General features: G+C 40.8%; 1 protein-coding gene across 1 annotated transcript; it reads right to left on the reverse strand.

Moving 5' to 3' along the window:
- Nucleotides 1-30,741: 30,741 nt before the first annotated feature.
- AGTR1 (angiotensin II receptor type 1) lies at nucleotides 30,742-110,877 on the reverse strand. The gene is made up of 3 exons (XM_075863990.1): nucleotides 110,771-110,877; nucleotides 110,643-110,675; nucleotides 30,742-32,417 (listed from the first exon to the last, which is right to left on the reverse strand). The coding sequence occupies exon 3, from the start codon at nucleotides 32,378-32,380 to the stop codon at nucleotides 31,295-31,297; it is 1,086 nt and encodes a 361-aa protein (XP_075720105.1). The 5' UTR covers nucleotides 32,381-32,417; nucleotides 110,643-110,675; nucleotides 110,771-110,877; the 3' UTR covers nucleotides 30,742-31,294.
- Nucleotides 110,878-144,179: the final 33,302 nt, after the last annotated feature.

The raw sequence follows: 144,179 nt of genomic DNA on the forward strand, positions 1-144,179 counted from the left end.
AACAGTCTTTTGACATTTTCTTAAAATTGTGAGAAATTTCTGCTAAAGTTGTAAACCTTGTAACGTCCCAGAAAATTAAAAGTTATAAAATGATGCCAATCTAAAGTAAACATATGGGAAATGCAAATTAGCAACTATTTTTTTTGTGTGGTATATCTGCCTGTCTTACAAGCAGATACATTTAAATTTATAAAAATTCTAATTTTTGCAGTTTTTTACTACATTTTGGTGTTTTTCACAATTAAATACTGAATGTATCGACCAAATTTTACCACTAACATAAAGTCCAATGTGTCACGAGAAAACAGTCTCAGAATCGCTTGGACAGGTAAAAAGAATTCCAAAGTTATTACCACATAAAGTGACACATGTCAGATTTGAAAAATAAGGCTCTGTCAGGAATATATTTTTTAAATAATTTTTTTTTTCTATGTAATTATATTAAAAAAATAATCCAAAAATCCTGTAGTTTTAACTCTGACCACTGAGCCTCACAATACACTTGCACTTTCTGATCTCTAGGGATCACTTCTCAGCAGTCATCTCAATATCATCACAGGCAGGATAACAATGAAAGACAACACCTCTATATAGATAACCCAGAACCCATCATTGACAATAGGTGATGGACACCGCTCCCTTTCTATTACATTTTGCACAGATCACAGCGCATGTCTAGAAAACTCTCCCATAGAAGACAAACCTCCTGTTTTACAGGTTCCTATGGTCCATGTGGCTGCTGCAATATTTATAAATGCTGTTAACAGCAGCTCAGGCAAGATGGCTGCCCACATAATCATGTTACAGAAAATAGAATAAAAAAAATCTATAATCAAAAAATAAAACCAGATTAAAACCAGATAGTGAAACAATATGTTTTTTAATTTGGAAAAAAATATAAGTGATACATTTCCTTTTTTCTGTGGAACTAAATGCAAAAGAACCTTTACGACAGCCAGAGGAAATCTCTTTCATACGTCAGAAATATATGAGTCACTCCTTCTGTCTTTACAATATTTATTGCTATGAATGTAATGTGGAACGGCAGAGAAGCGGTCAGCATTTGTGTTTGTTCATGTGTGTGATGCAACTGTATTTGGCCTAATTAGTCATAGAGGAGTGATTAGATGAGCTACTGCTCATGTTCTCACTCCTTTTCTGGAAAATAAGACCCCCCTGCATATGACATTCAGAGAGCACGTAGGCTTTCTGATTGATAAGGGGGTAATAACATTAGCAAAAATTCATGTAATCCCTCCCCCTGGGGTCAACTGAAGCCACACAGGGACAGGAGGAGGATCACAGATTTCTACACGCTGTCAGCACGACCTCTTCTAGCTCCTCTCTGCTTTACACGGCCTGAAGTCAAAGTTGGAAGTTCAGTATATGCCTGTCCCACTTCAACCTGCTCTAGCTTGGACTAGATCGTTTCATAGAACTGTGATCCTGGTTCTTGTATTAAAGCCACAATTCAGCCTAAGGCCTTATTCACGCGAACGTGTTTAACGTCCGTGATACGCGCATGAAAATCACACGCGTCACACGGACCTATGTTAGTCAATGGGGCCGTTCAGACATTCCATGATTTTCACGCAGCGTGTGTCCGCTGCGTAAAATTCACGACATGTCCTATGCTTGGGCATTTTTCGCGCATCACGCACCCATTGAAGTCGATGGGTGCGTGAAAATCACGCGCAGCACACGGAAGCACTTCCGTGTGTCGCGCATGATTCACGCAACAGTAGATAAAGAAATGAAGGAAAAAATAAAAGCACTTCCTTCTTTTCTTTTTCTAAACATCAAAACCGCGTGTCATAAGGATGGCATATGCGTGAAAATCACGCAGCCACGCAGCAAACACTGATGACACACGAAACTGCAACGCGCAAAAAACACACGTTCGTGTGAATAAGGCCTAAGCTAGGGCTTTTAGTAGTAATCATATATGTATCACATACGTCCTCGGCTACTAAACTGCTTCCCTGCTAGTATGTATAAGATATAGCCTTTTCAGGTAAATGGTTAACAGTGATCTTGCTGCTCAGAAGCTTTGAAATCAATATTCAAACGAAAGAAATGGTAAATTCAAGATTTTCACTGACAAAATGAAAGACTGGACTGCTCTGTATTTGTTTCCCATAACATAATTTGAAGGTCACATGGTTTATGTAATCACCTAAGAAAAATTAAACTTTCCTCGTAATATTTATTTTGGGTGATCTTACATTATTTTGCCTATTATGACTGCAACAATCTAATAAGTGACTCACAGTACGTCTCTATTACATGTAAGCAGTCCCCAAACTGGCAAAGAGTGACATTTGCAACGTCATTGTCATATTTTCTTTGTGATAGCAGCAACTTGCACAGGACTGGATGAATAGTGGCTTACCCCAGGGCTCTTTGGTTGCTTCAGTGCAGTTAAATAATGCTCACATTTTTCTCACAGGAACAATTTAAGACACATCAATAAAGTGAAAGACAAAGTTACAAGATTTAGGTTGACTATTATTAGCATGGAAAATCTTTTGCAAAAACTCACAGACATACAGTAGAATCACAGGCATCTTATGTTCAATGAGAAAGGACTTGGGATGCTCAGCTAATGTCTTTAAATAGATTTGCAAGGCAGTACTGGCTCACTGTGTGTAACTGAGTCAGGCTTAGCTTTAGACAAAGTGTGGCCCTGGGCAAAGTTAAAAGTGGGGACCCAAATGCTGAATTATTGTATCAATAATGCTATCAATTTAGAAGACAGTGTACAGAGAACTGCATCGCTGATTTCAGGCACGTCTAGGAATGTTACAAGCCCCCCAAAAAAGGTACCCCTCTCACACAAAAAAAATATCTACGGTATATACATATACAGTTATTAAATAATACCACTATACCAGATTAAATATTACCTGCATACTGTTACTGAACACAACTCACTATTATAAGACCACTATTACCAATAATAACATAATATAAGGTCCAAATAATACCGCCCACCATAACAACATAGTGACTGAATAATACCCCCATACAGTGACTTATTAAAAACCAATATACACAGACCAATATTACCACCATATAGTGACCAGTGGCAGATGCCAGTTATACACAGGAGCTTTGCAAACAATATAAGTGATTGCAACACATTTATATCCAGTGACTCACAGGTGATGTTTTCTCTGATTAGAGACATTCGCTTTCCCTTTTTTTCTCCATTCGGCCCAGACCACTGTGACGACTTATTCCAGCCACAACTCGTCTCTGCAGAATTTGACACACAGACATGTTGGTTTCTCGCTTGTCCAGCACCCTCCCCACTGTTACCCCATCCTCTAAATAAAAACAAACTCATAATCCACAGTGCCCCAGCTAGTAATAATGATCCCTTAGTGCCCAATACAGTAAAAGTGCCCCATCAGTAACCGTGCCCTCACACAGTAATAATACCCCCTTGTGCCCCCTGTAGATAGTGCCACAGTGACCCCCGTACATAGTGCCACACAGAGCCCCTTGTAGATAGTGCCACACACAGCCCTCTGTAGATACTGCCACACAAAACCCCCTTTGTAGATAGTGCCACTCACAGCCCCCCTTGCAGATAGTGCAACACAGCCCTCCTTGTAGTTCGTGCCACACACAGCCCCATTGTTGATAGTGCCACACAGCCCGCCTTGTAGATAGTACCTTACAGCCCCCTTGTAGATACTACCACACAAATGCCCTTGTAGATAGTGCCAGAGCCCCCCTTTTACATAGTGCCACAGAGCCCCCTTGTAGATAGTGCCACACACCCCATTTTGTGGATAATGCCACACATCCCCACCTTGCAGATAGTGTCACACAGCACTCCTTGTAGATAGGGCCACACCCCCTTGTAGATAGTGCCACACACCCCATCTTGTAGGTAGGGCCATACAGCCCCCCCACCTTGTAGATAGTGCCACACAGCCCACCTTGTAGATCTGAAATCCTGCATATGCCACTAATGTCGCCTGTTATGGTGTGATCCTGTGACCTAATTTGACATACATTCATTGTAGTGGAGTGGGGCCCACTGTAACTCTATCAATGCTTTAGGGTTATTTTTACTGTATACAAGTAAAATTTACGAACAATTTATTATTTGATCGTGAATGAATGAGTAATCACCACAATTTTGATATAGTAAGATCCATTAGACTTTATATCCATAGTTTTACAGTGCTGTATCGTGGGGATACAGTTTATTGATTTCCATCTTTTATATAAACTATTTATACACAATATATGGATTGGCATCGTTTTTTTCCCACTGTAGTGGAAAACGTATTTGACTATGCCTTTCAATACAGCGGCATCCCGTAGAAAATTTATATACTGCAGTATAATTTTATAACATCGGGATTCAATGGCAGACATATCCAACTGTATGGCATATGGCTGCATATGTCTGAGCTATACATTCAGCATATACACCTGGCGTACATGCCGAATAGTGTTTTCATATTAGATTGTAGGGTTGTTATCACTTGCTGTGTCAAATAGATATTTAGATAGACATAGACATCACCTATAGCACTACACGAGTGCTTGCTTGTTCACATTTCATTTTTTTTTAGATGAATGGGTCAAGTCGCAGTGGACTTCAGTTTAAGTCTTTGCATTGCACTGCTTTTCTGCAACAGACTTAGCCTGCACAAAATGTAAATTCTTCAGTGTAAGCTATTTTCCGCACCGTTGTTTTCTGCAACGTCTGCACTTAAAAGCTATAGAAACCATAGAAAAAAAAGTCTGATGCGGATTTCCACTACAACTTGCTCTGTTCTGAGCTAGCTGAATTAAGTGGCTTGTGATATAAGTGGAGTTATAAAATCAGAGTTAAAAAGAGGAGTTAAAGTCCCTGTAAGTACTCTTCTTTTCTTTTACTTTGACAATTGTTCACAGTTTTTTTGTAACTGGGATAATGGACAGCAAGATTGGAGGTTTTCTTCAGTGCACAGTTTGCCATATGCATGCACGACTGGAGCCGGAGTTCCAGGATGAATACCTCTGTGGCAGATATGAGCATGTTGGTCTCCTGGAAGCTCACATTAGAGATCTGGAGGAGCAGAATGCAACACTGAGGACGATAGACAATCTTGAGCGGAGCATGCTGCTGACGGAACAAGCAGTTAGTGGGGTAGATCTGGAGGGTGAAGACATGGGTCAGCAGGATCAGGCAAGTAGCTGGGTTAATGTAGTTAGGGGCAATAGAAAGGGGTCCAAGAAAAAGAAGGCCAATCCTGTTTCTGATATTCTAAGCAAAATTACCAAGTTGAGTGATGATGCGAGGGTGTCGGTCTCAGAAATGGCAGCCCTAGTGGATGCTGATCTCCCTAACAGCCAGGAGAACAGCCCGGCTAGTAGTTTGCGGGATGGTAATGCAGGTAAGGCAAGACAATTGATAGTTGTAGGGGATTCTATAATCAGAAAGACGGATAGAATAATTTGTCGCCAAGACCGCTTCAACCGAATGGTTTGGTGGAACGGGTGGATAAATTGCTGGGAGGGGCTGGTGATGATCCAGCTGTTGTGGTCCATGTGGGTACCAACGACAGAATAAATGGTAGGTGGAGGAGCCTTAAAAATAATTTTAAAGAACTAGTCTACAAGCTGAAGGGAAGGACCTCTAAAGTAGTATTCTCAGGAATACTGCCTGTGCCATGCGCATCACAGGAAAGACAGCGCGAGCTCAGGGAGTTAAATGCATCGCTTAAGTCTTGGTGTAGAGAAGAAGGCTTTGGGTACCTAGAGCACTGGGCTGACTTTTCATTGGGGTACAAACTGTATTCTGCAGATGATTTGCACCTAAATGGAAGGGGGTCCGCAGTGCTTGGGGAGAGAATTCTAGCTGGAGTGGCAAAGTATTTAAACTAGGGCTGAGGAGGGAGGGCAATGTAGAAAATAAAGGGCTAGTTAGGTTAGAGAGGGGTCAGACTATATTGGTGGGGGATAAACAGACTGTGGGGAGAGGACTAGGCAACAAGATAAATAGATACTTTCGCTACAAAACAGCAGTGAGAATAAAAATGCCCAAATAATGTCAAATAATCACATTTCTGATACTGAAAGTGAAACATTTAAAGGCAAGTTAAAGTGTATGTTCACAAATGCCAGAAGTCTAGCAAGCAAAATGGGGGAGCTGGAGGCCGTGGTACTGGAAGAAAATATAGATATAGTTGGTGTTGCTGAAACATGGCTAGACTCTTCACATGACTGGGCTGTAAATCTACAGGGTTTTACACTGTTTCGGAAAGATAGGGCGAATAGGAAAGGTGGTGGTGTATGTCTGTATGTGAGAAGTGATATGAAGGTGAGTGTGAAAGAGACATTAGAGGGTGAAGATTGTGAGGAGGTTGAAACCTTGTGGGTGGAATTACAAACGGAGGTAAACACTGAAAAAATTACTTTTGGTGTAATCTATAGACCCCCTAATATAACTGAGGAGATGGAAGGTCAGCTATATAAACAGATGGAGCGGGCTGCACAGGCGGGTACAGTAGTGATAATGGGAGATTTTAATTACCGGGATATTAATTGGTGTCATAGTTCGGCTTCAACTGCAAAGGGGAGACATTTCTTGAACCTGTTGCAGGAAAATTTTATGGGCCAGTTTGTAGAAGACCCGACTAGAGGTGAAGCTCTGTTGGATCTGGTCATTTCTAATAATGCAGAGCTTGTTGGGAATGTCAATGTTCGTGAAAACCTCGGTAAAAGTGATCACAATATAGTTATATTTTACATATACTGTAAAAAACAACACAGGCTGGGAGGGCAAAAACACTTAATTTTAAGAAGGCCAATTTCCCCAGGTTGAGGACTGCAATTCAGGATATAGACTGGGAATAACTAAAGTCAAATAATGGTACAAATGATAAATGGGAGATTTTCAAATCTACTTTGGATAATTCTAGTGCAAAATTTATTCCTATAGGTAACAAGTATAAACGACTAAAATTAAAACCAACATGGCTTCTGTAAAGAGGGCAATACATGACAAAAAAAGGGCATTTGAAAAATACAAATCTGAGGCTACAGCTGTAGCCTTTTTACACATTTTATTTAGCTCTTTATAATTTACAAAGGTAATAAAATCAACAAAAATGCAAAATGAAAGGCAGGTGGCCAAGGATAGTAAAACAAATCCCCAAAAATTCTTCAAGTATATGAATGCAAAAAAGCCAAGGTCTGGACATGTTGGACCCCTAGATAGTGGTAAGGAGCAGTTGGTCACAGGGGATCAAGAGAAGGCAGAGTTACTAAATGGGTTCTTCAGCTCTGTATATACAACAGAAGAAAGAGCAGCTGATGTAGCCGGTGCCAGAGCTGTTAATATATCAGTTGATATACTGAATTGGATGAAAGTAGAGATGGTCCAAGCTAAATTAAACAAAATAAATGTACACAAGGCCCTTGGACCAGATGGGTTACACCCTAGAGTTCTTAAAGAGCTTAGTTCAGTTATTTCTGTCCCCCTCTTCATAATATTTAGAGATTCTCTAGTGACTGGTATCGTGCCAAGGGACAGGCGCAGGGCAAATATGGTGCCTATCTTCAAAAAGGGCTCTAGGTCTTCCCTGGGTAATTATAGACCAGTAAGCTTAACATCCATTGTGGGGAAAATGTTTCAGGGGCTATTGAAGGACTATATACAGGATTATGTGACAAAAAATAGTATTATAAGTGACAGCCAGCATGGTTTTACTAAGGACAGAAGCTGTCAAACCAACCTGATTTGTTTTTATGCAGAGGTGAGCAGAAGCCTAGACAGAGGGGCCGCTGTGGATATAGTGTTTTTGGACTTTGCAAAGGTATTTGACACTGTCCCTCATAGACGTCTAATGGGTAAATTAAGGACTATAGGTTTAGAAAGTATTGTTTGTTATTGGATTGAGAATTGGCTCTAGGACCGTATTCAGAGAGTTGAGGTCAATGATTCCTACTCTGAATGGTCCCCGGTTATAAGTGGTGTACCACAGGGTTCCGTGCTGGGAAAACTATTATTCAACTTATTTATTAATGATATAGAGGTTGAGATTAATACCACTATTCCTAATTTTGCAGATGACACCAAGCTATGTAGTAATGTTCAGTCTATGGAAGATGTTCGTGAATTGCAAGCGGATTTAAACAAACTAAGTGTTTGGGCGTCCACTTGGCAAATGAGGTTTAATGTAGATAAATGTAAAGTTATGCACCTGGGTACGAACAACCTTCATGCATCATATGTCCTAGGAGGAGCTACACTGGGGAGTCACTTGTTGAGAAGAATCTGGGTGTACTTGTAAATCATAAACTAAATAACAGCATGCAATGTCAATCAGCTGCTTCAAGGGCCAGCAAGATATTGTCGTGTATTAAAAGAGGCATGGACTCGCGGGACAGGGATATAATATTACCACTTTACAAAGCATTAGTGAGGCCTCATCTAGAATATGCAGTTCAGTTCTGGGCTCCAGTTCTTAGAAAGGATGCCCTGGAGTTAGAAAAAATACAAAGAAGCGCAACGAAGCTAATAAGGGGCATGGAGAATCTAAGTTATGAGGAAGGATTAAAAGAATTAAACCTATTTAGCCTTGAAAGAAGACGACTAAGGGGGGACATGATTAACTTATATAAATATATTAATGGCACATACAAAAAATATGGTGAAATCCTGTTCAATGTAAAATCCCCTCAAAAAACAAGGGGGACCTCCCTCCGTCTGGAGAAAAAAAGGTTCAATCTTTATTTTGAGAACTGTGAATCTATGGAATAGCCGACCGCAGGAGCCGCTCACAGCAGGGACAGTAGATGGCTTTAAAAAAGGCTTAGATAATTTCCTAGAACAAAAAAATATAAGCCCTTATGTGTAGAAATTTTTTACTTCCCTTTTCCCATCCCTTGGTTGAACTTGATGGACATGTGTCTTTTTTCAACCGTACAAACTATGTAACTATGTAACCTGTCCGCAGCGTCTGAACATGCTTTTAGGCTACATGAAAATGGAAAATCTGCATCGAAACCAGAGAGAAACGCAGGTAAAATTCTCACTTAGGCCTGATTTACACGAACTCTGCGCATCTCGGACTTGAAAAACTGCCTTTTTTCACGTCCGAGGTGCATCCGTGCTCAGCGCTTTGGGAGGCGATGTCACGCATCCACCATAGTTGAGAGTCTATAGAGGGATGCGTGATGCGTGAAAAGATAGGACATGTCCTATTTACCCACGGACCCTTTACACGGTCCTTTGAAACAACGGCTGTGTGAACAGCCATATTGAATTACATAGGCCTGTGGGACAGCCGACGTTTAACACGTTCGTGTGAATCAGGCCTTAATGTAAAGTCTATGGTCGCTGACCACAAACTCCTATCATCCTGTCAACGCCCTTCTCTCCAGAGATGTCTGCACATGCGGCCGTCCTGTTGTGCAGCCACCACTAGGGTGCGCTCGTGAGCTCACTCCAGCCTTAAGGAGCCAGAGTGCACACATGTATGAGATTGAGCTAATTGCTCCCATATCACTCTGGACTATAAGAAGGGCTCTTCCCCTCCTTGCATTACCTGAGCTTTGTTGTTGTTACCCTAGTCTGTCTTTGCAAATAGTCTCCTAAGTGTTTTCCAGTTCCCAGTGTTTCCCGTTCCTGCTACATGTAACCTTTATCCTGTGCTATCCTGGTCCAAGTGCCGTATTGAGTTGGAGTCGTGCTGCGATGAGTACCACGCCTGTCCTGCTACACCACGCCTGGTGCCGGCTTGCTGCCCAGTCCCAGTCGAGCCTGTCTTGTTACTGTCTGAGCTACCACAGGTACACCTATACGAACTATAGACTGTGACCTGTGTCCTGTTGGCTAGCTGCCATACCGTTAAAGCGGTACGGCCCAGTGGGTCCACGTACCCAACAGGACACTTAATAATGCATCTTTAGATGCAGATTTTACATTTAAATGCGGTAACGGGTGCGGATTTTAGTGCATTTTTTTTATAACTTGTCAGATACAATTCTGAGATGCAAACACAAGATAAATGTACATGCTGCGGATTTTTTAATTTGCACCGCAGCTCAATTTTCAGATGTAGCCATCTTTATCTTGACATTTAACACATTAAATGTGCAGTAGAAAGATCCCTTATCTTGACTTTTTCAACGGCTTTTGTTGTGTGATATCACTCTGCAGCAAGTTATCAGAATCAAGTTAAAGATGCCTTCATTCGTACGTGCGGATAAATTCTGCAAGGTGTAGTAGTTGAGATTACTTGAAATCTCATTTACTTTGCTGGCACTGTGTTACGCTGTGGATATGATGCAGGGAAATATGAGCTGCAAATCTGCATGTATAAGGCTGGGTTCACACGACCTATTTTCAGGTGTAAACGAGGCGTATTATGCCTCGATTTACGCCTGAAAATACGGCTCCAATACGTCGGCAAACATCTGCCCATTCATTTGAATCGGTTTGCCGACGTATTGTGCCGACAACCTGTAAATTACGCGACAGCTGTCAAAAGATGACGCGTAAAATTACAGCCTCGTCAAAAGAAGTGCAGGACACTCCTTGGGACGTTTTTGGAGCCGTTTTCTCATAGACTCTATTGAAAACAGCTCCAAAAACGGCCGAAAAAATGGCGCGGAAACGGCGCGAAAACGGCACGAAAAACGGCGCGAAAAACGTGAGTTGCTCAAAAAACGCCTGAAAATCAGGTGCTGTTTTCCCTTGAAAACAGCTCCGTATTTTCAGACGCTTTTGGCTCAGCGTGTGAACATACCCTTATTCATTGTGGGCATTTGGCCTAACTGTGGATTCACATGTGGCAGATTTTGTGGCAGAACTTTCTCAAATGAAAATTAGTTCCATTTGTCTGAATGAAACTTACAGAAATCCATGTGCTTGCGGCAGAAATGCGTGGTGTAAAAATATGCCAAAAAATACGCAGCATACATACATTTTCATGTAGAAACTGCTGCGGATTATATTCCGTGGATATTGGTGTGTTTTTTATAACTTCTCAGACACAATTCTGAGATGGAAACACAAGATAAATATACATGCTGTGGATTGTTAAATATCAAATTACATGCGGAAAAAATTCTGCAAGGTGTAGATGAGATTACTTGAAATCTGAATTACTTTGCTACTACTGTATTACGTTGTGGATTTGCCACAGGAAAATCTGTAATTCGCATCGTGTGCATGTGGCCTTATAGTACTGTCAAAGGAATTAGTGGTTTGTTGCTGAAGATTTTCCATAGTAAGAGCTAATAATTTGCACATTGCTAAAATTCAGTACATCATTTAAATAGAACAAATATAGCATCTCCTGGTTAGTTTTAATAATGTTTATAATTTACAAGTACTGATCATTGTTTGTTGGAATTCATAAGTATTCAAATGTTTAGAGGAAAGACAAAATTCTTAGAAATAATTAAAAAGATCAGAACAAGCAATTAAACTTCAATTCACTCGTATTTTTCTATCTGCTAACCAGAAAGGAATAAATATTGCAGTGAAAAACTTCACATTCCTTGTTTCTTTGTCTCTAAGTTCTGGCTGATCCCAGGGGCCCTATAATTTTATTTGAAGCTAAAGTGCCATAAAGTGATCTTATGCATTTGTTGCACTGTGTTCATAACTTGGCTTTTCCATGTATTTTTTTTGGACTTATTAGCTGTCTTTGCAAAGAATGAAGACACATTTAAACAAGATTTCTTACAAATGACTTTGCCATAACCCCAGATTTCTAAAAATCCATTCTTGTTGATATGAGATTTGGAACTAACAACAAAATACAACAAATGATGAAAAAACATAAAAATAATTCAAAATTCATAGTTATGCAGTATCTAAACACTTACAACATTATAGTCTTACATTCTCTTCAACGCTTTCTCAGAATATATTATAATATTAAAAATAGGGGAAAATGTTCTGCTTATCCCTGTTTTGTTTATTACAAAATTCTGTCAATCTCAAGAGAATATTTGAGTTGCAGTGAGAAAATCCTGCCCACTCCAGAGGTTCATGAAACTCCAGCCCACATGGGAGGTTCTCTGCACTTGTCAGCTTTGAAAAGTGCCAACAAAAGTGGGTGGGATTTACCAGGAGTGGGTGTGGTTTCCACCTTTTCAACAGATTCCTTAATACTAATGCCAAAAAATGGGTCAAATGCATGTTTAGACTTTAGAACAGTCTAAATTGCGCCTTTTAATAAATTTGACGCACTTCACTCCAACACGCTTTTTTTTTTTTACACTGGCATATGCAATATCAGTTTTAATAAATCTGCCCCATAGTGCTTAGCAAGTTGAATTAACTTATCTCCACTGAAACACATTGCTTTTCATGCAGTAACCATCACATTTGGTACTCTTACAGCTCACCAGATAGTCTATAATACCTCTTTTCATTTCTTACAATAACCTTGAGTACCTTGAATAAAAGATCCTCATGTACAGTACATTTTTTAGGCCTTTCCATTCAAAGCTCAACCATTTGTGCTGCAGACCTCTCCTATATAATTCAGTAACAGGAAGTTGTTATCATTGTCGGCCATGTTGCAGATACAGTGGAGCTGCAGCCAGGTCCTGGTCACTCTGTCTACAAAGTGCTACAGTAGCTCACATTACACTTGCCAGTCTTGCCCCCTCACACACAGCAGAGATTACATGCTTGAATCTGTGCCACTTTTATAGAATATTTGTTCATGGTGCTACCTGCAATTTATCCATCTTATTATTGTAGCAGTTGTATTAAAACTAGTTATATTTTGGGAAACATGTAAGAAATTGTATGAGATTAGAAAATAAGGTGTCCTTTTTTTTGCACAGTACAGCCGGGACATATTTTCTTTGTGCCACTCTGAATGAGATCTCCTTTCTACTTTCGGAAGATATGTCAAACTGATTATTGTCAGATTCCACTGATTCAATTATTTATTTATTTATTTTAAATAAAAAGCTTTCATACAATTATTCAGGTCCAAATGCAGGAGTTTAACTTTAAAATATAGGATTCTAGCTGCCTGAAGCTGCTACTAAGGGAGGTGGTTTACTAATGATGGATGTACACAGCTTCCATTGAACTTAAAGAGACTCTGTCACCACATTATAAGTGCCCTATCTCCTACATAAGGAGATCGGCGCTATAATGTAGGTGACAGTAATGCTTTTTATTTAAAAAACCGATATTTTTAGCGATTTTGGTTTATGCTAATGAGTTGCTTAATGCCCAAGTGGGCGTGTTTTTACTTTCGACCAAGTGGGCGTTGTACAGAGAAGTGTATGACGCTGACCAATCAGCGTCATGCACTCCTCTCCATTCATTTACACAGCAGCATCGCGTTCTTACTAGAACACGATGTGCAGCCACATACACAGACATTAACGTTAATCAAGTGTCCTGATGATGAATATACATTACCTCCAGCCTGGACGTCATGTGTATTCAAAATCCTGACACTTCTGAATCTCTTCTGTGAGATTTCCAGCAAGGGAAACGAAATCTCGTTTACCTCGTAATCTCGCGAGATTACGCGTGGCTTGCTGGAATCTCACAGAAAAGATTCAGAAGTGTCAGGATTCTGAATACACATGACGTCCAGGCTGGAGGTCATGTATATTCATTATCAGGACACTTAATTAACGTTAATGTGTGTGTATGTCGCTATGCTGCTGTGTAAATGAATGGAGAGGAGTGTATGACGCTGACTGGTCACTGATTGGTCAGCGTCATACACTCTGTACAACGCCCACTTGGTCGAAAGTTAAAACGACCACTTGGGCATTAAGAAACTCATTAGCATAAAGCTAAAAATCGCTAATAAAGTGGTTTAAAATAGATCGTTTTTCTAAATAAAAAGCATTACTGTCACTTACATTATAGCGCCGATCTTCTTATGTAGGAGATAGGGCACTTATAATGTGTTGACAGAGCCTCTTTAATGTAAAGCCAATCTCTCCTAGTGGCAGCTTGGAATTTAACAATGGCAAGAGAAGGCAGGCAATGGATTTGGAGCTCCGACTGTAAAGGATCTGCCAGACACAGCTTCTGTGTCGACGCCCATGGGTAATCAGTCTGCACCTGCTCCTAAGTCTGAGAGGGTGACTCGATCTGCTACCACTCAGGCTGGTAGGCTCAGGAGTGGGAGAACCTATCACAGCCTAGCCAGACGGTTCTAGCTCCCGCCCTCGGTCTATTTATACCTTCATTTCCTGCTTGTCTCTGCCTGTGATTCTTTCCTGTTTCCTGGCTCTTCCGCTGTTACAGGAGCATGTAAAAATGGCAATATACTGCAATACATTAGTATTGCAGTGTATTCTACCAGTGATCTAACGATTGCTGGTTCAAGTCTTCTAGGGGGACTAATAAAATATGTAAAAACAAAAGTAAATAGTTATTTGTAGTGGAAAAAATTGTATAAATATTTAAAGTCCAAAAATAAACCCTTTTCACATTTTTTCTCTAAAGTAATGTAAAAAAAATACACAAAATTGGTATCGCTGCGTCCGTAAAAGTCCAAGCTATTACAATATACCATTATTTAACTCACACGGTGAACGCCATGAAAAATAAAGAATTTTAAACGGCAAAATCTCAGTTTTTTGGTCACCTTGGCTCTACCAAAAAATGTAATAAAAAGTGCTCAAAAAGTCTTATGTACCAAAAAATGGTACCAATAAAAACTACAGCTCGTTCCGCAAAAAATAAGCCCTCACACCACTCTATTGCAAACAATACACATAAAAATAAAAAAAAGACATTGCAATAGCACTCTGCAAACCCTAAGGGTATGTTTACACAGCTTATTTACAGACATTTTTCGGGCCGAAAACGCACAGAAAAATGGCTGAAAATACGGGGGCTGAACGCCTCCAAACATCTGACCAATGATTTCAATGGGAAAAACTGCATTTCGTTCCCACGGGGCGCGTTTTTACGCAGCCGTTTCTAAAAACGACGCGTAAAAAAATGACTCATAAAAAAGAAGTGCATGTCACTTCTTGAGCCGTTTTTGCAGCCGTTTTTCAATGTGCCAATAGAGAAATAGCTCCAAAAACTTCCGTAAAAAAAACGGATTAAAAAACGCCACAACTACCACATAAAATATTAACCGGGTTCTCCCGGGTATGGCGATGCCATATCGGTGGACGTAAATGGCTGTTTGGGCACGCTGTAGGGCTCAGAAGGGAGGGACGCCATTTGGCTTTTGGAGCGCATATTTTGGTTGGTAGTAGCTCTGGCGTTTTGCTGGTATTTCAGTTTAGAATGTGGGGGCACATGTAGGCTGGGCAGAGTACATCAAGGGCATAATAAGAGGGTATAATAATGGGGTAAATAAATAATAATCCACAGATATGTGGCCAGTGTCGCACTTATAAATTGCACCCAATCTTATCCGCTTTTGGAACACGGCACATTTTGCATCGCCATATTCTGGGAGCCAGAACTTTTTTTATTTTTTCACCAACGGAGCTGCGTGAGGGCTTATTTGTTGCGGGACAATCTGTAATTTTCATTGGTACCATTTTGGGGTACATGCGATTTTGTTGATCAGTTTTTATGCCATTTTTCGGCAAACAAGGTGACCAAAAACCATCAATTCTGACAATGATTTTTATTTATTTTTGACGGCGTTTACCCTGGGCTATAAATGACCATTATACTTTATTCTGCGGGTAGGTACGATTACGGCGATACCATATGTATATAGGTTTTTTATGTTTTGCAGCATTTGCGCAATAAAATAACTTATTTAGAAAATAAATTATTTTTTGTGTCACTATATTCTGAGAGCCATAACTTTTTTATTTTTCAGTCAAAAAAGCTGTGTAAGGGCTTGTGTTTTGCGGGACAGGTTGTAGTTTGTATCGGTACTATTTTGGCGTACATGCAACTTTTTGATCACTTTTTATTGCATATTTTGGGAGGGGTGGTGACCAAAAAATAGTGATTCTGGCATTGTTTTTCGTTTATTTTTTGTGCGGTGTTCACCGTGCGGGAAAAATAATATTATAGTTTTATAGTCGGGGGCGTTACGAACGTGGTGATACCAAATATGTGTACTTTTTTTTAAATGTTAATTTTTTTTCCTATAATAAAAGACTTATAGGAAAAAAAGCAGTTCATGTTTATGTCACTTATAACTTTTATTTTTACACTTTTTTTTAAAACATTTTTATTCTGTTTTTTACTTTTTTCACTTGTCCCACTAGGGGACACTTAGACTTGCAGCTCTGATCGTTGCTGGAATACATTACACTACACACGTAGTGTAATGCATTGCAACTGTCATTGTGACGTAACAGTCACACTGACAGAAAGCCTACGACGACCACCCTCCGGCTGGTCCTCATAGGCTTCTGTACATGGCAGCCCGGAAGCCATTGTCTGGCATCCGGTTGCCATGGGTACCATCTCCAGCCCCCGTGATTTCACGTGGGGGCTGCCGATTGGCGCTAAACACCCTAATTGTGGCGTTCAAAATCGAACGCCGCAATTAAGGGGCTAACTGCCGAAATCAGCGGCGATGGGCCGCTGATCGGCAACGGGGAATGCAGGGCAGACACACTGCACAGTTAACCGCCGCTGCGGTGTAGCGCCGCACAGCGGTTAACTGTCAAAGCACGGATGTAACTGCTCACCTCGACGTACAGTTACGTCAAGGTGCGCTAAGGGGTTAATAACCGTGTCAGTAACTCGTCAGGGGTCTCCCCCTTTTTCTGTAATTTTTGGTTTAATACGTTTCACCTGGTGGCTCCAACAATACCGAGGTAGATGTCGTTCATCGGGAACTGTGCACAGTCTGGGCCCAGTTTCAGAAGAACCTATAGGCGTCCCAGAGCATACAAAAGACTCAAGCAGATAGAAGACGTTCTGCTAACCCCTTGTTTGTGGTCGGGGATCTGGTGTGGCTGTCTTCAAAAAATTTGCGCCTTAAAGTCCCGTCGAAAAATTTGCTCCCCGGTATATAGGGCCGTACAAGGTCATTGAGGTCCTTAACCCTGTCTCCTTCCGACTGGAGTTAGCCCCGTCTTTTCGAATACACAACGTGTTTCATGCCTCCCTCCTGAAATGCTGCTCCCCGTCCTTGGCTACCTCGAGGAAACCTCCGATCCCTGTTCTCACCCCTGAAGGGGTAGAATTCGAGGTGGCCAGTATTGTGGACATCAGGATGGTCCAAGGCTCCCTCCAGTCCCTGGTCCATTGGAGAGGATACGGGCCTGAGGAGAGGACTTGGGTACCCGCCCGGGATGTTCACGCTGGGGTATTGCTCAGGAGGTTCCATCTTCGTTTCCCCAATAAGCCAGTTCCACCTAGAAAGGGTCCAGTGGCCCCTCATAAAAGGGGGGGTACTGTAAAGGATCTGCCAGACACAGCTTCTGTGTCGACGCCCGTGGTTAATCAGTCTGCATCTGCTCTTAGGTCTTATAGAGTGACTCGATCTGCTACCACTCAGGCTGGTAGGCTGAGGAGTGGGAGAACCTATCACAGCCTGGCCAGACGGTTCTAGCTCCCGCCCTCGGTCTATTTATACCTTCATTTGCTTCTTGTCTTTGCCTGTGATTCTCTCTTGTTGGGAGAACCAGGGGCGTAGCTAAAGGCTCATGGGCCCCGATGCAAAAGTTCTTATTGGGCCCCCCCCCTCCCAAACTCCTCATGGCCGACGGTCCGCAGCTTTCAGCTGCATCGCTGGGTCTCCTAAGTGACCCAACAATGCAGCACTAGCAGCCAGGGGCGTCACTAAGGTCTTAAAATGTCAGGGGAATAGCCCCAATACATATGTGTCCGCCCCAAAAAAAATGTGTGTATAGGAGACAGCATAGCATATCTATAGCACTACGACCCTATAAACTATGGTTAGGATTAGATACATTGGCTCAGCAGACAGTATCACACATGATAGGATTAGATACAGTGGCTGAGCAGACAGTATCACACATGATAAGATACAGTGGCTCAGCAGACAATATCACACATAATCGGATTAGATACAGGACTCAGCTCGCTGACATTGCGGCTCCAGCGCTGGACCCAGGAAAGGTAAGAATAATAATTTTGCTTCTTTATGTGTTACTGATTATTTTTGCGTGTTTGTGTTTTTTTACAGGTTCGGTTGTTGGACTTCGGATACGAGGACTTCAATGACGGCGTTTTTTAAATCTCAATAAAATGGTTAATGAGGGTTGTGTTTTTTTATTTCAATAAAATATTTTTTTCTATGTGCTTGTATCTTTTTAAACTTTATTATCACCGCCTTAGTAATGGCCGCAGCCTGTTTGACAACCTCCACTACTAAGGCGGGGCTTAATGTTAGCCGATGCAAAGGCCAACACTAACCCCCATTATTACCCCGGTACCCACCGCCACCAGGGGTGCTAGGAAGAGCCGGGTACGAACCAGTACCCAACCATCTGTAGTGACGGTCAGACACCGGGGCGGCCGCAGGCTGGTAGTATTAGGCTGGGGAAGGCCAAAAACAGTGGCACCTACCACCCTGGTAATGCTGCCTGCTGCTGCTGTGTTGTATCTGGCTGGTTATGAAAATTGGGGGGGGCCCGACATCGTTCTTTCCAATTATTTTTTATTTTATTTTTTTTAAATGACGTGGGGTCCCTCCCCATTTTTCATAACCAGCCAGATACAATAAAGCAGCAGCAGCCTAGCATTACCAGGGTGGGAAGGGCCACTGTTTCTGGCCTTTCCCCTCCTAATAATACCAGCCTGCGGCTGCCCCAATGGCCGGCCATCACTACAGATGGCCAAGTACTGGATGGTACCCGGTTCATCCCAGCAGCCCTGGTGGCGGTGGGTACCGGGTAATAACAGGGGTTAGTGTTAGCCTCTGCACCGGCTAACACTAAGCCCCGCCTTAGCAATGGATGCTGTCACTCAGCCGGCGGCCATTACTAAGGCGGTAGTAATATAGTTTAAAAAAAAACACAAAGACATGGAAAAAATATTTTATTGAAATAAAAAAAAAACCCACACAACCCTCATTAACCATTTTATTGATAATAAAAAAAGCCATCATCGAAGTAGTCCTGGAATCCGACGTAGTCCAAGGACCGAACCTGTAAGAAAACACACAAAAAACCGATTAGTAACACATGTGTTAGGCTTAGATACAGGGCCCATGTGTGATACTGTCTGTGGGACCCTGTATCTAAGCCTACCACAAGGTAGGCTTAGATACAGGGTCCAGCAGACAGTAATCTTATACAGTATAAGATTACTGTGTGCTGGGGCCCTGTATCTAAACCTACAGTGTGGTAGGCTTATATACAGGGCCCATCAGACAGGATCACACATGGGCCATGTATCTAAGCCTACCATGTGATTGGCTTAGATACAGGGCCCAGCAAACAGGGCCCGCGGCCCGAGTTACTATAGTAACTTTTTATTGATGTGGTGCGGGGGGCTGTGGGACCCCCTGGCTTCGGGGCCCGGTTGCAATTGCGACCACTGCGACCCCTATAGCTACGCCAGTGGGGAGAACCTATCACAGCCTGGCCAGACGGTTCTAGCTCCCGCCCTCGGTCTATTTATACCTTCATTTCCTGCTTGTCTCTGCCTGTGATTCTTTCCTGTTTCCTGGCTCTCCTGCTCCTGCTATCATTATTGACCTTGCTTTATTTTGACCCTGGCTTTACTGACTACTCTCCTGCTCTGCGTTTGGTACCTCGTACACTCCTGGTTTGACTCAGCTCGTTCACTACTCTTGTTGCTCACGGTGTTGCCATGGGCAACTGCCCCATTTCCCTTAGCTTCTGTGTACCCTTGTCTGTTTGTCTGTCGTGCACATATTGAGCGTAGGGACTGTCACCCAGTTGTACGCCGTCGCCTAGGACGGGCCATGCAATTAGGCAGGGACTGAGTGGCGGGTAGATTAGGGCTCACCTGTCTGTCTCCCTACCCCGTCATTACACCGACCCTTATAAAGATAAATAATTAAACTAATCAGCACATAATTTTATATAAATCTACTTTGTAAATAACTGTTACTGCATAACTGGAATTTCTGACATGGTGAGAGGGATCAGCATAAACCTCTATCTTGGATTTAACACTAAAAGCTTTTTAAAACTGTAATTCTGTCAATTGGACAGGAGAAAAAAAAGATTTATCTACTGGGTAACAAGCAGATAAATTGTTCTCTATCACTTTAGAAAAACTGGTTAATATCCCTCTAAGTCACCTGCCTGGGCATTATCACATTGGGACTCTATTAAATAGAAAATGTAAATATGTGCGTAATGCATAATATGGGATCACCAGGAACTGGATTCCAAGTATAGAGGTGGAACATAGTGGTCTGCATGCACAAAAATAGTTACAGACAAAAATGTCAATGTCCTCAACAACATCCAATAAGCTCAGGCCAAATAAAATCTGGAACATGGTTACTTACGCTTTATGTCTGCATTACTGGTTAGCAATAGATTGTAGCAGGACATGCAGTAGGAAACACCTTTTAGGGCTTAGAACAGAATATAATTGTACTCACGATGCAAGTCATTTGATTGGACATGATTCGATCCTTTTATTATCTTCTTTGTTTTCTGTTAAAGCTGAGAACGCTGAGCTTTCCTTCTCATGCCTCCTCGCCTGGCCTCGATGTTTTTGGAGACTCTACCCATGAGTAATGAGGGGGCACAAACAGAGTGAGAGAGAGAGGCAGAGAGACACACAGACGGTGCAGCAGTTTCCTAGTAAGAGTTTTATCTCACCCCAGTGCTGGATTCACAGCTAAACTGCTCATATAACCACCTCTATGTTGCTGCTGTTTCCTTTAGTTGTTATATCTCACCCCAGTGCTGGATTCACAGCAACACTGCTCATTATTGCTGTGTAATGTCCTCCATGTTGGTGCTGCTTCTATGTTTGTGATAGATAGAAGAAGAGGAGCAGGGTTCTTCTCTGTATGCAGTGTATGGCAGAAATGATAGCATTTAGCTTTCAACCACTAACTCAGAGAAAACAGAATTGCTTGCCATATACAAGTAATATAATGGCCACAAACAGTGTTATCCTCATGTACACACATATGACAGCTTATACCGAAAAGTCACCTGAAAGATAAGTATGCTTTAAGTTTCCCAAAGGACATAACCGTGTCTTTAATATGCTATTGAGATCCCAAGCTCCTTGTGCGTGAATTCATACGTGGCAGATTTGGTGGAGAAATTTCTGTGACTGAAAATCAGCTGCTTTTTTTTGAATGGGGCTATTTTGGCAGAAAGCACATGGTTTTCTGCAAGCCCCATTCAGATTAATAGGACAGTCGCAGAATTTTCTGCAACAAGTCTGCAGTGTGTGAATTTATTCTTATTCTCCCCAAATTTTGCACAGTGAAGTGCTTCCGCTACATATTTTTTATTTGACCATAATGATGTAAATTTCCTTCAATCTTCTTTTTATTCGTCCGATCCCATACACGTACTTTTCCCAGTGACACATATTTTACCTTGTGCTTTGTTAAAGCGTACCTCCACTTTCAGTGAAAAAATATTATAGTGTAGAAATGCGCAATATTATTGTTTCTCTAAATCACTTATATTAGCTATCTTGCTTCTAGCAGCAGCATCAATGGTATAAAGTCTTTGCTGCCGGCTGCTCAGTCATAACTCTTCAGTGGGAGACACAACGTTCTGCTCCTCTCCATGCTGCCATATGCAGAACGGCCATTAGCGCTATAGGATTCTATATCACTGGTGAGATGAGTGGGACACTGTCTCCGACTGAAGAGTTATGAGCAGCCGGCAACACTTACTTTACACAGTCCGTACTGCTGCTAGAAGAAGATAGCGAATACAAGTGATTTAGAAAAACTATTATAGTGCCCACTCCTTCACTATAATAGTTTTTCACTAAAAGTGGAAGTATGCTTTAAATATATCAGTTTCTAATGCCATCAGCAAATAATATTTAGTTTCCCATTCCGTCTCATCAATCTTATTTATCCACTCCATCAACATATCATTGTGAACTACTAACTGTGTCAATTAAGCCGCCAGGAAGTACCGTTAAAATCAGGTAGTTTGAGCCCAATCCAATCCGAGGGACTCTCAATGTAGAACAACAAATTTTTGACCTTTTTATTCTTCAAATAAACTATTGAAAATAGCTATTTGCTGTCCAAAGAAGAGTATTCGGCAAAATATAACAACATTGGGAGAGGATCACCATTTTGACCAATAAAATTTTTATGGCCATTGGTATAGGTAGTTTGCGTTATACTTTCATTTTGTTTTTTATTTTTTTAAACCATGGAAGGAGGTTTAAATGCATAAAGTTACAAAAATTATAAGTATTTGTTGAGATTAGCTATTAGGATTTTCGGGACTATTTTACCTATTTCTCGCATAAAGTAATACTAAATCATCAACATGCAAAATAATTTTGGTTTCTTGCCTTTCCCAATCTACATCCTATTATATCTCTTCTCTCAAACTTAGATAGGTTTAAAAAAAGAAACAGGTCCATCAAGTACAACTTTTCTCAAACAATTACAGCTTTTTGATTGATAGATTAGTTATAACCATCAGGATATGTTCACACGGCCTATTTTCGGCCGTTTTTCGGGCCGTAAACGCCCGGAAAACTGCCAAAAAATTGGAAACAGAAGGCCTCCAAACATCTGCCCAATGATTTCAATGGGAAAAACAGTGTTCTGTTCCGACGGGCCGTTTTTTTTTACGCGGCAGTTTTGAAAGACGGCCGCAAAAAAGAAGTGCCTGTCACTTCTTCAGCCGTTTTTTGGAGCCGTTTTTCATAGACTCTATAGAAAACCGCTCCAAAAATGGCCGTAAAAAATGCAGTGAAAAACGCAAGTGGCTTAAAAACATCTGAAAATCAGGAGCTCTTTTCCCTTGAAAACACCTCCGTATTTTCAGTCGTTTTTGAGTTTGCGTGTGAACATACCCTTAATGTCCTTCGTGAGTAAATAAACATCAAGCCTTTTTTAAATGCTGATATTATCTGTCATTACATACTCTTGGGATAGGGCCTTCCATAGTTTGACTTCTCTAACTGTAAAGAACCCTTTCCGTGATAATTTGTTAGGAACTTTAATTAGTTGACTGTATATATGCCAGAATATGAGTCTTAGTTTTGAAGGAAAGTATTCTACATTAATATGTTAGATTGAACTTAGAGAGATAGTAGTTCATAATCTTACCTTAAATGTTAATATGTGCAATAAATGACATACTAAAAATTAGAATTTTAAAAGTTATTTTTTATTAATACATTGAAATAAACATATATTTACAAAGTACAGCTTTTTTTTTTTTTCACAGAAAACACAACAGCTAAACTTTTCAATTGTCCAGAACAAAAAATACTAAAAACCATATATAAAAATATATATAAAACATCACCATAAAGAACAGTAGTGTGGTACTTATGATTTACTTTAATATAAATTATATTACCATAAATTTAAGTCGAATGAAAAGATCCACCAGTTGTATAAGGTGTAACATACACTATGGAAACAATGTTAACTATGAAATATACACAAATTACGTGTGACAATTATTATATATCATTTTATACCTGCATCTTCTATGTATAGATATTTAACTTTTTTGCACCAATGACATTTAGCTATTGTAACACATTAAAGCAGATTTTTTTTAACACTGTCATTGGGACAAGTTTTAGCACTATGTAAAAACTCCCATGACTTAAACAATGTCTGCACTATATTTTCTAAAATATCACAAAGCTCATGATAAATGTCTCTAGTACTACTAACAATTCTGAACACATTGACTTCACTTTTGTAAAATTAAGTTAATTAGAAATGGAATAACTGTGACTAGCAATCCACATCTTAACCCACCCCCCCCTATAAAGACAACTTTCAAAAGTATCTTGGTGTCATTAGCTGTCTCAAAAAATAGTTGAAACTATAGGTTCCATGGAACAAAGACAAATGAATCACAATATCTAGAAACATTTACATTCTATATAGTCTAAATACACTCCAACAAATATATTCAACAATTTGGCAGCCTGTGACTGTCAGGGTATGCAGAATAGTGGAGTTTTGCAACAGCTGGAAAGCCATAGATTGGACACCACTGCTATAGACTATGCTTTATAAGAAATATATAGTATAAAGCATATGACGGTCACTGTATCAAAGATAAACACATGAAAAAGCCTACAAATATGTATCATTAAAGAAGTTGTCCAATTTAACAAAAAAAAAACAACAACATTTTAACTATTAGGGAATTCTATAGAGGAATCTACTCTGTTCAGGATCCTTATCTCTTGACAAGAATGAAGATCGGTTACAAAGAGCATCTCTAGCACTGGGGAACTTGTCCTTTTCTGCAGTATGCAAACAACCCATTGATTTGCATAGGCACTGTGTAATGCTTAAATTCCCCTGCGGTGGTGCTGCAGGGCAATGGAACACTTACTGCCAACTTTCCTAACACATAACAGCTGATCACTAGGGGTTCCAGCAGGAACAACAAGATGCCGCAGAACAAGATATACTGTGCAGTTAATGTTGTTTTACAATGGGATTCAATGACAGATGTGCTGAATGCAACTGTATAGGCATATATCAGGCACCACTTTTCTAAAGTGTACACTAAACTTGGAGCCTGAAAGTAATGAGAACAGAGCCTTACTGATCCACGATGGTCTTATTGCAGAGGTACTACTTGTACCTAGCTGGATACTCCATTTAGTTCCAGGCAACACTTTCATCTGTTCAAATGTAGACATGCTGCATGTGCAGTATACCCTGTGCACCTGGGCCTGGGTATATGCTCTAAATAAGGAAATAATGAAAAAGCTTCTTCAAAAGCCTGAGATATCTTTTACCTTACTTGTTACTAAACACTGCCTAAAGCAAAGCTTTCACTTGACTTTTCAGAAGTGGATTATAGACTTAAAATGTATTGTATTTATGAATATGAGAAGCAAAAAATTCTTGAGTAGTGTCAGTATAAAATGATCAATGAAATCTTTGTAGATAATTCTGGCCTAACAGGGCTCACAGGTTGCAGGCCCAACAGTGCTGACCAAGGTGAAGCTGACCTTATGATTAGCACATGCAAGAAGCATTAAACTGGCCTTATGCTCAGTGCTTAGTTCCCAATGTCTCAGCAAGGCCAAGTAAATCAAATTATTATAAATACAATTATAAAACCATAAAAAGTGCAATATTATTGCATTGTGTCCCAATGGAATGTTGTTCAACATGCATGGAATGGTTACAGTTTTATGTAAGATTCAAAAAAGGGCCAACATTGTCCTATGATAGGTTTTAAGGAAAACAGAAGATCACGAAAAATACTGGCAAAGTTGCAATTTTACATTTTAGCTGATTTTCAAGTACCATAGTTAGAGGTGTGATTATAGTGTGGGAAAAAAGTTTATATTACTATTTCTGCCTCTGTGCAATGTGGAAAAACTATAGTCTGTAGGTCTGTAGCGATGTCAGTAGTCTATTGCCATGATAGTAAATATAGTTACATTGAGATCTATTGTCTACTAGTCAGATTGCTGTCCAAATAAATGATCAGCGTTGACTCTAACAACTTTGACCCTATATTTTCCACTTTAGCCTGGAGATCTGTTTAAAATCTCAAATTGAGGATTGCAGATGATATTTGTCAAACCTATAAGGATATATAAATATCAGCCTGAAGCTGCATACAAACTGCCTACATTATTAACTATCTCTCTTAGACCTGATGGTGCTGGTGTACTTAATTTGGAAATCAGTGTAAGAACGTATAATTTCTTGGCGACATTTTTTGCCTCATTTTAAAATGAGCATTTGAAAAGACCAAATATACACTACCGTTCAAAAGTTTGGGGTCACCCAGACAATTTTGTGTTTTCCATGAAAACTCACTTATTTTTATCAAATGAGTTGCAAAATGACTAGAAAATATAGTCAAGACATTGACAAGGTTAGAAATAATGATTTTTATTTCAAATAATAATTTTCTCCTTCAAACTTTGCTTTCGTCAAAGAATGCTCCATTTGCAGCAATTACAGCATTGCAGACCTTTGGCATTCTAGCTGTTAATTTGCTGAGGTAATCGGGAGAAATTTCACCCCATGCTTCTAGAAGCCCCTCCCACAAGTTGGATTGGCTTGATGGGCACTTCTTGCGTACCATACGGTCAAGCTGCTCCCACAACAGCTCTATGGGGTTGAGATCTGGTGACTGCGCTGGCCACTCCATTACAGATAGAATACCAGCTGCCTGCTTCTTCCCTAAATAGTTCTTGCATAATTTGAAGGTGTGCTTTGGGTCATTGTCCTGTTGTAGAATGAAATTGGCTCCAATCAAGCTCTGTCCACAGGGTATGGCATGGCGTTGCAAAATGGAGTGATAGCCTTCCTTATTCAAAAGCCCTTTTACCTTGTACAAATCTCCGACTTTACCAGCACCAAAGCAACCCCAGACCATCACATTACCTCCACCATGCTTGACAGATGGCGTCAGGCACTCTTCCAGCATCTTTTCAGTTGTTCTGCGTCTCACAAATGTTGTTCTGTGTGATCCAAACACCTCAAACTTAGATTCGTCTGTCCATAACACTTTTTTCCAATCTTCCTCTGTCCAATGTCTGTGTGCTTTTGCGCATATTAATCTTTTCCTTTTATTAGCCAGTCTCAGATATGGCTTTTTCTTTGCCACTCTGTCATGAAGGCCAGCATCCCGGAGTCGCCTCTTCACTGTAGACGTTGACACTGGCGTTTTGCGGGTACTATTTAATGAAGCTGCCAGTTCAGGACCTGTGAGGCGTCTATTTCTCAAACTAGAGACTCTAATGTACTTGTCTTGTTGCTCAGTTGTGCCTCCCACTTCTCTTTCTACTCTGGTTAGAGCCTGTTTGTGCTGTCCTCTGAATGGAGTAGTACACACCGTTGTAGGAAATCTTCAGTTTTTTTGCAATTTCTCGCATGGAATAGCCTTCATTTCTAAGAACAAGAATAGATTGTCGAGTTTCACATGAAAGCTCTCTTTTTCTAGCCATTTTGAGACTTTAATCAAACCCAGAAATGTAATGCTCCAGATTCTCAACTAGCTCAAAGGAAGGTCAGTTTTATAGCTCCTCTAAACAGCAAAACTGTTTACAGCGATGCTAACATAATTGAACAAGGGTTTTCAAGTGTTTTCTAATCATCCTTTAGCCTTCTAACACAGTTAGCAAGCACAATGTACCATTAGAACACTGGAGTGATGGTTGCTGGAAATTGGCCTCTATACACCTATGTAGATATTGCATTAAAAACCAGACGATTGCAGCTAGAATAGTCATTTAGCAGATTAACAATGTATAGAGTGTATTTCTGATTAATTTAATGTTATCTTCATTGAAAAAAACTGTGCTTTTCTTGCAAAAATAAGGAAATTTCTAAGTGACCCTAAACTTTTGAACGGTAGTGTATGCATGAGACTAAGTATATATATATATATGATGTGATCTTAATCTCCTCCCACATGAGAAGTGTCCTTCCTCCACTACACCATTCTAAAATATTACACATGCTCAGTACAAGCTGCAGTTTCCCTGGCTGTTCAATGAGAGGGCCTGTCTTCCAGAAGCAGTTTTAGTGTGAAATTACAGCTTCTTACTACATCTGCTGCTTTCTTTTAGTGCAAATCCATGGAGACTGCAACTTAAACTGAGTATGTGTGAAATTTTAGCATTGTGTGGAGAATGATGGACACTTGAGCATGTCAGCACTATGTGGGCAGAGATTGAGTTTATCTCATGAATACACTTAGACTCATAAAATGCTCATTTTAATATCAGGCAGGAAAATTTGGAGTAAGGATTATACAGCCACTCACATGGATTTTCAAAGTAAGTACATCAGTTTCATTAGGTCTAAGATATCTATTTAATAATGTCAATTGTTAAATCTGGTGACAGATTCTCTTAAATGCAATTAGAACCTGTCTTAACATAGATCCCATGTCTCATGCACAGTGTAACCTTAAGTAGAATTGTGGGAAATGGAAAATGTATTTCACATACAATACAGCCTTTCCTAAATATAAATATATATATATATATATATATATATATGTGTGTATATATATATATATATATATATATATATATACACACATATATGTGTTCTATATAAATATATATATATATATATATATATATATATATGTATATATATATATAAGCAAACAAATAGATCCTGCAGCACCGACAAACAGTGGGTGCAAATCCTCAGGAACAGACCACGTTCCAAACTCAGTAGTATTCAAAAAATAGGCAGCACTATGCAGTAAATGTGAAAAAAGGGTACTTTTATTGCCCCCTGTGCAACGTTTCAGCTCTGTCCTCTAGAGAAAGGCTCTAGAGGACAGAGCTGAAACGTTGCACAGGGGGCAATAAAAGTACCCTTTTTTCACATTTACTGCGGAGTGCTGCCTATTTTTTGAATACTATATATATATATATATATATATATATATCAAAATAAACTGAAAGCAATATATGTGATAAATATATTAAGAGGCGCATATATCTTCATAAATTTGTCGCATCTTGGGCTGTCTGTGCGGCACAAAGTCAGAAGCTCTTAGCTGGCTTAGATTTCCGCTAAAATTCAGATGCTCATAGATATATGTGCACTATTGTAAGCATTATTTCACAGAAAATTTTTGCCTGTAAATTTCTGCCAATGGCAAATGTGACCCGTGTGAACATGGCCTTAAAGGGGTTGTCACACTAAAGACATTTATGACATATCCACAGGATATGGCATTAACATCTTATGGACCTGCACCTATCGTGAGAATAGGGTCCCCCAACCTCACCTAGTGAGGCTGTTTGGAGAGGTTGTTGGGCTTACAGAATCAGCATAGCTCGCTGTGCTATGGAAGTTGTTACCTCTTTAAACTCCATAAGGACTTAGTAAGTATTAAGCATATACGCTCCACTATTGGTGGCTTCAAGTTGACAGAATTTTATGTCTGTTTTTGGTTTATTTCAATATTTTAGTCAGAAAGCCCTCACAAAATGGTAGACCAACTTATTGTATATCCAAACTCCAAAAAGGTTCTATCGTTTCATATAAATAAAATGTGTAAATAACAGAATACATGTAAGGCTCATTCTTGATAATCCACATGTTGCTAATGTAAATGTTAATATGTAGTTCCCAAGAAGTCCATGTTTTTTTAGAAGCCATTTATAAAATGAAAAACAAACAAACACCTAAATGAAAACTCCAGGCAAAAGTGAAAAGTCAGCTATCACATAAAGTTTATATGTGTATCATATATGCAAAAGATTTTGTAGTTTATATTTACCATTACATTGCAGCACCGTTAAATCTGTGGTTCCTGGGCACTGCCTAACAACAACAATATATAAAAGGTTAAAGGAGTGTATCCCTAGCAAACAGTCTGTCTGAAATAGCTCAGCTGTTTAGATCAAAGCTGGATGGGCACAATGCTGACAGCAGAGAAGAGGAAAAGCAGCTTTGTACAGTAGCTGTCAGGCCATTTCTTATCTCTCTCTTCTACAGTATTCAAAGTATTCTCACATTTATTAACCTATTGGAATCTCTCTTAAGCTTCATATACAAGATGCAGGCTTTTGCAATAGCTTACAATCTGAAATGTAACTTGTAATGTTTAAAGATAATTGCTAAATGCATTACACTTTTTTAATGTAGTGTTAAGCCTCCCACACAAGAGCGTGTTTGGTCCGTGATATACGGTCCGTACGTCGGCCGCATTTCCCGGACCAAATAAACTGCAGTGCGCCGGGCTCCTAGCATCATAGTTATCTATAACGCTAGGTTCACTGCCTCGCTGCGGGACAACTGTAGGGGAGAGCACAAGGAGAGATCAGGAGCAGAGTGAGAGAGACACAGATGCTGCTCCCTATAGAAGTTTATGGCAAGGAAAAGGAAGCAGGAGGTGGGAGCAGGAGCAAAGAGAGAGAGAGAGAGAGACACACACACAAACACTGATACCCATAAAATCTTATGGTGAGGGGAGAGGGGAGCAGGAGGAGGCAGAGAGCGAGATAAACAGACACTGCTGCCTATAGAGGACTATGGGGAAAGGAGGGGGAGCAGGAAGAGACACAGACAAGCTGCCCATAAAAGTCTATGGGAAGGAGGGAGCAGAGAGCGAGCGATAGAGACACAGACACTGGCACCCTTAGAATTCTATGGGGAAGAGGGAGCAGGATCAGAAAGAGAGACACACACACACACACACACACACACACACACACATACAAATACTGCTGCCCATAGAAGTCTGTAGAGGGGAGAGGGAGCAGGAGCAGAGATAGAGAGAGAAAACACAGGCTGCTCGCAAGAGTTATATGTCACCCAGTGCTGGATTCTCAACTACACTGCTACTTACTTCTGTATATTCTCCTCCATGCTGATTTTGCTTCTGAGGGGAGCTAGCTACAGAGAAAAAGTGAGCCAGGATGTTCTCTGCTCTGTGCGTGCTGTGTATGTTTTCTTTCTAAGCCTGGTAAAGCCTTTCATTTTGCATCTTGCTTATGCCAATTAGAAGATGACAATACATCACAATCTGTTATCTTCAAAATTGTCAGTTTTGTATTTTCTATGAATAACATTTCATAGTATATCATTAATAATTGGGTAAGGATTCTCCATACGAGGTTTCCAGCAGCAACAATATATTGTTTTAATAAGTTTCATAGCAAGATAAAATAAATATATATATGATATATACAATCACTAAACATTATTGGCTAATAACAAAAGTTATATAAAGACATAAAAACTTTTACAATACTCTATGCAAGCCCTCAATTACTTAATGAATGTATTTTGTGGCACAGACTTCTTATTAACATACTGACAATATAAACATGAACTAATATGTGTATATTTAATCGTGTAAATTCTCACTACATAAAAATAAAATTGCTATAGAATGAAATCACTCTTTGCAGAACATGAGGTATAATTATCAATCATTAGAACATTCATCATGCATTCATTCATAGATGTTATTTAAATGATGTACACATGACTATTATGTTTGAATGTGACAAGTTGATATTGAACATATAGAACTCTTTGAAAACTGTCCTTCCATACACTCTAATACACTAATCTACATTCACTTTATACAGCAGAAGTTTTGCAACCATAGGATATGTGTTGTACTTATAGTAGACTTTTGACACTGGACAGGAGTCGTCATTGAATTAACCCAACTGAAAATTAATTTCAAGGCTCAGTGGCCAATTGTGCTGACTCTTAATCCTTAAATTGTAGGAATCACCATTCTAAGTATTTCCAGTATGTTGTTCTTCATGTTCACTCAAATGCAATGTGTTTTTGACTGAGGCACTGTGTTGATCCGATGGTCGATATGAAAAAGTACTCATCTTTGTGTTCAGACTTGTATGTGTCCTAAGTTTTGGTGGTATGTTTTTCACAAGTTGCAGGAAGTGTTTCCTGAAATTCTTTCCAAAAAACCCATACAAAAAAGGGTTTAAACAGCTGTTGAAGTAGGCAATACAAATAGTGATAGGCATCCCCGTGTCAACTATGTCTACAAAATGACAGTTTTCTATTATCTCCAACTGAATCAAAATATCCAAGAAGGTAAATATTTGATGTGGAAGCCAGCAGAAGAAGAATACCAGAACAATGGCCACAATCATCTTAAATATATCATCATTCCTAGTCTTGCCCCTCTGACCATGGAAGGTGGCTTTCAATGTCTTGCCAATTAATGTGTAACTTGTTAAGATGATCAAAAAGGGAACAAAGAATCCAAGAACATTCTTTGTTATGTTCATCCCGATCAAAAGTGTTTGTGAAGAGTTGGCTGGATAGTAAAAAGCACACACTGTTATGTTCTCTTTAAGGGGTACTATTGTACGATAGATAAAAGTGGGTAGGCTTGCCAGACATGCGATGATCCATATAGAAATACAAATGATCTTGCCAACCATTATTGTTCGTCGAATGCGAGATATCATAGGATGGACAATGGCTATATAGCGGTCAATGCTGAGACATGTAAGTAAAAATACGGAGGTATATAGATTAAAGGTGACTGCTGCTGCAGACAGTTTGCACAAGAAGTTGCCAAAAGGCCAGTTATAGTGCATGGCTGTGTATGCTGCCCATAATGGTAATGTCATCACAAAACACAAATCGGCAATAGCTAAATTCATTAAAAATATGCTGGCCACCGTCTTCATCTTCATATAACAGTAAATCACAATGACGACAAGACTATTCCCAAAGACTCCTATGATAAATATTGTGCTGTAGATGATTGGAACAGCAATAAATATATAACTGTGTCTTCCCGCTTTGGAACACGAAACTTCAATCTGATATGTCGACATATTCTGCATCTTGAGATTTATATGTTTTACTTCTCTTCCCTTAAACCTGAAAAATAAGGACACGTGCAAAATTAATTAATAAACCACTTTGCATTTGTAAATAGTTGAATTATATAGTGCTATCAGTATATGTTCCTTTATAACATTCTTGTTATCTTTTTCTATAATACAATGAGAAGTTGTCTAAGAGGCAAGTAGGTATATCACTCTCTAAGGCCGAGCTGTGTATCGGTGGCTTCATGGAAGCACACGTCCCTGTGGCTCTATACTATGGAACCGTAAGAAGGACCAGATTAAGGTTGATGGAGACCCCTGGGCAAAACATCTGGTGGGGGGCCACTAAAATGACATTTTTGATTAAAAGTAACAATAGCACAATTCTAAATATAAAAAAAGACAATGAAAGTTTATATCTTATTTATTGATAGGCCACATGTAGTTAGGAATTCTGGGAAGGAAAAATATAGTCTGCTTTAATTTTCTTCCATAAATCACTATTGGACATGGACATGGAGGATTTTATAAAAAAAAACAAACATAAAATTAAAAGTTATACACACTAATCATTATAACAGATGTTAGAAATTTACTGTATCGGTGCTTACCAAAAAGATCACGCTTGTTTGAGTGAATCACTATGTATATTTAATAGGCTTTATCTATTGTAAAAAATTGACCCATTATGAGTCTTTAACGGCTTAATGACCACCTATACGTGTTTTCACGGCGGCCATTAAGGGTACTTATGCCAGAGCGCCTCCATTTCACGGCAGCGCTTTGGCATAAGATAGTGCCCCTGGGAGGCGCTTAAACTCCTTGTACTCAGCTACGGAGGTAGCTGAGGCCTCTGAGCACAGACCGAGGACCGTTTTTTTGTGACCGCCGTTATTCACCGAATAACGGTGATCGCCGTCAAAACAGAGGCGGTTAGTGCTCTCTCTTCTCTCACAGAATATATTCTGTGAGAGAAGAGAGAAATAGTAAAAATAAGAGCCAGCACTCCCTAACAGCCTCCCCCGATCACCCCCTCCCCCTGTCCCTGGTAATTAAAATGGCGCACGCATGTGCCGTTTGCATATTGCCAATGCGTCATGTGGCAGCATATGGCAAATGGTAATAGTCGGGGACCAATCTCAGTGGTCCCTGCTGACATGGTCACTGTGATATACCTATCACAGTGATCTATGTCAGTATATTTACCAAATACAGCCAGGACATGGGATTTGTCATCCTCCCTCCTCACTGTAGTTGATCTGTGAGAGGAGAGAGAGACTCTAACCAAATCCTCAGCTGTATAAAGTGAAGTGAAGAAAAAATTACACAAACTTTTCAAGTCTGGCCCCCTGATCACCCCAAGTGATCAGTACGTTTTCTGGCATCGTCAGGTTAGTCCCTGGTGTTAGCCAGTTTTATGTAATTTTTTTGTGTGCTGGTTTTAGGAATGTATTTATTTACTTAGTGATAGGCAGGGTATCCTTTTTTTTTTTCCTTTGTTGGAAAAAAAACACAAAAAAAAATACAAAAAAAACCAACAAAAAAACGTAAAAAAAAAAGTTATTAGCCTAATGGTTTCAGTTCTACCTAAATAATTGCTCTGAGAATGTATACTGCGGAGAAAGCATACACCTTGCTATGCTCCGGCAGTCCAGGTAGTGACACCAACTTTGCTTGAGAGGTAGAACTTTTTGCAGACAGTCATGACTCAAGTTCTACTTATACCTCTGGACCCCATAACCCTATGGTGATGGAATCAGTCATCACTGTCGAATTCCCAGGTGAAGGGCCTAGTGGTGTCAGGCCTAGTGGTGCAGTCCCTCCCGTGTTTTTGGATCCTAAATATGGGGTTGGTCAAAAAGCCAACTATCTGCTCCTACTGGGCATCAAGAGCTGTCCACGCTACCCTTGTATTTGCAGCAGTTATGTCCCGACACCGATATGAATCCATAATGCGCTTCATGCATTTTACCGATAACTCCCAAGTCTCCCAAAGAAATGACCCAGGCTGCCCAGAGACAATTGGCACATCCGGCAAAATTGTGTGGGACTTAATGTTGTCATTCCTGCACCAAGGGTACCACGTCCACACTGATCATTTTTATAGTAGTGTCCCCCTTTTTAAATCCCTCCATGCTGCAAATACAGGGGCCTGTAGGACAGTCCGTAAAAACAGGGTGGGATTTCCAAGGCAATTGGTGTCCAGACGTGTGGAAAGGGGGTCGTCATTCGCACTTGCAAGCAAGCTGTTACTTGCAGTAAAGTGGAATGACAAGAAGGACGTCTATTTGTTGTCCAGTCTGCATCCAGACACCACGGTGGCAGTTACAGAGATGGGGACCACCGTGGAAAATCGTAAGCCTGTCTGTGTGACAGACTACAATAAATTCATGGGGGGTGTAGATCTGTCGGACCAGGTGCTTCAACTTTATTTGGTGAAGCGTAAGACCAGGGCCTGGTACGAAAAGGTGGCAATCTACGTTATTCAAATTGCTACCGATAATGGGTTTGTACTGTATAAAAAAAAAACAAGGAACGCTCACCTTCCTCCAGTTCCAGGAGGAGGTTATTGAGCGTCTCCTATTTGATGCCAATGCCCCTGCACAACCCTATGAGTCTAAGGCTGTGTCGAAGAGTTGCAGAGCGCCACTTTCTTCACCCCGTCCCTTCCACCGAGATGCAAAGATATCCCCAAAGAAGGTGCCGGGTTTGCAGTAAGCACGGAAGGAGGAGGGATAGTCGCGTCTACTGCCCGATGTGCCGATCTCAGGACTCTGCAGCTACCCCTGTTTTGAAACATGCCACACAGTCTCTTTAGGAAGTAAATATTAATTTATATTTTCATTTTAGTTTGTAGTCTTTCCAAGAGGGGAGGAATTCTTTTCGGAGAGGTAGTAGAGTGTATTTTTTCAGAAAATATTTTACCCCTTTCATATTTTTGATCATTTTGTTTCTTTTGACTGCCGAACAAAACTGGTATTTTTATTAATATTTCTGATACGGGCTTGATCATAGTAATCAAGCTGTTCTAATTAATACACTCTGAGCATTACTACATTCAGGTTTTCGCAGGACCACTTGCACCCGACAATGCTTCTGGAAATACTGTTATCATTTTGGGGATTAGTGATCCTTTACTGTTCCTATAGATGGTTTTGGACACTGCCCCTTTATATATACTTTAACCGATTAGTTGTTTTGTGCACATAGCAGTTCCTACCTTGCCGGGCAGGGGCCTGTTATGGTGTACCCCGTCACTTGGCACGTTCGTCCCTCATATAGGGATTGATGGAACTAAAGAGATGTTGTACAACCAGTCAAAAAAAAAACAAACCTTGTCTTGACAGCCCTGCAGGTGTTCTTCTATCTAGTGAACAGACTCGAGTTTGCAGCATAGTTGCATAAATTTTAAAGATATTGCCCATCACTACAGTACAGTTTATTTTTTACACAATGACATCATAATGGCACAGATGGGGGACAACTGCTTTTTTAGCAAGTACAGGGAAATACGTATATAGCGAGACGCATCCATTATGAATACACGGCTTCATTTCTCTTTTGTATGCCGCACAAATTTATTAATGTGGCATATTTCTAACAAAATAACCTGTTACCACGTGTCTCCTCTATTTCATGTGGAAATGTAATAAGAATTTGAAGAAAACATTATATACCCATAGTGTCTGAAATAATACCTAATTATTTCCTCCTTTAAAATTTGTTTTGGTCAGCATGCTCACTACACCACTAGATGAATACTTTTAGGGGTCTAGTTTTTAAAATGGGGTAATTTCTCTGTGTTTTTTTTTTTCCAGGCAGCTCAATGCCTATAAATTCATGATATGGGGCCTAAAATGTATTCAATTGTGCCCTGAAAGCCAAAGGGTGCTCCCTCTCTTTTTGGCTCAGCCACACATCTAATAAGCAGATTGAGGACACAAAGGGTATTTTTGAACACAGAAGAAACAGGGTGATAGATTTTGGGGTTTATTTCTTCATTCTCATGTTTGCTTTACAAAGAAATGTGTCTTTGCAATGACACATTTGTGAAAAATGTGGAATTTTATTTTTTTCCACCTGCTTTGCATTAAATTTAGCAAAAAACGGTGGGGTCAAAATACTCACTACACCCCTAGATAAATATCTTAAAGGGTCTAGTTTTCTAAATGTGGTAATTTCTGGGGATGTTCTATCGTTCTGGCAGCTCAAAGCCTCTCCAAACATGCAGTGGGGCCTAAAACATTTTCAAGAAAATATGTGTCCTGAAAGACTCCAGGTGCACCCTATGTTTTGGGCCCTGCCGTGTATCCAGGCAGCATATTAGGGCCACAATGGGGGTATTTTTGAAAACAGGAGAAACAGGGTGATAGAATTTGAGGTGCGTTTCTTCATTCTCATGTTTGCTTTACAAAGAAATCTGTCTTTACAATGACACATTTGTGAAAAAAGTGGAATTTTATTTTTTTTCACCTGCGTTGCATGAATTCTTACAAAACAATTGTGTGGTCAAAATACTCACTACACCCCTAGATAAATACCTTAAGAGGTGTAGTTTTCAAATTGGGGTCATTTGTGGGGGTTTCTATCATTCTGACACCTATGAGGCCCCGACAACCTGGCTTGGTGCAGGAAAACAAAATGTACTTCAAAATTTATAAAATTATTATAAAATTTGTAAGTCTTTTAAATTGCTCAAAATTTATTTGATTTTTTCAAAAGTGCTGCTAAAAGTAAAGAGATGGGAATATATATTTAATAAAAAACAATTGTACGGTATGTATGTTTGTACATATGTGACATATTGGAGTTCAAAATAGGGAAAAAATGTAATTTTGACAAAATGTCATCAATTTCTGCATTTTTTTTAAACTAATTTGAGCAAATCGTACCCGTCTACTTTTACCACTAAAATAAAGTACAACATGTGACGAAAAAACAATGTCAGAATTACTTGGATATGCAAAACTATTGCAGAGTTATTCTCTGATAAAGTCAGACATACCAGATTTGACAAATCTGGCTTCGTCACTAAGGGGTTAAGCCCCCTCTATGCAATGCAATATGATGGACAACAAGTGTATTTCTGTATAGACTAGCCCCAATAGAGACTGATACATGTGTTGAGCTCTTTGCAATGTAAAATGATGGACAATAAGTGCATCTTTACACAAATTATTCTTTCTAATTTTTTTTCTTAAAGGTATATCATGTACCATTTCCTATTGGGGCTAGTCTGTACAGAAATGCACTTGTTTCCACCATAGTACTTGCGTAGCAGTAATGTGAAAGACAACAAGTAACAGTTGTACTGACAGTCACAGTCAGGGCTATCCGTATGAACTTAGAAGAAAACAGAGGTATAGTAGGGTCCCATAGAAATCTATGGGTGCTGTGTTTTGGGTTTGTACAACTCACAGGTTGTCTAGAAGTTTAATCGACCAATGAGGACAGTTTTTGTTTCACAGATGACAAACTGTCCAATGCTGTCAGTGCGATGTATTCTGCAAAAATATGTAGCCTTTCAGTGGGAACCAATAAAGAGAAACTCAAATATAGTTTCCCGTTGTCCTTTAGACTCCCAATGAATATCCTAAAGAAGCAAAGAGCTGGCTAGACTGACTAGCAACAGGTAGAGGTGGCCACAGTAAGGCTGCACAAGATCCAGCGTGGTCATATTCCATACTGTCTGAAGTACCGGCAGCGCATAGTACCACAAGCATTTCCTTAGATGGTGATCAGTTCATAGCCAAGAGTCACTGAGATTGGAGTTCTCCAGTATACCATTGCTGTTTGTAGTTTCTAGGGAAGGCTCTATAATCCTCCTAATCGAGAAGCTAATTATTATGGTACTTAGCCTGGGTTGAGATATCGGTGATATATGTTTGACCCCGGTGCCAAATTTCGTCACATGGCATAAAAAACATTCACAAACTGTTGCAGTGCTAGTTAAACCAATAAATTGCTGGAGCTATAAAGTAAACGGACAGCGTATTAAGACAGGGTGGACATACCATATGTGCAACCTGTGCAGCTGAATAGGGGCCCAGTAGACAAGGGGTCTCAATCCGACCATGTGAGGAAAATAACAGTGCTTGTTTTTGCCTTCTAGATAGTTACAAGACACTGTACGGAGAGCGGACGTTATTATCCCTGCACATTCTACAATCATTGTCTGCCCTGTTTTCAGTTGCAAGAAAAAGTAAGTGAACCCATTGGAATTACCTGGATTTCTGTATTGATCACTAATAAAATGTGGTCTGATTGTTATCTGCTGTAGGTCAAAATTATAGACAAACACAATCTAGCTATGCAGTCACCTCCACCAAATATTTCCTGTAGCTTAAAATCAGATTTGCACAACGTTAAGGAGGAATTTTGGACCATTTCTTCCTAGGGATGTGTTTCAGTTTGTGACTATTTCTGGGAGGCCTTGTGTGCACAGTCCTCTCCAGGTCATGCCACAGCATCTCGATGGGGGCCATTTCAAAACACAAATCTTCTTTTTCAACTATTCTTTAGTTAATTTACTTCTGTGCATTGGGTCATTATCTTGTGCCATCACCCACAGTCTCCTCAGCTTGAGGTTATGGACTGCTGCCCTTACATTCTTCCATATAATGTTTTTATACACCGTTGTATTTATTGTTCCTTCAATGATTGCAAAGTGTCCAGGCCCTGAGGCTGCAAATCAGCGCCAAATCATGATGCTTACTTCACCATGCTTTACAGTTGAGATGAGGTTTTGGTGTTGATGTGCAGTGTTCTTTATCTTCCAAACATAGTGTTGTGCATTTGTGCTAATAAGTTCCACTTTTGTCTCATCTGTCCAAGAACATTTTCCCAGAAGCATTGTGGAACATCCAGGCGGTCTTGGGTAGCAATTGTTTTTTTGGGGCAGCAGCTGCTTCCTTCGTGTCCTTCCATAAACACCATTCTTGTTCAATGTTTTTCTAATAGTGGACACATAAACATAGGTCTTTGCAGTTGGGTTCTCACACCTTTCAGGATTGCCAGTTGTGCTCTTGGCGTGATCCTAACAGGACACACACTCCTAGGGTTTGAATTTTCTCAATTTATAGATAATTTGTTTAACTGTGGATAGCTGTACACACAGGTCTTTAGCAATATAAAGTACAGTTAAGTTCACCGGTCAGACGGCACTGGTAACAGTCCAATATCATTCAGTATGGACACTCTCCCAGAAAAATGCAGTGGACAACTCGCAATCCAATGAGGGTGTGGATGGTAATTCTTATCCCTGTAGTCCCACAGAGCTCCATATCGTCTCTCGATGTTCAAAGAACTCCTGGTAGGAAAAGGATCTTATGTCTCTAATAGATGGAAAAAGATTGCTCCCCGCCAAGTTTAATCCCTACTCACAGAAGTAACAAGAAATAAAAGCATCAAGGTAAGTAAAAATCTTTAAAATTTCTAGGCGACACGCCAAACACTCTCGCCCGACCCTGGGTTTCGCCCTTCCGGCTTCCTCTGGGGCATCTAAGTCTTTAGCAATGCTTTTATGGCCTTTTCCATCTTCAGGCGCCTCTATAACATGTCTTCTGAGGTCTTTTGAAAGTTGTATGCCTCAAGGAATGGTTCACACTAACCAAGGTTTCTTGAGAAGAACAGATTTGTCAGTAACCAGGCATAGTGTGTCTTTAATGGGCTAAGCACCTGTGAAACCCACACTTTCAATCTTATCTCCTTAATTGAAACACCTGTTCCAATTAGCTCTTGGAGAAGTCAATTAACACTTACTTTTTCTCCCTTTAATGTACATGTTTACTCAATGTGCTCAATAAGAGACATGAACAGTACAACTAGTTTAGTAAGATTGTATTTGTCTATGGTTGTGAATAAGATAACAATCAGACCACATTTTGTTAGTAATCAATGCAGAAATCCAAGTAATTTCAAAGGGTTCACTAACCTTTTCTTGCAAATGTAATAATGCTGAATAAATGCTTGTGCTATTATTTTCCATTTGTGAATAACCACTGATGTCTCTAAAGAGAAGGCTGTAGTGTAATTAATGAACATCACCCTATAATATTGACTACATTACTCATATAAATGAATATTTTATTTTATTTTCATTTAGGAAGACACTTAGATTCAGTGCATATTATTACAATTATATAATTGTCCATTAAATCAGTAGGCTAGGAAATAGGATACTTTATTTAAATGTCACCTTACTTTGATATTCGAGCAAAGATGAGAAATATTAATATTTGTTTGCTAATTTACAGAATAATTAAGTTGCACTTTTGTATCTCACAATATTTCTTGCTCTACAATCACAGATGCTGTTTAATTGTATAATAATGTTATCCATAACTATATTGCTATGGCCTATGACACATAAAGCATTGCTGATTTTTTAGCTTAACCTTATCAGGACTTAAAAATGCTAATTATAGAGCAGCAAAAGCGCACAGGTCTTCAGTTTCCAGATCTCTGCTTGAGAAACAACAGTTATTGAAACAGCTGGCAAAACTTATTTTCTTACATGTAACAGGTAAATGTCATTTTCAAAAATAAAGCTAATGTCTTCCAATAAGCTCCCTGTTTTTTCAGGACATATTGCAAGAGTACAATAGTGTCTTTGGTGGAGTGTAATATATATGTTTTATGCAATTTTATGGACTCAAAATCAATAAAAACTTTACTCCCTGTAGCAAATACTATATGCAAGAGCAGCCATGAAGTAAGTCCGGTGGCGTCGCCAGCACCGGAGGGGGCCCCGGTGTAGCTACAGCCACATTCACTTGTATATGCATCAGCGGGACGCAAATCCAAATGAACAATATAGGCTGCAGGCGTTAGACTCTCTGCACAGGCCGGCGTGATGACGTCACGCTGGTCTGCGCAGTCGTCTGTCACAGGAACAGGGCAAGGTAAGTACAATATTATTTTGTTTTGGGGTGCTGTGTGGCTCTATATACAAGGGGGGATGTCTGTGCAGTACTATATACAAGGGGGGGATGCTGTGCAGCACTATATACAAGGGGGGAGCGCTGTATAGCACTATATGCAAGGGGGGAATGCTGTGTAGCACTCTATACAAGGGGGGAACGCTGTGTAGCACTATATACAAGTGGGAGTGCTGTGTACCATTATATACAAGGGGGAGCGCTGTGTTGCACAATATACAAGGGGGGAACGCTGTGTGACACTATATACAAGGGGGAGTGCTGTGTAGCACTATATACAAAGGGGGCTGTGTAGCACTATATACAATGGGGGCTGTGTAGCACTATATACAATGGGGGAGCTGTATAGCATTATATACAAGAGGGAGTGCTGTGTAGCATTATATACAAGGGGGCTGTGTAACACTATATACAAGGGGGGCTGTGTAGCACTATATACAAAGGGGGCTGTGTAGCACTATATACAATGGGGGAGCTGTATAGCATTATATACAAGGGGGAGCGCTGTGTAGCACTATATACAAGGGGGTGAGCGCTGTGTAGCACTATATACAAGGGGGGAGCACTATGTAGCACTATATACAAGGGGGGGAAGTGATGTGTTGCACTATATACAAGGGGGAGCGCTGTGTAGCACTATATACAAGGGAAGGTTTTCTGGCACTATATACAAGGGGGGCTGAGTGGCACTTTATACAAGGGGGCTGTGTAACAATATATACAAGGGAAGGGGCTCTGTGTGGCACTGTATACAAGGGGCGCTGTGGCACTTTCTTCAAGAGGGGGGGCTGTGTGGCACTATATTCAAGGGGGGCTGTGTGACACTATATACAAGGGGGGCTGTGTGGCACTATATAAAATGTGGTCTGTGTGGCACCCTATACAAGGGGGTGGTGTGGCACTATTTACAAGAGGGGGAGTGCAGTGTGGCGCTATCTAAAGGGGGCTGTGTGGCGCAATCTACAGGTGGCTGTGTGTGGCGCTATCTACAGGGGGTGTGTGTGGCGCTATCTACAGGGATGTGTGCCGCTATCTGCAGGGGTTCTGTGTGGCGCTAGCTACTGGGGGTCTGTGTGGCACTATATACAGGGGGCGTGTGGCGCTACCTACAGGAAGTGTGTGGCGCTATCTACAGGGGGAACTGTGTGTGTGGTGCTTTACTTTACAGTGTTTGACACAATTATATTCAGGGGCACAGTGTTTGGTAGTATTTTATGCAGGGGCACAGTGTATGGTGCTATTATATTTAGGGGCACAGTGTGTGGCACCATGATATTTTTATCTTCGTTTATAGGTGTGGAAATGTTGGAAAAGTGAGTAACCGAAGACATCTAAGCAGCAAATTTCGCAAAATTGGGTCTTGGCTGGGAGAAGTCATCATGAAGTCTGGACCAGATGGAGAAGAAAAGGGGGAAAAAAACTACTAGAATCCGAGAAGTTGTCACCTGTGAGTCACTGGATTTATAGAGAATCTGTCACCTCTCCTGACATGTTTATAATGGGAAATCCTTGTATTTCGCAAAAAAGTATTTGCGCAGTCCAGGACTGATAGACAAATGGTTGTTACTATTCCTCTTGTCAAGAGGATGTGTCCCTACACAGTGTGATACCGTCAGTATGTAGGGACACAGCCCTCAACAAGAGGAATCGTAACACCCGTTTGTTAATGCTTGCACAAAATTGCAGTGTTAATAGATATGGCGCCGCGGCGGTGGAGAAGGGGGGCGCAAGTTTGGGCAACAGACCAGGGCCTATGTATATATATATAAATGTATAGACATACATGTGGGGGTGGTGACTGCCTCCATTTTTGGTTGTGCACTCCTACCATTCTGCCCAAGGGTGCTTTTAATTAGAGTAAAGCTGGTCCGTACCTACCCCGAGTACATACTGCAGGCTCAGCCCCAGAAGAGAGGTGTAGTTTCAGGTTAGGGACTAACTTAAAAGAGGTTGTCTTGTTGTAGAAGGTGGGCTCACACAATTTGATGAAAATGTGCACTAAGAACCTCACATTTGTAAGTAAACGTAACAGTAATGCAAATTTTACTAGATACAGTGCAGTAGGTAGTCTTCGTGTATGTTCACACGCTAAACTAAAAACGTCTGTAAAATACGGAGCTGTTTTCAAGGGAAAACTGCCTCTGATTTTCAGCCGTTTTTAAAGCATCAAGCGTTTTTTAATCCGTTTTTTTTTACGGACGTTTTTGGAGCTATTTCTCTATTGGCACATTGAAAAAACGGGTGCAAAAACGGCTCAAGAAGTGACATGCACTTCTTTTTTACGAGGTGTTTTTTTTATGCGCCGTTTTTAGAAACGGCTGCGCAAAAACGCGTCCCGTGGGAACGAAATTCAGTTTTTCCCATTGAAATCATTGGGCAGATGTTTGGAGGCGTTCAGCCCCCGTATTTTCAGCCATTTTTAGTGCGTTTTCGGCCCGAAAGATGTCTGAAAATAAGCCGTGTAAACATACCCTTAAGGTTTGCAGAGTGCTGTTGCAATGTCTTTTTTTATTTTTATGTGTATTGTTTGCAGTCACAGCGTAAGTTCACCTGCCTATTTTTCATTTTACTAGGATGTGCTGACTAACCTGACATACATATCAGCTATTAGACAGTTACCTTTGGTTCTAGTGGACACTGGGGTTTACAACAAAAACAAGAAAATCCTCTAATAGTCAAGAGGAAAGAAGGGGAAGAATAAAAGGCAGATAGCTTCCATATCCATGATCTATGTCTCTTGGATGCGATATATGTAGGTAATTTTGAAAAATGTAGTTCACACACCGACATCTGGACTACAGTGTCTGATGACATGGACTAAAATGACATATTCAAGATAACGTCACAATGATGGTCATTCTTAGAAGAGTTGTGTTTCTATCCTACCTCTCGCCATATTCCCTGTTAGGGTATTTTCACACGCAAATATAAAATACGTCTGAAATGAGGGAGCTGTTTTCAGGCGAAAACAGATCCTGAATTTCAGACGTTTTTGCAAGTGCACGCTTTTTTCGCGGCGTCCATTACGGACGTTATTGGAGCTGTTTTTTAATGGAGTCAATGAAAAACGGCTCCAATTACGCCCCAAGAAGTGACATGAGGCGGCCGTCTTTTTACATAAAAAAAAAGCCCGTCTGCACAGAACACCGTAAGACCCATTGAATTCAATGGGCAGATGTTTGCCGACGCTTTGGAGCCGTTTTTTCGGCAGTAATTGCGGGTGAAAAACTCCTGAATTACGTCCGTAAATAGGGCGTGTGAACATACCCTTAGGAGTACCTTAGGAGAAGAGGTATTATGATGTATATGGCAGTAAGTTCATGAATGCGTTTCTTTGATCAATCAGCTTCCAGCTTTCATTTTTTGGAGGCACATTTTCACATAAAAGCGGCAACCTGATTGACTACTATGAGCAACTGAACCACAGGCAGAAAAGTGAGCGCTATCTACTCATTCAAACTACTTTACATTCAGAACTAAGAATATAAGGCTCCTGCATTTCAGAGGAGACAGCATGGTCAAACAAAACCCCAAAATAAATAAAATATCCTTAAATGTGGAAATATATTAATGATTCAAAATGGATACTGACCCTTATAATAGCCGTCTCTCTATTTATATTCTAACACATTTGAGCCTTGTAATCGGTCTTGTAGATCATACACAAATGACATTACCTCTTACAAAGCCCCTGGGCTATAATTAGAATGACATACTATATAAATCCACCTATAAAACATCTCTGCTAAAACGATCAGTGTCACACATACAAGAAGACGAAATGCAGGAAATTCAATTAAGTCTGAAAGTTCACCTTTCATTCCAATTAAAGGCTTGAAAACAAATGGGAAGTAAGTGTCCCTTGGTTACATCCTACTTGATTAACGCTTTCACAAATGCTTTAATTTGAGATGAGAGCTGGAAACTAGGAGCTTTTGTTTCAACCAGTATACTCTTCACAGACTGCATTTTATGTGCTATATAATATATGTGCTATAATATATATATATATATATATATATATATATATATATATATATATATATATATATGCGTGTATGTATAAATGAAAAAATATATATTTTGTTTCTTTTATGTTGTACATATCTACAATTCAGTTGCAAAATTAATTCAGTAAAAAACAAACAGAAATAGTGAATACATTAGTATCATTATAAATGATAAACAAATATAATTTTAGATTTAGTTTCTCAATAGACAACTGGGCGTGTTTTTACTTTTGACCAAGTGGGTGTTGTAAAGAAGTGTATGAGGTTGACCAATCAGTGACCTATCTGTGACCAATCAGCCTCATACACTTCTCATTGTTCCAGCCCAGCATGATTCACAGCACAGTGTGATTGTTCAGTGAAAGAAGCTGGGCTGGAACAATGAGAAGTGTATGAAGCTGATTGGTCACTGATTGGTCAGCCTCATACACTTCTTTACAACACCCACTTGGTCAAAAGTAAAAACACGCCCAGTTGTCTATTGAGAAACTAAATCTAAAATTGTTCATAACTTGCTCAAAAATGATCATTTTTCAAAATAAAAACTACTGCTGTGATCTACATTACAGCGCCGATCAGATTATGTAGGAGATAGAGCACTTATAATCTGGTGACAGAGCCTCTTTAATACAAGTTTACACGGGAAGATGTGTGCTGTCGATAACGATGATTTTATAGCCTGCATAAACTATGTGATCAGCATTTGCTTGTTTGTCAGCTGATCACACGGGACAATAATCCTTCAGCCAAATGTTGGCTCGTGCAAATGGGCCTTAAACTACATTAGTGCACATACTACAGTCTACAGTCATACTAAAGTCTTCTATCGCATTGTTTCATGTACATAAAAAAAGTGCATACGGCTCCTTAGTAGAGAGTTCAGCGATACTGTGTGCCTCTGTGCAGGCTCCACACAGATGATGGCTCTGCTGTGTCCATGAGAGCTAAATGTTAGCAAATAATGGGCAGTGGAACTGTGAAAATGCAATCAATTAAAATCCTACAGAAATTAATAGGATGTGTTGATAGATTACTAGTACTGGTAAGCAATCCTGCAAATATGTGTCTCAACCTCCTGCATTGGAGAGTTCACCTGAAATAATATGGGTACTTTTTAAAATGTTGTAGACACATGTATGCAAAATTGTGCTTGGCCTTCTTCCATTTTCCTTTCCTCATTTTACATCACTGTGTACTTCTTCTACCTTGTAGGCAGGGACATAGATATAGTGGGTGCAGTGGTAGGGGTCGTAACCAGACGTCGGTGCTGTGAGGGGCCCAAAAAGACACCAGAATTCTAATGAACCCATAGTAGTTGTGTGCAGATTTTGTTTTGGGGCCCAGGAGCTTCAGGTTACCCCTCCTCCTAGCAGGTTTGTGTGGATTATGATTTACTCATCCGATAACTGATTATTCTCCATTTTGGAACTGTTAGGTGACCTTAATCACCCATGATATTTTAGTCCATTGGATGTAGTTGTATTATTATGTACTTATGTTACACATCCTAGGGTGACAGTAAAATGATGTGTTATACCAAATGTAACACTTCCATCTAGCTATAGTTTGCTGTATTTGATTAATTGATTCATGATTAATGAACAAGTGAAAAGAACACAAAAATATCATTAAGCTAGATTTTTTATTATGCAATTTTTCGAGCAATCATTGTATAGCTCGTCCTGTTGCTACATTTTCTGTTTCTGTGTGAGATATCAATAACCTTTTTGTTCTAGTTAAGCAGTTCATACATTTTGAATCTCGCCATCACACATTTCTTAGTTCACGTAGAAAGTAACTTTTAAATTGTATATATTTGAAGCTAGAGCAAAAAGACAAACGTGTCCTCCGAGATACACTTTTATTCAGGGTAACATATTTAAGAGGACAGTATATGTTATGGAATAACCATGTGGTTGTGTAAGGATCATTCTATGAATCAGTCTTCTGACATCTTTAGTAATATACATAGGGCCAAATTTACCTATAGGCAGAGTAGGCTCTGGAGGAAGGGATCCTACTGAAGGATGAACAGTGGGTATTTAGATTTAAATTATGTATATTATAATTATGTATATTAATTATGTCCCTTAATAGGAAACTCTGAGTTAGATGAGGGGGTCCCCTGTTCAGGAACGTCATATATTAACCAGAGTGGAGAGCGATGGGCTTACTCTACAGGATTTGTCCTGTCCCTCATTACACAGATAGCTCATTGATGTGAAAGGACATTGTGAGATGTAGTGAGACACTTTGTGATCTGTTTATCATTAGGGGACCCTTCTAAAAAGTAGGGATTGTCCAAAGTGGATGACCCCTTTAAGGTGTGACCTACTTGATGGGGGGAGTCTTAAAGAGGCTTTGTCACCACATTATAAGTGGCCTATATTGTACATGATGTGATCGGCACTGTAATGTAGATTACAGCAGTGTTTTTTATTTGGAAAAATGATCATATTTGACAGAGTTATGACCTATATTAGCTTTATGCTAATGAGTTTCTCAATGGACAACTGGGCGTGTTTTACTATATGACCAAGTGGGCGTTGTGGAGAGAAGTGTATGACGCTGACCAATCAGTGACCAATCAGCGTCATACACTTCTCTCCATTAATTTACACTGCAGATAGCTATATAGCTATATTGCTATTTGCAGTCACATAAACACACTATAATGCTACTCGTGTCATGACAATGAATATACATTACCTCCAGCCAGGACGTGATGTGTATTCATTCTCCTGACCACTTCTGTAGCGTCTATGTGATTTACAGCACAGCAGGCGTAGTCTCGCGAGATTACGCTGTAAACTGTCATTCACAGCGAGATCTCGCTGTGCTGTACAGTAAATCACACAGACGCTACAGAATTTTGAGGCAGATTTTGACCTGCCTGCATTTTTTGGTCGTGTTTTTCGCCTGAGGCCATTGAGGAACACAGGCGTAAAACGCTTTTTCTGCCTCCCAGCCGCCCGGGAAAAAACAACAACTTCAGCTGTATATTAGTGCTGATTCCGATGCGGTTTCCACATCAAAATCAGCACCAAAAAACTCTCACAAAAATTGATGGCCTATCCTCAGGATAAGGCCCTATTCACACAACCGGGTTTCCCGGCCGTGTGATGGCCGTTCAAAAAACGTCCATCACACGGCCGCAGTAGAAACAATAGACCCCAAATGGGGCTATTCACATGACCGATTTTTGGACGGGACATGCCCTATGTCTATGGGGTCGGGTAATACACGGCCATCATTTGAATGAGTTCCGAGTGACGGCCATGTCTTCCATCGCTCGCTCTCTCTCCTCCTCACAGTGCGAATTCCATTTGAGGAGGAGGAGGGTACTTTGCTGCTCCCTGTAAGAGCGGAATCACCAATCCCCGGCCACAGCTTTGGCAACACTGTGGCCAGGGATTCCGCTCCAGGAGAAGTCCCTGACTTCACTGTCCATATATGGACACAGTGACGCCAAGAACTTCTGAAGCAGAATCCCGAGCGCTGTGGCCGGGGATTATGCTCCAGGAGAAGTCCCTGCCTTCACTGTCCATATATGGACACAGTGAAGTGAGGGAATTCTCCAGGAGCAGTCCACTATAGGAAGGTAGGGGGGGGTGCCATCTATGGGGAGTGACTATGTACAAGGGGGCTGTGTAGCACTACCTACAGGGGGTCTGTGTGGCATTACCTACAGGGGAGCAGTGTGGAATTACCTACAGGGGGGCAGTGTGGTATTGCTCACAGGGGTCTGTTAGGCATTACCTACAGGGGTCTGTGTGGCATTACCCACAGGGGGCTGTGTGGCATTACGAACGGGGTGGGAGGGCTGTGTTGCACTACCTACAGGGGGTTTATGTGGCACTACCTACAAGGGGGGCTGTGTGGCACTATCTACATCGGGGCTGTGTGTGGCATTATCTACAGAGGGAAGTGTGAGGCAAAAAATTTACAAATGAAATTCATCCGATTTTAAAACGGACAGGGAAAAATAAGAATGCAAAACGGGTCAAAATCGACCATTGAAAACGGAAACACGGACCGGAACGGATGCAAAACGGCAGTTTTTTATCGGCCAACACTAGAACCCTGTCGTGTGAATAGAGCCTTAGCCATCAATATCTGGCCCATCTCCCCGCAGTCCCACCGATCAGCTGTTTTGAAGGGGCCGCGATGCTCGTATCATCGTCGCTTCCCCTTCATTTCCTTTACTGCTCACACTGTGAATCGCGGACACACTTGTAGCGGGGGTTCACAGTATTACTGTATACACTTGAATGGTAGAAGGCTGTAGTACTGTGAACCTCCGCTACAAGTGTATCTGCGATTCGCAGTGTGAGCAGTAAAGGAAATGAAGTAGAAGCAGCGCTCGTATAAGCTCGTATAAGCACTGTGGTCCCTGACCGATCAGATATTGATGGCCTATCCAGAGGATAGGACATCAGTTTTTGTGGACTGGAAATGCCACAACTTCTGTAATGGTCGTATGGTGTCAGCGAACCAGCTTTGGAAATTTTTTCTCTAAAAGCCAGTTTGCGCACCTTTCTTTGTAAGTGCCACCTTGCGCCCAGCGTGCAAATGCACACATATTTAGTATCATTGAAGTTGATAGAAGTTACCAAATATGTATTCAGGTGTGTTTACCCAGTGGCATGCACCAGATGTAAAAAAAAAAAAATCACCTAAAATAACACATTCACATTTTTTTCAACATTATTTTCCATTTTTCCTTCCATATTTTTTAAAAAGTTAAATATATCTTTTATATTTTGTACACAATATGGAAGCCCAATATGTTCTGAAAAAAACAAGACCAAAGACATGTAGGTTGGAGAAATAATAGAACAACAATTTGCTTTTAAATTGGCACATGGCTAGAACTTAAAAATGGGCCTGGTCAGGAACAGGTCAGGAATGGTCAGGATAGGCCATCAATAGCTGAAGGGTCGGGGTCCGACTCCCGGGACCCCGCCAATCAGCTGTTTTGAAGGGGGTGCAGCGCTCGTACAAGCGCTGCTTCCCCTTCATTTCCCTTACTTGCTCACACTGTGAATCGGATGGACGTGTCAGCGATACAGTGTGAGAAAGTGACCGGAATGAAGGGGGAAGTAGCGCTCATACGAACGCTGCACCCCCATCAAAACAGCTGCTTGGCAGGGTCCCGGGAGTCGGACCCCGACCCATCAGCTCCAGCTGACAGTGGTATTAAACTCACCCTCCTCTTTGGGCGCAGTGGAGTTCCTGACTCCATCCCGGGTCAGGATGTTGTGCGCAGTGCATAGCGTTGTGACGTCATGCGATGCGCACAGCGCTGTAACGTCAGGACCGCCGCTGCGCTCTGGAAGGAGAAATGTAAGTCCTGTCAGTTACTATAGTAACGGGGTCCCGTGTAGTTTATTACATAGGCCCCAGTTACAATAGTAACTTTTCATTGACGTGGTGCGGGGGGCTGTGGCTTCGGGGCCCGGTCGCAATTGCGACTGCTGCGACCCCTATTGTTACATGTTCAGAAGATTTATTTTACAATTCCTGTATATAAAAAAAACACATCTTTATCTTCCCAATTTGTTAGTGGAGGCCCCCTACCTAACTAGTTCCCACTCATTTGGATTCCTTTATATCTAGTAGCTTAAATCGTTGAAAAATAAAGCAATTTTGATAACACAGATCAAAGTAGTGTGTGATCCCCTTAAATACATTCACACGAGACAGTAACGGTGCGATGTGCTTGACAATAATAGAACCGACGGAGTGCCCCCTGATAAACAGTGTCGGTAGAGTATCCCCAATAAACAATAGTACCAAAAGAGTGTCCCACATAAACATTGTCAGCAGAAAGATCCCTCATTAAGAGTTCCATAAAAGTGCACAATAGTGCCAGCCAGGTGCCAAGCTCCCTCTAGGTGCAGCTGCAAGCAGCTTTTGTAGCATAATTATGTCAGGGGACTCCGTCCTAGTAGATAAGAATTAAATTTTTCATGTAATCCACCATATTTTTCCTGGTAAATAACTACTCCTGTTTAGGCATAATGTTATAATAAATATTTCTCCATATAAGAATATTTTTTCTCATGAACTTTTAAGGCATACATTGGAGGTAAACTTTTTTTTAGATGTTTGTTTAACATTTCACGACAAACATCTCGGGATATGTCGGATTTAGATATAATTTTGGATACATCTGTATCATGTGCACTAAATGAAAAAGAAAACTGAATTTATACATTTACATTCTACAATTATCAAATCCTATTATTAGATCAAAATAATGGCCACACTAGCAGGGGCGTAACTAGGAAAGACTGGGTCCCATAACAAACTTTTGACTGGGGCCCCCCTCCCCTGGGTATCACCCTACCCCCCCTTGTAGCTAGTGCCTCCCTATAGATTCCGCCACACAGCGCTACCTATAGATAGCACCATACAGCCCCCTGTAGATAGCATCATACACAGCCACCTGTAAATAATGCCTTACAGCTCCCCCTGTAGATAATGCCATACAGCCCCCCTGTAGATAACGCCATACAGCCCCCTGTAGATAACGCCGTACAGCCCCCATGTAGATAACGCCATACAGCCCCCCCATAGATAACGCCATACAGCCTCCCCTGTAGATAACGCCATACAGCCTCCCCTGTAGATAACGCCTTACAGCCCTCCCCTGTAGATAACACCATACAGCCCCCTGTAGATAACGCCATACAGCCCCCTGTAGATAATGCCATACAGCTCCCCTGTAGATAACGGCATACAGCCCCCCTGTAGATAACACCATACAGCCCCCCCTGTAGATAACGCCATACAGCCCCCTGTAGATAACACCATAGAGCCCTCTCTGTTGACAACGCCATACGGCCCCCCTGTAGATAGCACCATACAGCCCCCTGTAGATAATGCCATACAGCCCCCCTGTAGTTAACGCCTTACAGCCCCCTGTAGATAACGCCATACAGCCCCCACCTGTAGATAACGCCATACAGCCCCCCTGTAGGTAACGCCTTACAGCCCCCTGTAGATAATGCCATACAGTCCCCTGTAGGTAACGCCATACAGCCCCCTGTAGATATCGCCTTACAGCCCCCCACTTGTATATAACGCCTTAGAGCCCTTTATAGATAATGCCATACAGCCCCCCACCTGTGGATAACACCATACAGCCCCCTGTAGGTAACGCCATACAGCCCCCATGTAGATAATGCCATACAGCCCCCCACTGGTAGATAATACCATACATCCCCTGTAGATAATGCCATACAGTCCCCCTGTAGATATCACCATACAGCACCCCTGTAGATAGCGCCATACAGCCCCCTGTAGATAACGCCATACAGCCCCCTGTAGATAACGCCATACAGCCCCCTGTAGATAACACCATACAGCCCCCACCTGTAGATAACGCCATACAGCCCCCCTGTAGGTAACGCCTTACAGCCTCCTGTAGATAACGCCATACAGCCCCCACCTGTAGATAACACCATACAGACCCCCTGTAGGTAACGCCATACAGACGCCCTGTAGATAACGCCATACAGCCCCCCTTGTAGATAACGCCATACAGCCCCCTACCTGTAGATAATGGCATACATCCCCATGTAGATAACGCCATACAGCCCCCCTGTAGATAGCGCCATACAACACCCCTGTAGATAGCGCCATACAGCCCCCCTGTAGATAGCGCCATACAGCCCCCCTGTAGACAACGCCATACAGCCCCCCTGTAGATAGCGCCATACAGCCCCCTGTAGATAACGCCATACAGCCCCCTGTAGATAACGCCATACAGCCCCCCCATAGATAGCGCCATACAGCCCCCCCTGTAGACAACGCCATACAGCCCCCCCTGTAGATAGCGCCATACAGCCCCCATGTAGATAATGCCATACAGCCCCCCACCGGGAGATAATGCCATACAGCCCCTGTAGATAACGCCATACAGTCCCCCTGTAGATAGCACAATACAGCACCCCTGTAGATAGCGCCATACAGCCCCCTGTAGATAGCGCCATACAGCCCCCTGTAGATAACGCCATACAGCCCCCTACCTGTAGATAACGGCATACATGCCCCTGTAGATAACGCCATACAGCCCCCCTGTAGATAGCGCCATACAGCACCCCTGTAGAAAGCGCCATACAGCCCCCCTGTAGATAGCGCCATATAGCCCCCCTGTAGACAGCGCCATACAGCCCTCCCAGTAGATAGCGCCATACAGCCCCCTGTAGATAACGCCATACAGCCCTCTGTAGATAATGCCATACAGCCCGCCCTGTAGATAACACTATACAGCCCCAAACACCCCTCCCCCCCAAAAAAAACAACGGCCTATAGTTTGTCCTACAAAAGACATGTATTCCCTATCCACGGGATAGGGGATACATGTGTGAACGATGGGACGCCCAGCGATAAGGAGATCTCTCCATGAGAAACCTCGGACTTCCGGGGTCTGCACAGTTAAAAAAAAAAAAAAAAGAAAGGTGCGCTGGTCACGCATGCGCACAAGGTGCACAATTCATTTCTATAGAGCTGCCGACACAGACCCCGGAAGTTCGAGGTTTCTCATGGAGAACTTCGAGGGGCTTTAGGTCCCCCGTTCTCCTTATCGCTGGGTGTCCCAGCGATCACACATCTATCCCCTATCCTGTGGATAGGGGATACATGTGTTTTGTAGGAACAACCCCTTTGTGTTCAGTGGCGTCGTGCAGTAGGAGCCATAGCGGCTGCTAGCGGAGCCTCCGACCATGGGGGGGGGGCACATGCTGCGGGCCTCTTAGCAGCCGCTACGGCTGCTACAGTGGTTGTTACGCCACTGCTCACTAGTGAGTGCAATTGCAGATGTAGCCAAGTTTATCTTGACTGATAACTTGCTGCAGCTGATATACAACAAAAGCCATTGAATAACCTTTGAAGTTAACGATTCTTGCCACTGTGTATTTAATGTGTTAAAAGTCAAGATAAAGATGGCTACATCTGTACATCGACTAAACTTCCCTGCAAAATGTTTTAGTGTTGTGGAAATAATCGACTTTCTGGTTCTATGGAATAACATGCTATATTGCATGATCCCTCTCAATCAGTTATCAACTCAGAAAAGGAATTACTGACTGGCTGAAAGCAATCATATGATACAATGCATTGACCCAGGATGTATATTGTAAAATAAAGTATATAAAGAAATTAAAGTTAAGTGCTCAGTTATTTCATTTATATTCTGTACCACACCCATATGACATCATAAAGCAGACTAGGGGCTCTGCTTTTCTGAATACTTGTTTAATATTCACTATATCTGGAAATCAGATCGATAACATTCACTTGACCGCCTTTTTAGGGCAAGAGACATATCTGTAGCTAGGCTTTTCTTCACTTGAGGCAAAGATTCAGTGTGCCCCTCCCTTACAAGCACACCTAGAACTTAACTAAATTTACTAAAGTTAATATACTATACACATAAATAGTAAAAAAAAATATTCAGACCCTGAACCAGATCCCAAGTTAATTCTAACTACTGCATTACTTCAGACCAAAGACCAGACCCCTAAATTAATTCAGACCCCAGGCCAGACCCATAAATTAATTCAGACCCCAGGCGAGACCCCTAAATTACTTTCATACCTCAGACCAGATCCCCTAAATATATTCAGACCACAGACCACCTATATTAATTTCAGACCCAGTAACTCCAGATCAAAACAGATGGCAAAAAAATATTCTGAGCCGAAACAAATCTATACAGTATACTCGCCCTCCTCGCTTCTGGCTGTTGACACTGCACTGGTTTATACCGCCATCCAGCCATCTATGTATTAATGCATGTGTGTGTCAGGACTCAGTGCAGCGGCACCGGGAACGAGGTGGGTAAGTATACAGGCCATTATCTATTGGAATAATGAAATAGAAAACGTCAGATTTTTTATTTTCTTTAAAGTGGAGAGGTCACTGCTGCACCCCCTCTACATACTACGCTTGGGGCAACTGCCCCGATAGCCCTCCCAGCTATGCCCGGGGCAAGAGTAAAGATTTATTCCGAATTTATATTTAACACATTTTATATTTATGTCATATGGCTCATTTTGAGTCAAGTATTCTATGACAGATTCAGGAGATTCATATAAATAACATTTTCTGGTATTAGACGAATTGTCATATAACTACTTCTACTGCTCCACTTTTGTGTTTCTGCTTCTTATCATGGTGACTTGAGCATTGCCGTTTCTCTAAATGTTCTGGATAAATTTGGCAATACAGTTCTCAAATATGTTTTTGTCTGCCAAATTATTAAGTAAATTATTTCCTATTTGACCTTGTGGATTGTGGTAAAGTGCAGCAATCCAGAAGGCTCAGTTGGGTCATTTATCTCTCGTCCAAGAAGAATTGAGGATAAATTGTTTAGATTATATTCTCTCCATTGTTTTCTCAATTTCACAATTTCAGTTCTACTGTCTTATTCATACATATATAAACATGCATGTAAAAATAGACCAATGGTCCTCAAACATTCTAGCTCAATATCCACATGCAAAGAGAGGTATTAAAGAAAAAGTCTAAGTCTCAAAGTCTAAGATATGACTAAAATAAAAAACATTACAATTATTAAGAAATTATAACCAATTACTAATAAGAACAAATGAAACTACTAGCAAAATGGTTTTGATTTATAACTGTGCCCTGATCGCTTTGCTAGTGTCCCCCATTGATTTTAATAGGGTCTGTTAGGGTTCCGTTTTAAACACTACTGCTATTCTTGCCACAAAAAAAGAAAAAAAATGGAAAGTTTGATTGAAAACCCCAACAGAACCCGAAAGCTAATGTCAAAGGAGTCAAAACCTTTTCCAATAGACACACAAAGATATGATGTGCAACGCACACATTATGATGAGATAAAAAGACCAAAAAAAAAGAGAACTGCATCATAATGGGGCCCCTGTAAAATTACATATGCATGGGAGTAAAAAGATTCCAGACAAGAACCATGTAAAATGAAGGCTGCATTAAAAGGAGGGGAAAAATACAGGAAAATTAGGAAACCTTAAGTGTGTACCAAATTTGTTTCTCTGATTCATATATAATTGGGTCATTGTAATCAGTAATACGATCTCTGATAATCTATATATCTATATTAATTTTTTCCATTAGTAGAAACATTTTCAAACATGCTTAACCCCTTAATGACCAGCATGTTTTAAACCTTAATGACCAAGGTATTTTTTACGTTTTTCCATCGTCGCATTCTAAGAGCTATAACTTTTTTATTTTTGCGTCAATATAGCTGTATAAGGTCTTGTTTTTTGCAGGACAAGTTGTATTTTTTAATAGCACCATTTTGAGGTTCATATTATTTATTGATTAACTTTTATGAACTTTTTTTTGGGGGGGAATAGAAAAAAACCAGAAATTTTGCCACTCTTTTTTTGCGTCCTAAATCTACGCCGTTTACCGTGTGATATAAATAACACAATAACTTTATTCAGCGGGTTGTTACGATTCCAAATTTGTATAGATTTTGCATGTTTTACTACTTTTACACAGTAAAAACTCTTTATTTTTCAAAAGTATTTGTTTTTGTGTCTCCATATTTGAAGAGCCATAACTTTTTTATTGTTCCGCCGATGCAGTTGTATGAGGGCTTTTTTTTTGTTGGATGACTTGTAGTTTTTATTGGTACCATTTTTGGAGTAGATGCGACTTTTTGATCACTTTTTATCACATTTTCAGGATTCCCAGAAAACAGCAATTTTTCCATTGTTTTTTATTGACTTTTTTACAGCGTTAACCGTGCAGGTTAAATGATGTAATAGCCTTATAGTCTGACTCATTACGGACGCGGCGATACCAAATATGTGTAACTTTTTTTACTTTATTTTGTTTTTTTAATAGTAAAGCAGTTTGTAAGGGGAAAAAGTGGGTTTTTCATTTTTTTTCCAATTTTTTTAAGTTAACTTTATGAAACTATTTTTTAACTTTTTTACTAGTCCCACTAGGGGACTTTAATATGTGATTCTCCGATCGCTTTTATAATACACTGCAATGACCTAGCAGGCATTCACTACAGGCAGACCTGGGGGCCTTTATTAGGCCCCGGCTGCCATCGGAGACACAGACACTCGGTGATCTTATTGCCGGGTGTCGGTGGGATGAGAGGGAGCTCCCTCCCTCTCTCCAAAACAACTCCAGATGCGGTGCACGCTATTGAGTGCCGCATCTGAGGGGTTAAACAGTTGAGATCGATACTTATATCGATCTCACTCGTTCGAGCAGGGATGCCCCCAGCCCTCAGCTACATCTGGTAGCTGAGAGCAGGGAGATTTAATGGCTCCCTGCACTGTTTATTTATTCTGATGCAGCGCCGTAAAAAGGCATATGCATCAGAATAAAGCCCATTAGTGGCCGCCGTGAAAAGGCATATTGGCGGTCACTAACGGGTTAAACTGGATCTGTACCCATAATATGTTGCCCCATTTAGTTCTACTAGACTATTAGAAAGTCACAGAAGCCATCATAAATAGTAAGGGGTGGGAAAAGGCAGGGAGAGACAGTGGAAGAGTTCTTCTCATAAATGCAGCAGACTTGAAACAAAGGATTCATTATGAACCATCATGATCATCATGATCTGTTTTTCCCCCATTCACTTATAAGGGGTCCGACTGGTTTGCGATTTTTGTTACACTATTCTGACTGTCAAAAAGCAATGGCAGCCTGACGGAAAAGAAACCATCATAAGTGTGAACAAAGTCATATGTGTTATTTATATTGAAGCTTGTAAATGCCAATTTGCCAATCATCAATTCAATGGAAAAATCATTCTGATTGTAACAAAGTTTCTCTGCATATACTTAATGATTCAATATGTTAAACTTTGATTTTCTTTAATTTGTTTTAATTATATATATTAAGAAACACTCAATCAATCCTCAAAATAGAAACATGATACATTTCTGTGTTTCTGCCTGGCTTTGTATTAATGAAAGTGCAAAACTGCAGTCAATGACTACATTTTAAACAAAGTTTAAAAACGTATTAAAAAGATGAGGCTTTGTGGAGATATCAAAAGTCCTATGCATGTACATCTTGAGTGCCTGCTCTCACAGCACCCATAAGTACAGCTTTCTAAGTTACTTGGCCATAGAGAAGGCACCAAGAATGCCTGACATGTGGTGTTTATGTTTAGAACCTCCTTGAGGTTTTTTTTCCGTCATATTTGTTGTCTTCTTCTTAAAAAAATTAATTAAATTAAATAGGCAACAGCAAATAATGCACACTAAGGCTATGTTCACACAGAGTATTTTGCAGGAGGAATATCTGCCTCAAAATTCCGTTTGGAAGTTTGAGGCAGATTTTCCTCTCCCTCCACGCCGATTTTCGCGGCGATTTTCGCGCCGTTTTTGAGCGCCGCGGGCATAAAACACAGCGAAATACGCTTTCTCTGCCTCCCATTGAAGTCAATGGGAGGTCAGAGGCGTAAACGCCCGAAGATCGGGCATGTCGCTTCTTTTTCCCGCGAGGCAGTTTTACTGCTCGCAGGAAAAAGACGCCGACGCCTCCCATTGAAATCAATGGGAGGCATTTTAGGGCCGTTTTTGCCGTGTTTTGCGACGCGGTTTCCGCGTCAAAAAACTCGGCAAAATACTCCGTGTGAACTTAGCCTTAATGGGAGACTGAATGCAGCCTAAAATATACCTAATAACAGCAAAAATCCATTCAATTCATATCTTCATTTTCACCTTTACAGACTGTTCTGTGGAATGTCAATTGTATCCGATGTGACTGCCTGCTGAGGTGTCTGAAAGAACAAGAACTGTGCATGTTATATATTTATATATATTGATTAGCTCTAAAATGTAAACCTCTGACAGGTAAAGTGAATAACATTGATTATCTAGTTACAATGGTGCCTGTCTAGGAGTGGCATATATCAGGCAGCAAGTTGTCAGGTTTTGTAATTGATATTTTGAAAGAAGGAAAAATTGACCAGTGTAAGAATCTGAGCGACTTTGAGAAGGGCCAAATTATGATGGCTAGACAACTGAGTCAGAGAATCTCCAAAATGGCAGGTCTTGTGGGGTGTGCCAAGTATGCAGTGGTTGGTAACTACCAATGTTCCAATGTAGGACAATTGATGAACTGGTGACAGGATCATGGGAGCCCAAGGTTCATGGGGATCAAAGGCTAGCCTTTGTGGTCCGATCCCACAGAAGAGCTGCGGTAGCACAAATTGCTGAAAAAGTAAATGTTCGCTATGATAGAAAGATACAGAGGTTTAACTTGAAACTCCTGGGCCCCAATGTAAAATCTATAACAGGGCCCTCAAGCTACCATATATTATTTATAACACTGGTGTCTCCTTATGAAACTGAGGGGATTTTGGGCGCCCTCATGCTCCGGGGCCGGATGCGACTGCTACCTATGCAGCACCTATAGCTACACCCCTGGAAAGATGTCAGAACACACAGTGCATCGCAGCTTGCCGCTTTTGTAGCTGTGTAGCCGTAGACCAGTTAGAGTGCCCATGCTGACCCTGTCCATGGCTGAAAATGCCTACAATGGGCATGTGAGCCTCAGAATTGGACCATTTAGAAATGGAAGATGTTGATCTGGTTTGATAAATCACCGTACACCCCTTCATGGCAACAGTATTCCCTAATGGCAGTGGCCTCTTTCACCAGGATAATGTGCCCTGCCACACTGCAAAAATTGTTCAGGAATGGTTTGAGCAACATAAAAAAGAGTTCAGGGTATTGACTTGGCCTCCAAATTCCTAAAATCCTAATCTGATCGAACATCTGTGGAATTTGCTGGAAAAACATATCTGATCCATGGAGGCCGCTGTAGGCAGAGCCTTGTAGGTAGTGCCACACACCCCTTGTAGTTAGTGCCATACACCCTCTTGTAGGTAGGGCCACACCCCCCCTTGTAGGTAGTGCCACACACCACCTTGTAGGTAGTGTCACACACCACCTTGTAGGTAGTGTCACACACCCCCTTGTAGGTAGTGGCACACAGATCCCTTGTAGATAGCACCCCCAGCTCTGCAGATGGCACCCCTCATCCCCCCTTCCTATACATAGCACCACTGTAGCTCCGTGAAGGAGCAGAATCGGGCACTACCTATAAGGGGGCAGTGTGGCGGGCTGATGGTCATTTTAGTGAGAGTGGGGGCTGATGGTCATTTTACTGTGAGGGGGGCTGATGGTAATTTTACTGTGAGTGGGGTGCTGATGGTCATTTTACTGTGAGTGGGGTGCTGATGGTCATTTTACTGTGAGTGGGGAGCTGATGGTTATTTTACAGTGAGTGGGGGGGGGGGCTGATGGTAATTTTACTGTGAGGCGCACTGATGGTCATTTTACTGTGAGTGGGTGGCTGATGGTTATTTTACAGTAAGTGGGGGACTGATGGTAATTTTACTGTGAGTGGGGGGCTGATGGTCTTCAAGTGGTTTCCACCTCTGAAATCCAATTGAAATGAATACGAGAAAAAAATATAGATCCGGAGCTTGTAAATATAAAATATTACTTTTACTATAATTATTTTAAAATTGAAAGTACAAACATGCATAAAAAGGATTCTATATAAGCCATGTGTTCATATAAAACCATCCGTCATATGCCTATTGTAGCTTATAACTGTAACACTTCTTTTTGAAGAATTTTCATAAAATATAGACAGTACAATATCCACCCAATTGCGGGTTACACACATGTATTAGTTATTTTCAAAGAGAGGGGTTCACATATATAACCCTAATATAGTTGGGAATTTTGATCACAGATTATGGGGGTCACTGCCCCCCTACCCGCTCAGATGCTGGATAGTGTATGGTTTAAGGGAAACGGGGAACCTCTCTCCGTCATGAATTCCTCTCGACGCGTTTCCTCGTGGCCAAACGATTCCTCAAGGGAGATAGGCCAGAACCAGCTTTATCCAAGTTCCATCTGTGCTGGCACAGATAATTTGTGGCTGTCGGCGTCTGATGTCAGAGACAGGGGGAAATCCCTATCCTTTTATATCCAGTTATTCCGCCCATTCTTCCTGCTGAAACACACCCATGACGTTAATGGGTGTGTACAGCTAGGAAGGCGGTGATACACAGACCTCCCGGTGTGACACGCGCCGACATTGCCAATCTGGCATGTCAGCGCTGCGCACACCCACCTTACCTGAAGCATCACCTTCATTCTTCATCAAAGAACGCATTGAAGTCCCTCCTCTCAAAGTCCGAGGAATACAGCGAAGATGAATCCACAGCAGGCGGCATTCTCTCGAGCACCCATGATGTGAGTGCATGTTCCCTAGGCAATGGACAATGCTGCCCCTAATTAATGACGAGACGACCAATCATTGGTTGTGACGTACATCATTCCTCACTGAGCTGTCCAACACAGAGGCCCATCAACGCAAGCCAGGTATGTACAAAGTCAGGACTGATGTCTCGTCTTGCTTAAGTGAGGTGCTGGAATGCATATAGAGACGATGACTGAAGAATGGGTTAAGTGTTATTGATGGAGAAAAATTGATAACGGCCATATAGTCATTGGTTAAAGAAAATCCCCTTCCTCCATCCTACACTTAATGTAATACTATTAGAGCACTGGTTTTAGGAGTTTTGTTTAATTCCTAAAATAAATTATGATCCTATGATCGTAGTATTTAGCACATTTAAGGGCAAAACTAGACACAATATGAAATAATGTCTATAACAAGTTTCAATTATTTAGTGCAAGGAAAGAATGTTCAATATTTTTCATCATATTTTAGATGAAACAAGTGTAATCTATTTCTGTAATAATATCCTGTCAAAATCACCTCCCGTTATTGACGGTTTTAATAATTCCATAGCGGTGAATTTTAGGCACTTCAGATTTCAGGTTTATCCCTTTTGTTTGCAACATCGCCCAGGTGTTCGAGGATTCTCTTCCTCCATTCCCTGGTCGTTTTGCCAACGTAGTCCAGGGGGCAGGGACAAGTGATTTTATAAATAACGTCTTTCGAACTACAGTTACGAAAATCTCTTATAGGGTAATCAATCCCTGCATAGGCGCTTTTAAAAGTTTTTTCTATTTGTACAGACATGCATGCTTTGCAGTGTCCGCATTTAAAACAACCGTTAATCTTTCTGTCTAACCAACATCCCTGTTTTTTTAGCGTCATTAGATTACTATGCGTAACCCGATCACCTATACCCTTACGCCTCTAAACTACATCATCAAAATTTATTGAAATTAATAGGAGGCAGAAAAAACCTGCGGCGCTCGTTTGGAGTGTTTTTTTGCCTGCGTCTTTTGCATTAGCATCAACGGCTTAAACTATTTTTTGCCTGCTTTTTTTAAGCCGTTGAAGTTAATGCAAAAGACGCAGGCAAAAAAACGGGGGAAAAAATCCCTCAAATAATGCTGTCAATTCAAAATCCGCCTCAAAATTCCAGAAGGAATTTTGAGGCAGATTTTTTCTGCCTTACAAAAAACGCTGCGTGAACGTATGTACCCTAAGGGCACATTCAGACGAGGCGGAATTGCTGTTGAATTCCGCTGTGGACAGTCCGCAGTGGAATTCTGCAGCAGCCGTTTTTTTAATTTCTTTCTATACATTTTTAGGAAACTTAGTTTAGACGTTGCAGAAAATAACTGTGCGGAAATTAGGTAGCGGTGCGGAATTTCACCTCCACAGCATGCTCATTACATTGCGGAGAAGAAGCGGAATTTCACTAAGGAATTCAGCCTTTACAATGCAAAAACTGAAATCTGTGGCAAGTCCACTGTGATATCTGCAAAGTCGGAATTACCTGTTAAATATGCAAATGTTGGTGCAGATTCGTTGTGTAATTGCCCCAAATCTGCACCAACATTTGTAGCGGAAGAATTCCGCCACGTCTGTACATTGCCTAAGAGTGTAGTGCTTGTTTTTAGATGTTTTCTGTCTTTCTCTAAACAATTTTTGGTAGGGGTGCCCTGAGGAAATTTTTTTTTTCCAGGGGTGCCTTGAGTCTGAAAAGGTAGGGAAACGTTGGTTTATACAGTGTCCACATAAATCACACTATGAAGACACTATAAAACTATAATTAAATAAAGCATACAGAATCCAGATAAAATCTGTCAGCCTATAGATTTTCTGGGCCAGCTGATAAAACACAATTGTACCTCCCTGGTGGTCTGTCAGGGTGAAGAAGCAAAATTCTATCTGGAGGTGGGGGGTAGGGAAAAAACCAGCAATTCCACCATTGTTTTTTTTGTGTTTAAATTTACACTGTTCACTGCGTAGCAGAAATAATGTTTTATCTTTTCTATAGGTTGGTACCATTAAGGTTTTTCGGCCGGAATTCCCTGCGGCGCCCAGGGCGAATACTCTGTGGGCATTTACGTAGCGTATCCATCCTGTGTGAACATAGCCTAGCGGTGATACCAAACATGTGTGTTTTTTTTATGTTTTACTACTTTTTTACAATATTAGATTTCATGAAAAAAATGTTTTTAAGAACATTCCAAGAGCCATAACTTTTTTATTTTTCCTTCGAAGTATCCGTATGTTGACTTATTTTTTGTGGGACAAGTCATAATTTTTAATAGAACCAATTCGAGGTACATATTAATTTATTGTATAACTTTTATTATTTTGTTTTGGGTGGGGAATATTTAGGAAAAGAAATTCAGCCATTGTTATTTGTTTGTTTTTATGTCACTCCCCATGCGGTTTAAGCAAGACATTAACTTTATTGTACGGGTCTTTACTGTGGTCTTGTACGGGTCTTTACTGTGGGACCAGATGGGTTACACCCTAGAATTCTTAAAGAGCTTAGTTCAGTTATTTCTGTCCCCCTTTTCATAATATTCAGAGAATCTCTAGTGACTGGTATAGTGCCAAGGGACTGGCGCAGGGCAAATGTGGTGCCTATTTTCAAAAAGGGCTCTAGGTCTTCCCCGGGTAATTATAGACCAGTAAGCTTAACATCCATCGTGGGGAAAATATTTGAGGGGCTATTGAGGGACTATATACAGGATTATGTGACAATAAATAGCATTATAAGTGACAGCCAGCACGGTTTTACTAAGGACAGAAGTTGTCAAACTAACCTAATCTGTTTTTATGAAGAGGTGAGCAGAAGTCTAGACAGAGGGGCCGCTGTGGATTTAGTGTTTTTGGACTTTGCAAAGGCATTTGACACTGTCCCCCATAGACGCCTAATGAGTAAATTAAGGACTATAGGTTTAGAAAATATAGTTTGTAATTGGATTGAGAATTGGCTCAAGGACCGTATCCAGAGGGTTGTGGTCAATGATTCCTTCTCTGAATGGTCCCCGGTTATAAGTGGTGTACCCCAGGGTTCAGTGCTGGGACCACTATTATTCAACTTATTTATTAATGATATAGAGGAAGGGATTAATAGCACTATTTCTATTTTTGCAGATGACACCAAGCTATGTAATATAGTTCAGACTATGGAAGATGTTCATGAATTACAGGCAGATTTAAACAAACTAAGTGTTTGGGCGTCCACTTGGCAAATGAAGTTTAATGTAGATAAATGTAAAGTTATGCATCTTGGTACCAACAACCTGCATGCATCATATGTCCTAGGGGGCGCTACACTGGCGGATTCACTTGTTGAGAAGGATCTGGGTGTACTTGTAAATCATAAACTCAATAACAGCATGCAGTGTCAATCAGCTGCTTCAAAGGCCAGCAGGATATTGTCGTGTATTAAAAGAGGCATGGACTCGCGGGACAGGGATGTAATAATGCCACTTTACAAAGCATTAGTGAGGCCTCATCTAGAATATGCAGTTCAGTTCTGGGCTCCAGTTCATAGAAAGGATGCCCTGGAGTTGGAAAAAATACAAAGAAGAGCAACGAAGCTAATAAGGGGCATGCAGAATCTAAGTTATGAGGAAAGATTGAAAGAATTAAACCTATTTAGCCTTGAAAAAAGACGACTAAGGGGGGACATGATTAACTTATATAAATATATTAATGGCACATACAAAAAATATGGTGAAATCCTGTTCCTTGTAAAACCCCCTCAAAAAACAAGGGGGCACTCCCTCCGTCTGGAGAAAAAAAGGTTCAAGCTGCAGAGGCGACAAGGCTTCTTTACAGTGAGAACTGTGAATTTATGGAATAGCCTACCGCAGGAGCTGGTCACAGCAGGGACAGTAGATGGCTTTAAAAAAGGGTTAGATAATTTCCTAGAACAAAAAAATATTAGCTCCTATGTGTAGAAATTTTTCCTTCCCTTTTCCCTTCCCTTGGTTGAACTTGATGGACATGTGTCTTTTTTCAGCCGTACTAACTATGTAACTATGTAACTATGTAATGCTAACATCCCTGGGGGTCTAGGACAGCAGTGGGCTCAGTATTTCAGACCTAGTGGTTTAGTCACCTCTTCATGATCCAGTGTTGTTACTGTGACAGGAAACGAAATACTTTTCTATAAACAGTGTAGGGAGGGAAAAGGAACTTAATCTTGACATCAGTGCAGGGTAGGGATAGAGGGGACTGTGCAGATGAGAGCACAGTTGTTTTTATGATCAGTCAGAGCGTTTCATGAGCACTCCAAATAACAATAAGAGGGGATCTCAGTGAGTCTGTGTTGAAGCAAATTTTTTCAGAGTAGGGGATTTTTTTTAAGGCTGTCACGTGTATTAAAGGAAACAGTGATCTGTACCCCCTACAGCTTGATCTAGCACATTTCCTGGTCCCTGAATGGCTCAGTAATATGCTGTACCATCAGCCTGGGATAAAGCTGCTCCAAATTAATATACAGTTGAGATGAAACTGTGGTTTCATGAGATCTACTGAAATAGAGCATGAGAAAGTTGGACAAGATTAAAAAAAATTGGATTCAGCTGGATCGAAAACATATGTAAAAATAGTGAGAAGTGGGACGTAAATAGAACAAAATTTTGTCTTTTTGTGGATGTCCTTAAATTAAAGTCTCATGTGGCAAACTTTTTCCTACTTCTTGGCACACCTTAAAAGAAGAAAAAGGGTTAAAGGTTAAACGCCTGAAGATTCTTTAATGACCCTCTTGTGATTGAAAACAAATGTGTATTCGGAAAAACTGAGAAGGTGGAGACTAAAGGGAAGATGAATGTGTAATGTTTCACCATTAAATTGAAAGTGTATTGGTACCTTACAAAGGACTCAAACAAATGAGAAAGAATCATATTATTTACCCAATGGGGCATATTAAGCAATTTTTATGACGCCCCTGCATCACTCTTTCTGACACTTACGAATCTGAGGGGTTAAGTGGGCAGGGCTTACGAGTTGTGTCCAGGGCAAATCATTTCTAAATGTTTTTCTGCACTTTTCTACTTAGAAAAATGTGGGAAAGCAACAAAAAGTCCGACCTAGCATTGTCTTAATCCTGGATGTTCACCCTGTTGATGGATCTGGCATATGATAGATCACATTGATCCCTTTATTCAGTGGAGCTCACAATCTAATTCCCCTTTTAGACAGGCCTATCTTCATGTGAAACTAACTGAGAGAACACAAAAGCCCCCATCAAATTCGTGCAGCATTTTTTTGGGGAAAATCTAAACATGGAAAAAATCCTGTGAAATACGCCACCAAAACACAAGTAAACGCTGTGTGTGAATCCAACCTTATACATACTAAACATTGAATTTTAATATAATCTCATTTGGATTGTACACTTTTTGGCCACTTTTTTTATTTGCTCATTTTATTTTTTCATTTTTTCGGAGATACAGCACTATGTTCTATGTCCAGTATATTAAAGGGTAAGTAAATGTTCGACAAACTTGTCAGAAGTTTTGATTAGTGGGGGTCCGAGCACTGAGACCCACACCAATCGCTAAAACGAAGCAGCAGAAGCGCTCTTGTGAGCGCTCAGCCGCTTAGTTTCTGTTCAGCTTTTCCCGGAAATCAATGTATCGGAGTATGGGCTCAATAGAAAGTCTAGCTTCTGCGGCTTCGTTTTAGCGATTGGTGGGGGTCTCAGTGCTCGGACCCCCACCAGTCAAAACTTCTGATATGTCACTATGACATGCCAGAAGTTTGTCGAACATTTAGTTACCCTTTAACCCCTTAAGGACACAGCCTGTTTTGGCCTTCAGGACACAGCCGATTTTTTCAAATCTGACATGTTTCACTTTATGTGGTAATAACTCCGGAATGCTTTTACCTATCCAAGCGATTCTGAGATTGTTTTCTCGTGACACATTGAACTTTATGTTACTGGCAAAATTTGCTCGATACATGAAGTATTTAATTGTGAAAAACACCAAAATGTAGCGAAAAATTGCAAAAATTTGCATTTTTCTAAATTTATATGTATCAGCTTGTAAGACAGATGGTAATACCACACAAAATTGTTGCTAATTAACATCACCCATATGTCTACTTTAGATTGGCATTGTTTTTTGAACATCCTTTTATTTTTCTATGACATCACAAGGCTTAGAACTTTAGCAGCAATTTCTCACATTTTCAAGAAAATTTCAAAAGGCTATTTTTACAGGGGCCAGTTCAGATGTGAAGTGGATTTTAGGGCCTTATATATTAGAAACCCTCGATAAGTCACCCCATTTTAAAAACTTCACCCCTCAAAGTATTCAAAACAGCATTTAGAAAGTGTCTTAACCCTTTAGATGTTTCACAGGAATTAAGGCAAACTAGATGTGAAATGTTCAAATTTTTTTTTTTTTTTGCAGAAATTCATTTTTCATCTATTTTTTTTGTAACACAGAAAGTTTTACCAGAGAAACGCAACTCAATATCTATTGCCCAGATTCTGCAGTTTTTAGAAATACCCCACATGTGGCCCTAGTGCGGTAATGGACTGAAGCACCGGCCTCAGAAGCAAAGGAACACCTAGAGGATTTTGGGGCCTCCTTTTTATTAGAAAATATTTTAGGCTCCATGTCGGATCTGAAAGGCTCTTGCGGCACCAAAACAGTGGAAATCCCCCAAAAGTTACACCATTTTGGAAACTATACCCCTTGAGGAAATTATCTAGGGGTATAGTGAGCATTTTGACCCCGCAGGTTTTTTGCAGAAATTATTGGAAATAGGCCGTGAAAATGAAAATCTACATTCTTTCAAAGAAAATGTAGGTTTAGCTAATTTTTTCTAATTTCCACAAGGACTAAAAGGAGAAAATGCACCACTACTTTTGTAAAGCAATTTCTCCCGAGTAAAACAATACCCCGCATGTGGTCATAAACGGCTTTTTGGACACACGGCGGAGCTTAGAAGGGAAAGAGCGCCATTTGGCTTTTGGAGCTCAAATTTAGCAGGAATGGTTTGCGGAGACCACGTCGCATTTGCAAAACCCCTAAGGGACCAAAACAGTGAAAACACCAAAAAAGTGACTCCATTTAGGAAACTACACCCCTTGAAGAATTCATCTAGGGGTGTAGTGAGCATTTTGAACCCACAGGGGTTTCATAGATTTTATTAGAATTGGGCAGTGAAGATAAAAAAAATCCTTTTTCTTCAATAAGACGTAGCTTTAGCTCCAAATTTTTCATTTTCTCAACAAATAAAGGAATAAAAGAACCCCAACATTTGTAAAGCAACTTCTCTGGAGTATGGCAATACCCCATTTGTGGTCATAAACTGCTGTTTGGGCACACGGCAAGGATCAGAAGAGAAGGAGAGCCATTTGGCTTTTGGAGCACAGATTTTGCTGGATTGGTTTCCTGACACCATGTCACTTTTGCAAAGCTCCTAAGGTGTCAGTACAGTGGAAACTCCCCAAAAGTGATTCCATTCACAAAACTACACCCCTTGAGGAGTTCATCTAGGGGTGTAGTGAGCATTTTGACCCCACAAGTGTTTCATAGATTTTATTAGAATTGGGCAGTGAAAATAAAAAAAATCCTTTTTCTTCAATAAGACGTAGTTTTAGCTGAAAATGTTTCATATTCTCAACAAATAAATGTAAAAGAGCACCACAACACTTGTAAAGCAACTTCTCCTGTGTATGACAATACCACATATGCTGTTTAGGCACAGAGTAGGGCACAGAAGGGAAGGAGCGCCATTTGGCTTTTGGAGTACAGATTTTGCTGGATTGGTTTCTGGGCGCTATGTCGCATTTGCAAAGTCCTTGTGGGACCAAAACAGTGGATCCCCCCCAGAAGTGACCCCATTTTGGAAACTACACCCCTCAAGGTATTCACCTAGGGGTGTAGTGAGCATATTAACCCCACAGGTGATTGGCAGAAATTGGTGTGCACGTGATGTTGCAGAGTGAAAATGGTTTTTCAATAGATATGCCAATATCCAGCTTGTGCCACTGGAGACACACACCCCAAAAATTATTAAAAGGGTTCTCCCGGGTATGGCGATGCCATATATGTGGAAGTAAACTGCTGTTTGGGCACACTGTAGGGTTCAGAAGGGAGGTAGAGCCATTTGGCTTTTGGAGCGTGGATTTTGCTTGTAGTAGTTTTGTTTGGAGTCTTACTGGTGTTTCCGTTTATAATGTGGGGGTACATGTAAGGCGGGCGGAGTATATAAGGGGCATAGTCAGGTGGTATAGTGGGGTAAAAAAACAACAATAAAATAATCCATAGATGTGTGTTATGCTGTGACACAATCCTTTCTGCACAGGCCGGTGTCGCACTAATAAATGGTCTTTACTTATCCCCGTTTGGTCCGCACTCTGTACCTTTGCAGTTTGGGGAATTTTGCTGGGAAGTGTTGTCCTGGTATAATACGGGCACCCTCACTTCCAGCAGATATGTTTGGGCCCTCCCCTTCCTGGATCCCTAATTTTAGGGGCCTTGATAATTCGCCACTTGAAACAGAAGAAATGTTCCCCTCGGGCTGCACAACTGCATATTTTTATTTCCTGGCTTATTGGTGCCTTGACTAATTTTATTTTTTCATAGACGTAGTGGTATGAGGGCTGGTTTTTTTTGCGGGACGAGCTGTAGTTTTTATTGGTACCATTTTGGGGTACATGCGACTTTTTGATCACTTGTTATCCTTTTTTTTTTGGGAGGCAAGGTGACCAAAAAACAGCAATTCTGGCATATTTTTTTAGTTCTTTTTATACAGCGTTCGCCACGTGTTATAAATTACATGTTACCTTTATTCTGCGGGTCAGTCCGATTCCGGTGATACCTAATTTATAGCACTTTTTATGTTTTACAACTTTTTGCACAATAAAATAACTTTTGTAAAGAGAATGGATTTTTTCTAAGGCCAAGTTGTAAGAGCCATAACGGTTTTACATTTTTCGTCGGCGGAGCTGTATGAGGGCTTGTTTTTAGCGAGACGAGTTATAGTTTTTATAGGTACCATTTTTAGGTACATGCGACTTTTTGATCACTTTTTATTTCAATTTTTGGAAGACAAAGTGACCAAAAAATAGCAATTATGTCAGTATTTTTTAGTTATTTTTTTTACGGCGTTCACTGTGCGGAATAAATAACATAATATTTTTATAGTTCAGGTCGTTACGGTCGCAGCGATACCAAATATGTATGGCTTTATTATTTTTTTCAATAATAAATGACTTGATAAGGGAAAAAGGGCGATTGTGTTTTGTGTTATTATTTGAAACTTTTATTGTATTTTTTACAACTTTTATTTTAACTTTTTTGACACTTTTTTTGACACTTTTCTTTAGTCCCACTAGGGGACTTGAAGGTCCAACAGTTTGTTTGATGTTCTAACACATTGCACTACCTATGTAGTGCAATGTATTAGAACTGTCAGTTGTTCACTGACAGCAAGCCGATCAGGCTCCGCCTCTGGGCGGGGCCTAATCAGCTTACGTAATGGCAGACAGGAGTCCATTGTTAGGGCTCCTGTTGCCATGGTAGCAGTCGCCAGCCTTGCTATCGCGTGGCAAGGCTGCCGATTTGCTACAAACCTCTAGGATGCAGCGATCACAATGGATCGCTGCATCGAATGGGTTAATGCCAGGAATCGGAGCTAGCTCCTGTTCCTGGCGATAGATCTGGGTGTCCGCTGTAACATACAGCGGACACCCACTGCTGATGACGCCGGCTCAGCTTCTGAGCCGGAAGCTGAGCCGGCGCCATCTTGCCGATGGTACCGGAAGCCTCCTGGGCCCCGCCGATGACGGGGCATAGGAGGATTCCGTTGCTGGCGGACCGGGAGGTAAGCATTAGCCCTCCGATCGCCTTTTCAGCCACCGGCAACCCAGCGATCATGTTGCTGGGGCGCCGGTGGCTATAAACTCCTCACATGCTGCGATCGCTATTCAACGCAGCATGTGAGGGGTTAATCGGTCGGATCGGAGGCTAGCTCCGGTCCTGGCCGATACCTCAGGGTGCCAGCTGTAACATACAGCTGTCACCCGGCGGTGATGTCGCTGGCTCGGCTCCTGAGTCAGCTTCATCTCCATGACGTACAGTTACGTCAAGATGCGGGAACAGTCCATCTCCCATGACGTAACTGTACGTGATTTTGCGGGAAGGGGTTAAGGATTTCTCCTTTTTTTTGCGGGTATATTTATTTGATAATTCATACAATTAGGGTATGTTCACACGCAGTGTTTTCAGGCGTATTTCGGGGCATTTACGCCTCAAAAATGCCTTACAAAAACGGATCTGAACACCTACAAACATCTGCCCATTGAAATCAATGAGAAAAACAGCATTTAGTTCATACAGGGCGTCTTTTTACGCCTCTGTTTTAAAAAACAGAGTATAAAAAGACGCTCCATAAAAAGAAGTGCATCTCACTTGAGGCATTTTTTGGACCTGATTTTCCATTGAACACTATGAAAAACGCCTCAAAAACGCCTGAAAAGAAGCTCCAAATTAAAAGAAGCTTAATTTTCAGCTTCAAAAACACTGTTTTCTAGCTATGTTCACACTGAGTATTTTGACGAGTTTTTGGACGCGGAAACCGCGTCGCATAACTCGGCAAAAACGGCCCGAAAATGCCTCCCATTGATTTCAATGGGAGGCGTCGGCGTCTTTTTCCCGCGAGCAGTAAAACTGCCTCGCGGGAAAAAGAAGCGACATGCCCTATCTTCGGGCGTTTCCGCCTCTGACCTCCCATTGACTTCAATGGGAGGCAGAGAAAGCGTATTTCGCGGCGTTTTTCGCCCGCGGCCATTGAGCGAAAATCCGCGAAAATCCGCGTGCAGGGAGAGGAAAATCTGCCTCAAACTTCCAAACGGAATTTTGAGGCAGATATTCCTCCTGCAAAATACTCCGTGTGAACATAGCCTTTTCTGTGAGAACAGCTCCGTATTTTCAGAAGTTTTTGACTCAGCGTGTGAACATACCCTGAGGGTATGTTCACACGCAGAGTCAAAAACGTCTCAAAATACGGAGCTGTTTTCAAGAGAAAACAGCTCCTGATTTTCAGTCGTTTTTTGTGCCACTGGCGATTTTCACTGCGTTTTCGCTGCGTTTTTTACCGCCGTTTTTGGAGCTTTTTTCAATAGAGTCTTTGGAAAACGGCTCCAAAAACGTCCCAAGAAGTGTCCTGCACTTCTTTTTCGCGGCCGTTTTTTATGCGTAAAAAAACGCAGCGAAAAACGCTCCATCGGACGTCGTTTACCCATTGAAATCAATGGACAGATGTTTGGTGGCGTTCTGCTTCCGATTTTTCGGCAGTTTTTCTGGCGTTTACGGGCCGAAAAATGGCCGAAAATAGGCCGTGTGAACATACCCTTAGGGTAAACAACGGACGTGTGAACGGCCCCATTCAAATTCATATGTTCGTATGACGGCCGTTGTTTTAACGGCTGTCACACGGACGTATACCACGTACGTGTGAATAAGCCCTTATGCAGCTTCCATGTATAGTGGATACACAGATGCTGCAGCACAAAAAATACAATAAATTTTTTAATAAATGTCTATAAGAATTTTTTTTAAATCACTAAACACAAAAATTTAATAAATAAAAAAAGACTTCAATGGTTTACAAAGTCTTTAAAGGAGTGCACAGCAAAGATAAAGAAAATAATAATAACAATTACAATAATCTTTCTTTGTCTAGCGCCAACATATTCAGCACTTTACTATTGGGCAAGCAATAAAAAGTAAAATGACAAGTAATGAACACGAATGGATAGACAGTGAGACAAAGAGAGAAAAGTTCCTTCCCGTAAAAGAGCTTACAATCTACATGGAATTAAAGGAGTGAAACAATAGGTACTTACTGCATAAATCTTCATGAACCAGTCAGTGTTAACACAGATATAAAGTGCAGAGTGATGTGACAAGAGCAGAAAGTTGAGGATATAGCAGAGTGGAGCGGAGATATCTCTGACCAGGTCAGAATGTGTGGGCCATGGACTGTGCTTTCCAAGGCAATGACACTTCGCTAAAGCTGTGTTCACATGGAGTTTTTTGCAGGAGGAAAAACTGCTCCAGACGTTTTTTTGCACAGTTGTTTGACAAAAACTCGTCAAAACACTCGTCGAGGCGTTTTTTTCCCCGTTTCTGACTGATTGAAATGGGGTTTTGGAGGCGGAAACCGCCTCAAGATAGGTCATGTCGCTTCTTTTTACCGCGACACCATTTTTCCGCTCGCGGTAAAAAAACTCATCCGCCTCCCATTGAAATCAATGGAAGCCATTTTCGGGCGGTTTATGACGAGTTTTGCAGAGTGGTTTCCGTGCCAAAAAACTCGTAAAAAAACTCTGTGTGAACAGGGCCTAACACAATCCCGACACTACAGCAGAGCAAGCGTAATCTCGCGAGATTACGCTGTAAACTGTCATTTCAAACTAGATCTCGCTGTGCTGTGCTGTAGTCTCACACAGATGCTACAGAAGTGGTCAGGATTCTGAATACACATCACGTCCTGGCTGGAGGTAATGTCTATTCATTGTCAGGACACTGCAGTAACGTTAGTGTGTGTGTATGTGGCTGCACATAGTGATATATCTATATCGCTATGTGCTGTGTCAATGAATGGAGAGTAGGGTATGACGCTGATTGGTCACTGATTGGTCAGCGTCATACACTCCTCTGTACAACGCCCACTTGGCCAAAAAGTAAAACTTGCCCAGTTGTTCATTAAGAAACTCATTAGCATAAAGCTAATATAGGTCATAACTCCGTCAAAAATGATAGTTTTTCTAATTAAAAAAACACTGATGTTATCTACATTACAGCGCTGATCACATTATGTATAATATAGGACACTTATAATGTGGTGACAGAGCCTCTTTAAAACTGAGAATGTTAGGCACAAGTCCAATGGCACAGGGCAGTGAGTTCCACAGAAAAGGTGCAGCATGGAGAAGTCCTACAGACAAGTGTGAGAGGATTAAGGCTGGGTTCACACGAGGACAATTTTATAGGACATTTTATAGGCCACTGTCCCGTACTGTAATCATGTTTTCAGTACGGGACAGTAGTTCCACGGAGAGGCAGGGACTCCTAGCATCGTACATAACTATGATGCTAGGAGCCCGGATCCCTGCACTGAGTTTGGTCCGGGACTTCCGCCCGAAATACGTCCGTCCTTTACGGACGTTAATGTGCTCGTGTGAACCCAGCCTTAAAGTGATTCTGTCATCAGAAATTGTCCTATAAAAGCAGCAGCACGGTAAGATAGTGTAGCCTCACCTGAATATAATGCTGTTTTCCTTTTTCACATGCGTGGCTCCGTTGCAGAAATATAAGTTTATTTGTAATATGCAAATGAGCAGTTTGGAGCAATGAGGGCGGCACCGTTCTCACTGTCTCTCCCTCCCCTCCTTCTCTAATTGACAGGGCCACTGAAGATTCACGGGTCGAATTGGCTCTACTGCACATTCGCCGATTACGTCACACTACGCACAGATTCGTCCCGTGGAACTTCAGTGGCCCTGTCAATCAGGGAAGGGAGGGAGGCATGGACTGGGGAGAGAACGAAGAACTGTTTGGAGAAACGATGATGCCCTCAAGGCTCTAAAATGCTCATTTGCATATTACAAATAAACACATCTGAAAAAGGAAAACAGCATCATATTCAGGTGAGGCTACACTATATTACTGTGCTGCTGCTTTTATAGGGCAATTTCTGGTGACAGAATGTCTTTAATAAGGGAGGTTGAGAGTCATCGGTTTACTGACAGAAATAAGAGAATGAATGCATGCCTCTCAACAGCCTCGGAACCAGTGGGACAGTCCCGGATTCCAGGGGTGTTCCGGGCGGCCGGTGTCATGCCCCGGTGTTTACTACATATGCGTTCTCAGGGCACAGATACAGTTGAATACAATGTCCATGAAAAGTGGCTTGACGCAGGCAGGCAGGATGCAGTGACGTCATTGTGCCTGTCTGCACCAAGCCATATATTGCATAGATCGCAGGAGACCTGCTGAGGGTTATCCTCCACTCGCCGTGGAAACGGGGCTAAAAGAGTATTTATTTTATTATTTTTATTAGACACTGTGAAGGTATTATACTGGATGTGGGGGCAGCTATGTGGGTATTATACTGTGTGTGGTGGCACTATTGGGGCATTATAATGTATGTGGGGCATTATACTGTGTAAGGGGGCTTTATGCTGTGTGGGGGCCTTATACTGTGTGGGTAAGCTCTATGGGGACATTATACTGTGTGTGGGGGCATTAAACGGCGTGGGGGGAATTATACTGTGTGTGAAGGCACTATGGGTTATTATTCTGTGTGGGGGGCATTGTACTGTGTGGGGAGGCACTATGGGGGCATTATACGGTGTGTGGGGGGCATAATACTGTGTGGGGGGCATTATCTGTGTATGATGGGCGTAATAAGGGCATTATATTGTGTGGGGGCACTATGGGGCCATTTTTCTGTGTGGACTGAACTTTTTGGACGCGGCGCCGCATGAGTTGTCCCTCCTTACAATACTTGAAAGTTGGGAGGTATGTGAGTTGGTTGGTCTATCACATGATAAGCAGCGTTACCTATTTGTCATGTCATGGCTAAAAATCATGACATGACAAGTACTCACATTTCCTGTCTAATCCTTTCAGCATAATTTACTTTGACAGCAGAGGCCTAATGCTTTAATATGGCTAGTGAGCTCCTTGGTCGCTTCTAATTTAAAGTGTGGGGCACACTATTCCACATATATTAATTTAGTAAATTACAAGCAGATGCATGTACCAATAGCTTTCATAGTTGCCATTTTACATAATATAGGCATGTTGTCAGAATTAAAGTCTATTCCTAAAACATAAGGCTCTGTTCACATCTGCGTTCAGGTTTACTGTTGTTCTACCCTGTCATAGGATGCAGATGTTGGATCCGACGCAAATCAACGGTGTCCCATGGAGCCCATTGATAAGCAACGACATCTGCGACAGAGGCCCCTAATAGAGCCTCCAACACAGATGTAAGAAGAGCCTAAAGCACAGATTTTACCTTCCATAAAGCACTTTCTAGTGGATTAGATCCTCATATCTTCAGGAAACCAAACACTTTGGAACATGGGAAATTTATTTTACTACTGGGATAATCTCTTGCAAACAATATGTGATTTTATAAGAAAGGAAAGGTCTCCAGCATTCCAACACACATGGAACTACTTTTTACGTTTTTGTTTGAAGTTTCTGGGCAGTAAAATAATGTCAAGGATTTATGAACAGAGACTTATTTATTTGTGGAGATTTTTAAACAGTTATTTCTCTAAACTTTTGAACAAATTCTGGCAGCCAAAGTTGTTAGGCATAAATTTGTACGTGGGAAAAAAGAGTCTCATCATTGACACAGCAATATTGTTGCAAAATTTTATAGTATTTCCAAGTAATTTTGATATAATTTCTGAGAATTGTGCAATCTGCAAAAAAATTAATAAATTGGAAGGAGAGGTAAGATTAAATTGTACAGAGGGCCCGGAACCCATCACAATGATGTATACTGTTTACATTTAAAGGCTATGTACACCTTCACAACCAGTTTTTATTGTTCCAATGCATCTAAAAATAAAAAATAAGCAACTTTGTAAATAGTCTTAATTAAAAAATTCCTTACCATGAAAACACAAAGGTGTGTATACGTGCTACAGCGGCACAACAATAGGAAATTTTCTGCAAAGTTGATTCATTTTTCGTTTCATATGCATTGGAACACTAAAAATTGGTTGTGAAATTGTACATAGCCTTTAAAGCTGAACTGTGCACATCATAGTACCATGTAACATGTTCAGGCCCTCTGTACAGCTTTCTCTTAACTCTCCTTCCTATTTCTCTCTCTAATGCCAGACCCCGCTACAATGAATCTCTTAGCGGGGCTGGCATGGATGTCGGGTGGCGCATGTGCAGAGCGCATGGCCGTCCGACCAGTTAGAGCACTAGGCAAACTATTTAATTTCCATACATGCTAGCCTTAGGGCCGATCATAGTTATTCATTTCTCTAACCTGGTTTTTGTATCCTCAACTTGAACTTTATGTTATGACCCGTTTTCTGTCCTCGATTACACTCTTGGATTATCCCCTGTACTGTCTACTCAGGTCTGCTACATCACCGCTACCAATCCCCGGTTTGCCTGACAACCCTCCTAACTACTACTCCTGTACTGTGCACCTAGAGATCTGCTACATCACCGATATCGATTCTTGGATTGCCCGATGACTGCCCAGACTACTGCTTCTGTACCCGGCTCTTCTACATTCGGCTAACCAGAAGCCTGAACTGCTCGTCTCTGCTATGTGGCTATCTTTGTACGTGTTATAGGCTTTCACTGCTGTTAACCATAGCAACCATATCTCCAACCTCCCAATCATTTGTCTGATTTCCATTTCGCTGGCGTTTTCCAGAGAATCAACCACCAGAATAGCTAGAAGCACTGAAGTCCTGGGGCCGGCTGATTAACTTCGACCCAGACCAAAACCATGGAAAAAGGAGGGCGTGGAGGTGAATTGTGCCAACCGGTTGCTTCTTTCTGTGTTTTTTTTCATAAGAACGAAACCATAACAAAGGCGATTATTAAAGTTGCTTCTTTTATTCTAGATGGAACAGTATAAACACAATGGAAGCAAAGGTGGACATATTATCTTGTGTAACACAGTGCACGGAACATAGTTTGGCTTTAGATATTTGCATCTGAAAAAATAATACACATATTTTTTAATATCTCAGGCCTTCTTTGTATTAACCAAGCCTGTAGCATTACAAAGATTGTAGGAGGGGGCTTCAGAATTTTATCATTGACCATGGGTTTGAAAAACATATAATATCACAGATAGCAGAGCTGGGTAAAGAATGCTTATAAAGGTGTAGTCTAGCAGAGGGTCCGAGAACTGGTTTGGCACACGTAATAAATGGGGAAGGAATGGTCTAGCAACTGTGGTATAAGTAGTTTAGAAAAAAAATTATAATTCAGAAGCGCTGGGGAAGGAGTGGTCTGTCACGTAGGAGAGATGGACAAAGAGTGGTCTGTCACGTAGGAGAGATGGACAAAGAGTAGTCCGTCACATATGAGAGATCGGCAAGTAGTGTTCTGGCTCATAGAAGAACTTGGGAAGGAATGGTGTGACACACAGGAGAGGTGAGGTCTGGCATACCAAAGAGATAAGGAAGAGATGGCATGGGGAAGATGGGATCTTCAAATAACAGAATTAGTAAAAGATATGCATGGCATATAGTAGAACTGGGGAAGATTTCTAGGACATATGGCCAAAAATATGGCCAAAATACAGATTTGTCAACCTTAACTTTTCTTGAATTGCATTAAGTTTATATAATTTGTCATAACAACAATTCAATATAATCTTGCGCCATCCAGTAAAACGTATACTTTTTGTTTTTAACATGGGAGTCTATGGGTGACGAATGGCCGCCAAATGGCATCCATCAGAGGCATCCATCACAAATAAACGTATACTTTTAAACATAGAAGTGTATGGGAGGCGGATTGCATCTGTCGAGGTATACATTTTTTATTTGACATGTTTGTTTACCATGTCGCGCCATATATATCGGGATATGTTGGGTTTAACCCCTTGAAGTCCAAGCCATTTTTTTTATTTTTTATTTTCATTTTTCACTCCCCGCCTTCTATGAGACATAACTTTTTTTTTTTTTTATCCGTCAATGGAGTGGTGTGAGGGCTTGTTTTTTGGGGGAGGAGTTGTAGTTTCTACTGCCACAATTTAAAGTACTAATGTACTGGGAAACTGAAAAAAAATGTAGGGTGGAATTGGAAAAAACTGTGATTCCTTCATTTTCTTTTGGGTTTAGTTTTTACGTCTTTCTTTTGCGTCAAAAACAACAATTGAACTTTATTCTGCTGGTCACGGTGATACCAAATTTATATCTAAATAAATATATAATTCTTAATGTTTTACTCCTTTTACAAAGAAAAGCTATTTGTTATAAAAACATAATTAATTTGTGTCACCACATTCTGTAAGCCATAACTTTTACATTTTTTGCCGATTGAACGGTAAGAGGGCTTATTTTTTGCGGCACAAGCTGTGGTTTTTAATGGTACCAACTTTTGGTACATACGACTTTTTGATCACTTTTTATTACACTTTTTTTTCGCTAAGTTGACCAAAAAACAGTGATTCTGGTGTTTTATATTTTTTTATTTTTACGATGTTCACCGTGCGAATTAAATAATGGCATATAGTTATAGTTTGGACTTTTACGGACAAGGCGATACCATTTTTTTTTTACATTGCTTTAGAGGAAAAATGGGAAAAGTTTTTTTTTGGGAACTTTTAATTAAAAAAAAAAAAAAATTCACTACTAAAAACTTTATTTAACTTTTTTTTTACACATTTTATTAGTCCCCCTAGTGGACTTTTACCAGCGATCGCTGGTACAATACCAGTTAGATCACTGGTACAATACACTGCAATACTAATGTATTGCAGTGTATAGTCATTTTTACAAGCTTCTATTAAGCCCTGCCACAGTCAGGGCTTAACAGAGGCAGAGTGAAAGCAGTTCTGGGGTCCTTCATTAGGCCCCTGGGCATCCATGACAAACATTGGCGACCCTCGATCGTGTTATCGGGCCACCGATGGGCTGTCGGAGGGTGGTGCCCCCTCTCTATAATGCCTCAGATGCTGCAGTCGCGATTGTGTAAACTGAAATATTACATTTTTTATGGATTAGTAAAATACACAAGTTTATTTTAAATGACAGCATGAGGATAGTTCTGTTTATACAGAGATTTGCACCCAGCATAATCTACTGTTTTTCAAGTTCATTTCATATTCACATAAAATAGACAATAATAAGCAGGAAGAATTTATTTTAATAAAATATGCTTCTGACACCTTTGTTAAAAAAAAATTGTAACATTAAATTTGAAAGTATAACTCTACTATAAATTTAGTAAAAATTAGATTAAGGGTTTAAGGGGTGTTCCCATATTACACATTTATGGCATATCCACAGGATATGCCATAAAAGTCTGATAGATATTGTACCCACCTCTGGTACCTGTACCTATCTCCCAAACGGTGGTTCCCATCTGGTGAGGTAGCCGCTGCATCCATCTATCAGTGGAGAAGTGGTTGGGAATTACGGAAAAGTCGCATCACTGTTCCTTGTCATTTCCGTAACTCCATTAAATGTCTAAGATGAAGATACCTCTTTAAGTTCCAAATCCTTCTTTTCAGTACAGCTGAGTGTATTATTGCCATAGAGGATAGTCTACTCAGGACAATTTTTTAAGCACATACACGAGTGTCAGTTTTAGGCTCTGTTCACATCTGTGTCAAGGCGTTCCGTTAGTTTGCTCCATCGTAGGATCAGAACAAAAAAAAATGGAGCCGCCGGATCCGTAGCATGATGGCACCTGATGGAGCCCATTGACTTTTAGGGTATGTTCACACGGCAGCGTCCGTTACGCCTGAAATTGCGGAGCTGTTTTCAGGAGAAAACAGCTTCTGAATTTCAGACGTAATGGCATGTGCAGGCATTTTTCACAGCGTCCATTACGGACATAATTGGAGCTGTTTTTCTATGGAGTCAATGGAAAACGGCTCCAATTACATCTCAAGAAGTGGCATGCACTTCTTTGACGCGGGCGTCTTTTTTACGCGCCGTCTTTTGACAGCGGCGCCTGAAAAAACATGCCCGTCTGCACAGTACATCGTAAAACCCATTCAAATGAATGGGCAGATGTTTGCCGATGCTTTCAAGCCGTATTTTGGGCGTGTGAACATACCCTAATGGGTCCTGTCGGGTTTCTGTCACAGAGTCTTTAATTTTGCCAGGTGAAATAGCGCAGCATGGTTATATATTGTCCGGCAAAATCAACAAAATTTGCCAAATGGAGCCTTCACAGATGTGAACAGAGCCTTAGTTTCTCTGTGAGCTTTCCTTTCATTCAAATGTGAACTTCACACGGGAAGAGACATGAAAGCGCTGCTAAAATCTGAAAAACATCTGATGTTATAGCTTTCCAGGGGTCTGCCAAAGTGGGGGGTCAAGGAGACAAAGGCAAGTACATTTCATATTTTTTTAAAACATGCTTGTTGTTTTGTATGAGCTGATTTTTTTTTAGCTATTTAGGATCTCTGCTCAAAGACTTGTCCATCATCAGAAGATGAGAGCCCTGAATTGTTCATTATGCAAATCATTTCTCCATCTATCATGGACTGACTGCTGTCAAGCTGCTATTCCCCTGTTAATATAATAATAACAGCTAATTTATGTCTTAAGATCTGGTCGCTAGGGATACATTGCCTAATAACTACAGTCTATCATTGTTAGACAGCATGTCCCTAGCAATCAACCTGTCTCAGATTAGCTCCTTAATGACTAGCGACGGATATATCCGTCACAAGCAGGTGCTTAGTTCCTGCAAAGCGATTGATATATCTGTCGCTCTGATCGTGTGGGTACTGTCAGTGTACCCACGCGATCAACGGGAGGAGCACGACTGTTATACACAGCCTGGCTCCTGCACCAACTGCCCGGAATCTAAACACGCTCCGATTCCTGTCAATAGCGAAAGCGGCATCTAATGTGTTTCTACAGAGGGAGGGAGCTCCCTCTGTCACTCCATCGGCAGCCTCGCAACGTTTTACACTGACAGGCAATAATGCTTTGGTATTCTAAGTATACCAAAGCATTATATCTGCGATCAGAAGATCACATGGTGAAGTCCCCTAGGGGGACAAAAAAAAGGCAAAACAGTTAAATAAAGGTTATGAAAAAAAATTAAAATAAAAGATTGCAGTAAAAATAAAATCAAATCATTTTTTTAACCTAAAAAGTGGTTTTATTTAGTAAAACTGTAAAAAAAAATCAATAACATACACATATATGGTATCACCACGATCGTAACAACTCAAAATATAAAGTTAACACATTAATTGTACACCTGGGTGAATGGCGTAAAAAGACCTGCAAAAAAGAAAAAACAACGGCAAAATTCATTTTTTTCTCTCATTCCCCCCATAAAAAATTAAATAAAAGTTAATCAATAAGTCCCATGTAACCCAAAATACTACCCATGAAAACTACACCTTGTCCTGCAAAAAATAACCCCAAATATGGCTACATCGACGGAAAAATAAAAAAGTTACAGCTATTGAAATTTGGCGATGCAAACACAAGTATTTATTTTTTTAAAAGGGTTTTTATTTTGCAAACATAAAAAAAACATAAAAGCTTTACATATTTGGTATCTCGGTAATCGTGCCAACTCATAGAATAAAGGTAACATGTTATTTATTCCGCATAGAGAACGGCGTAAATTTTTAACGTAAAAAACTAGGCTGGATTAGCTGTTTATTCAATTTTTTCGTAAAATAAAGTTAAGAAAACGTAATCAATATATTATATGCACCCAAAAATGGTGCAATTAAAAAGTGCAACTCGTCCCGCAAAAAAACAAGCCCTTACACGGCTATGTCGACACAATAAAAAAAAAGTTACGACTCTTAGAATGCGACAGTGAAGAAACAAAAAATAATCTTTGGTCATTAACATGCAAAAGGGCCTGGTCATTAAGGGGTTAAGCTTAAGGCAGAATTGGCATGGCAAAGAGAAGAGGGCAGAGAAGAGGCAAGTGGCAGGAATTAAACCACATGCTTGTCTATCTTTATTGTCATTGCCATCAGGGTGCCTCTCATTAACAAAGCTACCAGAGTGCCCCCATTAACAATACCATCAGAGCCCCCTTATTAACATAACCAGAAGAGTGCCCCCAATAACAGCCATGAGAATTCCCTTGTTAGCAGTGCCATGAGAATGCCCTCGTCAGCAGCACCATGAGACTACCCCTGATAATATTATCATCAGAAAAGCAAAATGTAGGCTCATTGATTCTGTAGTTTCTTCACAGTATAGAAAACATGAAAATAGACTACATTGACTATCTATAATGACTAATGTGTCACATTCTATAGAATATCATCAAATTCTGTCAATGTCATTTCAGCTTAAAGGGTTGTTTACTTCTATCGTTCTCTTTAGAGTTTATTAGTCGACTGTTTCCATAACTTCCGTAAAGTTGGATGCAGCATTGTGCATGCTCGACTGCCGCATCATACAAACTCCTCCGCACCATGATGGTAAGGGGAGGAAGGGAGTGGCTGCGGACTAGGGTTCCCCTTCTAGCGATTGGTTGGGTTCCTAGCGGTAGGACTCTCACCGTTCTAACATTTACCGCCTATCCAGTTAGACAAAATGAATGACTCTTTTAAATGTATCAACTAGCGATATCCCATACGAAACAAAATGAAAAGCCAGGAAATTAATGTTACATTTTTTTTTGCAAAATTGCGGCACAAAACTGTGAAGTAAACACGGCCTAATAGTAATTATCTATGTATAGTATTTACACTGTACATGTCCAAGATTTTTTAAGAGGCTGCAGTAAACATCTCATTTATTTATTATGCTAGTACCGTGGCAGTGCACATTTAGGTTCTCCTCATTTGCTTTGGATGATGGAGTTTAAAATCCCTGTATGACTTCGTTCACTACCAATTTGGAACATTCTGTCTTATTTTCAGTTTGTATTGACCTACTATTAATCGAAACAAATAGCATTTTGGAAGCCGTAAACCATTGCCTCAGGACAAGAATGATCTGTATTAGGTGTTTTGGGGTCATCAGGTGTTGTAAATTTTGGCAGGAGTTGTTTGAATATTTTTTACATGTGGTTTCATAATCTGACAAGTAACTCGCAATATTATTATACAACCATTAGCCACTGAGTAGACACCACATTGCCAATAAAAATGTTTCACTGTCTACAAATGAATCTAGCGTGAACCACAAGATTACAGCACTTCACAGAATTCTTTCCTCAAAGAACACATTTCACTTGCCACATTTAATTTGCCCAGTTTTCTTAAGAGAGTAGAGCAGACTGTTCTGAATACTGTGTATACGTCATGACTAGAAACGGTTATTAAGGCCCTGTTCCCATGGCATTTTTTTAATTCTCATTTTGACATGGAAACCTCAACAGAATGAGATGCACTCACCCAAAATCTCCTTCTATTGATTTCAATGGGAAGTAGAGGCGCTTTTTTTCCCAGGCGTTTTCTTGGCCGCTCCTATATTGAAACGGTTTATCTGGATCGGTTTTTGTTAGGATTTTTCACTAAAAAACGCCCGTAGGTTTTCCATTGGTTAAATTGAAAAAAATCCTTTAATGAAAAAAAAAAAAGCATCAAAAAACATGTCAAAAGACCAGTTAAAAAAGTTTGCATTTGCAATATCTGCATCAAAAGTTCGGAAGGAGTTTTAATGCAGATTTTTTCTGCTTGACAAAAAATGCTGAGTGCATGTAGCCTAGGGGTCCCCTTTGTTTAGAGTGACTTTCACTTTAGTCCATTGCTACATAATACAATAACCTAGAAGAACATGTAATAAGACTTGCCATATACTCCAGGGGTAAATTTATAATGTGAGAATTTCAGACATAGGATTTGGGAGGCTGCAGAATAGTGATGCATTGAAATTGGCAAAAAAAAAAAAAAAAACACCAAACAACTGTGTTGAATTGGAAATTCTATTTTCATATTCACTCACAGTGGACATCTGTCTGATGCGTTTTTTCACGTGAAGAAAAATGCTTAAAACTTTAATGATCATTCAATTACGCCATGTGCGAATCCTGACAGATGTTAGCTGTACCTAAATACACAATACACAGTGCACTTGGATCTTTTTTTTTTTAACAATTTCAGTATGCTCTAGGTGTGACATTTTCTATTTATTCTTCAATAGTAACAAGAACAAAAATCTCCAACAAATGCCTTTTTTTGCAGCAGTTATCAAATCTGTAGTGCATTAAAGAGTACCTGTCATCACAAGAAAACTCACAATCCCTCTATAGACAGCTTTAGATGTATATTCGCTGTAATGCAGCTAGCAATGTTGTGTACTGCATATTTTGGGTCTTTTATTTGCACCATTTTTGTAAATGTTAATTTTTGTTCTTTTTTACTGAGTGGTGGTCTCTTCTGGTGTAATGTCCTAGTATGCTCTTACCAATTAGCTGTACCCTTCTTGCAGCTCCTTCTCCCATCTCACAGCATGAGACTCATAAACGAATAAGATATGTTACAAAGTTCAGACATGTAATGGTATGCGACACAAGCTCACAGAATGTTACTGCCAAGTGCTGAAGAATGCATCACTTAAAATTGTCTGTACTATTTGCAACGCTCACTATTAGGTTCCAAAAAGCCTCTAAAAGTTAGATTTACATAGGAACTAGAGATGAGCGAACTTATGAGAAGTTCGGTTCGGCTGGTTCGCCGAATTTCACGAAAAAGTTCGATTCGGACCGAACTAGTTCTGGCCGAACCTGTAATTTCCGTGCGCCGAGCATGGACTGTCCAGGGTGCTGAAAGAGTTAATGGGCTGCACTAACTCTTTCAGCAACCTTGACAGTACCATGCTCGGCGCGTGGAAAATACAATTTTAATGTAATAAAAAAAATAAAAAAATACGTTCATACTTACATTCCTCCTGTCCGGCCTCCAGCGATGACGTTTCATCCATGTCGCCGCTGCAGCCAATCACAGGCTGTAGTGGCGGTCACGCACGTCAGGATGACGTCAGAAGGCCGGCCTCCAGGGATGACGCTTCATCCCACGTGACCGCCTCTGCAGCCAATCACAGGCTGCAGCGGCCTCTGCAGCCAATCACAGGCTGCCGCGTCAGGAAAGAAGGTCGGACTGGAGGAAGAAGAGGGACTCGTCACCAAGACAACGACCGGGTACGTATGAAAGGCTTTTTCTTTTATTTTTAATCAGCAGCCTCTTTTCTCTATCAGTGATTGATAGAGACAAGTGGCTGCCGATTAGTATAATATTTTTGTAATGTTTTTTTCTGCCCGCCCGGGTTCGGTCAAAACGTGTTCGGGCGAACCCGGTGAAGTTCGGATTCGCTGCGGACCGAACTTTTCGCGATATTCGGACCGAAACCGGGTTCGGTTGTCCCGGTTCGCTCATCTCTAATAGGAACCATTTAAGAATTGCTTAATCACAGCAACCTTTTTCTGACGATGACACCAAGCTATGTAGTATAGCACAGTCTATGGAAGATGATCAGAAATTACAAGCTAATTTGGACACACTAAGTATTTGCGAAAATAATTCAACATAGACTTGAAAAGAGACGACTAAGGGGGGACATGATTAACTTTTATAAATTTATGAATGGCCCATACAAGAAATATGATGAAAAGCTGTTCCATGTAAAATCCCCTCAAAAAACAAGGGGGCACTCCCTCCGTCTGGAGAAAAAAAGGTTCAATCTCTAAAGTCTTCTTTACCATAAGAACGGTGAATCTTTGGAATAGTCTACCGCAGGAGCTGGTCACAGTAGAAACAGTAGATGGCTTTGAAAAATACTTCAATAATTTCTTAGACCAAAAATGTATCAGCGCCTATGTCAATGTATAGAATCAATAGGGGTAAAACAAAGATCTATAGTTTCTCCCATCCCTTCCCTTTCTCCCATCCCTTGGTTAAACTTGACATATGACTTTTTTAGTACTAACTTATCCTTACACAGGCTTGAAATCGCCATGCACATTCCTTTGGCATTGACCTTTTAAGCAGTGGAAATGCATTCTATGAAGTGAAGCTTCACCATCTGACAGTCTAAGGCCTTATTTACATGAGTGTATTTAACGTCCGTAATACGCGCGTGAAAATCACGCGCGTTGCACGGACCTATGTAAATGAATGAGGTCGTTCAGACATTCCATGATTTTCACGCAGTGTGTGTCCGCTGCGTAAAACTCACGACATGTCCTATACTTATGCGTTTATCATGCATCAGGCGCGCATTGAAGTCAATGGGTGCGTGAAAATCGCGCACAGCACACGGAAGCACTTCCATGTGTCGCGCGTGATTCGCGCTACAGTTGTTAAATAAATGAAGGGAAAAAAAAAGCACCACATTCATTGGAGTTTCTACGCATTGAAACCGCGTGTCATAAGGATGCCATATGCGTGTAAATCACGCAGCCACGCACCAAACACTGATGCCACACGGAACTGCAACACGCGCAAAATGCTGCATTTTTTGTGCGCGCAAAATGCACATGTTCGTATGAATTTCGCCTAAAGGATGAATCTAGGTGCAGTGGATGCCAGGAGAAGGCTTCCTGTCTAAATATGTGATGCCAACTATAAAGTTTTTAGATAAGGAATAATGATATGTGGAGGCTTTTCATAGTTTGGATTGGGTTTCTTAGGTTAAATTTAGAAACTCCTAAAGCTACAGCATATAAAGGAATTTTACAGAGTTCAGGTCTTCCGTCTTTTAAATTTTTTGGTGTAAAATAATTTCTCGCTTCAACTTCTTTAAAGTAGTTTTTCCACCACAATTCCATACAAACTCTTACTAAAAGTGGTTGTGAGGGTAATGGAAGATGGTTTCAATTATTAGTGAGGACCTCATTGGTTGGACCCTAACCAATCCAACATATCAGTGGACAAGTGAATAATATTTTTCCACTGGGATACTGGTATTCTACTGGGATTCAGTGCTCACACTAGTATTAATGGGTTCCTTCGAGCTGTCATGGTAATTTGATGGCAAGAATAGCGCAATCTGCAGTGATGTTCTTGCTGTCAAAAATATCAAATCTCCAACATGCTGCAAAATCTTGTGAAAGGCTATAATAGAAGCAGAGGATGATCAGTTTCATATTTCCATATTAAAGGAGTTATGTGGGAACCAAAAATTATTAGCAGTGTACTCACTGCAGTATGTGACTACACTCGCTAATATACATTCCAGTCCCCCGTCACACAGATTCTGAGATTTTCAAAGATTTTTATAGTGTTGCCGAGTGCCCGGACTTCTAGTTGCACAGACTTCTTGAATGACGATACGACTCGTCATCATGTGACTGATCATGCTGTACTTTATGTACAAGCAGGGGCAGTAGTACAGCGAGTACATGGAGTACAGCAGGATAGGTCACATGACGAGGAGTCGTAACGTCAGCAAAGAAGACTGTACAACTAGACTTCTGGTCCCCCGGCAGCATAATAAAAAATCTATGAAAATTTCAGAATCAACGCATTGGGGGACCGGAATGTATATTAATGAGCGTACTCATACTGCAGTGAGTTCACCGCTAATCATTTTTGGTCTCCACATAACCCCTTTAATACTCATACTTTGGAACAAGCACACATAGATCAGATGTTTGGGTGTTCATATACTTGTAGCCATACAGGGTATCTTTATAAGTGACTTTTATTTTAGGTGGGAATAATCTGCTAATTTCATGAATTCATTTATATATAGATTTTTTTTATAACATGTAGCTATCCATTACTACAAAATAATAGCTGATCTGATACATTGTATTCCTCTCCTAGGATCATAATCAACCAAGGAAATGTATTCAATAGTAATAATAATAATAATATATAATTGGTAATTGTTATAAATTAACGTATCTCTTACAATAACTAGAATGACCACTTGCAGCACATGCAAAAGACAAAGTCCCATCTGTATGAGGTTGACTTGTCATGTTAGGTGGGCTCACAAAATTTGACCAAGGGGTGCACTAAGAACCTCACATTTCTAAGTATGGTAAATATAGTAGTAATGAAATGTAAAATAATTTATATATTCAATGTTTCCATATATCTTTAGAGTGCTGCTGTGTCTTTATGTTTATTTTCTATTGAGCTTGCAGCACATGGTCTTCAGTCTTCGTACATTATTGTATTTTAAGGCTGGTGAAACTGGATTCAACCAGAATTTCTGACTGGATGCAACTGGAGAGCAATAAAATTTTTATTTTAAGCTTGAATGTAGTAGAAGGGATGCAAAATACACAACATTTTATGAAAATAGGAAACACATGTAATTCTTCTTTGTGGGGAGAACATTCCAATGAAAAATGGCATGAGATGCTCTCAAGGGTGATATCTTTCTTCTTTTTTTTTTCAAAATAGTTTTTATTGGGTTTTAAAGAAGAGTATAAAACAGTACATCATAAACATTATATAAAAGAGACAACAAATTTGGAATGGAGCATTTCTCACTAAGCTTAATAATCTACATTTGTCAAAAAGACTTCAGGGTACATCACCTCTATACAAGAAGAAACAATATAATCAGATAACACACTGAACATTGTTGGAGTATAAAATATCGATAGCAATAGCGCAAGGAAGTGTATACATTTACATAGGTAGCAATAAATAACCTAAAAAAAAAAAAGGCGAAAATACGAACAACTTTCAGAGATACACAAACAAATTGATAAGGATCCATTATGAACAGAAGTAATAGTATAAATGTATAAATGGCCTGACACACCGATGCTCCTACAATCCATGATGACAACAAATAAACACACTCTTCCTCAGCTCCAGCAACCCAGGTCTTGTGAAAGACTCGTTTTAAGAAATTCCGGGTCCCATGAGGCCCATCGTTTCAGAATTTTCCCACGTGCTGAAGTATAGGCAGCATATTGTGACTCCATCCTGTATGCAATATCAACAGAAGCCCAAATTTCCTCAAGGGAAGGGGCTGAGGAGCTTTTCCAAGATCTAGCAATTGCGCTTCTAGCAGCTAAAATTATGTGCGAACCTACAGTTTGGGCATAGACTTCACATAAAGAAAACCCAATGCGAAATCTGGCGACATGGAAATATTTGTTGACAGGACACTATTGGGGGAGTCAAAAACGGTGGACCAGAACGGCTGCAGGACAGGGCATTGCCACCAAGCATGTAAGTATGTACCTCGAGTGCCACATCCTCTCCAACATAAATCTGAGTAGGCAGGATTAACCCTTGAAATCCAGGCTGGAGTTAAATGCCATCTGAGCAGTAATGTATGTGATAATTCCCAATAGTGAACACCTTTTGAAATGTATTTGGTCCAATTAAATGCCGTTAACCAATCCTCCTCACCATATACCCTCCCCAAGTCCTCCTCCCAATCCAGAACATATTTAGACTTAATATGCTTATCACAATCGGTGAGAGCACCATAGAAGCAAGAGATGCCTTTCATCTTGGGTCTTTCTGAAGAATAATACAGAAGTGCTACGCTAGGGAAACGTGCATTTGAAATGTCAATCTGTGAAACTGCATGTCTCACCTGTAAATATTTAAGGAAGTCATCTCTAGGTAACTGAAATGTACAAGAGAGTGAGTCAAAGGAACGCAAGATGTTATGTGTTTATAAATCCCCTATCTTTGTAACACCTAAGGCTACCCAATTAGATATATCAATGGATGGAATAATAGAGTTAAGGTAAACCAAGGGCAGACGATGGCGGGTCACCGAATCAGAGTCAGAGCTGTTAGCGACATATTTACCACAGGCTAGAGTCATAGCTTTAATACTCAAAATCCAAGGAGGAGGATGTAGAGGGTCCGACACCCCTGCTGTTTTCAATAAAGATACAGCTTTACAGCCCATGCAATTATTCTCAATCTGCACCCAAGCCTTATGTGGATAATCAGTCCACCAATATTTAATCTGATCAAGGAGAGAGGCTAAATAATATGCCTTCAGATCAGGAACCCCCATTCCGCATAGTTTCCAGTGCTTAACCATCACCCGATATTGAGCACCCGAACAGATGAAAGATGATACAATCCTCTGTAATGATTTAAAAAATGTAGTTGGGAGTGGTATGGCTATTGTGCGAAAACACTGCTATTTTGCCAGCCCATGATAACTGTACCTTAGCGTACGAACTTAATTGTTTAGGTACCGATTGCAGCAGTGGCCTAAAATTTCCATTGTAAAGAGTTGAACTAGGGGAAGTTAATTTGATACCCAAATATTTAATGGATTTAGAATTCCATTGGAAAGGGAATTCCTGCGCCAGTGCTAAATGAGAGCGAAGGGAGATGCCCAAGTTTAAAATCTGAGACTTTTTATCATTAACTTTAAAATAAGATAAAGTACCAAAACTACAAAGTACGACTTGTGCTGCTAGTAAAGATGTGCGTGGGTTAGATAGAGTCAGGACAACATCATCGGCATATAATCTAATTTTGTGTTCTGTGTTACCAATTACCAGACCTTGAATATTATTTTCTGCCCTAATGGCTTCTGATAAATAACCAGAGGAGAATACTCTTCCGGACGGGTAGGAGTATAAAGCCATTATGGCTGCGTTGACTCACCCAAGAAACCCACATTTTTGAAGGACTGCGCCTAGCTATCCCCAATGAACTCTATCAAAAGCCTTCTCCTCATCCAAAGCCAGGAGCAGAGAAGGTGTTCTCTGCACATTGAATGAGATCCAGGATTCTACGTTTTCCGTCAGGAGCCTGTCTATTCACTACAAACACTACTTGGTCAGAGTGGATAATTGTCGGGAGAACATGGAGGAGCCTAGTTGCCACCACCTTGGCATACAATTTTACGTCTGTATTCAACAGAGAAATCGGGCGGAAATTTGCCGGTGTATCTGGCTCTTTGCCAGGTTTAGGAAGTATGGCTTTCAGAACTTCCTCCATGGTAAACGGAGAGGACAGGTTCTCTAGCTGGGTATGGTAAATCCCTTGGAGGTGTAAATTATCTAAAAATTGTTTAATAGCAGGGAAAGAGGGTTGTTGGGTATGAATATCATCTTTGAGATTATATAATCTAATATAATACCCCCTAATTTGAGCCACAATTTCCTCCGGGTGAATTATTTTTTCCCCAAACTAGATTTAATGAAGGCGATCAGCTGCCTAGCTTGTCTAGATTTCAGCTGTTTGGCAAAAAAATTTGCCTGGTTTGTTAGAGTGTGCGTAAAAATTAAATTTCTATTTGTGCAGCATGTGCTCATGAGCGTTTTGTAAGACTAGTCGGAGGTCATCGCGTAGGGTCTGAAGTTCCCTAGAAATAGTAAAAGAAGGAGACCGTTTATTTAATTTTTCTAGGTCTGCAAGTTTGAAAATAAGTCGAGAAGATTCAAGATTGCGTGTTTTTTTAATATGGGCAGCAGCTTGCAGGAACAACCCTCTCATGTAGGCTTTATGTGCGCCACACACCGAGAAAATATTCGGCGTGAAGTGCAAATTAAAGTCTAAATAGTCTTGAAGACTAGTTGCAAAATTTGATCTATGTCCGGAGTAGGTAAGGATTGAATCATTTAATCAACCATAAAAAGTAGAGGACCCCTGCATTAAATCTGATATATACACAGAGATAGGTACGTGATTGGACCACGAAATCAGGACAATCTTGGCGTTAGAGGTTTTATATAGGTCATGCCTTCCCACTAAAAACATATCTATTCTAGCGTAAGAAGAATGCCTAGTAGAGAAAAATGTGTATTCCCTCTCTGAACCATGTAAACACCTCCAAACATCCAGATATCCCTCCCTAATTGTCAAACCATGAATGGATAAGGAGCGTCTGGTGGCAACTGAAGAGTCAAGATCATGAAACATAACATCATTGAAATCCCCACCAATTAGGACAAGGCCCTCCGCTACCTTCTTAATCTTGACGAACATCTTGGCTACAAATTCATTTTGTTGTGAGTTCGGAGCGTAGATATTAACAAGAGTAAACTTAACATAGTTAAGTTCACAAATAATGATAAGATATCTTCCCTGTTAATCTGGAATGGAGCGCACCAAAGTGAATGCGACATTAGAATTGATAGCGATTAAAGCACCCCTTTTTTTTTTTACTAGCCATGGAAGCTAAGTACACATGTGGAAATTTAGGACATCTAGGGTTCTTCTCACTATGAAAGTGGGTCTCAGCAAACAAAACATCACATTTCAATTATAATGCCTCTTTCCACATAAGGTGTCGTTTATAGGGACTGTTGAGACCTCTCACATTAATAGAAGATACTATGACCGGCATCTAAGAACGTTTAAGAATTGCCCACTTCGTAATCAATGTATAAGGAAACATAAGCTTACCCACAATCTGCAGGATATAACAAAGATCGAGATATAGAGAACGGCATACCTGGTAAGGTCAATGGATCTAAAAAAAACAAGAGTGAGGAACACAAAAAAGAATATACAGCAATAAAGGTGAACAAAATAAAAAAAGAAAGTCAAAAAGAACAAGACTGGAGTCACCCAGTTCAGCCAGTGAACTGGGTTTTAGTCTTTTGTCGGGGCAAGCTTCGAGCTCAATAGACAGTCAGCCCATCTTTAAGTGTGGCTTCCACAACCACGGATCAGCAAATTAGTTCACTTAAGCACCCTATGAGTGGTTTCCTCATTTTCCGGCAGTCTTCCATTCATCATGGACTATCCTAGGAGCAACAGGAGCAGTGATGGGACGAGAGCTTTATAAAGCAATATTCCATTTATGTAAGAATGATAAACTGTCTTCCACCGAGTTCACCGTATGTAACGCCTCGTCGATTAATGATCAACTTTATTGGAAATCCCCACTTGTAAGCGATAGCAATAGTTTGTAGAGCCTTCGTCACAGGAGAAAACGAGTGACGGGCTTGCAAGGTGGCAGCTGAAAGGTCAGGAAACAGCAGAATAGAGGCATATGGATCAGGCAATGAGGCCATGCTGCACGCTGCCTGCAACAAGCGGTTTTTGATATTATGAAAATGCACTCTCGCTAACACATCTCGAGGGGCATTTTCTGGTGCAGACTTAGCTTTAGGAACACGATGAGCACGGTCTATGACAAAATCAGCAGTAGTAGCCATGGGGGGAAGGACTTTAAACAGATTTTGCAGGAACACAGTTACATCCGAATGTTGAACATCCTCAGGAATTTCCTGGAAATTGATGTTATTCCTACGTGATCTGTCCTCTAGGTCTGTGACCTTATCTTTAAGCCATTTTATGTCAACCTCAGCAGCGTTATGGGCATCAACAAGCTCATTGTGAGCGATGGAGAAGTCACCCATTTTGTTTTCTAGGTGTGAGGTGTGGTTGCCTAAATCATCTACATCCATTTGTAGCTCATATATTAATTTCCCCATGTCAGAACAAAGTTTTTTTTTGTAGAGACAGTAGCATGCCTTTCAGAGCCACTTCAGTGACTGGATTCTCAGTAGTGGAAAGCGTGTTCTGGTCCCATTCAGAGACAGGCAATGACTCATTTACATTAGTGCCGTTCCCTGAGCCGGCTGTGAGCGTGCTTCTTTTACGAGCGGGGCCCTTGGATGAAGGGGAGACATGTGGCGACGAAGAGGGACCTCTTTTGCTAGTGTCCTTACCTCCCTTTGCATCCTGTGAGCCATCATCGCGGGTAGGTGATGAGCGGCACGAGGAATGGGCTTCATCCCTGTTAGGGTCGGCAGATGCCGTAGGAGAGCTGTATCCGGTGCCATTTTGAGAAAACAGGGTCGCGGAGTAATAATCAGTCAGGCGGCGTGGCCTGGACTTACTGCCATTCCTCCTCACCATGGCTCCTCATCCGAAGATTCAAGAAGCCGAGGTAAGTTTTTGAGAGGTGTTCCAGGTAGTGGAATGATGCAGTGAGCCGCTGAAGAAGGGCTAATGACGGAGTTCACTTACTCTGCGGCCATTTAGTAGCGTGGCCAAGCTCCACCCCCAGGGTGATATCTTTTTCTAATTCCTTAAGGAGGCATAAACATTTATTGTATCTCTAACTTTCTGGAAATGGGGTATATAGAAATGTAAAGCAATACCCCAGGGAGAACAGATTTCCAAACATGAATGGGAAAGCCACATTTATTCCAGATGCTTTCTCATTCATCTCACAACACCCCCTGGTTCAAAAACACACTACAGATATGGTTATGTTATGCATGCCTTTATATTTCTAGTTTTGTCCTGGAATGTCCTCTGAAAACACTGCGAACAAGGAAAAGGGGCTGTATCCTCAGTGGATTCCGTTCACTATAGTGAAAACATAGGTTAGAAATAATTTATATAATCAGTGATAGAACTACACATGTAGCAGGCATGGTGGATGCCATGGCGTCTACCATAAAAGAAAGCCCAAGGTAAGGGTGGGCTGTGCTGAATTCACTGTATGGAGCTTAAAGTGGTTGTCCAGTTTGAAAAACCTATTGTCTCATACCCTATTAGGGAATTCTGAGGAATTCTGTTCAGGATCCTTATCTCTTGACCAGAGTGGAGAGTGGTAACAATGCACATCTCTCGATTTGGACTACCTGTCCTCTATTACACAGATAACTCATTGATTCGAATGAGCCATGTGTAATACCTAAATAATAGGGGCAATGTAGCAATACAAGGCGGCCATTTCAAATGTAATACCTGTCTATGTAATGCATGGATGGCCTGGAAAAGGATATACGATCAAGAGCTGTCATCATGAGACAACCCTTATAACACACAGAGACACTATTTTGTTAGAAAAACCTTATCAAACAAAACCCCATACGCCATCTCCCATGAATCCTATTAGTGTAACATGGGGAATGGGATATTGGTAATAAAGGGGGTTTTACACTGGACAATTATCGGGCAGACGGGCGTTCACAGAACGCTCATTGCTGATAATTGCCCTGTGTAAACAGGGGAATGATCAGCAGATGAACAAGCAAATGCTCAATCATCTGCTGGTCGTATCGTTTTAAAAAAGTGAGATACGTTGTCGGCAGCACATCTCCCCATAGCTCCGTGTGACAGGAGCAAACGAGCGCCGATCAACGATGTCTTGTTGATCAGCGCTCGCTGCACCTGCCGCTTATCGGCCGGTGTAAAAGGGCCTTAACTGCAGTCATATCTAATTTTTCGTTTTATTGTACCAATTTATCTAAAATTAAAAGTATACGCTAACAACAAAATAAAAGATAGGGTCCGTACATCCAATTTTTACAGTGATCCATTGCTGCTAAGCAAAAATATAAAAAAAATAGTACACATTTTGATCAAACCATATAATCTAACTTGTCACTTCACGGTGACCTCTTTAAAAACATGACTGTACTTTTAGCAGACTTACATACATACATATCAGAAGTTTGGATTGGTGGGGTTCCTGGTTCTGAGAATTCCCACCGTCCCTGAAACGAAGGTGCAGAAGCGCTCAGTTGAGCATTATACATCTTTAGCTGTGATTGGCGCTCCTCATTAGGCTGAAGACAGCTCATATAGAGCATCTATGTGAGCTGTATTCAGGCTGACAAGGAGAGCTGATCCCTGCCACAGATGCATAGCGCTCGGCTGTGCGCTTTTGCACCTTCGATTTAGCAGCGGTAAGGATCTCAGCACCAGGACCCCCACCAATCAAAACTTCTGCAGACGTTTAGCTAGGTACCCCTGCACCCGGAGAAAAGATTCAGATTGGCACCCCCCAACTTATTTTTCGGACATCTCCTTCCCTCTCGCCATGTTTGCTTTCTCTACCAATCAATGAGGTGTCATTTTTTTTCACAATATTCTTAATGTAACTCGAGCATAAAAACATTTCTACATTTTACAAATGATATAGTTATATAAGGTAGTTAACATAAAAATAAATTAAGAAAATAAATTAAAGTAGCCACACACAGCCCCTGTAGATAGCGCCACACACAGCCCCCTCTTGTATATAATTCCACACAGCCCCCTGTAGATAGCTCTACACACAGCCCCCCCTTATAGATAGCTCCACACGGCCCCCCTTGTAGATAGCTCCACACAACCCCGCTTGTAGATAGTGCCACACAGCCCCCATTGTATATAGCGCAACACAGCCCCCTTGTATATAGCGCCACACAGCCCACCGTGTAAAAAGCATCACACAGCCCCCCTTGTAGATAGCTCCACACAGCCCCCCTTGTAAATAGCGCCACACAGCCCTCCTTTTAGATAGCGCCACACAGCCCCCTTTTATATAGTGCCACACAGTCCCCCTTGTATATAGCGCCACACAGCCCCCTTGTATATAGCACCACACAGCCCTTTTGAATATAGCGCCATCCAGCCCCCTTGTATATAGCGCCACACAGCCCCCTTGTAAATAGCACTACACAGCCCCCTTCCATATAGCACCACACAGCCCCCTTGTATATAGCGCCACACAGCCCCTTGTATATAGCGCCACACAGCCCCCTTGTATATAGCTCTACACAGTCCCCTGCCATATAGCACCACACAGCCCCCTTGTATATAGCGCCACACAGCCCCTTGTATATAGTGCCACACAGCCCCCTTGTATATAGCACTACACAGCCCCCTTCCATATAGCACCACACAGCCCCCTTGTATATAGCGCCACACTGCCCCCACTTTTAAATAGCGCCACACTGCCCCCCTTGTAAACAGCGCCACACAGCCCCCTTGTAAATAGCACCACACAGCCCCCCTTGTAAATAGTGCCACACACAGCCCGCTGCCCCCTTGTAGATAGCGGCACACTTCCTCCTTGTAAAAAGCGCCACACTCCCCCCTTGTAGATAGTGTGACAAACAACCCGCTGCCCCCTTGTAAATAGCGCCACACTCACCCCCTTTTAAATAGCACCACACTTGACCCCTTTTACTTACCACCACTCAGTAAACAGTGCGGAGAGCAGTAGCCTACTTCTGCCACTCTCCGCTCTGCCTGACGTGACTCACCGGAGGAGCTGAAAAGGTCATGCGGCACAGGCAGCGGCGGAGTTCCTTCTGACTAGGGTCGGTGACAGCCTGGGAGTGGACCAGTCCAGTCACCTGACCTGAATCATCTGACCTCATGTTACTGACGTGAGATCAGGTGACAAGTCAGGTGACTGGACTGGTCGACTCCCGGGCCGTCACAGCGCAGTCAGAATGCCGCCGCATAAACTCCTGGCTCTTCCTAATGCTGATGAGCTGCTCTGCGGCGCCCCCCTTCCCTACCACCTAGATGCGCCTGGGGCACATGCCCCGCCTGCCCCCCCTAGCTACACCCCTGATTTCTGATATGTCTGCAAGACATATCAAAAAATTTCTAAAATTGAAGTCACTCTTTAAGTGGGTCTCTACTTTATTATGCGCAGTATTGCATGGCAACCAAGGCTGCCCGAACAAGTCTCAGGGAGTAACCCAGCAGCCCAATGGTACCCCTGCAGCCAGACTAAACCTTAAATGAAAGATGAAGCAACTTTGCAATAGGTCTTGATTAAAAATGTCCTACTGTTATGTTTTCACAGCTTTTATGCAGACTTATGTGTCTCCATGGTCACAGATAGCAAACTATATACTTTGATCCTGCAGTCATACTTCCTTTTATGTTATAGGGAGTATGTGTGCAAAATCAGACTACACAGATGTTTGTAGTCTGTTACCATGGAGATGCAAAGGTCTGCATAAGAGTTGTAGAAAGAAAACGATAGTAGTATAATATTGATTACCCAGCGCTCAATTACAGAATGGAAACTGAAACGCAAACAAAAGTCTATAAAGGTTTATAAAGTCTGAAGGCCTGCTAACATAAGAAAAAAAAAAAATAGTAAAAACCTCAAGGATTAAAATAAAGAGGTTAGGTTGTTTGTCACGTCCAGCGATACCGTGTTGTCACATGTGACTGCTGTAGCCTGGGAATGGCTGCAGCAGTTACATGTCGACACATGACATTGCCGGAGTGCAGGTGTACAGAAAGCAGGGGGCAGGAAGTATTGCCATGGGAGCGCCAGATGAGGTAAGTATAGTGTTTTTTTATTTAAAAATTTCAGCAAAGTTTTTTTTATTTAAAGCTTATAAGGAATTGCAGATTTTGCTGTGGAAGCAACTCTACAATAATGGGATTTGCTTGCGTATTTCTTTCTCCCCATTGAATTCAATACGGAAAATCTGCAACAAATCCCTGTACTTTCCGCAGCAAAAGTTGACATGCTGTAGATTTAAAAATGCACATCACGGGTCACTTCCTTCAGCGTGTGTATGAGATTTGTTTAAATCTCATACAATTTTGTTCTACTGTATTGAGCTGTATAATTGTCATCCGCAAGTCTGGACAGATAATCTGCAGCAAATCCTCCACTTGTGAACGTAGCCATGGTGTGTTTGTTTTGATTCTGCTTGGTTATTTGTAAAGTTGCTCAATTTTTTATTTTAGATGCATTTGAGCAATACAAGTTTAACTTTAATATTAGGAAGACAAATATTTTAGCTTTTTTGAACCAGACTATTGCCTAATGCACTTGAAAAGCAGGTCAAAAGAATATTAGACTTTTCCTGCTCAAATATCACCAGCAAATAAGGTTAAGTTAACACCTGGTAGATTTGTTTCAGATATTTCTGTGACTGCTCTATTTGGGGTTTGCAGAAACAACCCAATTCAAATGTATGGAATAGATTTTCAGTTGCAAAAATTTCTGTAAGAAATTTGCTAAATGACAGTGGAAGTGGACGTTAATTAACATTGCATTTACACTGTACCAGAATTATAACTGCCATAAAGACATATCACACCACTGATTTAGGGCCGAGGAAGTAAGGGGCCTGGTGCTGCGCCACACTTCCCTCATGTGCTGATACTCAGTTTTAAAATCGGCATTTCGGCTTGTCGCCAAACTACAGAGCTGCAGGGACTGTCTAGTAATGTGGCTCCTGAAGGTTTTGTCATCAGGGTGCTGTAGTGAGAGAAGGACTATCTAATTATAACTACCGCCGGTTGAGTCCCCTCACTAACCAGAGTTTAGGGATTGGTTAAAGTTGGCTGGTAGCCCACACCCAGAGGAAGGTTCCATTTCGATTTAGGGCTGTCCTGCCTTAATGTATGTCTGCACTTTATATTATGTTATTGTATAATTCCACATAGAAATCGATGACACTGTAACCATATGCTGTCTGGTTCTAAAGCTTCTAATTGGAATGGCATTTTAATGGGATTTTTTTTTAAATTAAATCAATGTTTTTCGAGTTTAAAATCACTTTTTTAACCCCTTACTGCACCAGGACGACACTGTATGTCATGGTACAGGGGTTAAAATATGCAGCAGGCTCACGGTCCGAGCCCGCTCCATACGGTGCGGGTGTCAGCTGTGTATTACAGCTGACACCTCGCACTAACGGCCAGGAACAGAGAGACCTCTGACCTGGCCGTTTAACCACTTAGAAGATGCTGCAGTCAATAGCGACCGAGGCATCTAAGTCGTTAGAAAGAGGAGGGCGGCCCCCTCCAACAGCCTATCGCCCTCCCCCCGCAATGCTATTGCTGACAATGGTAGTCATGGCCGTCTGGAGGTTCAATGAAGGCCCCCAGCCCTGCCTTCTTTCTGCTCCTACCTCTGGTGCCCTACAGGAGCCTGTAAAAATAGCAATACATTGCGATACATTAGTATAAAAAAATGGTACCAATAAAAACTACAGCTCGTCCCACAAACAATAAGCCTCACTCAAATGATGGAAAAATGTAAAAAAGTTATGGCTCTCAGAATATGAAAACATTTTTATTAACAAATAGTTTTTTCTTTGTAAAACTAGTAAAAAGGTGTCAGCGTAAGATACAGCTGCTTTGTATTCAGCATATGAAGAAGCTGTATCCTAAAAAGTAAAAATAATTTTTAATAAAATGTAATTACAAAGTTTAGTAACACACACTAATACACATTTATATATATATATATATATATATATAAATATATATATATATATATATATATATATATATAAACAAAAGAAATCCCACAGCACTCCGAAGGTTCCAAAAAGTATGTGATTTATTCAGTCAACAGCTGGATCTGGATTACCTGCTTGCACCCATTGCCGTGTTGGAATCTGTCGCAGAGTGCTGCTTATTTCTACCTATATATATATATATATATATATATATATATATATATATATATATATATATATAAACACTTTCAAACATTTACATAACCTTTAACCTATTTATGTGGCTCTAACAATAATTAGTAAAATGTAACAATACTCATATTGTACAATAATGGATATGTTATTCCGTACATTAAACTAGACCTAATAACATTAAAGTGATATTTAAATCAATACTAAGAAAATATTTATCGCTTGACTAATAAAAATACAGGGGTAATAATAAATAAGTCCTTAAACCGTATATTATAAAATGAGTAATGTGTTTCTATGCTCCGAGTATAGTCACATACACCAGATCACAGGATAATTGCCACTCAAAATGTATCTTTCATTAGAGTGAAAATCAAACTTTCGCTAATCGCTTCCGTAAATACATTATGGGGCCAGAGCTTGCTATTACTCGCCATTATCTATTTGCTGTTTTATGTCTCATGGTACAGCTCTCAGGTCCTGACACTGTTAAGGTAGAATGGCGGATTCATGTTTCTATTATGGTATTTAATTGGTTTTGTGGATGTATAATATTTATGTTTAATACAATTACATGAACATGCTGTGTGGCACTGATAGCCATCATATAAGTTGCATTACATTTTTCCCATGTCGGCAATTTGTTTTCTTTTCTCGGTAAAGTTTGAGCGTTCTTGCAAGAGAACTCCTAGTGGGATGTTATTATTTGTGTTTTGGGTCCCTAATTCTAAAATGTGCAGTTCATTATTTTGGAAACTAAGGCTATGTTCACACTGAGTTTTTTTGCAGTCGGAAATTCTGCCTCAAAATTACGTTTAGAAGTTTGAGGCAGATTTTCCTCTCCCTGCACGCCGATTTTCACTGCGTTTTTCGTCCACGGCCATTGAGCACCGTGGGCATAAAACACCGCAAAATACGCTTTCTCTGCCTCCCATTGATGTCAATGGGAGGTCAGAGGCTTAAACGCCCGAAGATAGGGCATGTCCCTTCTTTCTCCCGCGAGTCGGTTTTTCCACTCACGGGAAAAAGACGCCTCCGCCTCCCATTGAAACCTATTTAGCCTTGAAAAAAGACGACTAAGGGGGGACATGATTAACTTATATAAATATATTAATGGCACACACAAAAAATATGGTGAAATCCTGTTCCTTGTAAAACCCCCTCAAAAAACAAGGGGGCACTCCCTCCGTCTGGAGAAAAAAAGGTTCAAGCTGCAGAGGCGACAAGGCTTCTTTACTGTAAGAACTGTGAATCTATGGAATAGCCTACCGCAGGAGCTGGTCACAGCAGGGACAGTAGATGCTTTAAAAAAGGGTTAGATCATTTCCTAGAACAAAAAAGTATTAGCTCCTATGTGTAGAAATTTTTCCTTCCCTTTTCCCGTCCCTTGGTTGAACTTGATGGACATGTGTCTTTTTTCAGCCGTACTAACTATGTAACTATGTAACTATCTAATGGGAGGCATTTTCGGGCCGTTTTTGCCGAGTTTTGCGGCATGGTTTCCACGTCAAAAAACTCGTCAAAAAACTCAGTGTGAACCTAGCCTAAGGCTTTTGTTTATCCTGAACAGTGCCAGAAGACGACAGAATTACCTTTGAGCTCTGCTTGATATCACACTATCCGTAGAACTCAAGATCATGTGCTACAGAACAACTTCAGCAAAATAAGTAATGTAAGTTGCTACATTGTGGTAAAGAACTTGTGAAACATTTTTAAACTTTTTATGATATATTAAAAGTCTTAGGAAGTTTTAGAGCTAGCCAAAGTTTTCCTAGCAGATGTCATTTGCACTTGTTCACTGCCAAAACTGAAATGTTAACACCATGTTTGGACATCATTTAATGTACAATACATTAACCATGGTGTTTGCGCTATGCAGTGTAAAATACAATTACTTTGATGGGGGACGCTTAATTTCACTGTTTTTATTGTTTTGTTTTTTCTAAAAAAATATGTGTAAAGACAAATGCTACAGTGAACTTGGCCATGTCAACTTACTATATCCTCTCATTCTTCCTTTCTGATCTGTGCATGTAAATATTTACTTGCTCTGCAGCTTCTGTAGCTCCTGTAGACTTTGATGTAGATAAGTGAGTCATGCACATTCACAGCCACCTCTTTTTCAACCTCTTGCTGGATGCCTTGGCGCCATCGGAGCAGTACAGATGGTACTGTAGTCAGGAGCCCATATGTCCAAGTAAGGCCTTGTTCACACTTTCCTTCAGGAATTTTGAGGCAGATTTTGAACTGCCTGCACATATTTTTCCATGTTTTTTTGCAGCGTTTTTTGTCTGTGTCCATTGAAGCTGATGCAAGGACCGCATGAAAAAAAACGCAGCAAAAAACGATCAGAAACGAGCGCCGCAGGTTTTTCTGCCTCCCATTCATTTCAATGGGAGGTCACAGGCGAATTAAATAAAGTAAGTAAATCGAGTTAATCAAATTACACTACTTTCAGGGTTTACTGTTAAGGAAGCCGAGAGAAAAAATTGTTGCAAAATATTTGTATAAACATCAGATACATTCTGAAGTCTTCATCTGACTTCTGACGCATTTGTGCAGTAGTGCATTTGTCAATTATTATTCATTGTGTTATTTTAAGTGCCTTTGCAAGGTAACTTTGTGGTAATGCCATGATTTCACAGCGACTTTCGGATGTAATCTCATCATTGAGGCCTAACCTTAGCATCCACTGAGAATATACACTTTAAGAACAAATATGCTATAAAATATTGCATAAAATGTGCCAAATAAGTTGGCAAGATGTCAATACAGCATCCAGAGTACTCTCTACTTATTGTATTCTAGAAGACTAGTCAACAGACCAAAGGTAATTCTGGAATTCCTGATTTTCTCAAAAATATTTAACAAATTGTGCTGCGCTTAGTTCATTTCTGTTGATAAAACATTTTCGCCAGGAATAAATAATTAATATCCTGTTTTCCTGTGACTTATCTTGATTAGAATATATTTTGGAATGTGAATTATCGGGTCATTTATTTTATTTTGTTTATTACCACAGACAGAAATATTTCAAATTAAATAAACAATGTGTTCTCTGTATCATCATGTAGGAAACATTCTCAAGCAGTCACTTCATAAAAGCTCTGTGTAATCTACATCCAGACGGGAGCCGGACAGAAACCTTTTAAACTATTGTATTCACTGTGCAACTTGGGGTTTAATTTCAACATTTTATCTTGTCCATGACATAAAAATGTCACTCGTATTATATGTGGACATGTGTATGTGAATTGATTCTCTGGTTTCCGCTTTCACACATATTTGCAGGCAGGCATGTTAAAATCAGCATTCCACGCTCTAATTTGTTATACACCCACTCGTCATTAATATAGAAGCTCAGTTTATTTTGGAATACTTCCATCTTTCACAAACTCTTTATGAAAAAAGAGGCTAATGCTTGACCAGACCTAGAAATAATGGGCTACTGTACAGAATAATCAATGAAATATATAATATTTGATTATTGATCAATCACAAGAAAATGTTGTCATTATGTGGATATTACTCATTATAATATGCTTATTCAAGTATATAATATTTTATAAAGTAATGTTCTCCCTAATGGGTTAATAATAGAAATTAATGTTGGGATTTGGAGATTAATTGAAGGCTGATTTTGTATTTTAATAACAGATGCAACAAAGTGACCACATGTAGTTGGAAAAGAACCCAGGGAATCCCTCAACAGTCTTTTCCCTTTCCTTCCTTTAAAATTTTATATTAAAAATGAATAAACGTTTACCAATATTTCACCATTACTGCACCACTGAGTAGTGACGGCCTTCTTCCTCACATGGGTGATGGGAGCGGAAGTGCTGGTGTTATGTTTTAGGGCTGGAGCCATCACTAGGCAAATCTGTGCAGATGCCAAGAACAAGGATCTAGGGGAGATCATGACAATCTGCATAAACATAATCTATACTTTTCTTTATTTTATTTTTTTCCTCATATAAATCTTTATTTCAATTTCCTTTTACAGGAAAAAATACATATTATTTTATGAACCTTTCACCAACTGCCGACTGCCAGAGGGGGGGGGGGGAGAAGCTTTTCAAGATGAGGGTTGGCTAGACAAGGCACCTTCTGTGACTTTTACCCAAGAGCAGGGGCGTAGCTAGGGGGGGGCAAGCGGGGCATGTGCCCTGGGCGCAGTTCAGAGGGGGGCGCCAGCGCCCCCTCCTCCTGCACTATAATTGTACCTGTGTCGCAAGGACACAGGTACAATTAGAAGCAATGAATGACCGGGCACGTTCTGTGCCCGGCCATTCAGCGCCTTTCCACGAATGAAGCGACTGGTACCTTTGACGCTTCCGTCGATGAAAGGCGCTGACTGACTGACAGGGAAGTCATCCTGCCCAGCCAATCAGCGCCTTTCATAGACGCTGTGTTCAACCTCCTGGAGACCTGCGCAGGTCTCCATGGCTGCCGGACGGCGTGGGAGTGGGAATAAGGTGAGTTTGAATATTTTTTTTTATTTTTTTTTAATTGTAATAGAAGTGTGTGGCTGTATCTGCGGGGGGGACTTTGTCTACACGGGGGACTTTATCTATGGGGGGTGTCTATCTACAGGGGGGCTATATCTACAGGGCTGGGCTATATACAGGGGGACTATATCTACAGGGCTGGGCTATATACAGGGGGACTATATCTACAGGGCTGGGCTATATACAGGGGGATTATATCTGCTGGGCTATATACAGGGGGACTATATCTACAGGGGGACTATATCTACAGGGGGGCTATATACAGGGGGACTATATCTACAGGGGGCGGCTATATACTGGGGTGGGCTATCTATAGAGCACCATATACAGGGGTGGGCTATATAGTATATAGCCCCCTGTAGATATAGCCCACCCCTGTATATGGTGCTCCATAGATAGCCCCCCCTGTAGATATAGTCGCCCTGTATATAGCCCAGCACTGTAGATATAGCCCAGCCCTGTAGATATATTCCCCCTGTAGATATATTCCCCCTGTAGATATATTCCCCCTGTATATAGCCCACCCCTGTAGATATAGCCCCCCTGTGTATAGCCCACCCCTGTATATATAGCCCGCCTGTGTGTATCCCAGCCCTGTAGATATAGCCCAGCCCTGTAGATATAGCCCCCCTGTGTGTATCCCAGCCCTGTAGATATAGCCCAGCCCTGTAGATATAGCCCAGCCCTGTAGATATAACCCAGCCCTGTAGATATAGCCCAGCCCTGTAGATATAGCCCAGCCCTGTAGATATAGCCCAGCCCTGTAGATATAACCCAGCCCTGTAGATATAGCCCAGCCCTATAGATATAGCCCAGCCCTGTAGATATAGCCCAGCCCTGTAGATATAGCCCAGCCCTGTAGATATAGCCCAGCCCTGTAGATATGGTCCCCCTGTAGATAGCCCACCCCTGTATATAGTCCCCCTGTAGATATAGCCCACCCCTGTATATAGACCCCCTGTAGATATAGCCCACCCCTGTATATAGTATCCCACAAATAGCTCCCCCCTATAGTGCTCCACAGAAAGCCCACCCTGTATATAGCCCCCTTGTACATATAGTCCACCCCTGTATATAGTGCTCCACAGATAGCCCACCCTTGTATATAGTATATACAGGGGTGGGCTATCTGTGGAGCACTATATACAGGGGTGGACTATCTAGTGGAGCACTATATACAGGAGTGGACTATATGTACAAGGGGGGGGGGGGCTATATACAGGGGTGGACTATATGTGGAGCACTATATACAGGGGTGGGCTATATCTACAGGGGGGCTACATACATGGTTGGGCTATCTGTAGAGCTCTATATACAGGGGTGGGCTATATCTACAGCGGGCTATATACAGGGGTGGGCTATCTGTAGAGCACTATAGGGGGAGTTATTTGTGGGACACTATATACAGGGGTGGTCTATATGGGGGCACTATCTACAGGGGCTCTATGGCAGGCACTATCTACAGGGAGCACAGTGTGTGTGTGGGACACGGTGTATGGTGCTATTATGATTAGAGGTGCAGTGTTTGGCGCTATTATATTTAGGGGCGTAGTGTGTGGTATAATGATAACTTTATATTTATTTATAGGTGCAGAAATGTTGGAAAAGTGAGAAGCCGAAGACATGTGAGCGGCAAACTGCAGAAATGGACCGGGAGAAGTCATCATAGAGGTCTGGACCAAATGGAGAAAAAGAACTAGAATCTGAGACGTCACCGGTGAGTCACTTAATGTAAATGTTCATTCTGCCTCTAATCAGCACTGTAGTCACTGTATGATCTGCAGCGAGATGATGGGTGGTATGATTATGATAGGATTTATTTTTTGTGAAACGGCATCTCCCAGCATATCCTTACCATTGTTCGGGCTATGCTGGGAGCTGTAGTTTTACGCCGTACACACCTATACGGCAGGGGTTGCACTAAATTGAGCTGTATTTGTACTGGGGCTGTATATATGTACCGAGCTTGGTTCTGGTGTTGTATATAGAACCATATTGCTTGTGAAATGTACAAATAATTTTATGCTCGCGTTACATAAAAAGAAATGACACGTCGATTGGTAGAGAAAACAAACACGGCGAGGGGGAAGGAGATGTCGGGAAAGAGGTTGGGGGGGGGGGCGCCAAACTGAATATTTGCCCCGGGTGCTGGAGAACCTAGCTACGCCTCTGCCCAAGAGCCCACATAAACCTGCAGCCGGCCATGTATTTTTTGATCAATAAACGCCAAAAACACTTCAGGTGAATAGAGAGTGGCATTGCTGGTCCCACAGAAGTGCAGAGACTGAACAGTATTTCCGGCTAACTGTAGAGTCTAAAACTTTGTTGGCCCACTGCCTAGCAAACAGAACATGCAAAATGTGATTCACTAGGGATTCCTAAAAAGAAGACTCCCAAATAATTATTCACATCATGGAATGGCATTTTTGGTAATGGAAGAGGTGAATTAACTTTATCTATGACTTATATATGTTTGCATTTTCCTCTTCAGTACAGATATAATCTCCCAAGTTGAGGACAGGTAACGCTGTGCTGTGTGGCTGCTTTTTCATGTGAATCTAGAATCACTGAGTATGTCATCTCCAATGTGTTACAATGTTTATTTAAAGGGAAACTTAACTTAGCAACCGTGTTGTAACAGATGTTTTCTATTTATGTCAAAAGACAAACGAGAAACATTGTAGATGGAGGAATGCTGCACATTTTCTGTTTCAATAGTGACCAGATAATAATCTTTGTATCCAGTTATTTCATTAAGAGAGATAAGAGCATGTACTGTATTGCACATAAAGATGGAAATGTAAAGCAAGATTCAGCCTCAAGTGTCTATTATCTATGCTTGCTGTGCATTGTTATGTGTAAGCAGGCATTTCAGGTTGTGGAGAGGCTGAAGTATTCTTCAATAACATAAAGTCCAGAATATTGTCTGCTCCTATGATCACTACTTAATTTCACATGTCTCCAGTTCTAGGAATCTCCAGAAACATTTACTTACATATTTGTTAATGATTTTAGCAACTCGTCTTATATGCTGCACTTTCATAAACTGTGGACTGAAGATTTAGAGCTCTTTTGGTCATTCATCCAGTAGTATTTAGTAATTAGTGCCTACAGGTCTTGAAGGGGACCTGTCAGCTCTTCTAACATGACTGTTTTAGTGAATACTTGAATTACCCATGAAGTACCCATCTGTGTTATTCTTCTTGGAAATATATGAATAAATTTAGATCTGGGTGCAACCTTTTCCCTGGTCAAAGGGGTGTGTCCCTACACACTCTGACACTGTCCAGTCATTGTGACAGTGTGAGACTGTATTAGGACACACCCCTTTGACAAGGGGAATGGTAATGCAGGGTAGCCCATTTATTCATACATTTTCAGGAGGAATAACAGAGGAACATCACAGAGTCCTAAGAATACTGTAGATCTTCCAGAATTTTATTTTATGGGAAATGCAAGTATTTACAAAAAAACATTAATGGATCCTCTTTAAAAATAAATTAATAAATATTTTACTAAAATAGCCTAATAGCTGAGTAATTGAAATATATCACTATTTAGAGTTCCATTATAGTACTTGTAAACATATCAATATTTCATCCTAAACCTTCGAATACATTGATTTGTAAAATTAAGGTGAAGCAGAGGGGTAAGAATTATTGTAGCACACCTCTCATTGCATTATTTTTCATTGCTGTAAAAGTATTTATCAAGTTATCACTGATGCATATATGACTTTTCATTCAGTGAACACTTCGCATAAAACAGACTTACTATATATATATATATATATATATATATATATATATATATATAATTTGGAGCTTCATCACTAGAATAACTCAAAAAGCTTACAATTGGTCCCATGTGAAACCACAAATTAGATAGGAGGATGAATAAATAGATTTTAGATAGATAGATAGATAGATAGATGATAGATAGATAGATAGATAGATAGATAGATAGATAGATAGATAGATAGATAGATAGATAGTTGGGGAGATACATAGATATTTATTTTAAAATATAGCACTCAGATTGTATAACATACTGGGCATAATTGTCATTTCATTAATTTTATAGAATGCGTATAAGTTTATCACAAGTTTTGTAACATTGCTTAAGAAGAGCAGTACAATGAAAAGTATTAAGGTGGGTGCCAAGCCTCCGGACCCAAATTTGTATGTCAAAAAGAAGAGGCAGCACTCCACATGATATTTAAAAGTGAAAAATTTATTTTAATCACCCATACATGGATGCAACGTTTCAGCCCTCAACATGGGCCTTGAGAAATGCTTGCGAAAGGACCATGTTAGGGGCTGAAACATTGCATCCATGTATGGGTGATTAAAATCAAATTTTCACTTTTAAATATCATGTGGAGTGCTGCCTCTTCTTTTTGACATAGACAGAAGATAGATAGATAGATAGATAGATAGATAGATAGATAGATAGATAGATAGATAGATAGATAGATAGATAGATAGATAGATAGATAGATAGATAGATAGATAGATAGTTGGGGAGATACATAGATATTTATTTTAAAATATCGCACTTAGATTGTATAACATACTGCGCATAATTGCCATTTCATGAATTTTATAGAAAGCATATAAGTGATAATAGTTTTGTAACATTGCATTGTATCAATATAACAAGCAAAACCCACACAAAATACATAAAATGTTGTCAAAACGAATATGTGAAGTTAAAAATTTATGTTAAGCTTAAATTGCCTTAAATATTGTATCAAAACCCAAGGAAGGAACTATGCAAAAATATATAATAGATGTGAAGTGTTAGTGAAGAAGTAGAAGGAAAGAAGCACTTACTTGTTTAACAACTTGAGGATACAAGCACAGAACCTAGAAGAAAAGTCAATCAGTATCTAACTCTTTCATGTCATAAATGTCAAAAATTTCATATTTATATATTGAGGGTGGTCTGGTCTCTCTCTTACCTCTAGTACAGAATCCAGCACTGTGGTATCAGCTTCCAGCTAGAAGTGAGCCCAGGTGACAGAGCAGGAGACCAGCATCTGTGACAGTCAAGGAAGCAGAGTTAGTTTTGTGATCATCCACTCCCAGCTGCACAGCAGTTAGAGCAGATTTCTGCCTTATCCTTTACATCAGAGGCACAGCACGCCTCTGCTGATCTCATCTTACATTGTCTACGACAACACAGGATGGACAAACATTTAAAGACATACAAATAATTTAACCTTCAAAGAAAATACAAGGCACTTGTCAGATTGTGCTTAGAAGCAAGTGTTAATATGCCTAAAGTGTGGGAATTTTTTAAATGAAAATAGATTTTATCATCAAATTGGAAAAGGAGAATTAATTTTGCAATAGACTTTATTGATTTCTTTTTATCTCCATCATGTATCTTCGTGAAGTACATTTGATAACAGCCGGTTCCCCGCCCTACGGCTCTGCCGGCTCAGTATATGTGCGGCACTTACTAGATAATCTCCCTTTTTCTCACTTGTGATTTAGTTGCTTGTAGTTTACAATCATTCTCTTCTTGTAAAAGGGAATATGTCAACATACAATGACTTCCTGGTAAACGTGTGCTTATACACACCAGACAATCTGATAACACAATCTGTAGTGTAAAGCAGGGAAAAATAGATATCAAATATAACATGTTGGCTGCCTGCATCTGTGTTTAATGAAGGCGATTAATATTAAAGCCCCAGAAAACCCCTTTTAGGCACTATTCACACGAGCGTGACCGATTTGCGTCTGCAAAAAACAGGCTGTTTTTCATCCATATGGCTGTCCATGTTGCGTCCGTGTAGTTTCTGTGTGTAATTTTTCTCATCCGTATTTCTTTTTTCCCTTTTCTTTTTTGTTCTTCATTTCTTTAGGAACTGATCCACAAAAATGGATCAGAATAGTGCATGCTGTCAGCTTCTCACATCGCACACGCTCCATTGAAAATAAAAAAAACAGATGTGTGAAAAGCCCCATTGACCTGTATGGGCAAGTTTGCTGTCCGTTGTTAAAACAGACGTCACGCGTACGAGATATACGTTTGTGTCAATAGGGTCTTAAAGGCTTTGTACACCTTTTTAAATAAATCAATATTTTTAGCTACCTCAAACAAACATTTAAATTGACAGCTTCTATGTATCCTGTATACATAGAAGCTGTATCCTGACGTCAAAGCGGATTTTGTCAGGTCAGCTGCACTGACGGCTACGGTGAAAGCTAATAACGATCACAGCTAAGAATTAACACATCTTAGTTTATTATTAGCCGAGTCCAGCGCGTCAGAGACACACAGGACCAGCTTTAACCGAAGCCATCAGTGCAGCTAAATTGACGGAGTTGGCTTTGACAGCAGGATGCAGCTTCTATGTGAACAGGATACATAGAAGCTGTATCCTAAAAAGTAAAATAAAATAAAAAAAGATTTTATTAAAGTCAATTTAAAAGTTGTTTAAAATCACTAAAAATATTGATTTATTCACACAACTTTACAATGCAATACTGCAGTTTGCAATGATCAGATATCTCCCTACACTAACATTATGTCTGTACAACAGCAGACTTCACAATAGCATCTTTTAAGACTGTATTTTTATGTGCTGAAGAAGTTGCATAACTGACATACATTTAAATCAGTGGTTCAATCTGTACTCCATTGGCATGTGTGCCTCTCAAAAATACATATGCTTTACCTTATGTGAGCAACGGAATGTACAACTCAAGAAATGCATCAGTTGTGTAATTCCTTCCTCACATAAAAAAAACACAGTCTAAAAAGATGCCGAAGTAATCACACCATTACCTATCTGGCCTTCAGATGGTCATACATATTAAATAAATGTGGCAGTCTAGATGACATGACAGCCCAGTGTTCCCTGAAATCTACGGTTGTTGGACACAAGAAATTGTGCATGTTAGATTTCAATATGCCTGATCCATTGTTCTCCTTGGAGGTAAGCGGTACCTGAGGCGTCTGACATTGACTCATCTTTTTTTCTATTAAAATAGACATATACGCTTGGCTGATCTAAACATACATGTTTACGAGGGAGTCATGGGAGATGAACATTTGGCCCACAGCTATCTTATGTGTGTGGTTGGCATTTGCCTACAAATTGAAAACCTTGGTAGGATCTCCTTTATTCATCACTACTTAAGACAGCCATGCTAGACGGGTGAAATGCTGGTCCAAAATAAAGGCAGCACCACCTCCAAAGCACAATGCAAAATATAAAGGATTTGGTTCACAATTCCTAAAAAATCTACAGTATCTAAAGAAAGGTGCTAAAAGTGTTTATAAATACATTGTAAAAACTTTGTATGTCTTTACAATGCAATGCTGGATGTTTGTACATACAATGTATATCTACCCTATAAAGAGGGTAACAAAGATGACTTGCTTTATAAAAAAAATTTCAAGGAGCAGTCAGTAACTTCCAGGTGATGGTCTGCCTGACAATAAATTCTGCTTGAAACAGAAGAAATAGTGGAATCACCTTTGTGCCACCAGGACAAATTCCAGAGGCAAAGTATTACAAAGCATCAGCACCAACTGATATTACCATGCTACTAACCAGTGTCGGACTGGGGTTCCTTGGTCGGCCCACCAGAGGGAATGATTCTGAGGGTCTACTCTCCATCTATGCAGAATATGTGCACTTTTTTAATTGAGTTGTAAACATTGTTGCTGTCATTCTATATATATGACATATCATCAATAAAATCCAATAGGTTATTTGTGAATCAATTCATAAGAAATAGACCATAGAGGCAAGCGATTGCATCCAACGAGAGCTTTAAATAGGGTTTTCTTCTGTTGCACCTTTTGGGCCCATAATTGTATCACAGTCTGGGCCCACCAGAGTTTATCTGGTTCTTTGGTGGGGCAATCCAACCCTGCTAGTAACGTATGGCTAATGGCACAGACAATATGTAGAGTTAGAATAGCAAATCTGTTTTTGTTGTTGATCGAAGGAGATGTTCCATAGAAATGATGGGCAACAACTTTATTAGAATTCTGTACATATATAATAAAACTATTTCATATAGTTGATTGTTGGAAAGTCAAAATCCCTCTGATATTCTTGTGTGAAGAGAATGAATTTGACTTAAGCTTCCCATATATTAGATAAAAGTCAGTGGATCCTGTTTTGGTAGCATCTGTTCCTATTTGTGTGTCATTTCCACAAATGGCAGATGTCGAGGAGAACAAGGATAGAGTAGAGCATGTTGGATTTCCAAAGACTATACCCGTGTAAAGGATTTGCCTGACACAGCTTCTGTGTCGACGCCCATGGTTGATCAGCCTGCATCTGTTCCTAGGTCTGCTAGAGTGACACGATCTGCTATCACTCAGGCTGGTAGGCTGAGGAGTGGGAGAACCTATCACAGCCTGGCCAGACGGTTCTAGCTCCCGCCCTTGGTCTATTTATACCTTCATTTGCTGCTTGTCCTTTGCTTGTGATTCTCTTGTTTCCTGGCTCTGCTGTTCCTGCTATTACCATTGACCTCTGCTTCATATTGACCCTGGCTTGACTGACTATTCTCCTGCTCTGCTTTTGCTACCACGTCCTCTCCTGGTTTGACTCGGCTCGTCCACTACTCTTGTTGCTCACGGTGTTGCCGTGGGCAACTGCCCCACTTCCCTTTGCTTCTGTGTACCCTTGTCTTGTTTTGTCTGTCGTGCACATATTGAACGTAGGGAACGTCGCCCAGTTGTACGCCGTCGCCTAGGATGGGCCGTGCAAGTAGGCAGGGACTGAGTGGCGGGTAGATTAGGGCTCACTTGTCCGTCTCCCTACCCCGACATTACATAATCACAAGCCCATATACCTTTTCTACCCATGTCCTGACACAACTATGGACCCCGTTGAGGCCCTGGATCAGCAAATGCAGGGTCTCTCGCGACAGGTCCAAGACCTGGCTCAGAGGTACAACCAGCGTGATGCGACCCAGGTAGTACCCTCCACCTCACCTCTTGAACCCCACCTCAAGTTGCCTGACCGGTTCTCAGGGGTCCGGAAGACTTTTTTCTCCTTTCGGGAGAGTTGTAGGCTCTATTTCCGTTTAAGGCCCCACTCCTCAGGTTCTGAGAGCCAGCGAATGGGTATAATTATGTCCCGGCTCCAGGACAGCCCCCAGGAATGGGCCTTCTCCTTGGCTCCTGAAGCCCCTGAACTTTCTTCTGTTTACTTTTTTTTTTCTGCTCTCGGGCTCATCTATGACGAGACTGACTTTAGGAAGTGGTGTGTAGATTCTCGGTGGAATGATCCTGCCTTGAGGTGCCAGTTTAGATTGGGTCTGTCGAACGCCCTGAAAGACCTGTTAGTTACCTATCCCTCTTCTGACTCTCTAGATCAGGTTATGGCTTTAGCGGTACGTTTGGACCAACTTCTCAGGGAACGACGACTTGAACGTTTTTGTTCCCTCTCCTCTGGCTCCCCTATGATGGCTCCCGAGGTTCTGTTGCTTCATTCTTCCACGGAAAACTCGGATGAACCAATGCATCTTAGGGCCTCCGTGTCACCCCAACAACGTAGAGAGTTCCGCAGGAAGAATGGTCTCTGCTTTTACTGTGGGGATGACAAGCATCAAGTGAACGACTGTCCTAGGCATAAGAATAAGCAGCTGGAAAACTTCCGCGCCTAAGGGACCATCAGGGAGGTTGCTTGGGCGCACAGGTATTTCCCGTATGCATGAAACCTAATAAGATCTTGCTTCCCTTTCAGGTCTCTTTTGATGGTAGGTCTGCCACCGGCAGTGCCTTCGTGGATTCAGCGTCTGCTGCTAATATTATGTCTGTGGAATTTGCTTTGTCTCTAGCTATGCCATTGATTGATTTGCCCAAACCTGTCCCGGTAGTGGGTACCGACTCCACTCCACTTGCTAATGGTTATTTTATGCAGCATACCCCTGTTTTTGAACTCATTGTTGGCTCCATTCATTTGGAGCAGTGTTCTGTGTTGGTGATGCAGGGATTATCGTCCAATTTGGTTTTAGGCCTTCCCTGGTTGCAGATGCATAATCCCACGTTCAACTGGAATCCTGGGGATCTTACTAAATGGGGTAATGAATGCATGACGTCCTGTTTTTCTATTAATTTGATTTCTCTCACTGAGGAGGTGAACACTCTACCCAAACTATTCTGGACTTCGCTGATGTTTGTTCTAAAAAAGCCTCCGAAGAGTTACCTCCTCATAGAGAGTACGATTGCGCAATCGATTTGGTACCAGGAGCTAAGCTCCCTAAAGGTAGTATATTTAATCTCTCTTGTCCCGAACGTGAAGCCATGAGAGAATATATCCAGGAAAGCCTGGCCAAGGGTTACATTCGCCCCTCTACTTCTCCGGTAGGTGCTGGCTTCTTCTTCGTAGGGAAGGAGGATGGTGGTCTTAGGCCATGCATCGATTACCGAAACTTGAATAAGGTCACTGTAAGGAACTAATATCCCCTTCCTTTGATTCCTGATCTCTTCAATGAGGTTCAGGGGGGCCCAATGGTTCTCTAAGTTTGATCTTCGGGGGGCTTATAATCTTATCAGAATCAGAGAAGTGGATAAGTAGAAGAATGCGTTTAACACGCCCGAAGGTCATTTCGAATACCTCGTCATGCCCTTTGGGTTGTGTAATGCTCCCGCGGTCTTCCAGAATTTCATAAATTAGATTTTAAGAGACTACCTGGGGGTATTTCTTGTAGTGTACCGTGATGATATACTTGTGTTTTCCAAGGACTGCTCCTCCCACATTGAGCATGTCAGGAAGGTGCTCCAGGCCCTTCGGGAAAACAAACTCTTTGTTAAATCAGAAAAATGTGTGTTTGGGGTGCAGGAGATACCATTTTTGAGTCAAATCCTCACTCCTAATGAATTCCGCATGGACCCTGCCAAGGTTCAGGTTGTGGCTGAATGGGTTCAACCTGCCTCCCTGAAGGCTTTACAGTGCTTCCTGGGGTTTGCTAACTATTACAGGAGATTTATTGCTAACTTCTCGGTCATCGCTAAGTCTCTTACGGACCTTACTCGCAAGGTGCTGATCTCCTCCACTGGCCTCCGGAGGCGGTCCAGGCTTTTGAGATCCTTAAGTGCTGCTTTATCTCTGCCCCAGTGCTGATTCAGCCTAACCCAATGGAGCCATTCATCGTGGAGGTTGACGCCTCCGAGGTGGGAGTGGGTGCTGTCTTGTCCCAGGGTACTAGGTGTCTCACCCATCTCCGTCCCTGTGCCTACTTCTCCAGGAAGTTCTCCCCCACTGAGAATAACTATGACGTTGGCAACTGCAAACTCTTAGCCATTAAATGGGCATTTGAAGAGTGGTGTCACTTCCTGGAGGGGGCTAGGCACCAGATAACAGTCCTTACCGGCCACAAGAATCTGGTTTTCCTAGAGTCTGCCCGGAGGCTAAACCCGAGACAAGCTCGATGGGCATTGTTTTTTACTAGATTCAACTTTGTGCTCACCTATAGGGCTGGGTCTAAAAATATTAAAGCTGATGCACTGTCGCGTAGCTTAATGGCCAGCCCTCCTCTGGAGGAGGATCCTGCTTGTGTTTTGCCCCCAGGTATAATCATATCCTCTGTTGATTCTGACTTAGTCTCCGAAATTGCGGCTGATCAAGGTTCAGCTCCTGAGAACCTTCCGGAGAACAAGCTGTTTTTTCCCCTGCAATTCCGGCTAAGGGTACTCAGGGAGAATCATGACTCTGCACTATCTGGCCATCCAAGCATCCTGGGTAGCAAGCACCTCATTTCCAGAACCTGTTAGTGGCCTGGGTTGCTTAAAGACGTTAAGGCTTACGTCGCCGCTTGTGAAATTTGTGCTAGGTCCAAGACTCCCAGGTCCCGACCAGCGGGCTTACTATGTTCTTTGCCCATTCCCCAGAGACTGTGGACCCATATCTCCATGGATTTTATCACCAATCTGCCTCCATCCCAAGGCAAGTCGGTGGTGTGGGTTGTAGTAGACAGCTTTAGTAAGATGTGCCACTTTGTGCCCCTCAAGAAACTACCCAATACAAAGACGTTAGCTACCTTGTTTGTCAAACACATCCTGCGTCTCCATGGGGTTCCTGTCAATATTGTTTCTGACAGAGGGTTACAATTTGTTTCATTGTTTTGGAGAGCTTTCTGTAAGAAGTTGGAGATTGATCTGTCCTTCTCCTCGGCCTTCCATCCTGAAACTAATGGCCAAACTGAGAGGACTAATCAGTCTCTAGAACAATATTTAAGATGTTTTATCTCTGACTGTCAAGATGATTGGGTCTCCTTCATTCCCCTCGCCGAATTTTCCCTTAATAACCGGGTCAGTAACTCGTCAGGGGTCTTCCCCTTTTTCTGCAATTTTGGGTTTAATCCACGGTTCTCCTCCGTTTCACCTGGTGGTTCCAACAATCCTGAGGTAGATGTTGTTTATTGGGAACTGTGCACAGTCTGGGCCCAGGTTCAGAAGAACCTTGAGGCCTCCCAGAGCATACAAAAGACTCAAGCAGATAGAAGACGTTCTACTAACCCCTTGTTTGTGGTTGGGGATCTGGTGTGGCTGTCTTCAAAAAATTTGCGCCTTAAAGTTCCGTCCAAAAAATGTGCTCCCCAGTATATAGGGCCGTACAAGGTCATTGAGGTCCTTAACCCTGTCTCCTTCCGGCTGGAGTTACCCCCGTCTTTTCAAATACACAACGTGTTCCATGCCTCCCTCCTGAAACGCTACTCCCTGTCCTTGGCTACCTCGAGGAAACCTCCGGTCCCTGTTCTCACCCCTGAAGGGGTAGAATTCGAGGTGGCCAAGATTGTGGACAGCAGGATAGTCCAAGGCTCCCTCCAGTACCTGGTCCATTGGAAAGGATACGGGCCTGAGGAGAGGACTTGGGTACCCGCCCGGGATGTTCGCCGGGTTATTGCTCAGGAAGTTCCATCTTCGGTTCCCCAACAAGCCAGGTCCACCTAGGAAGGGTCCAGTGGCCCCTCATAAAAGGGGGGCACTGTAAAGGATTTGCCTGACACAGCTTCTGTGTCGACGCCCGTGGTTAATCAGCCTGCATCTGTTCCTAGGTCTGCTAGAGTGACACGGTCTGCTACCACTCAGGCTGGTAGGCTGAGGAGTAGGAGAACCTATCACAGCCTGGCCAGATGGTTCTATCTCTCGCCCTTGGTCTATTTATACCTTCATTTGCTGCTTGTCCTTTGCTTGTGATTCTCTTGTTTCCTGGCTCTGCTGTTCCTGCTATTACCATTGACCTCTGCTTCATATTGACCCTGGCTTGACTGACTATTCTACTGCTCTGCTTTTGCTACCACGTACTCTCCTGGTTTGACTCGGCTCGTCCACTACTCTTGTTGCTCACGGTGTTGCCATGGGCAACTGCCCCACTTCCCTTTGCTTCTGTGTACCCTTGTCTTGTTTTGTCTGTCGTGCACATATTGAGCGTAGGGACCGTCGCCCAGTTGTACGCCGTCGCCTAGGATGGGCCGTGCAAGTAGGCAGGGACTGAGTGGCAGGTAGATTAGGGCTCACTTGTCCGTCTCCCTACCCCGACATTACAACACGATCCCTTGTTTTGCAGGGAGATAAGCTGCTGTCAGATGTGCCTTGGGTGGCTTGTTTTTCTTTTGTTTTCCCTCTTGAATAAACATGCATTTGTGCCAATCCTGCATGTTTATGGGGAGGTTGGAGGATATAGTTGCAAGCTGATCGAGCATTTTCTTGAGGATATCTAATGTGTATGGCCGGCTATAGTCAGCGTAGATTGTGGTCTTGATGGATCACGACAAAGACGAGGAGACAGTCAGACTCAATGACATTTGGAAAGAATGTGTTGAGGATGATGAGAGAAGCACATGATTGTATAACACCTTTGTATAAACTGTCAACATTGTAAGACACTAGAGAAGATAATATATAGCTCTCCATGGATATTAGACAACTGGTGGCCGAACAAGCATGTTATTTATGGAACAGGCAGCTGCCGGACTACTCTAGTGTTGGTCTACTCTGACAAATGCATTAGAGGATTGGTCAGGAAATCAAACAGGGTGAATTCTCTTTTTCACAGAGAATTACTGGCTAGTGAAGTTAGCCAGTGTCCCATATTGCCAAAAATGTCTGGCCAAAAGTTATGATTATGAGGGTGCCATAAATAGAAAGATTCCACTGACAAGCTGAGTACATACATGTTCATGTAACCAGATTTATCAAGAATGTGTCATTCCGCTTCTTATATGCTGTTGGGGACTAATGATGATCTTTATTTCAGCATACATACTGCATGGGGAAAATAGAACTGACTGTTTGCATCATTTACTGACAAACTCCAGATTTAACCTTCTATAACCAAATTTTCTTTCGAAATGGAGAATATTCAATAAAGCTAACTCTAATATTTGTTTTCTGCACAGGCAAATTATTAAAACATTCATTAAGACCTTGATTATTAAAATGGGTAAACTGTTTTGATTTTCATATAACATTGTGAATTTGTAACGTGCTCATTACGACTTCATCTTCATCTACATGAGGTCACATTATGAATAAGTCATTACAAACAGCTGCTGCCTTGTGATCATTCTATGGCTGTTGTGTAATAGTCATAATTACAAACACTGGTATAACTATGGCATCTTATGCTTTATTATCTTATTAGAGATTTCTTACTGTGACTGAAAATATAGAAATATATCTATTGACCAGATCTATGGGTTAGATCTAGAGATGAGTGAATTTCCAAAATTCGTTTGGGGTCCGATTCTATAGAACAGGCCATCAGATTCGATACGGTCCCGAATACATTCGTCGCTAATCGAAAGTGCTAGATTGCTCTGAAAATTTGAGTATGACAAAATGAGGTCTTCTAGGACTGTATCTAACCCCTTTAAATCTCTTTAACGCCAAGGCAGCAGAATTATTGTCAAAGTGACAGCAGAATATGTGGCAATGGGTAAACGGATGGTAGCCTGTGGTAACAAACAGCCTGTTTAAAAACTTTTAAAAACTATGCTTTTTAAAATTAAAAGCCGGTCCAAAATGATGCCTTTTTGGTGTTAGATACCTGCAGGTGTTTATACACACATGGTGGTATCGGAAGATGCAATATCTTTTTAACGTGCGGTCCAAAAAGTCCATCACTACCACCACCATGACTAAATGTGGCAGTGACAGTGTGGCTGATCATCTGGGAAAGTGAAGTAGTGTTTTTTCATTCTATGTATTTGAAAAAAAATTGTCACTTAGAAATATACTGATGTATAACGGCACTGTAAAAAATCCTTGACGCAAAATAATATGCACATTTTTGGTGGCACTCTTATTAGCAGTTAGATATATGCAAAACAATAAGTGACATCATGTCACGCTATCAGTACAAGGATTAATATTATTGAAGATTTAGGAATGGCGTGATAAAGATTGGTGATTCACAAATTAACAAAAGAATTGTACAGTGGCAGCAGCACTCACACACAGCAATGGCTGCTTATCCCAATAGCACATTGACACTGACTGACTCCCATTTCTCTCTAAAAGTTATCCCTCTCTCAGATTATTGTACATCTAATTATCTGTTCTCTTCTCCCCACTATAAAACACACTCACTGACACTAATCCACTATCTATCTGTATTCTGTGTTTTACTATGTCTTACTCTCTGTCTGGTGTCCTCTTTCTCCTATCTGTATTCCCACAAAGCAGTAGTATTTCCTGCTTGGGCTGTTTATAGTGGCTATGACAAATATGACAGTCATCAGTGACTCACACCTATACCCCTCATAATTGGCTGTGATAGATGGAGAGCTGCCTGCAAGGCATTGTAGAGAAGCCTGCCGGGCAGCTGCCCAAGGTCATGTGATACTTCTTCCCTGCCTTCTTGTTTTCTTCTAATCTGTAAAATGGTGGCCGCCATTTTGAGCCATTCGTTGAAGACGAATCCCAAAAGTTTTGAATTCGAGAAAATACGAAACTTTGTGGAAATTCATAACAAATTTGATTCATGTAAAAGCTATTCACTTATCTCTAGTTAGAATATTTAGTAAAAATCTGCTAGTTCAAACATGATTGATGCTAAATTGTGCTAAATGGTGCCATAAGCATTAAGGTGGCCATATCATTTGGCTGTTAGCTAAGAAATAGTCAGCAGCTTTGAAACCAATCTCCTGTAACATAAATTTTTGGTTCAGCCGAATGTGCATATTATTTCAAGAAAGTGAGAAGCCCCCAATATGGTACCTATTGTACCGATTATTCCGTGGGGAAATTAGAATTGGACAGGAAAAATCCATTATTTGTAACCTATGCTTTTCCCAAAATCTATTTCTATCAGCTGCTTTACTCCAGATAAAATCTGAAATTCAGGACATTTCATGGAAATTGGAGGGACTTTTCTGGGACTTTTATATTGATGGCTGTTCCTCAGGATAGGTCATGAATATCAGATCAGTGGGGTTCAGAGTCCCGGCACCCCCGCAGATCAGCTAACTGAGGGACATTTGTCGCCAGGGCCTCTTTAATGTTTATCAGGCACAGAATCATACACTTCTGCAGTGGCTGGGCCTGAGATTGCAGTTCAGTCCCATTCCCTTGGAATGGGACCGGAGCTGCAATCCCAGGCACAGTTTGTATGAAAGTGTACGACTGTGCCGGGTAAACTATGAAGAAGTTGTTCGTCTGGCGGTTTCATTAGTCAGCTGATGGCAGGGTGCTAGGACTCTGTCCCCCACCGATCTGAGACTGATGACCTATCCTAAGGCTAGGTGATCAGTTAAAAATTCTCAGAGAAGCCCTTTAAGTTCAGATAAATGAATGAATCGATTTTTTTTTGTCCTGATCTAAAAACCATGCTCATTCAAAGAAAGCTGCTTTAGTTGCCAATATTACTATAGAACGCACATGGCAAGTCAGCCTTTTGGCTCCCTGTATGATATGGGATTGGAACAATAGGGCATATTTATCAGTTCAATTGCGTTGAAAAGAATGGCGTGCCGGCTGAGCACCATATTACTTAAAGAGGACCTGTCACCTGCTCAAAAAACTGCAATCTCAGTTAGATTGCACCTCACAGATTCTGATGGTTTTTATTTTTTTCTTCTAGCCCCAACCGTTCCTGAGATATCAGGACCATTAGTTCTTGTGTCCGATATGCAACTGTCCCCTTTGACTGTCAAGTGGGAGGTTACCTCTTATCTAGTGATATGTGTTACCCGTCCACTTGACAGTCAAGGGCCTTATTTGCATATCGGGCACCAAAAAAAAAAGGAGAAAAAATAAAATGCGTCAGAATCTGTGAGGCGCCTGCAATGGAACTGAGATGCCAGCTACGGATTTTTGGGCAGATGACAGGTTCTCTTTAATAGTTGAGTGCCACTTTGATAAATATTAGGTATGCTTTGTTATTTGGCTTTAGTGAATGCCTCATTGTGCTCAAATTATGCATCAAAAATGTGTGCATTTCTTAACCCCCTACCCAACATCTGCCATATATATACAGTGCTGTCGGGAAGGGGTTCCCGCAAACTGCAGTACAGTTAAGTCGCGTGATATAGCGGGCTCAGAAGCGAAGCTCGCAACATGACCGCCGGGTGTCAGCCGTATATTACAGCTGACACCCTCCTCTAACGGCGAGGAAGAGTTTTACCTGACCTGCACCCCAGCGACGCAATCACTGGGGTGTCGATGGTTGGTATGGCAACCGGAGGCTTAATAATGGCCTCCGTGTCTGCATTGTACGAAAGCCTATGAAGGCCCGCCGGAGGCGGGTCCATAAAGGCTTGCTGTCATTGAATAACTCACAGCTCTAATACACTGCACTATGTATGTAAGTAAAAAAAAAGTTAATAAAACGTTGTAAAAAAAATAAAAAAATAATAGTTTCAAGTTAAAAAAAAACAAATTACCATTTTTTCCCATAATAAGTTTTTTACTGTTGGAAAAAAACATACACAATTTAGAAAAAAAAATATACATAATTGCTTTCGCCGCATCCGTAACGACCCAAACTATAAAACTATTATGTAAATTATCCTGCACGGTGAACGGCGTAAAAAAAAATTCGAAAAACAACGCTAGAATCTTTTTTAGGTCACATCTCTACCAAGAAAATGGAATCAAAAGTGATCATAAAGTCAGATTTACTCCAAAATAGTGCCAATAAATTTGACAACCCATCCCGAAAAAATAAATCCCTGACACAGCTTTGTCCACGCAAATATAAAAAAGTTATGGGTCTTAGAATATTGCGACACAGAAAACAAATGATCTGTAAAAAAAAGTGATTTTATTGTGCAAAAACTGCATAAATGTGGTATCGCCGTAATCATATCGACCCGTAGAATAAAGTTAACATGTAGATTATGACCCACGTTGAATGCCGAAAACCCCCCAATAAAAACAATTCCAGAATTGCTTGTTTTTGGTCATTTCGCCTTCCAAAGCATGAAAAAGAAAGTGATCAAAAAGTCGTATGTGTCCCAAAATGGTACCAATAAAATCTACAGCTTGTCTCGCATGAACCAAGCTCTCACACATCTCCATAAACCGAAAAATAAAAAACGCATGGTACTAGTAATGCGGTGTTGAAAAAACATCCCGATGTGCAGGCCGGAGGGCATTGAACATTCCTTCAGTTTTAGGGCCCTAGTATTTAGGAACTAGGAAGGGAAGGGACATAGCACATCTGCTGGAAGCGAGGGCGCCCGTATTATACCAGGTCAACACTTTCACAGCAAATTTCCCAAACTACTTTGGAGGAAAAGTGCTTCTGAGGCCTGTGCTTCAGTCCATTAGCACACTAGGGCCACATGTGGGGTATTTATAAAAGCTGTAGAATCTGCATAATAATATTTTTGTTGGATGTCTCCTGTAAAAAATCAGCAAAAAAAAATTACATTTGTGAATCTCACCTCCACCTTGCCTTTATTCCTGAGACACTGCCTAAAGGTTTAATAAACTATCTAAATGCTGGTTTGAATACTTTAAGGGGTGCAGTTTTTAAAATGGGGTGATTTATGGGGGGTTGTAAATTATGGGCCCCTCAAAGCCACTTCAGAACTGAACTGGTCCCTGAAAAAATTGCTTTTTTAAATCTTCTTAAAAATGTGAGAAATAGCTGCTAAAGGGCTTGTCCACATACAACGGAATTGCTGCAGAACTATAAAAGGATGTTCAAAAAATTATGCCAATCTAAAGTAGACATATGGTAAATGTTAATTAGCATATATTTTCTGAAGTATTATCTACTATCTGTTTTACAAGCAGATGCATTTAAATTGATAAAAATGGTAATTTTTGTCATTTTTCGCTACATTTTGTTGTTTTACACAATTAAATACTGAATGTAACGACTACATTTTACCACTAACATAAAGTCCAACGTTTCGTGAGAAGAAAGAAGATATGCAAAAACCAGAAACAGTAACCAGTATCCATAACAGCAATAAATCGGGTCATACCAAGAGAAGCAAAAAGCACAGAAACAAAAGGCAGGAGAGCAGTCATGAAGTGGTCTGAGGTCAAACACAGTAGCAAATATTAGGGAGAAAGTAAATAGTAGTTGGGTAAACGAGCCGGGTCAAAAAACACACAACCGTAATTACAGGCCCATAGACTTCTATTGGCCACTGGTACATTCCCGTTTGCTTACGGGAAGGTGCCCGGGCCGTTGAAAAATATAGAATATGTCCTATTTCAGGTCATAATTATGGCACGGGCAGGCCCATAGAAATCTATGGGGCTCCCGTAATTACGGGTTGCTACATGTGTGCGCCCATAATTACGGGAGCGTTGCTAAGCATGGTACTCACTGTCCAGCGGTAGTCACTGTCCAGGGTGCTGAAAGAGTTAAACGATCAGTGCTGGATAGAGAGAAGGGGCTGCACTGATGGGCAGTAACTCTTTCAGAACCCTGGACAGTGACTACCGCTGGACAGCGAGTACCATGCGCGGCGCTCACAATATAGATTTCTAATATTTCCTTAAAAAACTTGCAACAAAAAAAGTTAATACTTACCCAGAACTCCCTGCTTCTTCCTCCGGTCCGACCTCCTGGGATAACATTTTATCCCATGTGACCACTGCAGCCAATCACAGGCTGCAGCGGTCACATGGACTGCCGCGTCATCCAGGAAGGTCGGACTGGATGTCAAAAGAGGGATGCATCACCAAGACAACTGCCGGGGTATGTATGAACTTCCTTTTCTTTCTATCGCTGCGTCCCGCTGCGGAAACTCTGCCCGAAAGGGCTGCCCCTTCTCTCTATCCAGCACTGATAGAGAGAAGAGGCTGCCGATCAGAGTTGGATAGAGAGAAGAGGCTGGCGATCAGTGCTGAATAGAGAGAAGGGGCTGCCCCTTCTCTCTATCCAGCACTGATCAACAGCCTCTTCTCTCTATCAGTGCTGGATAGAGAGAAGGGGATAACGATTAGTGCAGTGCAATATCTCTCTCTACGTGTAAAGAGAAGCAGAGAAAACGGGTCTGTAAATACGGGTGGAATACGGGTGACTATGAACCCATATTTACTTGTGACAAAGGACCCGTATTTACGCCAGTATTTACGGGAGGGAAAAAAATACGGTCGTGTGCATGGGGACTAACCTAGACTAACCAAGGTGAATGAAATAACTGGCAAAAGCCCCCTTCTGTCTTTCTGCTAAATCTAAGTTGGAATAGATTAATTTGCCGCAGCTCTCAGGCCACACCCAATCCTACCTCTTTGCTTGGCTTTTGGAGCAAGCAAAAATTTTACACATTCTCTGCACATCACTATGTCTCAATAATAAATGAATCCTTTTTAAAAAAAATGTTTTATTCCAGTTCAAATCAAAAAACAACTGTCTCTTTTACCCTTTATTGACATGCCATTTACATGTACAGTAATGTTAACCCCTTCCCGCCGCAGCCCTTTTTCAGATTTTCATTTTTGTTTTTTCCTCCCCACATTCCAGAAGCCATAGCGTCTTTATTTTTCCGTCGATATAGTACTATGAGGGCTTGATTTTTGCCGTATAATGTACTAGGAAACGGGAAAAAAATTATTTGTGGGGTAGAAAATGAAAAAAACAGCGATTCCTCCATGGTTTTTCACCCGCCGTTTTTACGGAATTCGCTGTTCAATTAAAACAACATGTTAACTTTATTCTGCGGGTCAATACGATTACGGCGATACCAAATATATATAGTTTTTTCTATATTTTACTACTTTTACAAGTAAAAACCTAAGTGTAAAAAAGAAAATTTATTTTGTGTCGCCAAATTCTGAGAGCCATAACTTTTTTAATTTTCTGTCGATTAAGTATTATGAGGGCTTATTTTTTGCTGGATAAGCTGTAGTTTTTAATAATACCATTTTTGTGTAAATGCGATGGTTTGATCGCTTTTTATTTAATGTTTTGCGGGAGATTAGGTGACCAAAAAATAGACATTCTGGCGTTTACAATTTTTTGTTTTTATGGCATTCACCGTGTGGGTTAAATAATTATATATTGTAATAGTTCAGACTTTTACGGACGCGGCAATACCAATTATGTTTATTTATTTATTATTTTTTTAATATGCTCTAGGGGGAAAATGGCAAAAGGGTTTTTTTTTTAACTTTTAATTTTTTTACATTTTTTTTTACACAAAAAAAAAACTTTATTTAACTCATTTTTACTTTTTTTATTAGTCCCCCTAGGGGACTTCAACCAGCGATCGTTAGATCGCTTGCACGATATACTGCAATACTAATGTATTGCAGTATATCGTGATTCTGACAGTCATCTATTAAGCCCTGGCAGAGGCAGGGCTTAATAGGTGTACAAAGATGGCAGACCTGGGGACGTTCATTAAGCCCCCAGGCAGCCATAGCAACCATCGCCCCCCGCGACTGCGTTGCGGGGGGCGCGATGAGCTGTTAGAGGGGGTCGCCCCCCTCTTTCTGAGGATTTAAATGCTGCGGTCGGTATTGACCGCGGCATTTAACTAGTTAAAATAGCGGGATTGCGCTCGAGCGCGATGCCGCTAGTTACTCTGAAGTGTCGGCTGTAAAATACAGCCGACACCGGCATCGTATGGAACGAGCTCACTGCGTGAGCCCGCTCCATACTTCCCCTGCCCGACTTTGGCATATGGATACGTCAAATGTCGGGAAGGGGTTAAACAAAATAGCAGTGAGATTAAAACAGCAAATTAAGCGCAAAATCATTTAATTCCAAATTCAAACAATAAAAACATTTATGCAGATTGTCAGCATTGTGAGAAACTAGACAATCCACAATATATACGTTGATCTGAGCCGCTAGGCATAATTTAGAAACATGAACATGAGGTTCTTTGTAAACATTTTGATCAAACTGTATAAGCCCACTTGCCACTTCACGGCGACCTCTTTAAAGTGGGTCCCTACTCTAGCGGTTGCAGCACCGCATGGCGGCTACCGCCACCGCAGCACCGCTCCTGCTGAGGGAGCAACCCAGGGGCCCAAAAGCACCCATGCCTTCAGACCGTGCCAAGCCTCCTTGGCTCTGGGCCACGTCCCCCCACAAGTGCAGCACTACAGCAACAGACACCACCATACAGCACCACAACATGTGAACAGATGGTGGTGTCTGCACTCCACGCATTTGAAAAAATAGCCAGCTGATTTTAATTCCAGAATGACCTCATAAGTGTTCCTGCTCTTGCTTGTGCTCTCAGTTGGCCACTGGGGGCGCATGGCAAGGTGAGCTCATTCCATCTGTTCACATGTTGTGGTGCTGTATGGTGGTGTCTGTTGCTGTAGTGCTGCACTTGTGAGGGGACGTGGCCCAGAGCCAAGGAGGCTTGGCACGGTCTGAAGGCATGGGTGCTTTTGGGCCCCTGGGTTGCTCCCTCTGCAGGAGCGGTGCTGCGGTGGCGGTAGCCGCCATGCGGTGCTGCAACCACTAGAGTAGGGACCCACTTTAAAGAGGTCGCAGTGAAGTGGCAAGTGGGCTTATACAGTTTGATCAAAATGTTTACAAAGAACCTCATGTTCATGTTTCTAAATTATGCCTAGCGGCTCAGATCAACGTATATACTGTGGATTGTGCGGTCCATGTCTAGTTTCTCACAATGCTGATTTATGCAGATTGTGTTACTCCTTTACAGAAATTAAAGAAAAAGGAATATTAGGCTGTTCAAAAAAATAGCAGTGTCAGAATTTTTCTTTAAAAACTTAAAAATGTAATTTATAAACTGAATTTTTATTTAGATTTCTCTTTACTGAACTAATATTTAGTGGCATAACCATTGTTTCTGAGAACTACTTGACATCTGTGTTGCATGGAGTCGACCAACTTCTGGCACCTCTGAACAGGTATTCCAGTCCAGGAAGATGGGACGACATTCCACAGATCATTTTTGGGTTTTGCCTCATAAACCGCAATCTAGGGGATTGAGGTCAGTTGTTTGGGCTGGTCACTCCATTACCTCAATCCTTTTTGTCTGTAATCCAGATCCATGATCTCTTGCATGCGATAACTAGGTCCAACACAAATATCATGATTTTTGCAGCACCATGCTTTACTGTCTTTACAGTGTACTGTGGCTTGAATTCAGTGCTCGTGGGTCGTCTGACATACTGTCTGCGGCCACTACACCCGAAAATAAAAATGTTCCTTTCATCAGTCCACAAAATGTTGCGCCATTTCTCTTTGGGCCAGTCAATGTGTTTCTTGGCAAAGTTTAACCTACTCAGGACATGTCTTTTTTCCCACAACTTGGCTTTACTTAATTGTCTTTTGAATGTAGAAGAACTCACTGTTAACTTCAGATCTTCTTTGATCTTGCTGGAGGTGATCATTGGCTGAGCCTTTGCCATTTTGTCTATTCTTCGATCCATTCGAACAGTAGTCCCTCGCTTCCTTCTGTGTCTTTCAGGTTTTGGTTGTCACTTCAAGACATTTGAGATAATTTTAGCTGAGCAGCCTATAATTTGCTGCACTTCGCTATGTTTTTCACTCTCCAATCAAATTTTTAATCAAAGTAAGTTTTTCATCAGAACAATGTCTGGAACTTTCCATTTTCCCCAGTATTTCAGAAGGAAATGCGCTATAACCAACATGTGCAATATTTTCCACCCTCCTACCTTAAAGGGGTTTTCAAGCCAGTAAAAATTGATGGCCTATCCTCGGGAACAGCCATCAAGAGCTGATGAGTCGGGAGCCGACTCCCCGGACCCGCACGACCCCCGCTGATGAGCTGTTTTGAAGGGGTGCAACGCTCGTGCTACTTGCTCATTGTGAATCGTCGATACAGATGTAGCGGCGGTTCACAGGTATTGCAGTCTTTTCTCCCATTCACTTCAAAGAAGAAGAAGGCTGCAATACTTGTTCATCGCTGCTACATGTGTGTCGATTCACAGTGAGCAAGAAGAAATGAAGGGGAAGCGCTGCACCCCCTTCAAAACCGCTTATCGGTCGGGGTCCCGGGAGTCGGCCCATGACCGATCAGCTATTGATGGCCTATCCTGGGGATAGTCCATCTATTTTTACTGGCTGGAACATCCCTTTAAATGAGGGCCAAAATTGACACCTTTTATTCCACAGAGTGAATGACTTCACCAATTGAACTCCTCACTGCCATTATTTTGAACAAGCCCCTTTCAATTAATGATTCAGTTACTCAGAATGAGCGGCATGCATGTCCTAATTGTTGGCTCTGTTTTTTTCTTACTACTCTACTACACTTACAAGTAAATTATTTTCTATGTTGAAATATAACCTCTACCAAAAAACATTGATTTATCAGGTTAATGATGTTGGACTGCTATTGTTTTGCACACTACTGTACGTGGCAGCCATTATGGGGAAGTATGGAGCAGGTTTACAGGCTGAGCTCGCTCCATACTTAGCGCGTGACAGCTGGATAATACAGCCGACACCGGCTGTGTATTACAGCCAATCGCTTTGATTCCACCTGTTTAACCCCTTAGAAGCCATGGTTAATCTTGACCAACGGCATCTAAAACATTCGAATACGGGGCAATCACGCGCTAAGCAATCACTGTGTGCCAATGGTTGTCATGGCAGCCTGGGGGCCTAATGACCACAGGTCTGCCATCTTTGTACTCATTGGTAACTGTTAGGCTGGGTTCACACGAGCACATTAACGTCCGTAATGGACGGACGTATTTCGGCCGGAAGTACCGGACCGAACTCAGTGCAGGGAGCCGGGCTCCTAGCATCATGCTTATGTACGATGCTAGGAGTCCCTGCCTCTCCGTGGAACTACTGTCCCGTACTGAAAAAATGTTTACAGTACGGGACAGTTGTCCTGCAGAGAGGCAGGGACTCCTAGCATCGTACATAACTATGATGCTAGAAACACGATATACTGCAATTAGTATTGCAGTATATTATGTAAGCGATCCAACCATTTAAGCGATCGCTGGTTCAAGTCGACTAGGGGGACTAAAAAAAGTTAAATAAAGTTTTTCTTAATGTTCCAAAAAAAACATAGAAATGTAAAGTTCAAAGAACCAGTTTTTTTTTCTAATTTTTTCCCTACAGTAGTGCTTAAAAAAATAAAAGTTAACACAACTTGTATTGCCGCATCCGTAAAAGTTAAAACTATTACAATATAGCGTTATTTAACCCGCTTGGTGAACGGCGATAAAAAAAGCAGTAAAACGCCCAAAATTGCTGTTTTTTTGTCACCTTAGTGACCCCCAAAAATGTAATAAAAGTGATCTAAACGTTGCATGTACCCCAAAATGGTACCAATAAAAATTACAGTTCGTCTCTCAAAAAAAATAAGGCCTCACATTGCTCAATAGACGGAAAAAAAAAAGTTATGGCTCTCAAAATATGGCGGCACAAAAAATTTTTTTTTAGCAAATTGTTTTTTCTTTTTAGAAAAGTTGTAAAACGGGGGTGGAGCTTGCTGTGCTGAGTGATGGTGGTGTGATCCCGGAGCTCTACCTCACACTCGTCAAAACGAGCTAAATACACCGATTGCTTCCCTTCAGAAATGGTGAAAACGGGGAAAGACAAGACCAAGGAAACCCAAGGTACCCCTCGGCACCCTAAATCCTTACCAGAGATGGATAAATTATTTCAGAAGAGGGGCGAGGCCAGCGGGGAGATCCAAGATGGCGTCGGGCCTCTCGCATGAGGAACAGCGGGCAGACGACTCGGACAGCTCTTATGCCCCTTCGGATTGTGCAGGGGATGCGGATGCTGAACCTATTTCCAGGGCTTACCTTAAAGAGACCCTGCTGCAGGCTTTTACTCCAGTGATGAATGATCTCCTGGAGATAAAAACCAACATGCACCAAATTGGCCATCTGGTCCTGGCTTTGAAGGAGGCGCAGGCTTCAGTTATGGATCAACAGGTGTCTATGCATAAAAATGCGAAAGGTCACACTACGCACTTGAATGCCTTATATTTGCACCTGGAGGACCAGGAAAATTGTAGTAGGAGGAAGAATGTCCGACTACGAGGTCTCCTAGAATCGGTCACTCAGGAATCATTATCAGGTACTGTGTTGCAGATTTTACCTCCTTGATAGGAGTTGATCAAATGGCATCGTTGGTTATTGAGAGGGTTCACAGGGCGCTGAGGCCTAAACCCGCTGCCACGGAGCCTCCACGAGATGTCATATGTGGAATTCTCAGTTTTGTGCACACGGCGGCCATTTTGAAGGCTGCGCTGGATGCTCCTGAGATAATGTTTGAAGGAACTAAACTTGCGTTGTTTCAAGATCTTGCAGCCAGTACGCTGGCGAAGCGCCACATCTTAAAGCCCGTCACGGATGCTCTAAGGGCTCATAAGTTGCCGATAAGATGGCTTTTTCCGTTTGGGCTGGCGACTATGAAAGCGGGGAGACAGATAACTATTCGCACGCCTGAATACCTGGAGCAAGCGTGGCAGTCCTATAGCTGTCCCTTCTTGGATGCCGGTGGCGAAGGAGGATTTAATTTGATTTCATTTGGTTTCCTGTGTTTTATTTTTTATTTTATATTTCTTATGCTTATTTCTATTTTTACTGTATCTCTTATTTTTGTTTGTGGTATTGTATCTCTCAGATGATTGTCTATTGTTGGTCGCTTGCTCCACTGCTTATTGGTCAGAGACGTAGACGGGTAGGTTAAAGTTTTGCTCTTTTAATGTGAAGGGCTTGAATTCCCCTCAGAAGAGGTCCAGGGTCTTTAGCTCTTTACGGATGCATGCTCCTGAAATTTTATTTCTGCAGGAAACACATTTTAGGCCTGCACACATTCCTACGTTACCTGTAAATACTTACTCGCAATGGTTTCTCAGTACTTACTCCTCTAAGTCACAGGGGGTTTCTATCACTATTCATAAAAACGTCCCTTTTCAAGTAGAGTCATCCATGATAGATGAGGGAGGTCGATACCTTTTTTAAAGCGCCAAGTTTTTGGTATGAAGATTACGTTTGCTAACCTATATGCTCCTAATGTGGGTCAATATAGATGGATGCGGTCTACCCTCTTGTCCCTTCAGTCCTTTTCAGAGGGTCACCTTATTTTGAGGGGAGACTTTAATGTTTCTTTTGATTTACCAATGGATTCTACCTCATCGGTTCAGACTCTATCACCCTTGACACTTCATAAGCTCAAATTGTTCATGTCCAGATTGGGAATGGTTGATGCTTGGCGGGTTGGTAACCCATCGGTTAAAGCTTATACATTCTAGTCTGCTCCCCATGGTACCTATCATAGAATAGATTATTTTTTCCTTCCTTTATCTTTGTTGCCGAACTTGCAGCGCTCTGATATAGGGAGTCTTACGGTTTCGGATCATGCACCGGTGTGTATTACTTTGGAATTGGGGTGTGTTCCTCAACGGGAATGGCTCTGGAAACTAAATGACAAGATCATAGAACACGACAAGAATAGTGCGTCTCTTGCCTCTAAGTTAGAGGAATTTTTTTAATTTAATGACTTCCCTCAGGTCTCCAGGCCCATTTTATGGGAGACACATAAAGCTTATATGAGGGGGGAGCTTATTGCCTTGGCTTCTTACCTTAAGAAGCAAAGGTCAAAGCGTATTCTACGCTTATTGTCACAGATTTCCGATACTGAAGGAGTGCATAAACGGACTGATTCCCTTATAGATTACAGATTACTGTGTTCATTGCGCCAAGAACTTCGGGACCTCCTTAATTATAAAGCCACTAAGGCGTATCGGGCGGCCTGTAGTCAGACATATATGCATGGGGATAGGGGCTCTAAGCTGATGACTAGGTTAATTAAACAGAGACAATCCAAGGTGTTTATAGAAGCTGTTAAAAATGATCAGGGAGAGAGAGTGACCTCTACGCCGCATATAGCTCAGGCCTTTCAGACTTTTTACTCCAAGCTGTATAATTTGCCTGCTTCCTCCGAGGGGACTCCTCCTCCTATGTTAGACCGTCAGGAACGCATAACCGCTTTCTTGTCAGATATATCAGCTCCTCACCTTACCGATGTACAATGTGAGGCCCTTTTAGCGCCTATTACTGAAGAGGAGGTGGGGGAAACCTTGGACTCAATTCCTTCAGGGAAAAATCCAGCTCCGGGTGGCTTGCCTATTTCCTTTTATAAAAAATTTCGGACACAGCTGATTCCAAAATTTACGGAGATCTGTAATTCCTTACTGTGTGGCTCCTCTCTTCCTAAACAGTCTTTGGAAGCATTTGTTACTATTCTTCCTAAGGAGGGGAAGGATCCTGAGCAGTGTGGAAGCTATAGACCCATCTCGCTCTTAAATTGCGACGTTAAATGGTGGGCAAAAATGTTGGCGATGCGTATGCAACCGCTCCTGCCCTTAATTATTGGGGAAGAGCAGGTGGGGTTTGTGAAGGGACGAGAGGGCAAACATAATGTGAGCAGAGTTTTGCATGCTGTCCTACATGTTCGTAAATCAAGAGGCTCTATGGTTTTGCTGGGCACTGATGCCGAAAAGGCTTTTGACAGGGTTTGTTGGGAGTACATGAGGAGAGCTTTATTGAAATTTAATTTCCCATCCACATTTATAGATGCTATATTTTCCTTGTATAGGTGTCCTTCTGCTGGGATTCAAGTTAACGGATCCTTGTCTGGCCCCTTTTCAATTTTGAATGGAACTCGGCAAGGATGTCCTTTGTCCCCGTCCCTTTTTGTTATTATGTTGGAGCCACTTCTTTGAAATTTCGCCAAACTGATGGCATCCAGGGTCTCCGGATTGGGGGACGCGTTCATAAGACGGCAGCCTTTGCAGATGATTTGCTTCTATTGGTTACAAATGCCCTTACTGCACTTCCGCTGATCTTGGATGTCTTCACTCTATTCGGAGACATCTCTAATTTTAAAATTAATTATGGGAAATCTGAGGCCTTGGGTATCTCTTTACCGCATGATCAGTTAGTATACTTGAAGTCCATATCTTTGTTTAAATGGCAACTGTTGGCTATCCAATATTTGGGCATTAAAATTGCAGCAGATCCCAGACATATATTTTCCCTGAACTTTGCCCCTCTTGTCCCGAAAATCCCAAAATTTCTGTCTAAAATTAATATACCCTTTCTTTCATGGATTGGTAGAAAAAACTTATTGGCCACCTTTGTGCTCCCTCAGATCCTGTACCCACTGCAAAACATTCCCATAGACCTTCCGGCTAGTTACTTCAATAGATTCAGGAGTCTTTTTATACATTTTTTATGGAGGGGAAAGCGCCCCAGATTGGCCCATAGAATACTAATTTTAAAAAATAAACAAGGGGGTTATCCTTACCAGATATAGGGTTGTATTATGAAGCAATTCAACTGCTTCGTTGGTCAGAACTTGCTAACGTCTCTCTTAACCATAGCTACTTAGACCTGGAGAGACGGGTCCTCTCAGAGGAATACCTACCCTTGCTTTGGGTCAAATTACTGTTGCCGCCGAAAATAATTTTAGTTAGTGATATAACGCGAGGTATGCTTAAAGTATGTCAGAGGTCTAAGGTATTGAACATGGCTAGAGGTTACCTCTCTCCGATAGCTCCATTGGGGGTCCTTCCTTATTTTACAGATAGGGTAACCTCTCTTGGGTCGCTGTTATGGCCTCTACTGGGCTCTCTTAAGGTTAGGGAAATTGCTATGGGTAGGGTTACCCCTGATCTGAATGCACTGTTAGGTCAATCATGTGAGACAGGTGGGTCTACTTGTGCTACTAATGTGACATTTCTTCATCGGTATGACTTTGAATCAGCGTGCTGCAAGTTCTTGGCTGCGGCTCCTTCTCCATATCCAGACCCTACTTGGATGGAGAACTATACCCTTATGCTACAGTCACCAGCTAGAGCCCTGTCCAAAATTTATACCAACCTTCTTTTAGATTTGGTCTTGTCCAAACCCTGTTTTTTACTGGCGTGGGAAAAATAATTAGATATTGTTCTTTTGCAAAGGGAAGTCTCCTTTATTTTGTCAAGATCTCATGGGTTCTCTTGCTGTGTAAGGCATCAGGAAAATTCTTACAAATTGCTAACTTGTTGGTATAGAACTCCTGCATATCTATATCAGATACATCTCCTCTCTTCAAATGTTTGTTGGAGATGTGGGTTGTCTCCTGGATCCTTGTCACTTATCTGGTGGTTTTGTCCCAAAATCAGACCTTTTTGGGCTCAGGTGGAAAGAGCTATTAATCATATTGTTGGTTGCTCTTTAATATTGACACCTGAACTAATTATTTTATGGCTTCCATCGGAAGACTTTACCCCTGTACGTAGAGACTTGGCCACCTTAATGATCTCGGCGGCTAAACTGTTGATATCATTGAAGTGGTGTAGCGAGGACCCTCCTTCCATGGACATGTGGGGGTCCAAGGTTCATCAACTTCAGTCATTGGAAGAACTCTTGGGATGGCATACCTTCTCAAGGGACTTTTTCCTGAAAGTTTGGAAGCCATGGAGGGATTATCATAAGAGAGCGGGAGCTGGGATGTGACTTGGATCCTGGTAATGTGGTACCTGATATACATATCTGATTGAAGGCCTCAGCAGGGATCTCCTTCTGGGTTACCTATTTCGGTGGTGTACATGTCCTTATGATGCCTTTACATGATACCTTTACGCAATATGTATAACTGACTTTACTGACCTGTTCTAGGTGTTGACCACATCTGAGAGATAGAGTATGTATTGGAAATGTGTATATCTTCTTTATGTTCTTTTTTGCTCTGGTAATCATACCACATATTTCCAGGTTATTGTGCTAGAGATATGTTCTATTGTCTTTTTCTTCTTTTTTGTCTTCATTTATGATTTCATATCTCTTTGTTTGTTTCTTTGACTCGTTATTTAGCAGGGGTTACTTTCGTGAGCACTTATCCTTTAGGAATTGTTTTATGCTGGATTTGCCTTATTGCAATTTTGTTATACGGAAGTGATTGTATATAATGCACTGCTTATATATTGTTTCTTGTTGTGACTAAATCTTGGAAAAATGTGTCTTTAAATAAAGAATTTATAAAAAAATAAAATAAAAGTAGTAAAACATAAAGAACATATAAAATTGGTATAGCCGTAATCGTATCAACCCGTAGAATAAACTGAACATGTCGTTTTTACCACCTGATGGACGCCGTAAAAACTAACCCCCCCCCAAAAATGGTGTAATCGTTGTTTTTTGCCAGTTTTACCCCACAAATATTGTTTTGCCTAATTTCTATCATATTATATGGTACAATAAACAGTGGCAAAAAAATTACAACTCGTCCCACAAAAATCAAGCCCTCATCGGACTATATCGACGGAAAAATATAGAAGTTATGGCTTTTTGAAGGTGGGGAGGAAAAAACGAAAATTTTAATCTGAAAGTTGTTTACGACGGGAAGGGGTTAATGATGGCCTCAGTTTGTGGTATAACTTTAGGCCAGATTTTAAATGTGTTTAATTAAAAGAAGAAAACTAATTGGCCGTGTAACGTGCCTTTGTTAAATAATTATGCACAATTAAATTACTGAAATATCCTCACAGGCCGTTCAGGAAATTCAAGTTGAACCCCACAGCTCAAAATTAGAAAAGTGTTGACTTCCCATCAACGCATTTTAAAAACATAGAACCTGGACCCATTACTTTTAGCATGCACATCAGACATAGGAAATTGGCGCAGTAGGGATCATGGTTACTAATGGCCTAGAACTGTTTTTTTTGTATTATTACAAAAGACACTAACTCAGCTCCGGTTTATAGTGTCCTGCTTTTTCTGGCCTCAGACAGCAATGTTTCTGTTTCAATTATTAACAAGAATTGAAGACAGAACAATCATTATTGAACATCTAGTTCAGGAATTAACAATGAGTCATTAATAAAATCCTCAGACAGAAAAACAGCTTGTGTTCTCTAGCATGGCCAATTAGTTGTGTTGTTAGTTGTCAATGGAAAGGAAACATGTCTTTTAGTTCTCCCTTTATTATAAAAAAAAATTAATTTTACTTCACAATACTTTAAAGTAAATCACTGATGGAGAACGAAATCTTGGGGTCCCCTTCACATACAACTTTTTTCTGTGTTTTAAAATGCATGTAAAAAAAAGCCACGTGTTTCTTAGAGAAGCCAATGAAAAGAAAATGCCAGTAAAACACCATACCTGGAGCATACTGCATTTTGATAAAAAAAATACCACTGATAAAGGTGCCAAATACGCCAACAAAAACATGTCTAAACACTGTGTATGAAACCGGCATTAGGGTATATTCAGATGTGACAGATTTGTCCCAGAAATCTCTTTGAATTAAAATTTGTTCCATACATGTGAATGGGGTTGTGTTTTAGCAGTCACATGGTTTGCTGCAAGCTCCATTCAGATGAACAGGACAATCGCAAAAAAATCTGCCTCTAGTGAATAGACTCTTAAGGAGAAACTCAAGGCAAATTATTATAATTAGTATTTCTGGTTCCCCAAATGCAAGTTTCCAAGCTGCCCCTCCCAGGAAAAACCAAAATGACTGCATTTACTGGACTTTACGGAAGAAATTGTATAAGCAACAACGCCTTCTCTAACATCTCTCAGTGCTCTGCAGCTATTGGCTGAAGCTGCACCTAACAGACTCCCTGCTCTTCCGACCTCCTGCATAGACTTTGCACATAATACAGGTAATACTGAGAGCTCTCTGCGTCATCTTAGCAGCTTCCTCTTGCATTTGGACCAGGAATCAGGGAAATTACCTGTAATTGAGATGGACAGGAAAAGCGGGAAATCTGTGAGGTGCAGCTTCAGCCAACAGCTGCAGAACACTGAGTGATGTCAGAGGAGGGCGTGCTGTTTTGGCAACTTCTACTGTAGAGCCCAGTTAAATGTAGCATTTTTGTTATTACCTGTGGTGTGCAGGGCAGCTTGGAAGCTTGGATTTCATGGACCAGAATTAAAGATTCTAATAGCTCCAGTTTACTAGCTATAAAAATTGTCCCCAAATCTTTATTAAGAAATTTATCAGAGGCACTAAAAACACTTAGCTTACCAAACACAATCTACTTCCAGGGTAATGGCCTACATCAGAGAAAGGCACAATTTGTTTTACAGTATGAACTGCATATCTACAGCATATAGTAATCTACAAAAATACTAAATGCCATCACAATAGATTATGATTAATGATTGTGATGTCACACTGCTATTTATCTTTATTCATTGGATGTGTTCTATTGTGATGGTGTCACAATAGTGTTTGTCTTTAATATTTTTCTGTGTTCGATTGTTATGATATGACATTATGGTTGATAATTATTTCTAAGATATGTTGTGATGATGCCACAATAGTGTTTTTATTCTTTGGCTGGACTACATATGATGTCTTTCTACTGTTTGTTTGTATTTTTTGGCTGTGTTCTATTGTGATGATGTCTCATTAGTGCTTGATTTGTTCTTTTGTAAAGATGCCTGGGTTCTATTCTGATGATGCTATAAAAGTGTTTGTTTTTATTCCTTGGCTAGGTTTTATTTTGGGGCCACACTACTACATATAATTAATTATTTTTACATTAAGAAAACTGTTATTAGGCCTGTTGCTTAACTGTATCAAGGTAACACCATACAGTAGTTCTGACCAGTTATGGAACTTTTATTTTTACTGCCCGTAATATTGCATTAATACATGGATGCTTTATGTATAAATAATATATAAGTATACATAATACACAAATACATTAGGATGAATAATTATTTCATCCAGTTTAACAACGTGCCCTTGTAGAATGGAATTCTAGTATTGTTATTCTTCTTGTTGACTGATTACTTTGTGCAGACATCTGGGGACACTGAATCTGTCTTTAGAAGGTACATCAAGAATTCTTTAAACAGTAAATAATTACTTACTTTTTAGTCATGGTGACCAGATCTGAATACAGTTTCATGGTTTCTATTTGATATACTGATGTGATCACTCAAGCAATTTTATTCATCTGCAGCCAAACTTCAATAGATTAAACTTATCTGATAACCAGGAGGACATTAATTTATTGCAATGAACAGTGCAGAAATGATCTTAGAAAATCTTGTCACTATTATTAAAACTATTGTTTTATTTCATGCTAAATTTTTTTTAGAATATCACAAAAAACTTTATGAGATCTCTTACAAATTTTGTATAAAAATCCATATAATCTGTTTTAACTTTTTTTAAAATTGCAACACCTCCCACTTTTATTCTTGTGTTATGAGAAATGTTGAATTAAAATGTCATCTTACATATAAAAAAAAATAATGACACCTATGCTTTTTGAAATAATGAACAGTAGAGGATACAGGATTATATGGGGGACACAAATCAATCTGTCATACAACATTTCTGTAGGAACCTAATGCCATCTGTTACATATGGTGGTGGTAGTGGACGTTCTTTGGAATTTCTCTTTTAATATTAGCAACATTATGTGTAATATTTAGAAATACATCAGATGTTTGTAAATGTGTTGTCATGCTAATTTTTTAGATATTATAACCTATATATATATATATATATATATATATTTATTTTCTTTGCCAATTCATTATTCAAGATATCATATAATCCATATTCATTAAACCAAAAAGAAAAATCCTGATATCATATAATTTAATTTATTCAAAATATGTTTATTCATAGTTTATTATACATTAATACAAAAAATACAAAAATAACCCCCCTCCCAAGTATATACTATAGACAAAATAAAATATGATTAAAAATAAACCAGGTGTCATATGATACAATATCACAGGTCATAGATCATCAATTGTAAATATGTCCACATAACATATAGCATACACCCTAAAGATAGATACGAAACTGTATGTGTATACAAGAGCAAAAAAATAAAAAAGGCACTGTATAGCTATGTTTCAAAGTCACTACACTGATAAGTTGTTCCAGTCACATGGGTACCAGCAATAGTATTTAATTAAAGTAAGGGAACCCAATCTGAAACAAGGTAACTATTGATAGTTATAAAAGGTGCACTATACCTGTGGAGGACATGATGAATGTAGGGTGAGACACCTGGACACCGAGCACCTCATTGTATCATATGACACCTGGCTTATTTTTAATCAAATTTTATTTTGTCTATAGTATATACTTGGGAGGGGGGTTATTTTTGTATTTTTTGTATTAATGTATAATAAACTATTAATTTTTTAGATATGCCTAGGAGATATCACACAGCTTATAGTGAAATAGATGCCCTATATAGATAACAGATATTTTTGTTTTGTGGGTACATACAGTTACTGTGAATTGACATAGGACATGTCCAAGGGCTCATGGAAAAGGCCTTGTTGTATATCTTAAAGTAAGAGCAATTTATAGGAAACTTATGTATATGAAAATGAAGTAGAATGTGTCAGAATTTGTTATTCTATACATTTTACATGTTTTATATCTACAATTTCTATGGTATCTATGTAACATGTTAAAACTTTACTTCTTATTAGACAATGATCTAATGCATGAAATATTATTTTATGTCCAATGTCCGTTTATTGCTGAAGCATTTATATGACCGAGTGCAGCAAAGTACAGATTTACTCCTACGAGAAGTTAGAGATTCCATTAATAAACACATGCACATACATCCCATGTTAGTACAGTACAAGAAATATACTGTTTATTTTATCTCATGACTTATAACTTTGCACCAGAGAGCACCATGATTACAGAAGTCATGTTTCTGCTTTGTGTATAGTTGGAGGTAATCTTTTAAGTTATACAATTAATTTTATTCTGCCTGTGCTACAGAATTATTGCAAGGTTGTGCAGTAGAATAAATTCATTCTTCATGTAAGGATGTAACCTTGATCTAGAGTACGCAAACGGAAAATTATTTTAGATCAAACCATTTATAAAAAATAACAAGGGTGTACCATAGAGGCAGTCCAAGCAGCCACTTTGGAAGCTATGATGGAAGAGAGCCCAATTTCAGTTGCCCCCTCTCCATGGGTAGTGTGAATCTGCTCATGGGCCTCCATATTGGCAAGTAAGAGAAAGGGAAAGCAGCCCGAGGACCTCAAGTCCTTTTTGTACTGCAAGAGAAGGTTAGGGGGACCAACAAGCACCAGACTGTCCTTTTAAGGGGATGATATGGTGGCCCAGCACCAGGAGGTGGCCACATTTTCCCCTTGCTCTGGGACCCGCTCTGTTCTATGTCTGTCCCTGATTATTAACCTCTTTTAATATAAAGTAAACCAAAAATAGTGATCTAATAACTATTTAAGAATTCATCATAACAAAAGTGCTCGGTGTTAGTAATGAAAAGACAATGCATAACTGGTTTACATTTATGGCCAGCTAGACAAAAGAAGAAACAAGCGTCTCCTCGGGAATTCAATATAACTGGGGTAGCCTGGGACATAACTGCATTAAAAAAGTAACAAACCCTGAACAGTTAAAATATCAACAAACACACTTCACTTATACTGAAATATGTACAAATCCAAATTTGTCATGTAGTAGATTTAGGAAATTAACCTCTGTGTGAGATCCTATTTTATTGGTGGATCAAAGTTTGACACTTATTACCATTTTTAGTGCAACAATAAAAGTACATTTGCTTTGTGCAATATTCAAAAGGGTCAACTGGACATCATTGGTTTTAAGTATTTTTCTTTTTCTGTCTCACTCTATCCTTAGTAATCGTATATCATCATCATCATCATCATCATCATCCAAACCCCTATTTCATCTATTTTATAATAGAAATACTGTAGATCCAAAAAAAGAGACCTCTTTAAGTAAATAATTTTATTGATGGGATACTTCACATATCGTGCCTAATGAAACTCTGATATTTCTACATTTTTAACATATAATTTACTATGTATTTTATACCTTTTATGCCAGTAAGCATTGTGAATAAGCAAATCTTTGGTATAACATTGAAAAACTGAGCAAAGAATACTGGCACACCTATAGCATTTCAGTAAGGCATAAAGGTCCCAAGGTATATGGCCTTGTCCTGGTAAACAGTCTATATATCAAATGTTATCATAGAGTGGAAAATCCATGGCACTCATTCTTGTAGTCATTTAAAAAAGTATTTTCATTATTGAGTCATATTAACATAACAAGTGAGGTGAATAAATTCCAGTGGAACAGGCAGCGGCCGTTTTGTGTGTGCTCACACTTCTCCAGGCCCTTACTATATGGAGGCAATACAAATACAATAGCTATGGTCATACTTGTTACATGAGAAGTTGGAAGTGCTTCATACCCCTAGAAATGCCTTTACATGGTTCATCTTTTTAGCAAAGACTGGTGAAAGAGAATATAGAAAAGCTTGTCTTCAGTTAAGAAAGAAAAGTTTGAGTCTATTCACAATATATTTTCACTATAAAGGATTCATTTCCGTGTTGTGTGGATATGTACTGTGAGAATCAACTCAAGTGTGGGAAAAATGAATATCATGCTGCTCTAAAGGGCCATGTAGCCAAACTGAACAGTCCAGAGACAGTGTCCTCCCTAAATAAACATTTTCTCCTTAGCTCATGGTGTCTGCTTTAACAGGGTTTTACAATGGGCAATTATTGGGCAAACGATCGTTCATAGAATGCTCGTTGTCGATAATTGCCCTGTTTTCGTCTGCTGACCGTATCGTTTTAAAAAAGTAAAATATTATCGTTGTCAGCAGCACATCTCCCTGTGTAAAAAAGGAGACGTGCTGCCGACATGATAATAATGTATGGGGAAGAGCGATCGGAGTAACGACCGCTCGTCCCCATACTTAGCTCCTTGTGACAGGAGCAGACGAGCACCGATCAATAAGCTGTCTCGTTGATCGGCGCTCGCTGCACCGGCCAAAATCGGATGGTGTAATAGGGCCTATAATGTTTTAGATTTTGCCTCCTGTCAAGTGGCAAATATGACATCACCATAATCCTCTTTCTTGTAACCCCTCACAACCTATATACATTCCTTCCTCCGAAAACTATTACTCCACTTTTACTAAATGTTTCTATTTTTATTG

This window comes from Rhinoderma darwinii, chromosome 4 (assembly GCF_050947455.1).
Source record: "Rhinoderma darwinii isolate aRhiDar2 chromosome 4, aRhiDar2.hap1, whole genome shotgun sequence".
NCBI lineage: Eukaryota > Metazoa > Chordata > Amphibia > Anura > Rhinodermatidae > Rhinoderma > Rhinoderma darwinii.

What these genes read in the sequence shown, in the direction of transcription:
- AGTR1 (XM_075863990.1), bottom strand. Translation starts at nt 32,380, where the DNA reads ATGCAGAATATGTCGACATATCAGATTGAAGTTTCGTGTTCCAAAGCG.